Source organism: Lissotriton vulgaris, chromosome 5 (genome assembly GCF_964263255.1).
Source record: "Lissotriton vulgaris chromosome 5, aLisVul1.2, whole genome shotgun sequence".
NCBI lineage: Eukaryota > Metazoa > Chordata > Amphibia > Caudata > Salamandridae > Lissotriton > Lissotriton vulgaris.
The window spans coordinates 1,811,638,935-1,811,783,113 of record NC_141693.1 but is presented as its reverse complement, the minus strand read 5'-3'; positions in this window follow the sequence as shown (position 1 = coordinate 1,811,783,113).

The following is a 144,179-nucleotide window of genomic DNA, read 5'->3' as shown; positions in this document are numbered from 1 at the left end:
GTTATGTTATGTAAGGTTTATAAGCGTGCTAATGCCTAAAGGGCGTCTTGGCGCTAATGTTAAGAAACGACTTGACAGCTACTGAAATGTATCCCTGTAGAGTACGACACAACAGGTGTCCAAAAGAAGCACTATAGATTTGAGAATATACGGTTTTTAAGATCCGTCCTAAACTTTAACAGATTAGGTTGGTTTCTCAGATGAGATGGTAAGTTATTCCACCCCTTGGAGGCAAGGAGAAGAAAGCTTCTTCCTCCCAGTTGGATTTTTTATTCTGGGAACCAGTACTGCTTTTTTGCTGAGCTGGATTATCAGGCACTGGTGACGGTGTACCATTTGAAGGTTTCTTGAAAGAAGCCAGGGCCTTCTCGATATAACCCTGTGTGTGCCCAACAGAGTGCCTTAAATGGCTCCGGGATCCCTGCCAGCGCTTCCAATGGCACTGGCAACACAATGACTAATCATCACACTCCAACAAGTGTGACAATTCAGTTGGGGATGTATTAATTGTGTATATTTTATTATCATTTTTATTGCAATTGATGTCTTGGAAAATGTGTTGATCTGTGTATCTTTTTGCCTATGAATTTGACCAAAAAAAACACCGAAATCTAGGCACCACTGAAATAGACAGATTTTGTTTTTAAACATTTGTGATGAATCCATGTCTTATAATGTATCGAATAATTTTTTAAAACAAACATTTTTTACAATAAAGTTTCTGAAGTGTTTGTACACATAATTTATGTCTTTGTGGTTCTACTATAGCACAGATTTGATGAATAGGCTGAGTGACAACATAGTGAGATGAGTGAATGACTTGGTTCCCCATTTGAAGCAAAAACCCAGGGAACACTCTATTCCTTTTTTACAATTCAGTCTACTCCAGGCCCCAAAAGCTATAAGCATGGCTTGGGTGGTAGCCAATAGTCATTTTTAATGTATATTAAGTTAATAAACAACTGTTGTTGTGCTCATATTTAAATTAGACAGACAGCGCCACCATGTGGCAGACTATTACAAGCCCTGTTGCTGACAATTAAGTGCCAGTGCCAAGCACCGGTAACCACTGGCTCAAATTAGGCTCTGGGTCAGGTGTTTCTAGGCCTGGCATTATCAATCCAGAGTTTGAGGATCTAACAATTGAGTGCACCTGTTGGGAGTGAAATAATTTCACCTGAGTTATCGCCCTTGATGGAATTTGACTACCTGTAATGAGGGCTTAAGTTAGTTGAGAAAATCTCAAATCATTTGGCAATGTACGTTGTGCACATCATTAATATTATATCTTGCTATTTTACTGCAGTTCTTCAATGGATAGTCCTCCTCCTCTCGGGATGTTCAGAATATCACTTAGGGCCATCAATCTTTTTCTACCAGAATGGCTGGACACGCACTGTAATCTTGCACATGTCTTCCAAAGAGCCATAAAATGTTGCAGTCTTTCGGAGACCAAGCTGGATTGGGAGGTAAAAATGAATCCTGGAAAACTTTTTAATACCAGCTCAATATTACACAGAGCGAGGGTGCCCAATCCTCTCTAGCGCACTCTGCAGGAGAACTCAACCCGGGGCCAAAACAATCTATTTTAAAGCACAATCCCCAAATATAGTTGTTACAAGGTTGTAGATTTCACAGATAGACTTGAAGAGAAAGTCATGAAAAGATTCTGGTAAGGAACAGAAGTTTTGCTCAGTGCGTGCGGGACCATGGGATGCTGGTAAAAAGATGGAGGTGTGAAGTTGAGCTGCAAGTGGTAAATATATTTGTTGTCACTGTATCTCTACATCTTGCAAGAGACGCTTGGGTACCCCACAGGAATCAGGAAATGCCCCTCAGTTCTCCACCCTCTTCTGAGTAACCACACCACACCTAGAAACTGCAGCAGAGTAATCTCCAGTTCTAGGGCCAACCACATGACAGCATGAGGCAGGAAGCTTATGTCTTCAGCACACTAAGCATGCCCCAGGCATATGAGTGATGTGCATCATGCAGGTCCTTAGGAAGTAACCTTATTGTTAGGTTTACCCAGATTTTACAGGATAAGTAGAATAATACATTGAAGACTAGAAGGTCTGGGGCTATATTAAGTTAAAAACAAGCATCAGCAAAGTCTATAGGTCTCGCGTTTGCGACAGTTAGAGTTGTTGGTGTTGTAAATGGCAATGTCTTTTATCCATGTGTATGGAGTGGAGTGGATGTATGTGATGTTGAGTGAAACTATGTGGATTGGATTGGGATTGAAATTGTTAGTTGTGGAATTGTGTAATGTGGAATTGAGAGGTGTGGAGTGGATTTGTGTAGCGGAATGATGTTGCATGGTGTGCAGTGGAATTATGTGGAACATAATTATGTGGTAGTGAGTGTACTGGAATTATGTGGAGTGGGATTCTGTGTTATGGAGTTCAATTATGTGAAATGGTATTTTGTGTTGTGGAGTGGTATGTACTAGAGTTTTTTATGTGGTTTTGTGTTGAATTTTGTACCATGATGTGGAATTTGTTGGTGTGGATTGAATGGATGTGGTGTGTTATGTAATTGTGTTCTTGAGTTGAATTATGTGCTTTGTTGTCGAATTATGTGGTGTGGAATAGAGATGTGTGGAGTTAAATTGTGTGTCGTTGAACTGTGTAGAGTTGAGTGAAATTACGCTGAATTGAATTATGTGGCATGGTGTGTCGTGAAACTATGTGGATTGTTGCTGCGTGGTTTAGAGTGGTTTTAAGTGGGGTGCATTTCTGTGGTATTGAGTAGAGTGTAATTATGAGGAGTTGAATGATGTTGCATTAGATGGGATTTGTGGTGTGTAATTACGCTGGGTGGTGTTGAATTGTGTGGCCGTGAATTGTGTGGTGTGGAATTGTGTTGTAAGTTGCACTAAACATTCAGGTTTGCCACAAGGTACCCAGGCGAGTGGAACGATTCTCTTTGTTCTGCATCTTCTTCAGACTATCCAGATAGGGTTCACATTAAAGAATATTACCGGATTTGCCCAAGATTACACAATGTAGTTAAGTGAGAGAGTCGGGATCAAAACTCAAGTCTACTGGTTCCATAGTTAACAATTTAAGCTCCAGATCTTTTCCTAGAAATAGAACTAATGTTTGGCTAGTAACTCATTTCTTGTGAAGTTCAATTATTTTTAAGATTTCTTTTTATTAGATTTTATGAGAAAGGCTAAATATGGAAGACAAACTTGATTAATTTTTATTTCGCCAATAGAATTGAGCCTTACAGCACAGATGGGCTAAGCTGACATCATGTATAGCCATTTCTTCAATAGCATTCTCTCTCATCTTGGTATATGCCTCCCTCACCAACAAGGCCATATCCGTGGTAGTCAACAGTTGCTTGAAGGGTAGCAAAGAATTACCAGCGGGACTAAATTTGAACGTGCCCATCTGTGTGTGCATCCCAAAGCACGCCAGCATGGGAGCTCACTCCACTCACAACAGTACAAAAATACCATTTGGCAGTATGTAGTTAGGCGGTAAAACTCATTAAAATGATTAAATCTTCACATTTTCTGGAGTGCTACGGTGGACAAAAACAATGGGTTGGAATGCTATCTTGAGCGCTTGTCAGTGAGACTATTTGCAAGCACTCATATCACCATCATTTGTATTTGATGCAATGCGTTAAGCGCAAGTGTGCTCCCAGACTTAGGCCCCTTGCTCACTGTGCCACAGGATCCAAGCTACACCTCACAGAGAGGTGAACTACTCTCGGGTTGTTCATGTTCCTTTCTGAACCGGAGATACCAGTGATAAAAAACTTGGGAATCTGGTTGGACAGTTCACTAACAATGGACCACCAAGCAAATAAATTGTCTGCCATTTGCTTCTCTCTACTCCGAATGCTCAGGAAGGTTCTGTCATTGATCCAAGAGCATCTAAGGAAACTGGTCTTTCAATCCCTCATAGTTTCCTGTCTGGATTACGGCAACAATCTTTATGTTGGTGTGCCCAAATACATAATAAAGAGACTTCAGATCGTACAAAATGTGGAAGCAAGGCTCCTCTTAAAGGTTCCTACTTATGTCTTCGCTAGAGAATCCCTCAAACAGCTGCATTGGCTCCCAATTGAGGCATAGATTAAGTTTAAATCCCTTTGTATTGCGCATAGGGTCATAAATAACAAGGGTCCTGTAAAGCTCAGAGAGTTGGTAACCACTTATGCTCTAACTAGACATCTGAGAACCATGCATCTCCATCTCCTCAGTACAACCAGGATAAAAAGGACGAGATGGGGAGGACGATCGTTTTCACACTTAGTACCGAAGTTGCGGAACGATCTTCCACCCAGTCTCTGAGCACTGGAAAATTAACTCTCCTTTAGGTAGAAAATCAAGACTTGGTTGATTCCCTGTTAACGCACCTTAGGCCTAATTCTCAGCACAGCACTCACCAGTGCGGGGAAGCCCTTGTGTAGCCATGCATTTTACAAAACATAAACATAAGGTTGCCTCCTTTGGCAGTTCAGAATGTGTTTCCCGTGAGGAGTGAGATCAGCAGCTATTTCCATAAGGTGGGCCTCTGTCTACAGTGGCATGGCTGGCTAAAACATTGGGTTGTTAATGCTTCCCAGTAATTGCTGATGGTTTGGACTAATTGCAATTCTCTCACTACATTGTGTCTGAAGCAACATGCAGGTATCAAAACCATGCTTCACTCACAGCAACAGCACAAATTGCTTAGAAAATGTTGGTAGCGAAAACCTCACCATTTTCACCCCAATGTCTAGTTATCCCCTATGATGTTGGTTTTACAGAAAAATCATGTGCAAGCTTTTGATTTAACAATTCATCACTTCAAACTGGCAGCCAGTGAGACATACCAGGCATAGAATCTCTTGAGACCAAACTCAGGTCTGAACCCCAAAGGGTTGGCAGAGGTCCAATTGTCAAACCTTGAAGTGCAGGCTGTCACATAAGTCATGCTAAAGAAACAGAACGTTCTGCTACAAAATGTGCCAAAAAAAGCTGTACAACCTATAGAGTGCAGAGGGTCCCATCCAAACACAGGCAATTTAGACCAAAAGCACAGCAGACACAACTTTACCATTTTCGATTTTAATGTACACCAGCCACAAATACCATGACTTGCAGTTTGTGAAACAGCAGCGACAGACCCACAATTGCCACCAAAAGCAATCCTAATCATGTTTTATTAACAAAACTCACAGATCACTAACAATGGAGACTGCCCCTATACAATTCCCCGGAGTCCCTGGTGCTGCTGCTGCTGCCCCCTTCCCTGGGAAAGAACTGCTTTAATGGTCTGGAAGGTGGAGGGACGGCAATGCCTCCATCACCAGGAAGGCGCCATGGTCCTCATGTACAAACTTTTGACGCACAGCAGCATGAGAGTCCTTCCTGCTGTGTTGCCGTGTGTCAAAAGAAAAGGGCAGGTAATTAATTTACATGTCTTAAAATTACATTAAAACCACTTACCTGGCATGCCGTGTCCCATGGCTGCCCTCTTCCTCTTCCTCGCCGTCTGGGTAATTATTTGAGAAAACTGTGCATGCCTGTGTGCCTGCGCATGTGCATGCGCAGTTTTCGCAAAGAATTACCCAGACGGAGAGGAAGAGTAGGAGGGCAGCCCGGGGATTCCACTTGCCAGGTAAGTATTTTTAATTTAATTTTTAGTAATGTAAATTAATTGTTAATATAGGGAGTAGAGGTGGGGGCTGGCCAAATCCGCTCCGCTGTGGAGTGTGTGGAGATTTGCCTTCTCCGCATTCTCCGCGGGACGTGGAGGAGGCAAATTTCCCACACTCCGCGGAGTTATAGAGGACCACAACAAGCCTGGTGATGCGAATGACTGCCTCGGTTATGGAGGCCTAACAAGATCAACGAGAGTGCTGGCAGAAGAACTCGATGGTGATGGTGCCATGCTTTCATTTATTCATTATTATAAAGCGCGGCGTGCACCCACCAGGGTGCTCAATTACAAATTAAGAAAAACAACACTGAAGTCAAACCAGAAATTAAATACATTAACTAATCAGCTAATGAAAATTAGCAAGAACAAAAAAGTTCTTGCCATCAATTCTTCTGCCTGGTTGCAGATTCGCCGCTTATACGTAGACGAGTGCCGTGACTAATACCATTAGTAATGCCACTGCTGCTTGATGCATACAAGTGTACTGGTGTGAGGATAGCAGCAGGGGGAGGCACGAAGCAAATGTGCCCACTTAGTGCTGCTGCCTGAAGTGCGTGAACTTACCAGCACGTGTAATGGTTTACGGAGAAAAGCGGGGGTAGGCACAAGAATCCTTGCTGGCAGTTCTTTGTCATAAGAGTGATGCAGGATGGGAACATGCATCCCTATCCTACCAAGTTTTAAAGCAGTCATAGAGAAATTATATATATTGAAGAGGCTGGGGGCACTGAAGCAGAACATGCACCCACTGAAATACAAGCAGGACACAAAGGAAAAATATTCCCAGAATGACAGATAAACAAACAAAGTGTCATGATACAATACTTGGTCCCAGCTCCGTGGAAGGAAACAAAAGAGAAAAGGAGGGACAATGAGGCAGTTCTGACCACTAGCTAGCACAGATTCCTGAAGGACACTGAAATAAACAAACAAAAAGCAGGGGGATGGCTTTAACCTCTTGCATGCGCAGCAAATTTTTGCGCTGTGCGGGTGATTTACATAGTGGGCGGGATTTGGACGGCCCCCGGCCGTTGTCAGCAAACGCCCACGTGACGCATGACGGCCAGGGGCAGTCATGAGCATGCGAGGGGTTAAACACACAAGAGAAGTATATACTGTAGTATATCAAGAGGTCTGGAATGCTCGACCTAAAAATGGGTAGAAGTAAATTCTAATCTACAGCCCGGCCCAAAATACAAATCAATTTTGTAAACCTTATCATAAAGCTGGTGTAACCCTAATGTTTAGCAATGATTTATTTTCTTGAGTGTTACAGAGTTGCTCTGAATTATGTAGAGTTTTACACTGACCAAATATTCCTCCAATCATAGTGTGAACATCCTGGGACAATGTTTGTACATTATTAGGGTCTTGTGGCAGGGACGTTCAACGTACTAAAATGTCAGTGGTAGCAAAAGTGATATTAAAAACTCTTTGATCACCAATCACATCACAGCATTGGCCCTTAATCCTACCCTCTGCTCCTCTGTTTGTTGCTGCTGAGGGGCAGGTGAAAAGGCAACAAGTAGAAACGACATAAAATAACTAGGGATTTCAGATCTGTGTTTACTTTATGTTCACACATCTGCCTTCATGACTCATAGCAAGGTACAGTGTCAAGGATACCAAATGTCAGGCTAGAGGTGACAGGCACTACTCCTGGCAACCCTTAAATGACGTTCATGTCCAGGGGAGAAATGTGTTGCCTTGGCCTGCAGCCATCACCATGAGTAACCAGTGTAATTTTGGTAATTTCTAGTTACTCTTTGACGCAGAATTACCAATAATAACATATCATAACACTATACGATTAACGATTACACCTGCTCGCGTCAGGGCCGGCTCTAGGCTCATGGTGGCCCTGGGCAGGGAGTGTAGGTAGGGGGCCCGGAAGAGGGGGTCCGGGCGGGGCGGAGCGCGGAGGCCAGTAAAGAGGGGAGGGGGTCAGGGAGTTTAGAAGTGGAACAGAGCCAGAGGCCGCCAAATCCCTGCCAGGGGCCACCACGCAAATATGTATCCATCCTCAGAGGATTAATATATTAAGGATAAATATTGGCGTGGTGGCCCCTGGGGTTTGGTGGCCCTGTGCAGGTGCACAGCTTGCACATGCCTAGAGCCGGCCCTGCTCGCGTAATTAAGAGTAATTTGGGGGGAAACAACCCTACGGTGAAAGCACATTTAACAAGCATGAGTGGCGTCGGTGCTCGCATGTTTTGCATTTAGCACTATTTTTTAAAGCTAAATGAATCCTCGCATCCATTATGGATGCAAGAGTGCATTTTGCTGTAAGAAAATATTACTAAATGCCTGGAGTAAGTTAGGGGAAAATCCTACCTACTTCAAGAGTACATTTAGTGCTATTTTTGCCACATGGTAAAGTATTAAAAAAAAGCCTATGTGGTAGTTTTTTGCATAGTAAAGGCATGCTGGTGATGTCCTACAGTTTGGAGAGGATGTAGCCTTCTGGCTAGAGCAGTCGATGCCGACGCTGGGGGAACCGGGGGGGGGCCTATTAGCAAGAAATAGCGATATTTATCGCTAAACGAGGTTAGCAACTTTTTTTTTATTGCTGGCTATCGCTGGATATTTTAGCAGAGAAATCATGCTATTAGCAACGTTTTTCTCCATTGTGCTAAAATATCCAGCGATAGCGGCGAAATGCGAGAATATCGCAGGAAATCCAGCGATATTCTCTATTCTCGCATTAATGCCAATGGGGGCTTAATCTGAAAATCCACCTCCCATTGACTATACAGGTAAGTCAACTTTTTAGCAGGTGTTAGTTTATAGCGATAATCGCGATTAGCTCGATTTTTTTTATCGCTTCACCTGCCTTGCTAATAGGCGATAGCTGTGTTAGCGACTGTTTTCAGTCGCTAACAGTTTGGGTACGCCCACTTTGCATGTCATTAGCGATAAATATCGCTGACATGCAAAGCGGGCCCCAAACCTGTAGCTATCGCCTAAAAGCTGTCGCTAACAGCTGTTAGCGACAGCTTGCTAATAGGGCGATAAAAATATCACTGCTTTAGCGGGAAAAAGTCCTGCTAAAGCGGCGATATTGCCCTTGCTAATATGGCCCCGGGTTTGAGTTTTGGCAACGAAGCTAAACATCCTGTGATTCTGGGCAAATCATTTAACCTCTGTGTGCCTACCAAAAATGGTTGTGTCCTCGTGTAACGAAACTGGGGGCATATTACCAAGGGGGGCGATAGGCAATTATCGCCGATTTAGCGGCCGTTTTCGGCCGCTAAGCGGCGATAATTCTATCGCCCTATTAGCAAGCTGTCGCTAAGTGATGTTAGCGACAGCTTTAAGGCGATAGCGAGCGGTTTGGGGCCCGCTTTGCATGTCAGCGATGTTTATGGCTGATGACATGCAAAGTGGGCGTACCCAACCAGTTAGCGACTGAAAGCAGTCGCTAACGTCGCTATCGCCTATTAGTAAGGCAGGCGTAGCGTTGTAAATATTTGCGCTAAGCACGAATATCTCCAAATACTAACACCTGCCCAGACCAGTTTTTAGCCATGTTATCCAATTGGAGGTGGATAACATGGCTAAGAGCATTTCGTCGCTAATGCGTGAATATCGCTGTATTCTCAGCGATATTCACGCATTTCGCCGCTATCGCTGGATATTTTAGCACAATGGAGAAAAACATTGCTAATAGCATGTTTTCTCCACTAACATATCCAGCGATAGGCAGCGATAAAAAAATTGTCGCTAAGCCTATTTAGCGATAAATATCGCTACTTGTTGGTAATATGCCCCCTGGTGTTATGTAAAGCGCTCTGATACCCGATGTCTTCGGGTCTAGTTCACGCTATATAAAACTCGAATAAAATAAAATAAACCCAGCATTGTGAAGGCTGAATACGGGGAGCAGTGTACTATAAAGATAATATGCTGGAGTTCTGGAAAATGATCACTAAAAAGATCATCTTATTTCCAATTTTCTTTTTGCTTGAGCGGGTAGAAAAACAACCAGCACCATGAGATGGGTAAGTAATCACCGTTTGCTATAAAAATATTCACACTCATTCACAATTGTAAGCGGTGGTAAATGGCATCTCGGACCAAGCTATCCCCAGGCACCATTTTATCAGCCTATATTATGCTAAACTTCGGAGACTTGCAGAGTGATACATTTTCCTCTAGATTTACTCCAGGACAGGACATTTTGATAACAATGTTTAACTCTATGATTTCCAGAATGCCTCTAAAACAGAAATTGCTCTATCGAATTCAAGCTGCAGCCAACAAGTTTTTATGCTCCTTTTAGAAAGGAGACCCCGACTCGTCTCAGTGTAGAGGTTCACCGCAGCTACACACGTGAAACCGTAAATCTTCATTTAGGCCTGCTGGAGAGAGACAGAGAGGGAGTGGACCACTTCCTGTCAAGATGGCTCCCAAACCACGGCTTGAAGTTACTCAGTGACAGCAGAGCTCGGGGCCCCTTGACGCCTGCTCAGGGTGTGGCTTCTAGAAGGGTGTGTTTCCTATAACCCAAGCTCGGCCACAGCCGCCTTGTCAAAAGAGACAGAATGACAGCTCCAATAGAAGAATTTGCATAACTTTGGTTAGGTGTTGGCTTGTTTATCGAGAAATGAGACATGTTGTGTCCTGGTTGTTGCAAACTCTCCAGATATGGGAGGGATAATAGTTTACCTTGATTTGCTGTGTTATGTGTTTTTTTTTCCCCTTGGCATTCTTGCACCAGACCTCTCACTAAAACCCCCCTTGGGTCTGCTATTGAGCTAGTGGCTAGAAATGCTCACAGGTCACTCAGATGAGTGTCAGCAACCCCTCGTAGCAGACCAAAGCCCCATCTCCAGTAGCTGACTGTCTCTCACTTGGGGTATTCAAGTGTCACAGGCCCACAGGGGCAGGCGTGGAGGGTGAACATTGAGTCTCCTTTGTGATGGACCACGGGGAACAGTGAGATCTGGGAAGTTTCTTTAAGAATACTATAGGATGGGGCTGGCCAGGAATGGAGTAGGATGCTGAAGTCTGTGGTCCAGTACCATCTCAGCATAAAATGTCTACATAAGCATCCAATCTTGGTCAATTCCTGCTGTTGACAACCTCTCCTGCCCCAAAGGGGCTCTTGAGTGCAGCAGGTCACAGCGAAAGCCTCCAGGTGCGGAACTACTGCAAAAATGTGCCCAGTTGCAGGTGACTGCAACTCTGGAGATTACTCAGCCACCATCTTGCTCCATACTTTATGGCACCCTCCCTGCCGGAACGAGCCACACTGTAGCAACCCTCAGATGTGGAGGTGGGGCCTCTGAGGACTTGTGAGTGGCCAAGGAAGACAGGGCTGCCCTCCATGGGGTCGAGAGGCACAAGACCGGAACACCCGGTCAGTGTAACCTGGCACCACCAAGTCGGTCAGAAGGCGGGATTGCAAGTGGTGGTCAGTCTTTGTGGAGACGCAGGTGACTCCTCTCCCAATACCCAGCCTGAAAAATATCAGTCCAGGTGTGCGGAGGAGCAAGATTGATTTGCAAAGCCACCAGATCCATACCGCCTCACTCCCTAGAATCACACCGGGGGCCATCCTGGAGGCACTACTTTGAAAATACCGCGAAATCCTACAATTACCTTGGGTGCTGGCTAAGTGAAACGGGAAAAGTAACACTACATCTGCATAAAATGAAGGCTAAAGCACAGTCAACAACTTATGCCCTATGCAAACTAAATGAGATAATGCAAAACCCACAACAGCTCCCATTAGGAAAATAATACAAGCCATAATCAGGGCAATTGCAGGTTATGCACAGCAGGCATTCCCATGTAAAATGGAATCAATGTTAGACAAAGCACAATGCCAGGCCTATAAACGCATTTTCAAACTGCCTAAATACACACGCAAAAGCCTAATTCGCTTGGAATTCGGACTGAAGCAACAAAGTAAAGAATGCTTGGGAACGCACATGAAATATTATTATCAAGTCCTAACAGCTCCGGCCGGAAGCCTAAAGAGCATTCTGAAGCCAATCTACAGGGGGTCAATCAACCCGTGGCAACGTTACACGGGGGAAGCAGTGGAAAAGTTGGGATTAGCAATTGAAAATTGGGACCTGGGGTCGATAAATTATCTGGCCATCAAAAACGCATAGAACTGATCTTGCAGAATATGCAACAGGAAGGGGTCCACCAGGGTTGATAACATCATATGCAGGGCGCAAAATCCAGCCCTATCTCAATCAAGCTCTGGAAGGAAATCACTAAAAAAACATTGTATGGGCCAGACTAGTCCCCCTCCCAATTAAAGAATTAGTCCCGGGTGGAAATCCCTTGAACACAAAATCAGATGTAGAATCTGCGACTTTAAATTTGAATCTCTGTTACACTTCATTTATTGTTGTCACGGTATGTTGCAGTCTCGTCAGAACCTTTTAAAACAGATATGGCTGTGTAACGGGGTCCGGACAGTGAAAGAAGCAACCTCAGTACTCTTTTCCTGCACCATACCGCAAGACTTGGCCAGATTCAGGAGATACATGGCCATGTTGCGTCTTAGGCTTATGGAAGAAGAGGTGCCAGGCAATATAAAAGGCAATCTGGTTTGTTAAACAAGTAGTCTCCAGCAATCAGATCGTAAAGACGTCGTTTTTTATTATTATTAAATCTCAGTACCAGTATCAAATCTGCAAAAAGTTTGACCCGACAATTTTTTACTGTTTTACTAATGTCCATAACATATCTTCTTACTCGGTTACCTGTATAAAATTTGCAAAAAGGTTGAACTGACAATCGTTTGCCGATTTATTAATGTATATAATATATCTTCTTATTCGGTATTGATGATGCTGTATGTAAACCCATGTTTATAAGAATGTTTTTCTTTCAAACAATTGTTGTTCTAATCTTCTTTTAAATTGTATGTAAGTCATATTGTAAATGGTTTTAAGTAACTGTGCAATATAAAATAAAATATTCATTCATTCATTCATTCACTACTTTGAAACTAGAGGGGAGCAGCAGGGAGCCAAAACCCAGCAGTGCCATGATGGTGCCTGACACAACAAGGAAGGGGGAGTAAGTGCCCCCACCAAACCCAGAACAACAAGTCCCTCCAAAGGCCCCAGGCCCCAGACACCCCGGCCGGCGAGGAGAAGTTAAGGCAAGGATACCTGATGGTGGTCCCCTTCACTTCAAACTACATCTAGCCTCTATCACTTGCTGTGTAGTGAGGTACTCTTGCACCTGGGAGAGGCCGCTTAACTCCAACCTGTTGCCACATACCACAAAGACCACAGAATCCTCTTGCACCCTGACGACCACCTTGGCAGATTAATTGTCAAAGGGAAGCAACCAAAATATTGCTGACATCTGGAGAAGAAACACAGTGGGGGCAAACTCTAAACAGGATGCCGCAACCTCAGAGGCTTCAGAGATGCCCCCATTTTCCTCCATCACACAGGAATGTATGAGCGACTTCCTAAGCGAGATATGCTCCAAAATCGGCTCCCTAAATTGCGAGTTCAAATTCTGCATCCACGAGGTCTGCAGGGAGATTGCGAAATTGCACAACAGGGTAGACAGCGTCGAACACTTCCTGGAATCCAGATCAGAGGAACAGGAGATGCTCTGGAAGCAAATCTATACTTTGGAGGACTAATACCAGGATCTACAGATGAAGCAGAAGGACTTAGAGAATAAGAGCAGGTGAAATAACATCCGCATCTGTGGCTTTTCCAAAGGAACAGAGGGCTATGACATTTTTGTCCTTCACATGTGGCTTACTTCATGCAATCAGAGGTCAAGCTGATGCACCCCAGGTAAGACATGATTATACATTCACAAAAGGAGCCTAAGAGGGAAAAAGAAACAACAGGTCGCCCTCCACTCACGAAATAATCTTTACAACAAGACCTGGTCTCTAAGGTGCATACTTCCTAATTGCTTTCTACACTGTGTGCGATATGCTATATCAAACAGCATTCGAACAACTCCTATAAGGTAGCCGCAACACGTTTAGCACCTCTGCTAAACACAACAAAAATCTTTATAAAAGGCAGTCGCCAAAACAGGAAAGGGTTAAGTTTCTCCTTTTAACTAAAAAACCCAATCATTCACACTTTCAGTGCTACGAAAAAAATGTGAGAGTGGCACAATGACCCCTCACGTGTGCACCACCAACAGGCCCACTGGTTGGTTCTCTCCAGTTGTGCCCACTTATTCCCCAACATGCTCAAAAGATGCAGGGACTTTCGACAGGTCACAGAATTCTTTCTGAGAACATTATATGAAATGTAAGTGGGGGCATCCATTCAGCTTGATCTTTCCCTGTAAGGGGAAAACCAAATTGATTTCCTTCCTCGTGGAATTCACAGCACTACTGGGCATTCTCTTGGAGGAGACCACAACTGCAATCACCTTGACAACACAGGCATCATGGTCTGGACGATGCTGTGAGTGGTATAAGTTTGAATGTACCTCCAGGTATCGTGGTGCCACACCTGGTTCCTCTAATAGAATCAAAGCATACATTATCGCCCAACTCAAAGCTTTCATAGCCTGATCCCTTACTGCCAGTACAATGAGATACTCTCCAAGATCATTTTATATCTTTTACGAGTAGGGCTAGGCCCTAGGCAGGGTTTTGGGCAGGGCACAGAAAGGATAAATGTGTATGATATGTTGGATGATCATGTTCCTGGCTTCTGGGCAGGCTGCCACCCCCCTGGGAGTCTTTATCTTGTACAAGACATCCTCAGTTTCAGAGGGTAGCACCTCTGCAGAGACATTTGGAGCTCATCACCCTCCCTCATAAGCCGATGGGCGATACAAGTTCGCCCACATTGACTGCAGTTCCTATGTTGTTATTTGGTTGTTTTGGTTCTTTTTTTCTGAGGGAAAAGTTTGACAGGGAAAACTCAGGGTGGAACACCGGAATGTTGCAGGGCTACTTCTATAGAAGACACACTCCACTAAGCTTCTGACCCTCAATAAAAGGGGGCTCAATTTCCCCAAGAAATGCAAACAAGTCTGGAGATCCCTATCCCAGCATGACCTGGACAATATTTAATAACAGGAGACAAATCTCCTTCTCAAAGACCAGCCTTGCATGCATCACACAAAATCACCCCACTTGTTCTGGGCCTCCACATCAGGGAAAACTGTAGGAATGGTCATTCTCTGCAAACCTCACAGTGTGCTCAAACAACATTCTGTGTCCAATGATAAGGAGGGGCACTTTATCAAGCTCCACATCCAAAAGGCGGGTGTACCTGATATAAAAACAAAGCTATGCACCTAACTCCGCCCAAGACACCTTCTGACGCTCCCTGCTAAGAGAACAGCTTAGGGACACTGTAGAGGATAGTGCAGTGGGGGGCAACCTCAATCTAGTATGGAATCCATCATGATACAGGAACTGCAACTCCTTTAAAGGAGTAGAGGCGATGTCAGCCCTCCTTAAAATGGAAATTACAGACCTTGGCGGGTGCCACATGTACCCTAACCATTGAGACTACTCCTTCTACTCATGCATTCAAACTGCACCTCTACAGGGACAATATACATATAGCACAGCTTAAACTTCAGGATGGCACCTGGGAAATAAAAGAATCTGATAAACACAGAGTTTCACAACTTCAATCAAGCCCGTTATTGACATGACAATGAACAACCCCCTGATATAAAGGCGTAAATTCATGCATGCGATTGGACTCCCATTTCCCCCTACCTAGGGAACTCCATGAGGCTCCAATTAAACCTGAAGAAATCCGGAAGGCATTCCAGACAATACCCACTGGGAAATCCCTGCGGCCTAATGGTCTCCCTGTCAAATTCTACAAAATGTTTCAACCACTTTTACAGGGCTAAATAACACAGTTCTGTATCTCCTTCAGACCAATGAGTCAGACCCCCGCCTTGTGTGAGGCTGAAATCTGATCAATTGCAAGCCCCTAGAAAGACCCCCACCAATTGTGCGTCCTACAGCCCTATTGCACTATTGAACACTGACGCCAAACCTTACACTAAAGTCCTCACGCTGCACCTCAAACCCCTCCTCCGGAACCTCATCGACCCAGACCAGGTGGATTTCATCTGTAATTTCCAAGGTACAGACCGTGTCAGGCAGCTAGCGCACCTGGTGGAAAATGCTCGCAAATGTAAAATCCCAACACTGCTTCTCTCGCTGGGTGCAGAGGCTTTTGATTAAGATGAGCTGGGCCTTCCTGCACGTGGTCCTGTGTAAGATTGCAATGGGATTGTGGAGGATCGCTAGGATCATGGTGGCCTACACATCTCCATCTGCCTTCATACATCTTAATGGACAACATTCCACCCCATAAAGAATGAAACAGGTATTAAGACAGGACTGCCCTCTTTCCCCCCTCCCCATCATGTTAATGGAAGAGCTGCTGACCATCCAGCTTAGATCTACCCACGGGGTCTTGGGGATGACTTTGGGAGGGAGCACCCACCAAGTGCACATCTTTGCTGATGACCTTTTCCGTACTCTAACAAATCCCTCTAAATCCTTAATAGAAGTGGTTCGCCTGCTCAAAGCGGTTAAACTCATCAGTTTACACTGACAAACTCAAGCCCTCAATCTTACCATACCAGGCGAGCTGGTTCCCTTCTTGTAGTCCCTGGCTCCTTTCACCTGGGCTCCGAGATTTATCCATTACCTTTGCCTTAAAATCACACCACACCTTGCTGTGTAGATAAAGGCAAATGAGCCTGCCTTGTGGCACACTATTATTGAAGACCCAGGAAGATGGAGACCCCTAGTCATATTCTAGTTGGAGTGCATAAATGTGGTCACAATGAATGTACTACCCAGGGTGCTTGTACCTGTTCCAAACGCTGCCCTCACCCATCCTCTAGGCTGAAATTAGAATCCTCCAAATCAAATCATCTGAATTTGGTGAAATACTATTGGGCAGCTCACTTCATTTATGTGTCAGAAGGGTGGTCCAAGAAAGTGAAAAAAGCATGGTTTCATATGGACCGAGCAGTGACAAGCAAAACACTGTGGGATTTAGTCTGTTCCCGAAAACTAGTCGCCCTAGGAGCACGTATCAAGCTACCCCCATGAAAACTGTGCTGAACATTTGGGAACACTTAGCTACAACTTTCCCCTCTCCAAATACCCCCTTGGCATGCAACTCTGAATTTACTCGAACCCTTAACTCAAAATTGTTCACAAACTGAATGTGGGTAGTGATCTCTTCCAGGGAACCTCAGTCAAATCTTTGGAGCGAGGTAAGAGAGACTTCCATGTCCTGGAGGTTGCTCGGCTCCAATACTTACTAACTCTCCACTAGGAATTACGCCCCGTTAACTTCTGTGGCTACCCACACTCTCATCTCATTGATCTCCAGAACTTACCTCACTGGTGGTACCCTCGATATGGGATGTCAAGATAGTGAGTTGGGATTTTCCCCACTCTTAACCCCTCGCTGGACAAAACCTGGACCCCTCCCTCTACTCCGCTGGGCCATTGAATTGCATTTTATTGCTGACTTCAATTGCACATATGCCGCTCTGTCTGTCAAGAATGGGTAGTGTTGTCATGAAATAACTTGCTATATCACTGCCATGCCCTCACTTATGTGTGGTTGTATCCATTGGCTGACCACCTGGGTCATAGTTTAATTTGTTGGTTTGTAGTTGTAAAAAACTATAATGATACATTTTTTGAAATAATAGACGAAGTGTTCTTTAAAGAGCTATGTCTTCAGCTCTTCTCTGAAATGGAGGAACAATGGGACAAATCCTATGTGTGGAGGGATGCTGTTCCAGATTATGGATGCAGAGTTGAAAAGGCTCAACTCAAGGCTTTTTTATCCTTTGGTAGGATGGTCTGCCAATGTCCTGGCTCCTCGAGTTGCTGTGGCCACCACAGACAGTCAGTATTTCTCCAAGTTTGGGTGTTGGGATGTAGCAAGTCGTCAACACAATAAGGGTCTGGAGGAGGGGGGAGGGGGGCAGCCACTGGATACTGAACTCTGTGACCGTGATGTGGTTAAACATTTTAATTTCACAGATGAGTCATGCAAAGGCACGAAAGATGCTCTAGAGTGGGCTGAAGGAGGTGTCAGGAATGTCAACAGTCCTAGCATTGCTACACTGAGGTGGGAAGGGGACCATGGCTTAAATAGTGGTTCTAAAGTCTGCTTCCTGGAGGTATTTGTGTGTCTTGCCTTATTACATGAGGACACATTATTTTTTGCTTGGCATGGGGAGATTAAGGGGCAGATTTACAAGCCCCCTGCGCCACCAGTACTTCATTTTTTTGACGTACTGGTGGCGCATGTTACCGCTCCATATTTACAAGGACAGGAAAAGCCACCCTGCGTGGCTTTTCCTGTCCTTGTAAATATGGCCCCTTTACACGCAGCACTTTGCGTGAAAGGGGCGTTCCATGGGTGTTGCTGTGGGTGTTCCCACGCAACACCCATGGAACAAGACACATTTCCATATTTACGAAGAATCGTAAATCTGGAAACGCGTCTGAATGCTACACCACCCTATAGGTGACGTAGCAAAGCGCCACGAGGAGAAATTTTTTCATTTCTCTTCGTTTGTCCCTCTTTTAATGTGTGCTGCATTAGTGATTGTTTTTGTGCAGGAAGGTGCCCCTACCTGCACAAAAACAATCTTCCCATGACGCAGGCATCCTTGCACCATGGTGCGAGGGTGCCTGAGCTGGCGCATAGCAGCAGTTTGTGCGCCAGTGCAGGGGAGAGCACAGGAATGCCACATATATTATTGTAAATAACAGCCTGATTCATCATGCTGAATTGCGCTCGCAAAGGGCCAGAATCTGAGAATCTGGCCCTTTGCGAGTGCGATTTTTGCATTTGGGATTCATCATCCCAAATGCAAAAATCGGTAATAGCGATTTCGCTATTTTGCGAGGAATTACATTTAAGAAATCTCTATTTGAGATTCCTTAAATGCAATTCATCATCCATATAAAAATTGCGAATTCGCAATTTCGGCCCGCTATTTACCACGAGGTCAAACCTCATGGTAAATAGCGAAAACTTAGAAAAATGCTTTTAAAAGCATTTTTCTAAGTTGCATGTTGCACACACACATGTCCTTTGGACATGTGTGTGCGCAACACCTGTGTAAATTTGCATTTAAGGGGTGCTACAGGGTGTCCTTTGGACACCCCTGGCACCCTTTAAATCGCTATCTTATTTGCGATTAGCTAATTGCTAATCGCAAATAAGGAATACTCCCCATTCATTCCTATAGGCCTTTTGGCCCATAGGAATGAATGGGGAGTTATTCCTTATTTGCGATTAGCAATTTGCTAATCGCAAATAAGGAATATGTAGGAATCGCATTTTTTTTTTTGCGATTCCTACATGAATCCCGTTTTGCGAGCCTGTAATAGCGATTCCTTATGAATCGCTATTAAAGACTAGCAAAACGGGTCTTTCATGAATCAGGCTGTATGTCACATTCCTGTGCTTTGGAAGTGCTGCAGCGTGGCTCAGCCAAAGGGTGTGGGTTACCGCGCTGCGGCACTTCCGTGTAAATCTGCCCCTAAGTGATTTGCCCAGAATCACAGGATGTTGCGCGACCTTGCCGAGACTCGAACCCGGTTCCCCAGATTTGAGGTCGACCACCCTTGCCGTTAGGCCACATCCTCTCCCCAGAATGTTGTAGAATGTTGTGTATATCAAAGATGGCGAGCACTGGGAATGAGTTAGTAAGGGGGGTGGGGGGGTACACAGAGCAGATGCTACGCCTGGTGTGCTGCCCCTTACCAAGCTGTAACTTGCTCCTAAGCAAACAAATAAAGACTCGACTCAAAATGAGCCCTGCATTGCTAATACACACAGAAATACCTTGTATCTTCCCTCATGTGTTTTCTGTGTTCAGCTCAGCCTGAAGATTCAACACAGAGCGACAAACCACATAAACAGCCAGCACACTGCAATGTTTTACAGCAGAAAAAAAGCATTTACAACATGCCAGTAGGACTTAATTTTGTGAATAAAAGTAGAGGGAGTCTGTCGATGTCGGTGCACGGGTCAACCTTTGAGACAGACAGACAATATCCTTGATTAAGAAGATTTTCAGTGATTGTTCGGCATTAACTTAATATTGGTGACTTTTGGTTGCAGGTTTGGTGATAAAACTCCGAGTGGTCTCACTTACAACTTAAGGATCACAGGTGAGGAATTCCAGAAGTCACGGCCAAATGCTTGGCTTCAGATATGCTCATCTAGACGAATGGCTGGTGATTCAAGTGGTAGGACAAGAACTAAACGTGGTGTGAGTGATTCCGTGGATGTTGAGAGGGTGCTGATGAAACTTCACTTGTCAATGGTGTCAAGGGCAGTTGCAAGGTCAGGCAGGATGTGGAGGCCTGGGTCGCGCTAGTCTGCTATTAAAAGGGCTTTCCCCATGAGTTGTATGGTGGCTGTTTGGTGTTGTAATGTATCTTGAAGCTGGGTTTATTACCACGGTAATCTCTCATAAGTAATTTGATAATTCGTTTTGCAGTGAGGTGATTGGTCAGCAGGAGGCTTCAGCAATAGGACAATCTGTCCAATTTTGAGAATGTCTATAAAGACGCCTAATGTGAAGGATTAATTTACTATGTTGAGGACTTCAGTGAGTGCTTCTCTGGTAATTGTTTTTAGGATGGTAGACGAGTGGGCGGTGTCCTTATTACACCAAATACCAGTTTTATTTTGTAAAGCACAGGTTCATCACTGAAGCAGTTTGTTCTCCCTATAACAGATGTTTGTTGTTTCCCAAATCTTCGTGATCATTCCATCAATCTCAAACCCTCCTGCAACTACCTGGTTACACACAGAGGGCTCAGCTGTGGATGAAGTCACTAGACCGGCTTTGGCTGTTCTTGAGAACACTGGGATCCCTGATTGGTCTCACAGTGAGAGCATCTTGAGGGTGGGTGTCTTAAGTATGTTGGGTGGTGGGATGATTGCTCTTGCTTTTTGTTGCTTTGGGCCATATGTATTTTGCATTTGCACATGGTGCAAGTCACTAAATTTGACCATTTGCGAATGCAAAATAGCCTTTCAAGATGTATGAAAGTCTTTGGCATTTTAGGTAATCATAATTTTCCAAGTCGATGGTAACCATGTACAATTTTTGAAATGCACAAAAATCTGGTCTTAACTACGCAAGACGAGAAGAAATGCTTTATTTCACCTCGTTTTTATTTCCCCCATGTGTACTGCCTTGTGCAGCACACATGGAAAAATCAAAACACCTTTGATTGTTTATGTGTAGGAAGGTGTCCCTTCTTGCACATAAAGATTCTTTAAAAAAAAAGGACATTTTGTAACTTTCATGTGGGCTGCATTAAGCAGCACACGTACAAGTGACAAAACGGCATTTAAAGATTGTTTATGTGCAGGAAGGGACATCTTCCTAGGCATCAACAATCTTCCCCTCCTCGCAGACACCCTTGCACTCTGGTGCAATGGTGCCTGCGTTGACGCTAGGCAGCTAAGTGTAGCGGCAGCGCCGGAGGAAATGCAAGGCTGCACATATTCTTGTAAATATGGTGCAGCCTTAGGTTTCTGAAGTGGCGTAGCACTGCGTTATGCCATGACGGATAACGCATCACTGCGCCACCACTTATATATATGCCCCTGAGTTATGCATTTCCTAATTTGAAATGACCAATTAGGTAATCGCAAATTAGATAATACAAAACCATTTCTGAATGGAGTAGCATTTCCAACCAGTGATTCCGTAATTGCAAATGCGACTCTGAGGGTGGCTATTCGGAAATCGCTATTTTCTCACATTCCATTTTGCATTCCCTAAATAGCGATTACCTAAAATTAGCTATTTAGGGAATGCAAAATGGAACTTTGATACATCTGACCCTTTCTGTTATCTTCCTGTTATCTTCCCTAAGGAGAATGCAGTACATTATGCTTTTGATATTCAGAGCCAGCCATGGTATTTTTCAGGGAATCTGATTCAGATGCTGGAACTTTGTCCAATCAGAATGAGTGGTATGGCGAAACATGTGAATCAGTTATGACTTGTTTAGTCTATCTCTGCTTTTTTTACATGTGTGTTGTTTATCCTGCCTTATGAAACAGTTAAAACACATTTCGTCCAGGCACAGGCACAACCACAATTTCCTGTCCACCTTACTTTTGACGGTTTCAGTTTTATAAGAGGCGTGAAGCCACATCCTGCCATATCACTTTTTTCAGATATGGGCGTCTTTAAGTCTGCATAATAAATCAAATTAAAGGTGAGACAAGTCAATGGTCCAAGGTACTCTTTGTTGAAATCTTCATACAAACTGCTGCCCTTTGTGGTTTGAATTCCATAAGTGCTGATTGCCCTTTTCATTCTGAGAAATGTAATATTCCTTGTACCACTGAGTTTGGTAATCAGCAGCTATGAATCAAGAAGACTGGGCAAACAAGTATTTTAGTTACAAGCTGCAGGTCAATCAATGCAGCTTTATAGGAACATTGAGGCCAAGTAGTCGAAATCAACAATAACATATTATTTACACTTCCTGTGACTTTTGTGGGCCATAAAGGATACAACTCGTGTTCGTGCTTCCTTTATGCCATTTCTGGGCTATTTGAAGACCACAAAACAAAATAACCAAATGAAACAAAAAATATGAGTTAGCGTGCAAATGACTTTGATTTTGTTGTCAATTTACTCCCAAAAACGTAATGCCTGGACGTGACAATTTACTTTATTTTATGTGGACAATTAAGTCCGTTAAAGTGCAGGCAAGTTAAAAAAAAATACAAATCAAGCACAGGATTCTCATTACAAACTGCTCAAAACACATAAAAGACTTGTTGAAATTTCCAATAAGATGTGGCTATGCATAGTAAGAGCGACTAAATGATCATGAAGTTATTTAACAAAAAAAACCTCAGCAGGTCCGCAATTTTGGCCCGGAAATTCTAAAGCCTAGTTTGTTGGTTGGTTAAGGTTAATTATGTCTATCAACGCCTACAACAATACATAAGGGAACACTGTTATTTACGGTACTGCCTTAATTTGTAAAGTGATATGCTCTTTGTAGAAGTAAGTGCTAAGTCTAGGGCAAATCAGAAGTTACAAGCAAACATTATAAAAGCCAGTTGACTTTTCTAGCTAAAGGAGATTAAAAGGTTAAAGATTGCATACAAATAGCTGCACATCAAAATATGTCCCAAGGCCCTGTCCTCCAGTGTCATCATCGATTAAAAATACTGGAGAATTCAGAGTGCCAAATGCTTCAAACTGTCTTTGGTCAGGGCAGAGGTACGGAATTGACTGATAATCAAAAGAAGGGCTGTGTAAAGAGACGCCAATGATTGTAAAACCTTGGTGCACCGAGGGCTAAAAAGACAGTAATCACTCATAAGGCAATAAATAGACTACTGTGCTTTGGGTTACTTAAAATGGCAGGAAAGATTGAGTAATCAAATTAAGACTGCCGCTGAAGAAATTGTTTGTGAACGGAAATTGGAGAAAGATGACAACCCTCCACTAGTAGCCTGACCACTTTGACTACATGCACTCCTTTATTCGGCTAAAGCCACCCCAGTAGGGGTTGCCAGGTGCCTGTAGGAGAAGCTGAGAAAACCGCATTCCTTAATGATCTTCCTTATAGCGAAGTAAAGTCTTTCCTCGCACCCTCTGCCGGACCCGATCTCCTTCACGTGAGAAATTTGTTGGATTCTTTCCACCATATTACTTGTTATCACACTACTTCACCAACACTTATTAGGCAACGTCTCCATATTTGGTGTCAACACGGACGAGATTCTGTGACTTTGGAACTTTTACACTTCACGGCCACATTGGAATAGGACGTTATATACTCCCTATTTTTTCATCCTGTCTTACTTCAGAATCCTTATCAGCCTTGAGGAGGTTGTGGTACTTATCCAGTACTAACGAAACAAGTGTCGGCTGTTCTCATTGTGATGAATTAATGAATAAACGGAATGAAGATTTCCAAACTTTAAGGACACTGATTTGTTCTTCCTGTCTCGAACAACTTGTTGTGATTCCAAATTTAGACTGGACTGTATGGTGTATGTCTAAAAACTATTGTGATTATTAGATCATTGCTTTATTACCGCAACTTAGGATGGTGCACGCCTGACCCAGTTCTTTTAACCAACCGAACACCCCGGTGAATCTGGGGCCCTCAAAGGTATGATCTACATTCACTGACTAGAAAAGGACAAATGGAAATAAGATGTGCTATCATTTCCTGATGCAGACAAGATAGGCAGCACGTGTTGGAGGCTGGTTGGGTCACCCATAACAGAAGAAGGTATAGTGATGAAAACCATCCCATCCGTATCTGGCAAATCCTCAGTTTATAATAAACAGTCAATGGTCCAGGAAGGTACCTTTGAATCCCTTGATGCTCGTAGCTGTCTATGAGGAGGTGGGTATGCTTTCTTCTATTTGAGCTATGTCGGTCCATCCTAAGGGAAGCAGTATGTACCACTTTAGTTAGCGCTATTTTGTACTGATGATGGGGCAGATGTAGGTTCCATAAGTCAGCAACACCTTCCATTTCTAGATCTTCTGTAATGGCATTTGACCTGTGGTTTTCAGGTCATTACTTCAGTCCAGATTAGAGTCTTAAAGGATCCTATGTTGACAACTCATGCTGGGTGCATATATTTCAGAAAACTAGCTTCCTGCACAACTTGTTGGTCACTTAGTTTGAATCCCAGACTGATCTTGGTCGGTGATGTACAGTGCGACAGCTGAAACAAAGACCTGAGGATGTTACTCTATACTTTATTGAAAAAAGATGCCAAATCTCCCCTGGAAAGGCCTATGTATCATACGCCAGTGTTAGAATTAATTTTGTGCTGACTATCTTCAAGATGGTTTCAAAAGTAGGCTGTTTTGTTGTTTGTAACAGGGTTTGAAAGGCAAATTGAAGAGATGTAGTTTTTGGTTTCAGACTGAATAGATGCGTTAAGTGACCTCCTTGATCATCCAACCAGCATCTGAGGTACTTATATTTGTCAGATTGAGGCAAACTGTGTTTGTTCATGAACCAGACGGCTGTTTTCTATCTTTTTCTTCCAAATACTACGTTTGTTTTTTCTAAATTTACTGTCATTGCGTTTGAACTGCTTTGTCTGTGCAGTGCGTTAATCAATTTTTGCAACCCCATGACTGTTTGACTGAGGAGGACTACATCGTCCGCATAGAGCAGCACAGTTATAGCGCAGTTTGAAAGTTTTTGAGAATGGCTGACAATGCAGTCCAATTTAGGCAGTGGAAGCAGATCTTCAAATTAAAAAGTGCAGGGTCCAACACGCAACCTTGTTTAACACCGTGATGGTTTACTGGAAATTGTATTAATATTTCTAATTTTACTCCGGCCCAGGTGTTGGAGTAAAGCAATGCTTGGACGTATTTAGACATTCAAATAAGTGAAATGACTTATCCCAAGACCGAAAGGATTACTTTAACTGGTGACTGTTTTGAGAAAGCTCGACTGATGTTATGATTATGTGCGAAACATGTGCTACTGTTCAGCTGTTACGCTCAACAATAAAGAAAACGGATGAAATCACAGAAAAAACCCTGTCGAGGCCGAAATCTAGAGTCTACCTATTTTACTCTATTATGAAATAGAGTGCTATGCCTCAGCAAATACTAACATACATCAGAAAACATTGCAAATTCAACAGGTCTGTCCAGTAAAACCTAATTGCTTTGCCAGCTTTAAAAAAAAAAAAAAAAGTTCCAAGATTGCCGTCCATTACCTTGGAATGGTAAATTAAGCGTAAACTAAATATAATAACATGATTGCCACATGTTGTGTATCCGCATGGATGGCGGCCATCTTTTAATGATTTTTTTAACACTTAGGAAAACCTATTCCTAAAAGGTCACTGTGCAGCCTAGTAACAGAGTGTAGCTACTGTGCCCTCACAATAAATAATGATAAACAAATAATAGGAATAAACAAGTATTTGCAATGCAATAGGTCTCGCATTAGGAAAGGTTGAGCTATTGGTATTGTAAATGACACATTTTTTATTAATGTTTTGTTTTTGAAAATAGCAAAATTAATAGCTTTGTCATTTACAATGCAAATAGTTATAACTTTCGCAAATGTGACACCTATAGCATTTGTAATGCAATATGTGTTGTATTTACGTGACTTACATGTATCAATATTACAAATAACAATGGCTTTTAATTTTTTAAAATAATTAATACATAAATAAAAGTTATTGTAATTTATAATGGCAATAGCTTAAACTTTTGTAAATAACTTTTGTGAAGATTACGTTCAATGTATTTTATTGTGACGAAAATCCAAGAACAGAAGAGAAATATTAACATCTTTTTGTTACATTTGTAATACAGCTTGAAACATTGATAGAACATATTTGAACCAGGCGTTGTTGAATGGTTGCACAGATTGATGCTGTGGTGGCGCTGAGTGATGGTATGGCAAACGAGTGATGCTGTGGCGTTCAGTGATGCTGTGGTAGCGCATAGTGATGTTGTGGTGCCCCTGAGTAATGCTGTGGTGGTGCTGAGTGATGCTGTATGCTATGCTATGTTTTGTTACGCTATCCTATGTTTTGTTATACTTTGCTATGTTTTGCTATTCTATGGCATAATATAGCATAGAGGGGGGTGAGGGTGAGTCAGGGTGTGTGAGGGTGAGGGGTGTGAGGGTGAGGGTAAGTGAGGGTGTGTGAGGGTGATGGTGAGAGGGTGTCTGAGGGTGAGGGTGTGAGGGTGAGGGGGTGTGAGGGGGAGGGTGAGGGGATGTGAGGGGGAGGGGATGTGAGGGTGAGGGGGTGTGGGCAAGTGATTTTAATAAAACCATTGATGCATGTTTATAAGTGACTTATTGCCACTGTACTTGGATTATAAAATAAATGGTGTTTCAATTCAGTAATTTCATAGTACTTATTTTATCGACTTCATGGAACCTGGGAATAAAATACTAAACTGGCCCTGCCACGTATCAACCACGTGACCTGCAGATTACGTGCAGATGTCAGCAGAGAGGGGAGTGTAGGCGTGTGTGTTGCGGCTGAGAAATGTATTTATAAGTGGAACCGTCGCACTGCTTTTGGAGTGAGGAGACTTTGCTCCATTAATTCGCTCGAAGACACGTGTTTCACCCTTCAGTTGTGTTACAACTTTTCGTTGACACTACACCAACTCTGTATTTATTTCTCCCGTTTCTGAAAGAGCACCCACGCAGTAAGAATTAAGTACCCGAGAGTGAGGCCTCCCAATCTCACCACTCCCCTGTGGATTTCTGAAATCTGCGTGTAATTTGTTTAGTGTGTATTTTAGACCATTAGGGGTTACTCCCTGGGGTCCGATGAGATTAAAAGAACCAGCAGGGGCTGAACCAATTACAGCCATTTACAGGGGGAGCAGGTGACATTATCATAATTTAATTAGGGGCCGTGGGTAAGAGTGTCTCCTTCTGGGTGAGTGACTTGTCGCTGGCAGAGACTGCATTGTCATGTCCCTGTTGTGAATAGGATTAAGTAGGTAGCAGGACACGTCTTCAGGATATTAAGATAGGTTTATTGAATTACATAAGATAAGACAGCAGAGCAGTAAACCTCACAGCTGACCAGACCAACTGCCAAGGCTGGAATCCACATACACCAGATAGAACACGCTTAGGTTAGAAGATAGAAATTCTAAGAAAGGACTACAGACACCAAGTAGCCATATTGAACCAAGTAAGAATATACAACAATCCCCCTATAAATATCTTCCATGGGTCAGACGGTATTCATGTTTTGGGGGCTTTGACATGCAGTGAGAGAGGGCATCTGTATCACAAGGGACTGCCTGGCCATATGTACTTCCCAAACACCTTCTGAAAGGCTGGTGTGATGGAGCAAGGATTCGCACGTAAAGCGACTTGCTTTCTTTCATGAACCTCGTTAACTTGTAATCGTATTAATCAATCCCGTTTGTTATTAATATTTCACTTTTTCCAGTACACGCGGGTGTCCCAGAGACGCTTGCTTATGTGTCTACTAATCTTAATCACGCTTGCATACTACAGAATGGCCGCTTCGCAGAAATCCAGTCTGCGCATGCATCGGTCATACCCATGTGATGTGACGCACTTGCAGTTTTGGAGGGAGATGTCGCTCATGCGCATTGTAGCTCAAAATGGCCGCTTGTCTCTAAACACGCTTTCTGCTTGCCCATGCCGCTTTGCATTTCTATCTATTTCTGCTTAACTCTTAACCGCTATAGTTATTATGAAGTAAGGGGTGCAGTGTAGGTTATCATGGTATACAGTGCATTCATTTTCTCCTGTGTTCCTAATTTGTTTTCGCTTACTTTCCATGTACCGCGTATCTGGGGCCTGGGAGTGGGGAGCAGCGCCATCTTTGAAACCCATCACGACCCTGTCATGTGATGAGGGAGAAGTCAAACTGCGCAGAAGCAATACCCCGCCAGCTGGCTGCTGAGGCTGGGATGCTCATGAGAAAGTGAACTGTGACCTGACCAGGGGAGCCGAGCTGTACCTGAATTCGAAACATATTGATACATTACTGTGTACTCTATTGTCCTCTTCTACACGTATGCCTGGGAACAGGAATGTAAGGGGTGGGTACTTGAAAATACATATTAATCATGGGAACCCAGAATTTTAGGTGGTGACAATGACCTAACCACCTCTCCTGACCAATCGTAAGCTGGGACCCTGTCACTTGCAACATTTGTGGGTGGTCTAGGGACCGAAAAGAGTATAACTAGCCTAGTTTAGTTAGGAAAAATTGTCCGACTTGTCTGAATAGCTGACCTGTCACCGACCCCACGACACTATAGGTGATTGATACAGAGAGCTGCGGAGCCCTCTGTCCGAATTTTCCACAAACTCCAAGGGGTGGATATAGTCTTAAGTGCTGGCGAAGCACTTTGCTGGGAGATTCGAGAACCCAATCGGGGTTACTGGCGGATTCTGTGCAGTGAGGGGGTAGCGCAGGCGTTGCATCCGAAGCTGTAGATGTTGGTTGTGCCCTTTGGTGAGCCCAGTCCTGACCCAAGTCCTGAGGGGTATCCTGTCCTGATTTTCCGTGAGCTGTACCTGCTCATCTACTGGCATCCTAAATCCTTGAGGGTCCTTGTCCTTGTCCCTTCCGAGCTGACCCGTGGCCAGGGTTAGTCCTCATTCCTGTCCTAGGTAATTATATATCTGTGGGTGTTCGTCTTTCTATCCACCTTCCTCCTACTCTTCCAATAAAGCCTCTATGCCCATGATATTCTTCCTGTTCTCTCTAATGTCGCATTTGCAAACTGTTTATTAGTATGTTCCACTTTTTCCCCTTCCTGTAGGACGTATTGAAACTGGTTTTGTTTGAATAGTGTGATGAACTTTATTGATGTTTAGGATCTAAGTTTAGGTTAATAGATAGACTAAGTTTAGGGTTTGAATCACTTATAGGTTTTAGGAATTCAGTGACTAATATGTTTAAACTTACCTTCCCTAGTTTAAGCCTGAAACTGAATAGTATGTTCCCTGTTTCCCTTACCCAGTAGATTTGCTTCTTACACTCAAATGGTGCTTGCCCTTATCCTTAGTTATATAACTGTGGTAATTTTGATTATTGATGTTCTGATTTGCATCAGTCTTATTATCTTGTCACTTTGAATTTTACTTTCTATATAAAAACCCTTAAAACCCTTCAGGTGTCTGTGGTCATTAAAGAATTACAAAGTGTTGATACATGAATAAATTAAATGTTTAGATTTATCTTGTCACCTGTCCTCTAATAGCTCCTGATCCGTCAGGAAGAGTAAGTACCTGTGGTAAGTCAGGTGCCATGGTAATAGTGTTAAAGAAGACACTTATAAAGTACTGATAGTGGTGTGTAAACTCGCCCGACTCACAAATTAGTGTCAAAATCACGTCATGGGCCCAAGTGCGTGAAAATCTGGTAAAATCAGCGCCGGGTGACCTGCGCGCTCTATCAGTATTTTTCTGGTAGCAGAGGATATGGTTAGGACTAGTTAAGATAGGTAGATAAGATAGTTGCTATTGAACCGTGAAAAATAAAATGTGCTGCTGAATATTTTTGCTGCTATAATAAGGATTGTTATTTCATTTAAATGTCATAGAATAAGTTTGTTATATCTCATGAAATATTAAGTATATTACTAACCAATTGTGAGTGATTGTTTTCGTGTTGTGGGGATCCCCGGGGAAATGAAATAGCAGGTGGTGAGTAGAATCCACTTGGCTGTGAGGTCACTGGCTAGGCGGGAGATTAGTGCATGGTTAGGCAGAACTGGAAGCGCTAATTAGGATCTTCAAAAATTCATTGATGTGTAAATGTTAGCTACCAATTTCTTGATGAAACTCCCGTTGTGATATCACCTAGTAAGGGTCACAGACGGCAGGAATAATAGGTTCTTTGGAGCTTGAATGACAGCAAGGGAGGACGCTGGCGAAAATTGACTTAGTATATATCCCGGAAAGAAGTGGATTAGGCAAAAGAGTAGCAGGTTCTCTATTGCTTGTGTGAAAAGGATAGGCAGAAGAGATCTATCCGTAGTGATTGAAAAGTAGGCAAAGTGGTTTACTTGCAGTAAAAGAAAAAACCCTCTTTCTTTTTAAAACCCTCAAGCACAGTGGCGAACGTTATACGTTGTTAACTAAAATTCGCATTTGCACTTTAAGGAAAATTCAAAGTTTCCGTTACCTTGTGAAGGAGGGAGTCGGTCGCAAGGCTGCACTGACGTCACTCCGTGCCGCGCTGGTATTGGTTGAGCCAGCGGGTGTGTAGCGAAGCCAGAATTGTAAGGGAGGGGTGAGTGCCGCAGAGTGAGACCGCGTCTCACGAAGGGGCCGCGCACCCATTGGTTGACAGATTTTGGAATATCAGTGCTGATTGGTTGCCGTGAGTTGAAAGACGCGCTAGCATTGAAAGCCCATAAGTAAACAAAATTAATCAATCCGAGCTTGAGGATAGTTTGGAGAGGTGTATGTGGTATCCTGAATTTTTACCTAATCCGCAAAACCTAGGTTTTCATAAGGAGCAGATGCTAAGAGGTAGACCTTACAATATGTACGGAGGAAAGAGAAAATTGACGCTTGCCGAAAAGATCAAGAGTTATTTCAAGAAAGACAAACCCATTAGAACTAGGGAGGGTGTGATCATTCCACCTCCTAATACTCCCGCATCCTTTATGATGTTTGACAAAGGGTATCATACCTGCGTGTGGTTGGAAAATTGGGTAAAGTACACTAAAGACGATGGAGTCCTAGCATTTCTCCTCAATGGTACCTTTAATGGTAGAATCCTGTTTAACTTGAGAACCCGAATGAATTAATTACACCCCGACCCAGATTAACGCAGTACGAAGCTTTAGAGGAATGGGAGATTGAGGCTCTAGAACGAGACAGACCCCGAATGGATAAGGGAGTGAGCAAATGGTATCCAAAATTACAGCGAGAAACAAAGGAGCAGAAGATGAAGCAGTGGAGACAGAATATGAGGGTCGAGGGACTATTTCCGATGTTTGGGGTAACCGAACAGGGTGAAGGGAAAAAGTCAGAGAAAACTCGCCATCTAATGGCCATGGGGGATTCAGAGGATGAATATCTGGAGGATTTGTTGATGAAAAATCCACCTCTTTATGCTGAAGCGTCGGGAACCCTAAGTTCAAAAAATCCTTTTTTCCGACATCCTAGAAGTAGGAGGGCCAGCGAGACTGATGTAACTGGGGCTGGTAGCAAACCCAATAATAGTGATGAATTTTGCAGCCCTAGTACAGCAGTCCCAAATTACCGACCTTTTGGTGAAGACAGACCAGGGTTAGCCATCCCCACTGCCCCGAATATATACCCTCCTTTAGTGCCCCAAATAATGCATGACAACTCGTCAGAAAGGGTTTTGCATGAGAGAGATAGGGATGCCCTGATTAAGCAGCAAAATGATTTAATTCAGACTATAGCTCAGATACATCCAAATCCTGACGCCCTGACAATCCCAGTGACTATTGGTCCTGCTATACCCCTTTACGGAGATAGGCAGGCTAGCCCCAGAACTCCAGTCATTACTCCAATCGCAGCCCCTCCAAGAAAAGAGCCGCTTATAGTTGATGATCAGGCAAGTGAATGTGAGTCCGTGATCTCCCTAATGGATTTACCTATAAGGGAACCTGGGACCAGTGAGCCTCGGGCAGGAAGTCAGGCCAAGGCAAAGGAAGTCTTAATTGAAACGACATCAGGGATCCGGAGTGCCACCGTGGTGACTCCAGAGGAACTAGATAGATGGACTAAAGAGATAGACAGAGAAACTCCCCCGCCCAAACCTCTGGATATTTACAGGCTAAGGATAGAAATAGAGGAACTAATGGCCGGAAATGTGGGATTAGACAGATTGAATGCCCTTAACGAAGAAGAGTTGCTGTTTATCAGCAAAAGCCTTACACGGAACACTAGAGTGCTCCATGAAAAATTAATGGACACTGCTGCTGACATGGGAATTGATGTAAGTCAATCCAAAGTCTTGCAGAAACCCTATAGAGCAGAATTCTCTGATAAAGATCTGGAGAACATGAATGTATCGGGAAAGAAAATACAGATAAAGGAATTGCTGAACATACTGCAGAAATGGGGAGATCTAGATAAATGGAAAGCCAGGTGGGCAAAGAAAAAGGAAGATAGTAAGGTCAAACCAAAGGCTTCTGAATACGTGTTAAAAGAAGTAGGCCCAGCAGAAAAACTGTACCCCATGAGAGAAGTACCAGGTGGGAAATATGTACATGTCCCGTGGTCCCGCCAAGACATTGTGTCTTTTACCAATGACTTCCCAAAATTGAGAGAGAAGCCAGTGGAGTGGTATAGGCAGGTGGAGCGATTTGTGAAAGTCCAAAAATGTCTCCTAAAGGACCTGGATGGGTTCTTTGACATTGTAGTTCCTGTAGATTTATGGACCGATTGCAAGATAGCAATTGATTGGCCCAGTGACGAATATGCAAGGGACTCCCGAACTGGAGCTCCTTCCCCAGATGTAATGAGAAAATATGACCAAGTCATACAATACCTAAAAGGAAAGGTACCAGCGAAAGAAACTGATTGGACCCGAATAGATAGAACTACCCAGGATCGTAATGAAACGGTGCATTCCTATTATGAAAGACTATTGCAGGTATTCAAAACCTACAGTGGCATCGATAATATTGAAATTAAGGATATGACTCATTTCATTTATCGATTCGTGTTGGGTTTGAGACCCGAAATATCTCAGTGGATTATAGACAATAAAATCTGTTGGCAGGGAAAGCCCATAGATGATGTCCTCAAGTATGCTAAGTACTGCGAGGATGAAATGGAGAACAAAAAGAAGGCCCTGAAGGAAAAGGTGATGTGGGCACAAGTAAAATTGGCTGAGCAACAAGAGAAACAGTTAAGTAAATTGAATAATAATGCTCCAAACACTAACCCTGGGGGGGGAGGGAAACCTCGAGTAAAAATGAGTAAAGAAGAGGCCAAAAAGAAGTTTCCCTGTCACGGGTGCAGTCAGATAGGGCACTGGAGAGACGAGTGTCCACATTTGCAGGCTGGTAATGCCCCCATAAATGGTTTAAATCCACAGGTGCAGAAAGAGGGGCCACGAAAGAATCAGAAACAGGTAAATCCGCCTCCCTTACCTCAAGCTCCTAGACCTAATTACAAGAATCAGGCTCAACAGAATGAGAGGGTTGAGGTATGGGAAGGAGGGAATGAGAGACATACAGCAACTTCACAATTCCTGTTAAATGATACATTCCTCTGTGATGAACCATACTGACGGGGCCTGAGGGGGGAGGAAGGGGAGTGCGTGCTTGGCGCCTCCTTACCGGTAGACCAGACAGGGCCATACATTGAAGGAAAGGTAGAAGGAAATGATGTCACCTTTCTGTTGGACACTGGTGCTACCCGTTCCTCTGTGAGAACAGCGGACGTTCCAAACCTACGCTTCTCGGGAGAAGCAATCCAAGTAGTGGGCGTATCAAATCAGATAATTAGTACACCTGTAACTGAGCCAATGGAGATTTCTATAGGGAATTTCACAGATTTGTTGTCTGTGATTCTAGTCCAGTGAATCTACTAGGACGTGATTTGTTGTGCAAAATGAACTGTACCATCTTTTTCACACCAAAGGGCGTCGAAATTCAGACCCCAGATGAAGATGGCCTGTACAAACTAATGTTGTTAAGGCCCGATACAGCAGTTAAAGCTCTAACAATTCACGACTTACCTGAAGAACTCCAACAAAAGGTGATACCAGAGGTGTGGGATTTCACCGGGAGAGATGTAGGATTGATGGCAAATGTAGACCCAGTTAAAATAGCCATTAAACCCAATGCTACCTACCCGAAAACTAGACAGTATAAAATGAGTGCAGAAGTGAAAGCTGGAGTCGCATTCGAAATAAAAAGACTACTGGAGGCAAACATAATACAGGAAGTAATGAGCAGTCCTTGTAATTCACCCATAATTGGAATTAAAAAGCCTAGCGGAAAATACAGGGTAGTGCAGGACCTGCGAAAGGTAAACCAGATTGTTGTACCTTGCTGTCCCATTGTGCCAAACCCTGCAGTAATCTTGTATCATATCCCATGGAATGCGGAATGGTTCACTGTCATTGATTTGTGCCATGCGTTCTTTTCCATCCCATTGCACCCAGACAGCAAATTTCTTTTCTCGTTCGAGTTTGACAGTCATGTCTACGTCTGGAATCGTGTCCCTCAGGGGTGCACAGAAAGCCCCTCGATATTTAATCAAATTCTAAAAAGATGTCTTGAATCCTTAGTCCTGCCAAAGGAGTCCGTCTTGGTTCAGTACATAGACGACCTTTTGGTGGCGTCTAAACGTCAAAGCGACTGTGTTACTGATACCATTGCCCTGCTGAATCATTTGGGTAAAGGAGGACATAAAGTATCGCCTGACAAATTGCAGTTTTGTAAAAATTCAGTGAAATATCTTGGGCACCAGATTGAAAAAGGTATCAGAAGGTTTACTTCAGAAAGAATTAGAATAATTCGAGATATGGAGACCTAGAACCCAGAAAGAAGTCAGAATGTTCTTAGGAGTTGTGGGCTACTGCAGACAGTGGATTGTGGGATTTGCTGTTCTGGCCAAACCATTGATAAAAATGACCAAGAAAGGAGTAGACGATCCAGTTAGCTGGGATGACGAAAGCATGACAGCCTGGATAAAATTGCAAAATTGTCTGTGTTCAGCTCCTGCATTAGGAATGCCTGATTATTTCAAAAACTTTGAATTATTCTGTGATACACAAGACAATTGTGCGCTCTCAGTCCTAACACAAGAACATGGTCTGACTAGACGTCCAGTGGCCTACTTTTCAGCCACTCTGGACCCAGTGGCTGCTGGGTTACCCGGGTGTCTGAAAGCAGTGGCTGCTACTTGCACGAGTCTGGAACAGAGGGAAAACATTGTAATGGGACATCCTGTAACGGTTTATGTTCCCCATTCAGTTGTGATTTTGTTAACCCGAACCAAGACCCAGTATCTCACACCTAGTCGGCTGACTAAGTATGAGAGAATTCTTATTGGTGCAGAGAATGTGATAATTTCCCGATGCAATATTTTAAACCCTGCAACCTTGTTGCCTCTCACCCAAAATGCAGAAGTGGAGGGCGAAATTGAGCATAATTGCATTGACTTAACTGAGTTCAGCACCAAACCACGTCCTGATATAAAAGAAACGGCCCTTCCCATAGAGGATCTTGTGATGTTTGTGGATGGTTCCTGTTTGAGACATGAGGATGGCGGGTTGAGTGCTGCCTATGCTGTAGTCACACTGGAAACAACCCTAGAGGCATCCTATCTAAGTGAAATAAAATCTGCCCAAGTAGCCGAGTTAATAGCATTAGCCAGAGCTTGCAAGCAGAGCTTGCAAACAAGGGAAAAATAAAAGAGTAACCGTATACACTGACATTCAATATGGTTACGGGGTTGTTCATGACTTCGGCCAGCTATGGTTACAAAGAGAATTCATGACTTCCTCAGGTACCCCTATCAGAAATGGAAAAGTGGTACAAAACCTACTGGAAGCCATCCAGTTACCCAAAGAATTGGCGGTAGTCAAATGTGCTTCTCACAAGTCGGGTAATGATGATGTGACAGCCGAAAATAGATATGCTGACCAAATTGCCCAATACTACGCCCGATACAAAATGTCCCTAAAAATTTAATTATGGGGGGGCGGAAAAAGCTGCCAACTTATGGTGTTTGAGAATGTATCTACTTGGAGGGAACTGAAAGAGTTGCAGCAAGCAGCAGAGGAGGAGGAAAAGCAAAGATGGGAGACTGAGGAATGTCAGCCTAGGGAAAGAGATGGTGTTATGGTTGATAAGACAGGTGTGCCTGTGCTACCAGATAGCATGGCTGCCCCAATGGCCCGGATGATTCATGGAGATACCCATATTGGGAGGAATGCAATGTGCCGTATGTTTCACCAAGTGTTCTATGACTCAAAATTCAGGAACATCGCGGAGATGCTTTGCCAGAGGTGCTTAGTGTGCCAGCAGTTCAACGCAGGGAAGAGGACTGTAGTAGAGCAAAGTACAATTGGAAGGGCAGAAGGCCCCTTTGTCAGACTACAGGCAGACTTTATTCAGTTGCCCATGTGTAGAGGATACAAATATGTCTTAGTAATAGTTTGCCTATTCTCAAGGTGGGTGGAAGCTTACCCAGCGAAGAAAAATGATGCCCTTACAGTAGCCAAATTGTTACTCAGGGAACTAATACCTAGGTATGGTTTTCCAGAGACAATTGAAACAGACAGAGGTGGGCACTTTGCCAACGAGATTTTAAAAGAGCTCTATACAGCTTTCAAGATTGAACCTAAGCTACACTGTGCATATCGTCCAGAGGCTTCTGGAATAGTCGAGCAAGTGAATGGCACTATAAAGTCAAGATTGGCCAATATGTGTAATTCTACAAAATTGAACTGGATAGAAGCTTTACCCCTTGTCTTGATGTGATTGAGAAGCATTCCAAACCGAAAGACAGGCCTGAGCCCCCATGAAGTACTAATGGGAAGAGTGATGCGACAGGCATGGGTACCTCGACACAAACTGCTGAGTATTTCTGATGTTTTGGTGCTAGAATACTGCAGGCAGCTGGGTGACCAAGTGCGTTCTATCTCTCACCAGATTGGGGAGGCTGCTGTCGAATGGCCAACCACTCCAGCCCATAAATTGAAACCTGGGGATTGGGTTGTGTTGAAGAAGCATACCCGGAAGAGTTGCCTTGGACCAAAGTGGGGAAAACCGAGGCAAGTGATCCTTGTCACTACCACTGCTGTGAAGTGCGCTGGCGTGCCAAAGTGGATTCATGCCAGCCATACCAAGAAGGTGACCGAAGAAGAGGCGGCTGAGGCTGAAGGTGGTGCGGCTGAGGAGACTCCAGACGAGGGTCCGGATCTAGCTGATGTAATACTACCAAGCACCAGTCAAGACGAATGGTTCCCAGCAGACGACCTGATTCTTGATCCAATAAGAACCAGAAAATATTCCTACCTAGATAGAGAGTGGGATAGTGAGGACGAGACAGGGCTAGAAGAAGAGGGTCAGTTTATCGAGATTCATGTCAGACCTGATCAGGGAATAGGTCAAGTAGGGACAGACCAAGTCATCGACACTCCTCCTAAGACTCCAGAAACTTGAAAGGGACAGATAGTAATTAAAGCTGAAGTTCATGCGGAAGAAAATCAAGGGTTCGAAGTGCATGAACAGGAACAGATAGACATAGACGAACGTGTTCAGGAAGCAGAGTCCAAACCAGTTGATAACCAAAGTCAAATACAGAATATACCTGAACAAGGCCAGCTTAGAAACCAGGCAGAAGAAACTGAAGAAAGACCTGGAACTAGTCAGACAGGAAGGGAAAAGGACACTGCCAAAACAATAGTGCCACAACAGAGCGAAAATAAAAGAGCTCGTGAAGAGGGCCAAGTTACCTCGACAACTAAAAGGCTCAAGAAGAAAAGTGAACCCAGATACATAAAGAGACTGAAATTAAGATTGAAAACAGTAGAAGAGAAAATAGAAGACCGAAAAAGAGCTGCTAACGAAAGACAGAGAGCAGTAACTCAGCAAAACAGACGCAGTACTAGAGTAAAAAGACTAAATAAAAACTATCGGAGTCCTGAATGGACCTATTTGGTGTTGGAAGAGATTGATGATCCTGAAGTGAGTGACAGAAGCGATCAAGATTCGATCGAGGATCTGAGCCCTGAGGAAGAGGATCCAACCTGAAAGAGAAACTGCGCAAGCCTCTCGTGTTGAGAAACAAAGAGGGGGTTGGTAAAACCACCTGTAAGCTAAAATGTCTGATTCAAGTGTGAATGGAAGACCTAGAGGGAATTGTTGTAAAACTTGCTGTAAAATATGCTTATACAGCGTAGCAATAGTTATAGTAGTATGGATAGGACTAACAGCCTTTATACCTTTTATGATAAGTAAAAATACTAACCTATACCCTACTAAATCCATGACGCCAGACACAGAAGTTGTACATACCGAAGAAACACCACGAAGTGTAGAAAGACGTGACAATTCAGTCAGCCTGAGACAAACACGACCTGACTTAGAAGCACCAGATGAGGAAGGACTACATTTTCACAAGATGAGAAACAGATCACATTTAAATGTCTTTGCAAATCTTTTAGTGCATTACGTAGAAGCTATGGAAATAGAAGATTGTTATGACTGCATGAAGCTACCTACTTCCGTAGCTGAAGGTGTGACCTATCACCATTTACCCCTGACCTATGGCATTTCCTGTAGTATATTAGCAAGCTTATTTTATAGAAGCACTTTACAATACTACTATTCAAACACTGACGTAATCTTTTCTGAACTTCCTATTCGGGGAAACCTGAACATTGTACATGTTAGAAGCGAGGTGACTCGTTACATGGGAGAATACTTCCTGACTATAGGTGACATAGATTTAAATGAAGCTCGCAGAGATAATTTGACATGTTCATTACATGAACAAGAGAAAATGTTTTTGAAAATGGCAGAAAAGAGAAGGGAGAGTTTCCAAAGAAAGGCCAATGATAAGAGACAGAAAACTCCTAAATGGGCTGAGAATATGGAGAGCACCTCAAATGGCGAAGCAAATCCTGCGTTGTTGTTGGATTTTGAACGGAAAGGGAAACTCTGTCTTCATAGAGAGAAGACTAGTTATTATAACAATGTATTCATCGGTTCCAGTGAATGCGAACATAATTACAAGGTAATTGGAGGTTGGGGTTTCAAAAATGGGTCAGAACCTGTGTTTCCCGGGATTTATTATATATGTGGAAACAAGGCTTATTTCAAATTGTCGGATCACTGGTATGGAAGCTGCTATTTTGGCATTGTCTTCCCGAAAATATACCATGTGAACAACGCCGCTGGAAGCAATAAAAATACTAATGGTTTAGTACGTAGTAGACGTGAAAGTGTAGGAGAAATTATAGGTGATATATTTAGTGCACTGATACCTGGAGTGGGAGTGGTTCTCAATACTCACCGTATTTGTAAATTATCTACAGTAGTGGATCGGTTGTCAACTGACACTGCTGCTGGATTCCTGCTGGTCAATACTGAAATGGTTGCGATCAGATCAATGGTTTTACAGAATCGCCTTGCTCTTGCTCTTGATACCTTATTGGCAAAAGAGGGCGGAGTCTGCAGGATGTTGAAGGCGCAACATTGTTGCACTTACATTCCTGATAAGAGTGTAGAAATTAAGAAATATGTACAAAACATAACTAATTTGGAAAAAGAACTCAAACCACTGGAGGTTGATAGTGCCTGGAAGAGACTGACTGATGATCTCTCCTCTGTAGGTAGTTGGTTTACTAACATAGGTCGTAGTCTTGTGGGGAAAATACTGATGCCAATAGCTGGAATAAGTCTGATTGTGTTCATTATAATAATTTGCTGCGAATGCCAAAAAAGAAAGAAGTATATTGTAAATAGGAGGGGAGTGAAACGAAATGTGGATGAGTTGGAGTTAGAGGAATTAAGAAATCAGATTTATAAGAAGGCCAAGAGTTTCCATCTTAATAAGGATGCTGAGAAGAAGGTCAACAACAAATTTATTGAGATCGAGATGAGTGAGATGTAAGAAAGAAGTTGGCATCTGTTTCCATTAATAGTGATGATAGTAAATATCATCAAAGAGGGGATTGATGGAGCAAGGATTCGCACGTAAAGCGACTTGCTTTCTTTCATGAACCTCGTTAACTTGTAATCGTATTAATCAATCCCGTTTGTTATTAATATTTCACTTTTTCCAGTGCACGCGGGTGTCCCAGAGACGCTTGCTTATGTGTCTACTAATCTTAATCACGCTTGCATACTACAGAATGGCCGCTTCGCAGAAATCCAGTCTGCGCATGCGTCGGTCATACCCATGTGATGTGACGCACTTGCAGTTTTGGAGGGAGATGTCGCTCATGCGCATTGTAGCTCAAAATGGCCGCTTGTCTCTAAACACGCTTTCTGCTTGCCCATGCCGCTTTGCATTTCTATCTATTTTTGCTTAACTCTTAACCGCTATAGTTATTATGAAGTAAGGGGTGCAGTGTAGGTTATCATGGTATACAGTGCATTCATTTTCTCCTGTGTTCCTAATTTGTTTTCGCTTACTTTCCATGTACCGCGTATCTGGGGCCTGGGAGTGGGGAGCAGCGCCATCTTTGAAATCCATCACGACCCCGTCATGTGATGAGGGAGAATTCAAACTGCGCAGAAGCAATACCCCGCCAGCTGGCTGCTGAAGCTGGGATGCTCATGAGAAAGTGAACTGTGACCTGACCAGGGAAGCCGAGCTGTACCTGAATTCGAAACATATTGATACATTACTGTGTGCTCTATTGTCCTCTTCTACACATATGCCTGGGAACAGGAATGTAAGGGGTGGGTACTTGAAAATACATATTAATCATGGGAACCCAGAATTTTAGGTGGTGACAATGACCTAACCACCTCTCCTGACCAATCGTAAGCTGGGACCCTGTCACTTGCAACATTTGTGGGTGGTCTATGGACCCGCAAAGAGTATAACTGGCCTAGTTTAGTTAGGAAAAATTGTCCGACTTGTCTGAATAGCTGACCTGTCACCGACCCCACGACACTATAGGTGATTGATACAGAGAGCTGCGGAGCCCTCTCTCCGAATTTTCCACAAACTCCAAGGGGTGGAAATAGTCTTAAGTGCTGGCGAAGCACTTTGCTGGGAGATTCAAGAACCCAATCGGGGTTACTGGCGGATTCTGTGCAGTGAGGGGGTAGCGCAGGTATTGCATCCGAAGCTGCAGGTGTTGGTCGTGCCCTTTGGTGAGCCCAGTCCTGACCCAAGTCCTGAGGGGTATCCTGTCCTGATTTTCCGTGAGCTGTACCTGCTCATCTACTGGCATCCTAAATCCTTGAGGGTCCTTGTCCTTGTCCCTTCTGAGCTGACCCGTGGCCAGGGTTAGTCCTCATTCCTGTCCTAGGTAATTATATATCTGTGGGTATTCGTCTTTCTATCCACCTTCCTCCTACTCTTCCAATAAAGCCTCTATGCCCATGATATTCTTCCTGTTCTCTCTAATGTCGCATTTGCAAACTGTTTATTAGTATGTTCCACTTTTTCCCCTTCCTGTAGGACGTATTGAAACTGGTTTTGTTTGAATAGTGTGATGAACTTTATTGATGTTTAGGATCTAAGTTTAGGTTAATAGATAGACTAAATTTAGGGTTTGAATCACTTATAGGTTTTAGGAATTCACTGACTAATATGTTTAAACTTACCTTCCCTAGTTTAAGCCTGAAACTGAATAGTATGTTCCCTGTTTCCCTTACCCAGTAGATTTGCTTCTTACACTCAAATGGTGCTTGCCCTTATCCTTAGTTATATAATTGTGGTAATTTTGATTATTGATGTTCTGATTTGCATCAGTCTTATTATCTTGTCACTTTGAATTTTACTTTCTATATAAAAACCCTTAAAACCCTTCAGGTGTCTGTGGTCATTAAAGAATTACAAAGTGTTGATACATGAATAAATTAAATGTTTAGATTTATCTTGTCACCTGTCCTCTAATAGCTCCTGATCCACCAGGAAGAGTAAGTACCTGTGGTAAGTCAGGTGCCATGGTAATAGTGTTAAAGAAGACACTTATAAAGTACTGATAGTGGTGTGTAAACTCGCCCGACTCACAAATTAGTGTCAAAATCACGTCATGGGCCCAAGTGCGTGAAAATCCGGTAAAATCAGAGCCGGGTGACCTGCGCGCTCTATCAGGTGGGGCTGGGAAAAAGTCAGTTGAGATGTTTAATGGGGATTTATTTACATGTATGTGCCTCTGAAAGTCCGCTAAGATTGCTGCATAGTCTGCAAAAGGGCCCAAGAACCTCTGCCGAGTCAGTGTCTCTGAAAGACTGCCTTTAGGTCTGACCAGGTATTCCTGTCACAAAACATGAAAAGAGGCTCACATACGTGTAAAACATTTTTGCTCGCCATTTTTTTTAGACCCTAGTTTTGGGGCAGCTCAATCAGCTGATCATCATCTTACACCTGAAGCTAATTGTGATGTATCCTTCCACTTCCACTCAAGTGTTTGCTGTAACTTGCACGAGGGACAACTTTGCATCTAAAGACCTCTTCACTTGAAATAACAAAAAAAGTATTCTGTAAAGACGGCAAAGGAGCCTTCAATTCACTCTTCCTTTTGTTGGTTGCCTGGATTTCATGAATTTACACTGCACGCTTAGGTGCATTAAACTAAGACTTATTGTTTTACCAATGTGTGTTACTTGTAGAATAGATGTTCCTTTCCTTCCCGCTCACGTGCTCCTACAGCTTGTTGTAGATGAGTCTGACTGACATTCCGTGTTTTTTGGGGACAACCTCCTTAAGGGGTTAAGCTTTCCTCCTCACCCATACACGCCCCCATTGTATTAAAAAAAAAATGAATAAGAACAGAAACGTGTCTGACGTCATGTGAATCTTATTTTCTCCTATATTTCTTTTATTTTGCTTGAATTCCCTTATGGAGTTTTCTTCTGCAGCAAAGTTGTTGTTTTACAGCTCCTTCGGGGAACATTTGGAAACAAGCATCGCGGCACCTGTGCTCCACATCCGGGCCGGGGAGGAGACAGAGGGGGGATAGGAGCGTGAGGGCTGCTCGCGCATGCGCTGTTCCTGGATCTGCGTCTCGTGTACAGTGGCGGCGAGGCAGACTTTAGGGGGCTCCTGTGATCAAGACGGAGCCCCTCGCTGTGCTGCAGTATGCCGATGAAGACATCGTGGGGTAAGGGGGTGTGCATGCGTGGCTGTGCGTGCATCTGACGTTGAGTTTGTGCTATAGGCATATATGCAGGCCCAGTATGTTCGCCTTCACCTCTGCGCTGCCTCTCGCTGCAGCTCTCTGTCCTGCATTTCACTTTACGTTTGTTCTAAGGGCATAAGCCTACTGTGCTCGCCCTCAACCCTGCTTTGCGTCTTGCTGCAGCTTCTTGTCCCGTGCACGGAGTGGTGTGGCTCACTGGTTAGAGGCAGCAGACCCGGGAGCAGAAGTCGGCCGGGACCAGGGTTCAATTCCCGACGCGGCAGTGTCGTGGACTTGGGTCAGCGGACTCGATAATTCTCGCTTCGGTGCCTACTCTAATCATGGGTCCCACTCGGCAAGTCTGGGCATTAGTTTGCCTAATCTCCACAACGGCCCCATCAACGCCGGGGATGCCTGGCTCCACCTTAGGGAATCCCAGCAGGGACCATCCCACAGGGAAAGCCAGGACGGGTTCCCCAGCATTATACAGCACTAGGAAACCTACGGGTAGCAGTGCGCTTTACAAGCTGAAACATTAATTAATTTAATTAATTTGACTTCACGTTTGTCTTATGGGCATATATGTAAGCCCACTGTGCTCAATGTGCGCGCCCTCACCCCTGCTGTGCCATCGCTGCACCTCCTTGCCCTGTGCATTTTACTTTCAATTTGTTATATGTGCATATATGCGTGACAGTGTGCTTCCGTCACCTGTGCTCTGTCTCTCGTGTTAGCTCTTTGCCTTATGCATATGATCTCACGCTTCTCGTATGTGTATATATGCGAGCCAAGTGTGCCCAATATGCACGCCCTCACCGCTGCTCTGCTTCTTGTTGCAGCTCCCTGTGCTGTGTTTGTGCGCGTGAGCGTGTGAGTGGGATGGGTGCGGGGGGGGGGGGAAGGGGGTGTGCATGCATGGCTGTGTGTGTGCCCGTGAGCTGGTGAGTGAATTGGGTGGGTGGGGTGCGTGCGTGGCTGTATGTGTGTGCGTGAGCTTGTGAGTGGGGTGAAGGGGGCAGGGGGTGCATGCGTAGCTGTGTGTGTGCGCGTGAGCTTGTGAGCGGGGTGGCTGGTGTGCGTGCATGGCTGTGTGTGCACGTGTGAGCATGTGAGTGGGGTGGAGGGGGGTGTGCGTGCATGGCTGTGTGTGTGCGCGTGAGGCTGTGAGTGGGTTGGGTGGGGGGGTGGGTGTGCATGGCTGAGTGTGTGCGTGTGAGGCTGTGAGTGGGGTGGGTGGGTGGTGCGTGCGTAGCTGAGTGTGCGCGTGTGAGCTTGTGAGTGGGGTGGTTGGGAACGGGCTGTTGTATACGTCATAAGGTGCACGTTTTATAAAAAAGCAGACATAGTGGCAGTAAGACTGCTTCAGAAGACCTTTCGTGAAGGAGCTGTTTTGTGAAGCTTTTAACATTCGCACTGTAGACTTAAAGCATGAAATAAATAAACGTGCATGGCGCCATGTTGCACCAAAAACACGTTGATTAAAAGCAGCCTAGGAAGTCCCTTGTTGAGGCTTTTAACAGTCACACTGAATAACCAAGCATGAAAAGAATGACCCTGACATGGAGCCAGCTCCCAAAAGAACACGCTGTTTAAAACCTACTTTCAAAGTTTCTCCATGAAACTTTTAACACTTGCAGTGAATAGTGACTCCAAAAGAATGGACGTAGCATGGCGCCAGCTTTGCAAAAAAACAGGCTGTATATTTACAATAGCACATACAATTAACGTAAAAGCAAGCTTGCCACCAGCGTTTAGAAAGTTGTATTAAAGATCACTTAATGTGCACGTGAGTGGGGGTCGGGTGCCCGAAAAGGAGGCCGCAGATTGCCTGTACACGTGATGCGAAGGACAAAAGCGCGCACACACTCTGAAATCTGAAACGGCCCTGCGTGACCACCCAGCAGCAAAAGCGCGCACACACGCTGAAATCTCAGACAGCGAAGCGCGTGCCCACTCTCTGTCTCACATTCCCAGCAAGTCGGCAACAATCGCTGACGCAGTGCTTCGCACTGCTAACACAGCTCGACCTAAAAAACAAAGCGAGACACGGAAGTCATTAGGCGCGCTCACAACACCAGCAGCCCCAAGAGATTCTGCACACGTAATGAAAGAACGCCACCAGAAGCGCGTCCTAGAGATGAAATCGCTGAGGGAAAGCGCGTATCCTTCCCCTGTCCAACATTCCCGGCAAGTGAACAACATAAGGTCTTTCGCTGGACACAGCGCTTCGCGCTGCTAACACCTGCGAGTCCTAAAAAGCTAGAGGTTTAGGGCCCCATTAGGATGTCGGGCGGATTGCCCCCACCAGGTTGGTGGGGGCAATTCGCCCGACATCCACATTCGAATTCCCTCCGCCATATTAGTATGCGGGGGATCTCGGCGGACGGAAAGACCGTCTGCCGCTTTTCCGATTAATATGATGGCGGTGTCTATTAGACACCGCCAGCCATATTACAATGGGCTTAGGGAGATGCCTTTCCGTGGCAGTGATGCTGCCACGGAAAGGCATGCGGTCTTCACTCTGGGGGCCCCCTGCGGGCCTCCATAGTGAAGGTGAGGTGGGGGGTGCACACGGGTATTAGGATGCGCCCACCACTGTGGCGGGTGCATACTGTATTTTTAGCATTGTGGCGGGCGGTGCTGAGAGCACTGCCCGCCACAATGCTAAAAATACAGGATGCACCCGCCACAGTGGCGGGCGCATCCTAATACCCCCCGCAGGACCCCCGCACTTATGGCGGGCGGTCCCGATTACCGATGGGATGGCAGGGGGACTAAGTCCGCCCGCCATCCTAATGGACCCCATAGTGTGAAAAGATGTGGGCAGGCGTGGAGGGGTCACAAATGTAAGCAGTGTGCAGTTGGCCTTGCCAAATAAAATAATGAAAACGAAAAAATTATTGTAAAAGGCAATATAAAATTGCAGAACAGAAGTACAGAGAAAGATGACGGCGATGTGAGCGACAACTGAAAAGCGAGTGGCACAGTAGCATGTGTGCAACTGCTAGGCCCTTAATAAAATAATAATAATATAAAGAATTCATTAAATAAAAATAAAGCAAATATGGAAAAGGTAAGTAGAGCTAGGAATCTGATGCACTCCTATGGAGTGCTGCAAGAAAAATGGAAAAGTTAACCCTGCATGTCATCAGTGGAAGGATATATGTCAGCCAATCATGGGAAAGTAGAAATACCTTGCAAGGTCTGGATGGACATGCATTCTAATAAAATATTCAGTGCACCCCCTCCCCCCTATACACCTCATATAACTTGGCATGATGAGGTATTAGCAGCCTAGAAGAAGAAATTAAGCACTGGTCAGTCGGTGGTGCTTTCATTAACTTTGCTTCTATTTACATATGCACATGCTTAGTTTGCTGCTACTTTACCATGACATTTTTTAAGACACTATAGTTCAGCAGTGGTGCGGCAATTGTCAAACGGTCCCAGTGCATGCATTTCCAATGGGCGCTCTACCTGCTGTGTGAGTCGTACAGTACAGTGGTAATCAGTTTCATCAGGCCCCTCAGACCTCTGGGACCTTGTACCACTGCACCAGCTGCACCACTGATAGGTATGCCCCAGGGCATCAGGTGTTTTCATTCCCCTCTTCCCTCTCTCAGTTTCCCTCTCTCAGTCATGGAGAGTGTGGTGCCTTGGACCCACTCCTTTGCAGAGTCTTGGCGCTTCTTTCAAATCTGGAATCTGCACCGCTGGCGAACAAGGACTCTACTAGTCGCCTATCTACAGGGCAACAGACAAGTCTGGTTTTATAAAGTGAAAGTCCAGATTTCAGACTTGCCTCTGCCAACCTGCAGAGGGTTAATTCAGAAGTGAGTGGCTGACAAGTGTCAACCTCGACATGCAGAGGATGGTGTAAGTTTAGCTAGCAGGGACACTTCTTTTATTCAGGGCCAATCATAAGGTGAAGAGTTACCAAAGGCATGATAGTTTTATTTCGGGCAAAGATTGTTGCCTCATGCTGTGGTGGTGAGCGTCAATGAACAGTCTGTGGAGGTGAGGAACTGTGTCACTGAGAGGAAGGGAGGAGTCTGCCCACAGGCGCTGCAGTCTCACCTCAGCAGCGTAGTCTGAGTTACTCACCCGAATCCTCCACCTTTCTCTCCTGCCATCTCCTGTTCAGACGGAAATATTTTCCACAAGTTCATGTTCTGAAAACACAATTTGTTTTTCAGCCCACAAAAGACTATTAATGTTTACAGAAGTCGCCAGTACACTTTTAATTACATTGGTGTTTTTTAAAGTTTTGTTTATTCTTTGACAGAACCCCTTCCACAGCACCCTACCACCACTCTTACCATTATAATAAGTAAAGGTCAGCAACCGAATGATGTAACGCGCAGACACTATCATGCGTGATACTTCCAGCCAGTCGTGGCGCTTTAGCCAACCCAGCATATTTGTAATAATGACAAGCAAAACTTCATCGCCCAGAATGCAACAATATAGTGACTAAAAAGTCGTTCTGGCTGACAATGTTATTTGATGCGGTCACTTGACAACTATGACGGACAACAACTTGTGCACCTGGTCATGACTTGAAGCTGCTGCACTAGCCGCCAGCTTAAGTTTTCATAGCAGGTAGTTACAGGTTTTGAGGAAAAAAATATTTTCACACTTGATAAAAATTGGTAGAACAATGATTCCATGCTGTGGGTAAGGTTTGAAATTGTTTCAAAACTATACATTTCATCATTTTGGACACGTACCTTATTTGTCTGATCATTTCAGGTTTGAAAACGTTCTCTAGTGATTGTCACAATAACATTATTTTACCCACTACTAAAATGCCTGACAGAGGCCATGTATCTGTGTGTGGGTGGGAGGTGTGCACAATGATATTCTTTGTGAAATCTTACAGGCAAGTCATGAATTTTTACTACCAATTGTGCAAGATTGTGGTGAAACATCAGAACCAGGTAATCTTTCATTTAGTAGACTTTTCGTTAATGTTCCATTTTGCACCATTTTTATTAAAAGTTGCCATGAGTAACTAGGGACTACAGCTTCTAGCAGAAACATAGGCATCCAGGCATGTAATGTCCTCTGGTTTTTTGATCATGCAAATTTGGCATTCTTTGACATGATCGCCAATATGCTGCATCTTATTTGTATGACACATTAAGCCTGCCATGGCTTTAAATCAAAGGACTCGTTGAATTCTGGGCCATGTATTTCTGCATTGGAATTGGACAGAACATACAACTTTAATTAACTAAGGGACAGCCACCAAAAGACTCTGTATGTTGTCTGTTCTATATTGTTTATTCTAGCATGACACATGTTGTTTCCAGTACAATTATGCAAGAAAACACAAAGTTGATTAGCAGGTTGGTAAGTCATGGCTGAGGTGCATGGCACTGGGCCGCAGTACAGAAGAACAGAAGTAGTGCCCGGTGAGTGCTACAGATCTGGTATCAGTACTGGAAAAACAGGGGTGGGCTATTAGGAAGGGGGTCCCCTCCTAATAGTGAGACTCAATGCCATTAACTATTGTTTTGCAACCGCATTTGCGGCCGCAAAACACTTGTAGTTTACCACCTACTCCAAATAGGTGGCAAACTAGTCGCAAACGGGAAGGGGTCCCCAGGGGACCACTTCGTCTTTGTGAATGGGTGCGTAAATTATTTTTAAGAGCAGGCAGGGGTCCCAGGGACCACTGGCTGCCCTTAAAAAATCTAACTGAAAAGTTTTCTTTTTCTTTTTTAAATGCATCCCGTTTTCCTTTAAGGAAAACGGGCTGTATTTAAAAAAAACAGCTTTATTTAAAAAACATTCCCAGACATAGTGGTCTGCTGACTCCAGCAGGCCACCATCCCTGGGAGAGCTAGCCTTTTCCGATGGGGTCGCAAATTGCGATTGCCTCATGAATATTAATGAGGCACGCAATTTGCGACCCTATTGGGAATTGCTAACAGTGTCTTAGACACTGTTGTGTATTCACTTTTGCGAGTCGCAAATTGCAAGTCGCAATTCGACGCAATTTGCTTCTCTCAAAACGGAGTGGTTGTACATCTGGCCCTAGATTCCTGTATGCGTACTGCGCAGTGTCACTGCTATTGCTTTCTATTATCGCCAGCAGCGGTGGCAAAGAGTCTCTGATCTACTCCTGAGTTGACCCACTGCAGGCTAAAGCAGCACATGCAGCCACTGTCTACTATGCATGCATATTTTACAACTAGGTCTGTTTCTTTTTAACATCTTTGCATGTTATTTTCAGGTTCCATACATTTATCTTTTTATCGTAGAGTTATTTGGTAACAATTTGAAATGATTTGGGCGCATTATAATGTTTATTTTGTAGTGCTTGCAGGTTGTCCAATGACATTTCAAAGTGTTTTAGTGAATTTAGGACAGTCTTTAATCTGTGATGATACCACCTGCAATGCCCTGTGTTTCAATGCAGCATCATGTCACTTCTATCACATCAGTCAAAGGTCATGTGACGTCACTGGGATCAAGTGATGTAATTTGCCGTAATGTTACAGAGAGTCTAAGGGCATATAATGTCACTTCCACTACCCCAGACATTTTGGTGAATTGACATCCATGCTGCCGTCCCGCTGCTGCTGCTGACATTCTCTACTAGGAAGCCCTTAGTTACCCTTGAGGCCCTAGATATGAAGGCACAACACCCTGAAGCTTTTGTATCCTGCCCTTGGTCACCCAAGAACGTGTTGCCTTCCTCCAGGCCCGGACTGACCGTTCCGAGCACCGAGCAATCCCCCGGTTGGCCGAATGGGTGGGGGCCAGTTTTGGGCACCTGGGGGCCGATTTTGTTACAGGGCCGTTTTTGCAGCATAGCTGCAAAATCGGCCCTGTAACAAAATCGGCCGAAAACCGGCCCTGGCAAAGAGGCCGGTCGAGCACTTTGCCAGGGCCGGTTTTGCTTCCCAGTTCGGCCCTGCCTTACTCCTGCATTTTTTCTGACGTGTTGTTAGTGGTTTTATGACTCCGGGTACTTTCTCACTGCTGATGAGTGCTAAAGTACATGTGCTCTCTCTTGTAAACTTGGTAAGATTGGTCTATACCTGTTTAGCCCAATTAATTTACCTGTAAGTCCCTTGTACAATGGTATTCCATATGCCAGGGCTAGTAAATTAAATGCTACTGGTGGGCTTGCAGCACTGCATGCGCAACCCACTGAAGTAGCCTTTCAAACCTGTCTTAGGCCTCTGTCACTGCAGGGCCTGGGCGCGCAGTTAACTGCTGCTGTGATGTGACATATAAAGTAGTTGCCACAACTGCAGCTCCCCTTTTACTACATATCAGTTACTCCTAAGGTAGGCCCTATCTAGCCCTATTGGCAGGGTGCTGTGTAGGTAAAAGGTAGGACATGTGCCTTAACTGTGTGTCATGGCCTGGTAGTGACAAACAGCCTATTTGGTTTCTCACTGCTGTGAGGCTGCCCTCTCATAGGGATGCATGTGAGATTCCCTGAAATGTGCTTCAGATGAAATTCCTGACATGAGCGGTAGCATGACTGTGTTTGGTATGTTTGAAATAGTGCTGATAAATCCTGATAATTGGAGAACGCAGATTTATTATTACTATTTTGGAAATACCACTTTTAGAAGTAAAAGACACAATTGATGGACGGAATGCAGATCAAATCAAAACATTCGCCCCAAGTAAAGAGATCTGGGTTAAATCCATCCCACTTTTGCTCACCATGCCAACCCAGTTTAGACCTGGCCATATGCAAATCAGTCTTGACCCTGTGCCTCATGGGAACAGTCCAGCCCGAACTGCCAAGCCAAGTCCCCCCTGGACTGGAAACAAGCATCCTATGTCCGGTTTCGGTGTTTCACCCCTCATCAGCCAGGATAGCCAGACGTGGGTCCCAGGCTCACTGGCCAATGGATTCAAGCTATCTGGCCTTGGACTGACAGGGGCGTGGGAGGTGCAGTGGCTCTAGAGAGACTGGATGAGTCAGTGCTAGGCTGAAAAAGCCTGGTCTGCATTTGGAGTAATGGGAGGAGTTGCACCTGAATAGGGCTGTGCCTACCTTCCATAATGCTGGCTCCACCTCCTGTGGTGTATCTGGGATGAAAATGTGAATGGGGGTGTTGTGCACTTCAATAGTGTTTGAAGTGCCCCTCAGAACAAAGACACTAGTACTATAAGGAGGGGGCATGTGACCCCATGAAAGGGGGAAGATACTGTGTGGACTGCCAAGAGGACTGCTTTGTGCCAGGAGGAACTGCCATCTGGCACTACCTGCTGCCTGCTGCCTGCTGGGTGGCTGCAGGGACTGCCCCTCTTCTAGGGGACCCTGCATGCTGGCCTTCCTGTGCCCTGTTCTCTGCCCCAGTGACCTCCCAGGGCTTTATGGCTGCCCTGTGTGATTTGGAACAGCGTTTGGGGAGAGCTATGTTCCTAACCCCTTTTCAGTTGGCAGGCATGGCTGGGGCAGGTTTGCGGTACAGTAGGGGGTGTTTATTTTTAGATGGGGGAACAAGGGGATGCCGAATGCCCGAGGCATGAGTGCAAGAGTGCATGTGGTGGCTCGGGGAGGGCCATTGTTTGGACACGTGCAAATGGTAAGGTAAATACGTGTGAAGTAGGGTATGTGCGGGGATGGCCGAAGAGGTAGGGAACAGGAAGCCAGAACACTGTGGTAGTGTCGTAAAGACACTGATAATATGATATATTCCAAGGGTTTTTCGTTGAACTGGGTTATGGTAGTGCAAACCCTGGAGGCGGGAGGTTATGGTCCAGGGGACCAGCAGACAAAGGGGGCCGGTGGTTGAAATGACAGGCTATGTAGCGCCTGGCGTTTGGGGGTGAAAGAATGGGGCACATGCATTTTGAGCAGAGCAGCGTCGTTTCTGTACGGCACAGATGTGAAAGCTGTGTACCCGGGCTTTAGAGCAGTTGGGGTGGGGTGTAGCAGCTCTGATGGTGGCAGTTTGCGGGGCCAGATGGTGTGTGTGTCACAATAGCAAGGGGAAACGAGGAGAGGGCATGAGGCAGCTGTGATTGGGGGCATTAGAGTGAAGACCATTGGATAGGGGATGTTGTTGTTCCGAATGTGGGAGGTCAGTTCCACAGGTCATTATTGGTCTCATACGAAGGCAAGCCATTTGTGGTGGGACTATTGTGCAGAGACATATGGTGCTTGCTTATTGGGGGCTGTAAAGGCTGTGGTGTCAGGAGGGCCCGTGAGGAGGAGGCTGAAGAATGAGGACAATGGGATGACAGTAAGGTGTTCTGTGGCGACATGGGTACTGGACTAGGGGCCTTTCGAATGGATTTGAGGTTGACTGACGAACGAGGGCTGAGGGAAAAGGTTGTATTTCTTGCAGGACTGATCTTTCTTTTCTACCACAGAACCTGGGAGTAGAGCAGGAGCCAGGGCGGTCGCCTGGATGGGGTGGCCATTCTCACGGCAATTGGACAGCACAGGAAGCAAACTAGCAGGTGGACAGACATCACTGGGCGGGGACCACAGTCATCGTGCTGTGAGAGTATGGGGGAAACAGTTGAATGGAATTAGGGGGGGTGTTTGTTGCCAGTATGGCTGACATTGTGTCACAAGTAATAAGAGGTTGCCCCAATATGAGGATACATGTGGGGGGGAAAGAGTATTTTTGGATATGTCAAGACTGGCGTTACCCTATGATGCCTGGGCGGGGATATGGTTCAAGGGAACAGAACATGGGGCACCCTGGTCACATGAATGAATTGTGCATCGCAGAAGAAGGGATTGGGGGTTATTGAACTGGCTGGCCAGGTCATGGCACGCTGGTGATGTGACTGTTTCTAGGAGAAATAGGTGATCTTGTTCAAAAGGGGGCGTGTTTCACGGACTGGGATTGTCCTGGAACTGTTCATCAGTTACTTTTTGGACACAGTTGCAGGTAGTGGTAGGTCGTCCACCGGGGACAGGCGCCCCTCTCATGGACAAAGATTGGCCCGAGTATGTTACGTGTTTAAATGGACGCAGATCCAGGTGGTGAATGGTCGTTCACTGTGGTGGGGGGCACCTTTTTATGGACAAGGATTGGTCCACAAGGTTCTTGTTTACAAGGGACGTAGGTCCAAGGGGTGGATCGCATTCACTGCGAGGGGGGCACCTTGTGTTGGACAATGGACTGGCCCAGAAATGTTGCTTGTTTACCCGGGACGCAGGTCCAGGGGGTGTATAGTCATCCACTGCAATGGGGGAACCATTTTTACGGACAGGGATTGGCCAGAAGAGCCTAAACGTTTACACAGGACGCAGGTCCGGGTGGTGAATGGCCGTTCACGGCGAGAGGGCACTTTTCCTGGACAAAGATTGGCCCAAAGATTTTGCTAGTTTACACGGGACCCAGGTCCAGGTGGTGGATGGTCATTCACCGCAATGGTGGGCACCGTTTACAGCAAGGAGTGGCCCCATGAAATGTTACTTGTGGGCATCTTTCATGGTTGAGGTTGGCCCGGGAAATTTCCTTGTTTACAAGGGACGCACGTTGAGGTGGTGGATGGTCATTCACCGGGTGCTGCAGAGTGGGGAAGCGTTTAGGTGCACAGGTACTTTGGAGGGGTGGGGAGTCACATACGGGCGGATCCACCCCTCGGGGAGGAGAACATACACAGGTGACTGATAGCGGGTGCGGGAGGCAATGAGCAATGAAGGCAAAGTCAACAGAGGATGCTTGGAGGGCAAGTGAAGGTGAGAATGGGGAAAGGAAGGAGGCTACTGAGTGAATGGGGAAGAGTCAAACAGGTGAGATGGTTTTGAGAAGGCTGAATGGAGAATGTGTGGGTATGGGATGGGAAATTATATTTCTTGCATTTATGTACTGTTAATAAAGTCTAAATGATTACAACTTTGTCCTAATAAAAGGGCCTTTTACACTTCAAGTAACAGCGTGGACTGTAGTTATTGCGCGATGGGGCTTCCGGGGGAAGTGAAGGTCGCACACCGAGAGCATCTGAGTAGACAGATATACCCATTTTGGGTGATGACATCATTATCCCATGAGGGAGGCTTACTTTCATGGAGCCGCTAAACACACCTTCTGATTTCGGACACACTGCCCCTTGTTTTTTTTTATTTGTAAACCATTTTTATTTACTTTTTCACGACACTTTACATAGTTACAGTCAAAACACTTGGCTTGGTAGTTACAATTGCACATTACATGTCTACTGATCTACCAAGGTGTGACAGTTAATGGGAGTAGCGGGTTTGTCTGTTGATCACCCTGCTGCGGTCATGCAGGACACTGCCCCTTGTTTTTGTAGGTTGCCAGCTGCACAATCTGTTGTTTGCCATTGCATGTGCATTGTTGTGTAGTGTTTTAGTGGCGCACAAACCGTGCGGTGGTAAGCAGTTAATGTTACCGGCTCATAACATACTATTCGATTTTAGAATAATAATTGCCCAGCCTTCACGTGGGAGTGCATTTATCACAGTCAGCTGACGACCATGATCATTGTTTTTTGCAAAGTTTGCTTAAGCTTTCTGCAGTTTTGCAAATGCAGTGTTACAGTATTGTGCTTTTCAATGAGCACTTTGGTAACGTTTTCAGCCATTTAGGGATCCTTTACAGCACATAGTATGCCAAGCCAGTAGCCCTGATTTTACTATATATTTTTTTCTGGGTTTTTAAATAGCATGAACGAGACCCAAACTCAGGAGTGGCAGAGCACTTAAAACACAAAAGTAGATTTGGTTACAGTGACAAAAGAGAGAAAACAGCCTGCAGGACCAAAGACTGAAATTCAGAACCAGAGACGCAGGAGGGTCTGATATATAAGATATGTGCCCACAGTTCCTTAGTCGATTTACAAAAGGGGGTGGTGATGAACAGAGTGTCTGAATTGAGCAGACCACTCTTACCCAGTCCAAAGATCAGGGCTTGATCCATCACCGTTATTTATCTCACTGCCCCATCCCAGCTCAGAATCTGGCTATATGCAAATCAGTCTGTCCCTGGCCCAGTGCATCATGGGAACAGGGCAGACTAAACTACCAAGCCAATTCTTTACCAGAAAGGAGACAAGCTACCGGGGACCGGTTTCTGGCATTTCAGCCTCTTCGGCCCGGCTTGCTTGAATCCTGATGGAGCAGTGAGAAAGGGACTCATGTCTGAGTATACCCTGCCACACCTATAGTGGCCAAAATCGATTTACAAAAGGGGGTGGTGATGAACAGAGTGTCTGAATTGAGCAGACCACTCTTACCCAGTCCAAAGATCAGGGCTTGATCCATCACCGTTATTTATCTCACTGCCCCATCCCAGCTCAGAATCTGGCTATATGCAAATCAGTCTGTCCCTGGCCCAGTGCATCATGGGAACAGGGCAGACTAAACTACCAAGCCAATTCTTTACCAGAAAGGAGACAAGCTACCGGGGACCGGTTTCTGGCATTTCAGCCTCTTCGGCCCGGCTTGCTTGAATCCTGATGGAGCAGTGAGAAAGGGACTCATGTCTGAGTATACCCTGCCACACCTATAGTGGCCAAAATCGATTTACAAAAGGGGGTGGTGATGAACAGAGTGTCTGAATTGAGCAGACCACTCTTACCCAGTCCAAAGATCAGGGCTTGATCCATCACCGTTATTTATCTCACTGCCCCATCCCAGCTCAGAATCTGGCTATATGCAAATCAGTCTGTCCCTGGCCCAGTGCATCATGGGAACAGGGCAGACTAAACTACCAAGCCAATTCTTTACCAGAAAGGAGACAAGCTACCGGGGACCGGTTTCTGGCATTTCAGCCTCTTCGGCCCGGCTTGCTTGAATCCTGATGGAGCAGTGAGAAAGGGACTCATGTCTGAGTATACCCTGCCACACCTATAGTGGCCAAAATCGATTTACAAAAGGGGGTGGTGATGAACAGAGTGTCTGAATTGAGCAGACCACTCTTACCCAGTCCAAAGATCAGGGCTTGATCCATCACCGTTATTTATCTCACTGCCCCATCCCAGCTCAGAATCTGGCTATATGCAAATCAGTCTGTCCCTGGCCCAGTGCATCATGGGAACAGGGCAGACTAAACTACCAAGCCAATTCTTTACCAGAAAGGAGACAAGCTACCGGGGACCGGTTTCTGGCATTTCAGCCTCTTCGGCCCGGCTTGCTTGAATCCTGATGGAGCAGTGAGAAAGGGACTCATGTCTGAGTATACCCTGCCACACCTATAGTGGCCAAAATCGATTTACAAAAGGGGGTGGTGATGAACAGAGTGTCTGAATTGAGCAGACCACTCTTACCCAGTCCAAAGATCAGGGCTTGATCCATCACCGTTATTTATCTCACTGCCCCATCCCAGCTCAGAATCTGGCTATATGCAAATCAGTCTGTCCCTGGCCCAGTGCATCATGGGAACAGGGCAGACTAAACTACCAAGCCAATTCTTTACCAGAAAGGAGACAAGCTACCGGGGACCGGTTTCTGGCATTTCAGCCTCTTCGGCCCGGCTTGCTTGAATCCTGATGGAGCAGTGAGAAAGGGACTCATGTCTGAGTATACCCTGCCACACCTATAGTGGCCAAAATCGATTTACAAAAGGGGGTGGTGATGAACAGAATGTCTGAATTGAGCAGACCACTCTTACCCAGTCCAAAGATCAGGGCTTGATCCATCACCGTTATTTATCTCACTGCCCCATCCCAGCTCAGAATCTGGCTATATGCAAATCAGTCTGTCCCTGGCCCAGTGCATCATGGGAACAGGGCAGACTAAACTACCAAGCCAATTCTTTACCAGAAAGGAGACAAGCTACCGGGGACCGGTTTCTGGCATTTCAGCCTCTTCGGCCCGGCTTGCTTGAATCCTGATGGAGCAGTGAGAAAGGGACTCATGTCTGAGTATACCCTGCCACACCTATAGTGGCCAAAATCTGAGTCAAAAGTGTCTGAATTGAGCAGACCACTCTTACCCAGTCCAAAGATCAGGGCTTGATCCATCACCGTTATTTATCTCACTGCCCCATCCCAGCTCAGAATCTGGCTATATGCAAATCAGTCTGTCCCTGGCCCAGTGCATCATGGGAACAGGGCAGACTAAACTACCAAGCCTGTCCCTCACCACCCCTTGTTGTAAATATTTTTGTCCACCCTAAGCGTGGAAGGGTATACTCAGATGTGAGTCCCTTGCTCATTGCACCATCAGGATTCAAGCAAGCCGGGCCGAAGACGGCTGAAATGCCAGAAACCGGTCCCCGGTAGCTTGTTTCCTTCCCAGTGTAAGAATTGGCTTTTGTAGTTTGGTTTGCCCTGTTCCCATCATGCACTGGGACAGGAACAGACTAATTTGCATACAGCCAGGTTCTGAAACTGGGATGGTGCAGTGAGCTAAAAAACGGTGTTGGATCTAGCCCTGATCTCTTGACTGGGTGAGAGTATTCTGTTTAATTCAGAGACTCTGTCCCTCACCACCCCTTGTTGTAAATATACACAGTTCCTTAGTGGCATCGAACGCTTGAGTAACAGACACTCCTTACATTCATCACACTCTCACAATAAATCACACTCTCTCCAACACAAGAGAAGAGCTCTGAATGAGTCTTTGCATTTTCAAGGGCAGACTTTGAGTGAATCTCAGTGTTTCCAGTAGGGAGGTTTTCAAATGTAGAGCCCTGTATATTTGTAGATATATTCATGCTCAGCAGCCTTGCCCTAAACCTTTTCAAACATTTTCAAGCAGAACCTACAAGCTGTTTTAGACAATCTGTATTCTCTGTCATATTGCAAGCCCTGGTGAAGTCGTCAGCACCTGGTCCATGCAACACACTCCTCCTCAAACACTAATGTCTCTGGCCTCCCAGAATCCTGTGCAGCTTGAACATTGACTAGTCACTCAGTTTACCTCCCTCCAGCTCTCACTTGAATTGTGGCCCTGCCATTAAACCTATCTATTTGGGAAAGCTGACTAGGAAGTCAAACTGTAGACACTGTTCAGAGAGGAGAGGCAGCGCCTTCTTAGTTACCAGGGGCATTCTCTGGCAAGCCTTGCTTCTCTAGAACAGGACACTGTGAGATCTAACCCTCTGCCACGCCTTGATTCCTCTCACTGACACTCCCACTGCCTCAGTCCTCTTCCTGTTTGCGCCTGTCCTCTCATAACCCCTTGGCATATTTATCTTTCATGCACCAGCTTTTCACACAGGTACCAGTGCGGCCATTGCCTTATGGTGTGGGCGGGGCAAAAGGGGCGATTGCCCTGGGCGCAAAATTCTTAGAGGCACAACATTTTACAAGAGAAGTGGAAGGACACTTGTGCCCTAGGCACAGGCAACTCACCCTACTGCTCTGAGTGCAGCTACACACAATAACACTTTTGGAAGTCCACGCTACCCAGTCCGTGCACCTCGTATTATGGAGGCACGGATTTGCTTCATTACCGAAAACGCCACTTTAAGAAGCCGAAACTACCATTGCCTGTCATTGGGAAGTATCGCTCACTTGTGAAGGATACTTTTTCACCCCCAGGGAATATACCTTATGCTTAGTTCATAATATTCGGAAGCATCAGGACCTGGTCTGCTCTAGCACTCACTTGCAATTCGTGTGGATTACGTACTGTTTCCGAATTTCGCTTTTCTGATTACCTCTGTTATTTGTCAGACTTTTCTACACTTTTCCGGCAAGATGTCCTTTGGAGATAATATTATATGGACATACGATATATTCAGGAGCGAACTTTGGAAACCGTTTTTATATCATACTAGCCCTGACGAAGTTCCTGTGGCACGAGGGAACGAAACGCGTTGGCTGTGTGCCTTTGTTGTTCACAAAGAAATCAAATAAAAGAAGAACCTTCAAATAAATCATAATCTCTTGATTTGTTCATGTAGTGCACCTTCCTTTCTCTCTAACCTACACAATATATTGTTGCTACATCATGTGAAGTAATACCATTTAGTGACAACCACTCCATCCACAAGGTTCCTTTTTAATTTTCACTTATCTTGTGCCTTGACTTCTGGCCTCTAATCCACCTTGTCAACCTCACTTGTGACTTTGAGAAGAATATGTAGTCAGTGAGTTGGCATGGGCAAGCTTGCCATATTTACTCAAAGCTCTATGCTGATTCGACCTGAACCTCTTGTGCCATAGTCTGTGATCAGGCAGCCAAAAGAAATTGATTATTTTGTATTAGATTTATGGATTGAGTCAGGTATCCTTGTTTGAGGATGTGTCCTTGAGCATTTTTATGTGACCTTGTTAGTACTAGGTATGCTTGCTAACAGTTTCTGTCACTAGCTTGTCATTACTAGTTCTGATTACTAGCTGCCTCTAGTAGCTACTAAACTTCATGCAATGGAGAGATTGGTTGCAAAGCAGTCGGTGTGCTGAAAAAAGGAAGGAGTTGTTCTGTAAATAAGAAATAATTTGTATGCGCCCTGCCAAGTCAATGAAGGGAAACATGAGGTCACAGTCAGCAGATTCATGAACTTCCTCACACCGGATACAGCTGAAAGCACCCAACTATCATGTCACTCATAATAGGTCGCAAGAGAGTCAGCATCACGTGATCCATTGGAAACCGAAAGCATGTGTTGGGCTTCACCAGCTTGGAACCAAGGTAGGTTGTGAAATCAATCCTACCGCACACTGTGACAGCAATATTTCGTTTTTCTAAACATACATTGTTCTTATGATGGTTACTTGTCTCAACGTTTCACTCTGGACGTGGAGGTTAAATGCATTGCCTCTTGTTCCATCTCTGTTGAGCCTAGCTGGTGCGATCATACTACAGATGTGTTTTATCAATATAAATAAGCATCATGTACTGGCACATTCAGTCATTAATCCTTCACTCCTGGGCAGAGGTGGCTCCTCTGCAATGGCGGAGGAGGAGTGTCTCCCCCCTGCCTGGGTCAGAGCCAGCAGCTGAAAAATACAACAATGTGTTTGCATCGTTTTATTTTGCATTCGCCAGCTCTTAGCCAGCGCTGTAGGGAGGGGCGGGCCTGGGCATGGGAGGGGGAGGGGGAGTGCTACATGCACTCCACTCCCTAAGTCCTCATGTGTGTTTGGTCGGCCGCCTGAGGCCGACCAAAACACACATGTGCACTTCGGTTTTCTGCAGCCCAGCTGCATTGAGCAGCTGGGCTGTAGAAACCCCACACACACTCCCTGACCTTAGCAGGGCATCTCTTCAGCCTGCTCAGGCCAATCCCCGCGCTGCTCTGCAGCACAGGGATTGGATGGGAGTCTGTCACAGGGGCTATTAGGACCAAGGAATAGAAGAGGTAGCAAACGCGACATGACGCTGTAGGCGGCTAAAGGTACGTTTTTTAGGTTTTTTTATCTCTTATTTTTAACACCCCTGCCGCTTAAATCCCCTTCCCGCACTCCCTCCACCCACCCACCACCCTTTATTAGTGGCAGCCGCCACTGCTTCTAGGTTTATCTATTTGGCACAAAGGACTGTCTTTGCCCATGAATATCTGTTTATCAAAATACCAGGAATTAAGGAAGTAACATCATGAATCCAAAAACACTGATGACAACATAGGAAGCAACATCACACTACCCTTGTTTTCAATGACTTCAAGCAGTGGAAGGCTGCTCTCAGCCGTGTGGGCTTGGCGCCTTGCTCAGAGGGGTGCGAGCCCCAGAGCAAAAGAGATCATCTGGCCATGCACTGCTGGCGGGCTTCTGGCCATAAACTAGAGCATAGGTTTGTTAAGTAAAATATGCCCCAGCCACTTTGTAATTGTAGTCTTGATTGTCCTGGATGAGGTTTCAAAAGTCAATTCACACTTGAACCAGTGCTTAATTAAAAAAAAATAAGTACAAGGGCTCTCTTCAGAAAGCCACTGCACCTTGTGCCACACATTGCCCCTGCCAGTTCTGCCAATGATAGTTCAAACACAAGTACTAACATTTACACTTCTACTCGTGTGACAATTTTGACTATTTCGGGCCCCCAAAGCTATAAGAATGGCTTGGGTGGCAGGTAATATTCATTTTTAATGTATATTGAGTTAATAAACAACTGTTGTTTTGGTCATCTCTAAATTAGCAAGACAGCGCCACCTTGTGACAGACTGTCACAGACCTGGTGTTGACAATTAAGTGCCAGTGTTGAGCACCGGAAAAGACCAACTCAAATTAAGCACTGACTTGAACAGTGCACTCAGTATGCCAGCAGGGGGCACAAAGAGGCACTTCATGAAGTGCTGTGATAGATATTTATTTATTTATTTATTTATTTATTCCATTTGTATGGCGCAACAGCTACCCAGAGGGTTTTCAAAGCATCCAACTTGGAGAAGGTCAAAATAACAAGATAAAGAGTAGACAGGTATACTTTCCTTCACAATACCAAATGTATTACCTGCATATATATTACAATTAGAATTCTTTTTGTCATTACTCAACGGACTCGAATGACTTTTACAAGCCTGAGTAGAGTTAAGCCCTGCCAGGATTAAATCCTATGCCTAACTAAGCACATATAGATAAGTGTTCCTAATGAAGCTTGTAACAGTTGTGGATGTTTATGGGTGCTAAATACTTATGGAATGAGGGTAGGGCATATACGTGATGCATAATAAATAGCTTCTTATTGCACTAAAACTCCTGAGGCATCTAATTCAAGTGTCCCTTCATTGACTAAATAAATATACAATTCTTAAGTTTATTTTCTGATAAAGCACGCAATCAACAGGGATAAATACAGATAAAAAAAACAAAAAATGCATATGGATATAAACTGAAATGTCTAAAACATAAATACTGTGAAACCGGGAGCCCTAGTTTAAAGCCAAAGGGAGAAATATCAGCAAATTTCACGTACTAACTGCATCAAGGAAAATACCCATTATTTTTGCACATTATTTTACCTGGTTCTTAACCCCTTCGACACTGATGATGAGCTGGGCTCGTCATGGCGTAGGCCGCTCGCACGCTGATGACGAGCCCAGCTCGTCACGTAACATGCGTTTTCGCAAAACCCAGCGTGCAAGTGGAATTCCGCTAGCGCGCATGCGGTTAAGTAAATCTGAAGATACCTCATTTAGGGCCAGATGTAGGTAAAATCAAATTTGCGAATCCTTAATAGCGAATGTTACCGATTCGCTATAAAGGTCTCGCTAAATTGAATGTAGGTAGGAATCGCTAAAATATTAGCGAATCCTTAATAACGAATCGCAAATTGAGATTTGCTATTAAGGAATACCTACCCATTTATTCCTATGGACTAGGAGGCCCATAGAAATGAATGGGAAGACATTCTCCATTTGCGATTCGCTATTAGTGAATCGCAAATAGCGGGCACTATTTCAAGGGTGCCAGGGTGTCAAAAGGACACCCTGTTGCCACCCTAAAATGTGCATGTGTGCACATGTGGCGCACATACATGCCCTAATGGCATGAATGTGTGCCACATGGCACTTTAAAAAAAGCAAAAAAGTGCTTTTTTAAAGGAAATCATTAATTACCACCAACTTGAAGTTAGTGGTAATTAGCGGTTCCTTATGGTTAAAGTGCGCTTTCTTTTGTGCTACTTACATTGCATTTAAGGAATCGCAATTTTCGATTCCTTAAATGCAAGAGCAAAATAAGGAATTGCTATTTTGCGATTCCTTATTTTGTTAGTAGGTTTAAACTCGCCTACATTGCTCGCAGCCATATAGCAAACTCTGAAATTCTGCAAATGTCAGCTCACTATTTGGCCACCTACATCTGGCCCGTAGACATTTATAACACTGTTGTAGGGATTCTGCACAAATACAGAACTATACGCAGGAAATGGGACCTTGGTGTATAGGGACTGAGGGGCAGATTTACAGTCCCCTTGCTCCACTTTTGCGTCACTTTTACCATGTTAAAAGTGACGTAAAAGTGGCGCAAGGGGCTTGTAAATCTGCCCCTGAGTCTTCCTGCCACCGTAGTACCCACAAATCCAGGACCGACTAGCTATAGTACCTCACTTGCTCTTCTACTCACTGACAGGGAAACAAATGATTAGGCATCTCAGAACACAGGACTCCCAGATCTCTCAGAAATCGCTGTACCAAGACACACCTTTACGTTCACTCTCCTGTACTCGTCCACAAAAAGATCTGATGAAGACACAAAACAGTTTAACCCCTTCGCTGCGGGGCTAATTCCCCCGCGGTGCGGGGGGGGGGGGGCGCACGGAGCCGCGGTGCTGATGACGAGCCCAGGCTCGTCATGCAGCACGGTGCTCGTGTGCTCATGACGAGCCTGGGCTCGTCATGAACCCGCCCGCGCAATGGAACGCTCAACACAGCGGGGGGATTAGCCCCGCGTGTGAGCGTTCCACGGCTCCGTCATGAGCACACGAGCACCGTGCTGCATGACGAGCCTGGGCTCGTCATCAGCACTGAAGGGGTTAAATATTTATTATAAGAAACGTGCTCTAACATGCAGTATATGTGCCGCAACAAGCAGGGAAATGTGTAGTACAAATATTGTCAGCATAGCAGTCAGTCTATAAACTATGAAGGGAGATGTCATCATAAAAAGACAATGGAGAAAGGACTAAAGTGCCTAACCTCCCTTCCTATGCTAAGAAGTTGCATTATAATATAATAGCAGATCTCTGGGCTTTATCAGAAGACCCCATACCTTAGCCTATAGATGGTAGATCTACATCATGGATGCTCGTCACCCTGGAAAGGTCCCTCTCCAAGTGTGTGTTACCTATTCGTGCACCCCACTAAAAACCCACGTACGCCGTCCAAACAACAGCTGCATCAGTATGTTTTGTTTAAGTGCTAAGGACTGGCCAGAACAAAATAACAAGGGGCATTGTTGTTCGATCTTGCACATAATGTTCAATCAAAATCCCAGGAACATGCAGAGAGCGAACACAGCGATGAGTTCTCATGTCTAAGGAGTCTTAGAGAATATTGCAAAAACTAAAGGCGTGTAGTAACGTGTGCAAAGCAGCACGCAAGCTGCAATGAGCTCATGCTCAGTTATGGGCCATGTGACAGTACTAGAACCCTTTTACAGCTAATGTAAAAATTTGCACTCGCTTGCATGTATGTCGGAAGTGGTACCATGTACATGATTTCCACATTTTTCTGAAATTATACACGAGCTAAAAGTTACTGCTGTTGCACAGTATCAGTAGGGAAACTTGGTTGGTGTGTATTGAAAACATGACGTATTCTTACTGCAAATGTGATCATACAACACCACTTTATTGAGATATGTACAGAGTTTGAGTAAATGTAATAGGGTTCAACTTAAGGATTCGAATTTTGATCTGAATTGAGGTTCAACAAACTCTTAAAATATTTTTGTGGTTCGAGTTTTAAGGGGTTTGGCATTCATTTTGCCTTTATAATTTTGCCTCTCAAGCACTGTTGACAATGTAAATTTACGGGTTGAGAAATTTCTAATTTGACCATATAGCAATGCTATCCATCAGCATATTGTTAAATTCAACATGGTTCAAGGAGATTTGACCTATAAGTGACATAGGGGCACATGCATCAAGTGATTTTGGAGTTGCAAACGGTGCGAATCGCAAAATTCGGTTGTTTGCGATTCCAAAATCACTTTTTGGGATGCATTAAACATTTTTTTAGAAATCGCAATTTTTTGCGATTTCTAAAAATGCGATTGCATTTAAGGAATCGCATTTTTGTGATTCCTTAAATGCAATGCATGAATGTTTATAAAAATGCGAATTCGCAAATAGGGGGAGCAAATTAACACGAGGGTGAACCTCGTGTTAATTTGCGAAATCTTTCAAATATGCTCAAAAAAGCATTTTTGAAAGTGTCATGTTACACACACACATGTCCTTTGGACATGTATGTGTGAGACTTGCACTTAAAATAACATTTCAAGGGTGCAGGGGGGGGTCCTTTGGACCCCCCTCAGCACCCTTGAAATGCATTAACAAATTGCGATTCGCAAAATGAAAATCGCAAAATGTTAATGCCTTCCCATTGATTCCTATGGGCCTTTTGGCCCATAGGAATCAATGGGAAGGTTTTCCTTAATTGTGATTCCCAAAATGTGAATCGCAATTAAGGAAAATTAAGAATTCTCATAAATATTTGTGATTTTTTGATGCATTGGAATTTGCGATTTCTCAATTGCGATTCCTGAATTTTCGCAATTTAGGAATCGCAAATTCCTACAATGATGCATGTGGCCCTTAGTTGCAGAACCCGTCTAATATCTCAAATCTTGTTGAGAGATTTTGTGGGTTTTGCAAACCAAAACAAACTGAATAGTCCTGTATTGTATTTTATTGTATTAGGACTTGTTGTCAAGATCTATTTTTAAAGTTATTCAGTACCAAAAGCTCCAAAGTGTGGTAGAGAAACAGAACCCCCTCAAGTGGACACACAAGGCCTGATTCACAAAGGTATTTACATGTAGTAAAGTTACGACTGTGGAGTCTAGACACTCAGGGCGTAATATCCGCACTGAGTACTGACGTGATAACGGCAGAGATAACGCCCAGACTGCAGGGACTCCGCAGTCGAAACTTTGAGTGCAGAGACTCAGTAGTCATAACTTTACTACCCGTAAATATCTTTGTGAATCAGGTCCCCAGAGTCACGGAGTCATGTTTAATTGTGGAAACACAGGTCCTAGTCACAGCCCTTTGCTGGGATTGCAATCAAGGTCTAGACTCTAGAGGTCCCTTTCAATGGAGCTCAGTAGTCAAGTCAAGTCAAGTCATAAAATTTGTATAGCGCACTACATACCCAGAGGGTTTCAAGGCGCTTAGGAAGGGGAGGGGGATTATTTGTAGGCATGAGCGGATTTTGCGGATTGGCAATCCGCGAATTTGCGGATTTGCGAACTCGCAATCCGCAAAATCCGCGAATTCCCGCGAATTTGCGGATTTTTTTTTTTTTTGTGTTCGCCCGTGTTTCTGCCAGTTCGCGAGGGTTTTTACAATTTCGCAATTTGCGAACTTACCTGTCGGGTCGCAAGTTTTGCGAACTTGTTGTTTCTACGTGTCCAACCTGTTTGGGACACTCTTCTTCATCACTGCCACTCTCTGTCACCACTGCCACTCTCTGACTACTCATGCCACCCTCTGGCCCACCCATGCCACCCTCTGTTTCATCACCACACCCTCTGGTTGTCCAGTGTACATTATTTTCGGCAAAGCAAAGCACACCTTCCCTGCCTCAAGTGACCTGAATTAATTTGGGGCTGATTAATGTGTCACAGAATATTTTTTTAGCTGGCACCTGCTTCCTTAGTGCGCCCTGATTAGTGATCTTTTGCACTTGCTAAGTGCTTTCATTGTTGCAAAATTAGTTACAACACCTGCCCTGCCCCAACTGACAATAATGAATTAGGGGCTGATTAATGGATTTTAACTTCCAGCCTGGCTCCTGCTTGTCTCCCTTAGCTGTAATTCATGACCTTTGTGGCATATGTGTAACTATTCTGAGGTTCAGAGCAGGGTCACATAATAGTTTCAACTGGCAACTGAACTCTGGAGGGGCCCCTCAGGAAGCACTACAGGAAATGGCTACTAATGATGTGCCTGAACTTTTGAACCTGGTAAGTAGTTACTTTCAGTTTTGCTTAGATCATATTTCTGCAATTTCGCACTTATTCGCGGGGCGCGAACTCACGCGAACAGTGCGAGCAGTGCGAGCAAAATCCGCTGCTCGCGGATTTGCGGATTTTGCAGGAAATTCGCAAATCTCGCGGATTGCGGATTTCCCGAAAATCCGCAAAATCCGCGAGCGGAACGGATTTTCCGCCCATGCCTAATTATTTGTCAAATATCCACGTTTTAAGCTGCTTTCTGAACGCTAGGTGATTCTGGGTGAGGCGAAGGTAAGCGGGGAGTGAGTTCCATGTTTTGGCAGCCAGGTATGAAAAGGATCTGCCTCCCATGGTGGTCTTGTTGATGCGACTCCTAATTACGTTCGTTCAGAAAGAAAGTTTTAAAAAATCATTTTTTTATAAATATTTCTTGTATGACGTTCTTTTCAGAATTTCTGATTTTCCCTTTTTTTGAAATTTCTTTTAACAAAACTCTACAGGTTTTGCACTTGTATATATCATTTATGGACGTTGCCACTGAATCTGTCCCCCTTGAACTTATGATTGTTGAACAGCACCGACACGCCTTTGCCATTTTTCATGCTTAAGAAAATAAATAAATTAAATTAAAAAACAGGGAATTATTGAACTGAAAGCTAGCCTCATGGAAGACAACCTATTCCATGCACAAAGTTTATGGGTTTGCCTTCTTCTCCTTAGACGCTATTTAATCTTACGAATGAACCCTACCGCCATCCAATGGGGCAGCTAAAAGCCCCAACATACGCTCTTTCGTCATTCACCTTGCTTCACAATGAAAGCCAATCTTTTCTGCACAGCGTACATCAAAACATTTCTGAAAAACTCTCTTTATTATTAAAATCGAGCAGGGCAATAGTTTCATTGTGAATGGAAATGTACGACTTGATGAACTATTGTATCAGAAACTATCTCAAAGTCATTCAGCGGCCACCAGTTTCATTGTCTACACACAAACAGTCATCTCTTACTGACCTCGAAAGCGTGGGAACACGTACTCCCTCGCTAAATTTTCAATGCCAATAGCTAGGTCTGGTTTTAATGGACTATTGTTTGGTAACGCTAAGCATTACAAGTAAATCGTAGAGGAATAGATATGTGTTTGAGTGGAAGCAAAGAATTGCAGAATAATAATGGTGTAGGTTAAAAGGTCAGGTGACAGTTGCACTGTCAAGCCAGACCTAAAAATCTATGTTGGTTAATGACAGTCCTCTTCCCATCCATACTTCTGTCAGATAAAACCAACAAAAATTATATAGTTATCCAAAACATTTTAATAGAATTCCATGTGTATGCCCCTGTAGTTCAATCTTAGGCAGCTGCATAAACAAATAAATGATCATAGCTGTGTGGAGGCCAAACAATTCTTTTGCAGAAGCACACAACTTCTGCCCAATCAAAACGTGTACTCCTGGCTCCCAACTTGTGGGCGGAGCCAAAGAGCCTCTCTAGTGATGCTAGCAAAAGCTGAGGTGAATGCATTAATGAAGTATGTCGATTGACCGGAAGTAGAAGAACATCCTTTTGACCCCAAAATAACATCCCTATATTAACCTCTTGTCCCATACTTACCCAGTGCTTAATTTGCAAAAGAATAGGTACTGGTGGCCAGGACCTTACTTAGAAGCCTGCAGCCAGACATACTGAATGACAGGGGTGCTGAATACCAAGTCTGCATGGTGTTAATTCTACTTCATGACTCTTTCATCCCCCTCCAGACTTTCCCTGCCCCTTTATCTCACTCTTTCAGGTTCTTTTTTATTCCTGCTTTGTTTCTTTGTTAATTTTTTTTCCATGTTTCTCTTTATTTCTTCTTGCTCTGTGTGAAAGTCTTATGTATAAAAACAAGTGCCAGTCCACCAAAATGACTATGGGTGGACCCCCTTGGAACCACCAGCTCAAATTAGGCACTGCATTTAGACACTCACAACCTCTTATTTATTGATATAGGGAAGGGCGAGGAGTTGAAATTAGAAAAAGTGAACAGTGCTCCTGAGTCAATGCTCTCATGTTTACCTAGGTCACGAGTGTCAATGGTTCCTAGGGTTGTACCTAAGTAGCATGAAGCAAGGAAAGATTAGCAGATACTGCCCGCGATTGATCCACCTTGACCCAATAAATTACTAGATTTTAAATAGATGGTTAATCATTCAAATTCATCTGAATTCAGTGTGCGTGTTTGGGATCTATTTGAGTGAAGGTATAAAGGGACGAGAGGGGCTCTTAGTAACCCATAGGGAAATAGAGCACCAGTATACTGAAAAGTAAAACAAAGAGTTTTCCCTATGGGGAGTATTATTTCCTGCTCCTAAATCAGGACTCAAACTGACAAACACAAATCACACCTTTCATTTTGTGGAATGGGAGAACACTTACCAGAAAGGAACACACCCAGTCTAATTATAATTAAAAAGTGTACAATTTATTATAAAAAATACAAAGATATCAATGAATCATTAATTAAAAACATGAAATACACGGATAAAATGCACAAATAAAACCACCTAATGTGGACGTGGAGAAATTAATCAAAAAAGACACTTGTATCTGTCTTTGTTATATCATTTCGGGCACTTGTTTGTCAACAATAGGGGGAATAATATTCCTTTGGACCAAATTGATTGTTGGCAACGCCGAATATGACTTGGAAATTGGCGTCGACGCGTTTCGGAAGCTTAAGATGATAATGGCTTCCTTCCTCAGGACAGTTTGTATATATATTCTCCACAGGTTAGTATCAAACCGTAATGGTACATAACAGTTAACGTAGCGGTGATCGGAGAGACGCCACGCAGAACAGCACCGGGAAAGCCAGCCGTGCGCCCACATTAGCCACGTGCATTATACTACCCGGCTGCCCGACAGGAACCCCATTTCGGGAATTTGATTCACAAACTCTCGTAAAGAATAGCACTAAGAGTGAATGGGAGGCACCAAATTGAGTACGCCCCTTTGTGCAACAAACAAGGATCGTGCAAAGCCCATCACTGAATAAGTTTTCAAACAGACTAGTGTTGGAATAAATGTGCCTTTCTACATATCGAGATAGGATTGTGGAAGCCTGAGACTACTACAGGCGATCATCAGAGGAATACTACACATTTGGTAGATTTCTACTGGAAATAACAACCATTACGGTTTGATACTAACCTGTGGAGAATATATATACAAACTGTCCTGAGGAAGGAAGCCATTATCATCTTAAGCTTCCGAAACGCGTCGACGCCAATTTCCAAGTCATATTCGGCGTTGCCAACAATCAATTTGGTCCAAAGGAATATTATTCCCCCTATTGTTGACAAACAAGTGCCCGAAATGATATAACAAAGACAGATACAAGTGTCTCTTTTGATTAATTTCTCCACGTCCACATTAGGTGGTTTTATTTGTGCATTTTATCCGTGTATTTCATGTTTTTAATTAATGATTCATTGATATCTTTGTATTTTTTATAATAAATTGTACACTTTTTAATTATAATTAGACTGGGTGTGTTCCTTTCTGGTAAGTGTTCTCCCGTTCCACAAAATGAAAGGTGTGATTTGTGTTTGTCAGTTTGAGTCCTGATTTAGGAGCAGGAAATAATACTCCCCATAGGGAAAACTCGTACTTTTCTATTTGAGTAAACACACGTTTTTTTCTTCGTTAGCTAAAGTTTCTTGGAAGTGTTTGGCAATCCACAAATGAAGGAGAAGAAGTGTTGAAGAAGTTTCCCAGACCGAGACAACCTTTTTATTCCACTGGGCATTTTCCTGGTGGGTTGGGGCCCTTGCAGGCCATTTTTGAAAGCCCCAGTCGACCATGGTGCGTCTGTCACTTTCCCAGCTCACGGAGTTTAATTGTAATTGTTAGGAGGCATCAAAAGAGAGAGAGAGAGAGGGATAAAGAACAAGCATTTGCAATGCAATAGGTCTCGCATTAGGAAAGTTTGAGCTATTGGTCTTGTAAATGACAATTTTTTTACTTATGTGTTGTTTTTGAAAATAGCTAAATTAATAGCTTTGTCATTTACAATGCCAATAGTTATAACTTTCGCAAATGTGACACCTATAGCATTTGTATTGCAACATGTTTTGTATTTACATGACTTAGATGTTTTGATATTACAAATAACAATGGCTTTTAATTTTTTAAATAATTAATACTTAAATAAAAGTGATTGTAATTTATAATGGCAATAGCTTAAACTTTTGTAAATAACTTTTGTGAAGATTATGTTCAGTGTATTTTATTGTGACGAAAATCCAAGAACAGAAGTGAAATATTAACATCTTTTTGTGACATTTGTAATAAAGCTTGAAACATTGAGAGAACATATTTGAATCAGTGATGCTGTGGTGGTGCTGAGTGATGTTGTGGTAGTGCTGAGTGATGCTGTGGTTGCGCTGAGTGATGCTGTGGTTACGCTGAGTGATGCTGTGGTTCGAGTAAGTGATGCTGTGGTTGCACTGAGTGGTGCTGTGGTGGTGCTGTGTGGTGCTGTGGTGGTGCTGAGTGGTGCTGTGGTGGTGCTGAGTGATAATGTGGTGGTGCTGAGTGGTGCTGTGGTGGTGCTGAGTGATGCTGTGGTGGTGCTGAGTGGTGCTGTGGTGGTGCTGAGTGGTGCTGTGGTGGTGGTGGTGCTGAGTGGTGCTGTGGTGGTGCTGAGTGATAATGTGGTGGTGCTAAGTGATAATGTGGGGGTGCTGAGTGAAATTGTGGTGGAGCTGAGTGGTGCTGTGGTGGTGCTGAGTGATAATGTGGTGGTGCTGAGTGATAATGTGGTGGTGCTGAGTGATAATGTGGTGGTGCTGAGAGATAATGTGGTGGTGCTGAGTGATGCTGGGGTAGCGCTGAGTGATGATGTGGTGATGCACAGGGCAGAAAGGCACAAACATGGGAAGTAAAGTCCCCAGCGGTGCGGCAGGGCTCACTCCCCACTGGCAGCAACAATCAGGATGCAGGAAGAGTTGGCAGCTTATTATTACACATATAATTTCAATCCAGGATGGTAACTCTTTGCAGTGTTTAACTTTTTTACTTTATTATTTGATAGCAAGCATACCCATGCCAATTTAGGTGCCATTTTTCATTTTTCCTTTTAATTTATAGATATGTGTGTGTATACACTTATTTAGTTTGTATGTGTTGTTAATGGGTGAGTAAGCTGAGGCAACAATGCGTCAGTGGGCAGATGAATGGGTGTATGAGTGCAAGGATGAATGACAGAGGGCATTGTATGATGAGTTGAGTGCCTAAATTCACCAGTGCCTGAAGCGGTATTTCAGCCTATAAACTCGATTTACGAAGCTCGTTTCGGACCCTTTTACATATTGAACCTTGCCTGTGGAGGGGCCGTGGAATCGATGGTGGGTGGCTGCAAAGAAAAGTTGGGACTGAGATTAATTGACAATAAAGGGGCGCTCTGGGGTGGGGTGAACAGAAGGGTTCATCACAGCCACTGCAGCGCGTGAAGCCCGGGCACATAACGTTAATATTAGCGGGTGTGAAAGAAAGTTCTGGAGAAATGTGTCTCAATTTATACCATATGTAGCTCTGACCCCAGGGCCTCCCAACAATCTGAGAACTGAGAACAACACCTGGAACAGATGCCGAGGCAAGTACGAGAACTACATGTTTATCATCAGCACTTTTGTCTCGGATTAAGTTTTAAAACTATCCATAGTGAAGGGAAAACGGCTTTATTATTTACTAAAACCATCCAGGAGTTAGGACTAGTTCTCTATTTTTGTGGGACTAGTGAATCAGCAGATGGAGAAAGTGTGACGGGGATAATATAAACCCCAGGCAACGGTGGAAAACGAGAGCGGAAAGGCGGGTGGGGAGCGCGAATTGTCGAAGGAAAGTCAGAGAGTGGGTGAAAAGGACGAGAGTGCGAAGGGAAGCTGCGCAGAGAAAGGAGGGAAGCGGAGACCAGACGACTGGAGTGCAGACGGCCCATTCACGAAATGCAGTTTACTAAACAAATGGTGCAAATGACTTCAAAGATGATGCACCCATCTTTAATCAAATTAGACATGCGAAGAGTATTAAAATAACAACATGAGTGAAAACAGTACAGTAGCATCTTAATGACATAGTGAAAATGATGGGAGCGTTGGACAGAGATAATGGCCAATATTGTTCGTTGTATATAGTGCTGTCATGGTGCCTGATGGACACTTCAAAGCACTCTAGGTTTTATTGCTAAGGGTTGCTTGAGTGGCTTTGTGCACTTTTGCATCATGCCCACGGGAGTTTGAAAAGGAAGTAACTTGAAGCAATGCTGTGCGTTACTTCGCGCCAGTCCGGGGCAGCTGAGTTGTGTGTGCCGAGCTTGTTTACGAACAGGAGAAGCTAGTGGGGGAAGTGGAGACGGGGAGAAAGAGAGAAGAAAGCTGAGCAGGGAGGGTTTAGGAAACCAGAGTGGAGGAGTGGGGAGAAAAGGACGAGAGGCTGTGGTACGGAAGGAGAGGAGGGAGGCATGGTCTGACAGGAGAGGAGGAGAGCGAAAAAAAAAACTCTGCTGTTAACAAAGCGTCCGAATGCGGCCAAAAGGGGAGAAAGGAGGGGTGTGTGTAAGCCGAGGGGACAATAAGGGCTGCTCTGGAGGGGGAGGGGTGAGCAAGACAGAGGCAGAGCGAGCCAGCGATGTGGAGGAGGACGGGGGTGCGAAGGGAAGCTACACGAAGAAAGGAGGGAAGCGGAGACCAGATGGCTGGAGTGCAGACGCAATACAGTTCTAAAAAAATTTAAACAAAAAACATACCGAACCGCTTCTAATTGGACCTAAAAATCAACACAACAGGGGGCGCGTCTGAAAGCTCGAACTTTAAATAAAGAAAAAAAAACACGAAGAGGATAGGGCTACAACCCATGCACGTAAAGCAACGGAAGGGAAGTTTATTGTAAGTAAATAAAGCGGCCATCTTGAAGCTGTTTCCTTGATAATTGTAACGCTGAACGGAGCACGTACTAATGCCACGATTCAAAACGCGAAAACTGATTTTGAACAGGTAATAAAATATAATTAAGTCGAAATGGAAAATAAAGTATTATGGACGCCTACTTTGATGGACTTGGTTAATATGCAGCGTTCTTGTAGAACAATTTTTTTCGCCTCAAACTATGAATACAATCAACAAATAGCAAACAAGGATTGTAACCTGGCATAGCAACCGGAAATTCGGCAGCGTGAAGCCGGTCGTGTGGCGGGACTTCCGCCTTCTGCGTGAAGCCCGCATCCACGGAGTGCCAGAGAGCAGCATTGGTGAGGCAGGGCTCCCATGCCTGAGGGAGAGCCCTGCGTTGGCTGCAGAAGTCAGGAGTGGCGGCGATGCGGTGAGTGGGGCTTAGTTGTAAGGGGGGCGGGGGTGTGTGTCTGTGTGTGTGTGCAGGGCGGGTAGGGGGCGGCGGCGTGTGTATGCGTGTGTGTCTGTGTGTGCGTGTCTGTGTGTGTGTATGTGTGTGTGTGCAGGGATGTGGGGGGGTGGCAGCGTGTGTATGTGTGGGCGCGCCTGTGTGTGTGTGTGCAGGGGGGTAGGGGCTGGCTGTGTGTGTGTGTGTGCGCCATTAGTGCATGCGAGCCAAGTGAAAGCAGGACCTGTGTGTGCGTCTGCGCAAGCGTGTCTCAAAAGCGCGCTCACACAGACAAAACTGACACTGGAAAAGCGCACGTCCGACTTGTGTCTACATTCCCAGAAACGGGCAACAATAGTTTTTTTCTTCGTTAGCTAAAGTTTCTTGGAAGTGTTTGGCAATCCACAAATGAAGGAGAAGAAGTGTTGAAGAAGTTTCCCAGACCGAGACAACCTTTTTATTCCACTGGGCATTTTCCTGGTGGGTTGGGGCCCTTGCAGGCCATTTTTGAAAGCCCCAGTCGACCATGGTGCGTCTGTCACTTTCCCAGCTCACGGAGTTTAATTGTAATTGTTAGGAGGCATCAAAAGAGAGAGAGAGAGAGGGATAAAGAACAAGCATTTGCAATGCAATAGGTCTCGCATTAGGAAAGTTTGAGCTATTGGTCTTGTAAATGACAATTTTTTTACTTATGTGTTGTTTTTGAAAATAGCTAAATTAATAGCTTTGTCATTTACAATGCCAATAGTTATAACTTTCGCAAATGTGACACCTATAGCATTTGTATTGCAACATGTTTTGTATTTACATGACTTAGATGTTTTGATATTACAAATAACAATGGCTTTTAATTTTTTAAATAATTAATACTTAAATAAAAGTGATTGTAATTTATAATGGCAATAGCTTAAACTTTTGTAAATAACTTTTGTGAAGATTATGTTCAGTGTATTTTATTGTGACGAAAATCCAAGAACAGAAGTGAAATATTAACATCTTTTTGTGACATTTGTAATAAAGCTTGAAACATTGAGAGAACATATTTGAATCAGTGATGCAGTGGTGGTGCTGAGTGATGCTGTGGTAGTGCTGAGTGATGCTGTGGTTGCGCTGAGTGATGCTGTGGTTACGCTGAGTGATGCTGTGGTTCGAGTAAGTGATGCTGTGGTTGCACTGAGTGGTGCTGTGGTGGTGCTGAGTGGTGCTGTGGTGGTGCTGAGTGGTGCTGTGGTGGTGCTGAGTGATAATGTGGTGGTGCTGAGTGGTGCTGTGGTGGTGCTGAGTGATGCTGTGGTGGTGCTGAGTGGTGCTGTGGTGGTGCTGAGTGGTGCTGTGGTGGTGGTGCTGTGGTGGTGGTGCTGAGTGGTGCTGTGGTGGTGCTGAGTGATAATGTGGTGGCGCTAAGTGATAATGTGGTGGTGCTGAGTGATAATGTGGTGGAGCTGAGTGGTGCTGTGGTGGTGCTGAGTGATAATGTGGTGGTGCTGAGTGATAATGTGGTGGTGCTGAGAGATAATGTGGTGGTGCTGAGTGATGCTGGGGTAGCGCTGAGTGATGATGTGGTGATGCACAGGGCAGAAAGGCACAAACATGGGAAGTAAAGTCCCCAGCGGTGCGGCAGGGCTCACTTCCCCACTGGCAGCAACAATCAGGATGCAGGAAGAGTTGGCAGCTTATTATTACACATATAATTTCATTCCAGGATGGTAACTCTTTGCAGTGTTTAACTTTTTTACTTTATTATTTGATAGCAAGCATACCCATGCCAAGTTTAGGTGCCATTTTTTATTTTTCCTTTTAATTTATAGATATGTGTGTGTATACACTTATTGAGTTTGTATGTGTTGTTAATGGGTGAGTAAGCTGAGGCAACAATGCGTCAGTGGGCAGATGAATGGGTGTATGAGTGCAAGGATGAATGACAGAGGGCATTGTATGATGAGTTGAGTGCCTAAATTCACCAGTGCCTGAAGCGGTATTTCAGCCTATAAACTCGATTTACGAAGCTCGTTTCGGACCCTTTTACATATTGAACCTTGCCTGTGGAGGGGCAGTGGAATCGATGGTGGGTCGCTGCAAAGAAAAGTTGGGACTGAGATTAATTTACAATAAAGGGGCGCTCTGGGGTGGGGTGAACAGAAGGGTTCATCACAGCCACTGCAGCGCGTGAAGCCAGGGCACATAACGTTAATATTAGCGGATGTGAAAGAAAGTTCTGGAGAAATGTGTCTCACTTTATACCATATGTAGCTCTGACCCCAGGGCCTCCCAACAATCTGAGAACTGAGAACAACACCTGGAACAGATGCCGAGGCAAGTACGAGAACTACATGTTCATCATCAGCACTTTTGTCTCGGATTAATTTTTAAAACTATCCATAGTGAAGGGAAAACGGCTTTATTATTTACTAAAACCATCCAGGAGTTAGGACTAGTTCTCTATTTTTGTGGGACTAGTGAATCAGCAGATGGAGAAAGTGTGACGGGGATAATATAAACCCCAGGCAACGGTGGAAAACGAGATCGGAAAGGCGGGCGGGGAGCGCGAATTGTCGAAGGAAAGTCAGAGAGTGGGTGAAAAGGACAAGAGTGCGAAGGGAAGCTGCGCAGAGAAAGGAGGGAAGCGGAGACCAGATGACTGGAGTGCAGACGGCCCATTCACGAAATGCAGTTTACTAAACAAATGGTGCAAATGACTTCAAAGATGATGCACCCATCTTTAATCAAATTAGACATGCGAAGAGTATTAAAATAACAACATGAGTGAAAACAGTACAGTAGCATCTTAATGACATAGTGAAAATGATGGGAGCGTTGGACAGAGATAATGGCCAATATTGTTCGTTGTATATAGTGCTGTCATGGTGCCTGATGGACACTTCAAAGCACTCTAGGTTTTTTTGCTAAGGGTTGCTTGAGTGGCTTTGTGCACTTTTGCATCATGCCCACGGGAGTTTGAAAAGGAAGTAACTTGAAGCAATGCTGTGCGTTACTTCGCGCCAGTCTGGGGCAGCTGAGTTGTGTGTGCCGAGCTTGTTTACGAACAGGAGAAGCTAGTGGGGGAAGTGGAGACGGGGAGAAAGAGAGAAGAAAGCTGAGCAGGGAGGGTTTAGGAAACCAGAGTGGAGGAGTGGGGAGAAAAGGACGAGAGGCTGTGGTACGGAAGGAGAGGAGGGAGGCATGGTCCGACAGGAGAGGAGGAGAGCGAAAAAAAAAAACTCTGCTGTTAACAAAGCGTCCGAATGCGGCCAAAAGGGGAGAAAGGAGGGGTGTGTGTAAGCCGAGGGGACAATAAGGGCTGCTGGTGAAGGGGAGGGGTGAGCAAGACAGAAGCAGAGCGAGCCAGCCATGTGGAGGAGGACGGGGGTGCGAAGGGAAGCTACACGAAGAAAGGAGGGAAGCGGAGACCAGATGGCTGGAGTGCAGACGCAATACAGTTCTAAAAAAATTTAAACAAAAAACATACCGAACCGCTTTTAATTGGACCTAAAAAATCAACACAACAGGGGGCGCGTCTGAAAGCTCGAACTTTAAATAAAGAAAAAAAAAAACGAAGAGGATAGGGCTACAACCCATGCACGTAAAGCAACGGAAGGGAAGTTTATTGTAAGTAAATAAAGCGGCCATCTTGAAGCTGTTTCCTTGATAATTGTAACGCTGAACGGAGCACGTACTAATGCCACGATTCAAAACGCAAAAACTGATTTTGAACAGGTAATAAAATATAATTAAGTCGAAATGGAAAAAAAAGTATTATGGACGCCTACTTTGATGGACTTGGTTAATATGCAGCATTCTTGTAGAACAATTTTTTTCGCCTCAAACTATGAATACAATCAACAAATAGCAAACAAGGATTGTAACCTGGCCTAGCAACCGGAAATTCGGCAGCGTGAAGCCGGTCGTGTGGCGGGACTTCCACCTTCTGCGTGAAGCCCGCATCCACGGAGTGCCAGAGAGCAGCATTGGTGAGGCAGGGCTCCCATGCCTGAGGGAGAGCCCTGCGTTGGCTGCAGAAGTCAGGAGTGGCGGCGATGCGGTGAGTGGGGCTTAGTTGTAAGGGGGGCGGGGGTGTGTGTCTGTGTGTGTGTGCAGGGCGGGTAGGGGGCGGCGGCGTGTGTATGCGTGCGTGTCTGTGTGTGTGTATGTGTGTGTGTGCAGGGGTGTGGGGGGGGTGGCAGCGTGTGTATGTGTGGGCGCGCCTGTGTGTGTGTGTGTGCAGGGGGGTGGGGGCTGGCTGTGTGTGTGTGTGTGCGCCATTAGTGCATGCGAGCCAAGTGAAAGCAGGGCCTGTGTGTGCGTCTGCGCAAGCGCGTCTCAAAAGCGCGCTCACACGGACAAAACTGACACTGGAAAAGCGCACGTCCGACTTGTGTCTACATTCCCAGAAACGGGCAACAATAGTTGTCGAGCAGACAGCAAGCAATGCTTCGCATTGCTTGCACGTCTAGGCTCAACCTAACGAGCAGACAGCAAGCAATGCTCCGCATTGCTTGCACGTCTAGGCTCGACCTAAAAAGTGACCAGACAAGAAGAACAGACAGAAGAAAGAAGTTGAAAGAGAGAGAGTGGATAGATGGAAAGAGCAAGGTAACACGAGGAGATGAAAGGAGATGGGCTGGATTAAAAAATGTTGCCAGCGTTCTTTGTGGTGCCCCAGTCTGGATCTGGAGTCACTGTCTGTTCTCAGAAGAACAGCCACCAGTCTGTGAGTTACTGCTCATACTGATAGCCTGCTCATGTTGTGTCCATTTGTTTCTAGTGAACTTGGCCCATACTCTTTCCTGCCAACTGTTCTTCATCCTCCAGAAGGTTGAGGTAGCCAGTGTTGTGTGAGGCTGGGTCCCAGTGGTTAATTTGTGAAAAAATAAGTGCCAGGTCTCTAGTCGGGAGGCAGCTTGCACCAGCCCATTTCTCTTGTTAGTGCCGCTTAAAATAGAACCAACTACTAAGCATGAAAGTGGGGAGAGGATGTGGCATAATGGTCAGAGCTGGGGAACCAGGTTCGAGTCTCGGTGTCGCTCAACATCATGTGATTCTGGGCAAATCACTTAATCTTGCCATAAATTAACGTGCCCTTAACTGGTGCTCTTGAAAAGTGTTGGTTCATATCAATTAAAATATAAAATATAGGTGGACTTAAGTACTATTGGTTTCTTTTTAAATGTCCTTTGTGCCAGTCCCTTCTCATTGATGTATACACCAGAGGGACCATTAAATCATAATTTAGGTTCTCAATGTTGTTCTGTGTTTTGTGGCCTGTTTCATCCTCTGACAAAGAGAAATGGGTAATATTTTGCCAACACATCATGTCTGCAACTTTATTAACATACAAGTGGTATCAAAAAAATAGGTTTTTCTGTGTTGTGTTGTAATATTAATCTTGCAATTTTTATGATTTGTTAGCAATTTCGTCAGGGTTTGGTCATGTGCCATCACTTCTTTGGACGATTCAGGGTCAAAGGTCATGACATTACTTCCTGTGATGACATTGGGGTCAAATGGTGGGTGATATCACTTCTCCTACCCCTAACATTTTGGGGCAGACCAACGTCCATGCACATTAGGGATAGAACTGACAGGCAGAGGTATCTTTCAGCACGGTGACTTTTCAAATCTGGGGTGCTGTTGATCCAGGCATCAACCCTCCTCCACTTTACCCGTTACCAAGATGCGGCTCTCAGAAGGCTCATTAACCCCTTCGCTGCGGGGCGCTTTCACATGCTGTGCGGGGATAGGGTGCCGTGCGCGGCACCGCCATGCTTGTGACGAGCTCGGCTCGTCATGAGGCACAGTGGAGCTGTGCTCATGGGACCTAACTTCTCAAGTGCCAGCCACAGCAGAGGAGTTTACATAGAATATATTTAATCTGAGATCAATGAAAGAGCTGAAGCCAAAGCATGGGTGACGGTATGTCAGCATGCATATTATATGGACTGGTGGTCCTTATCTGTCATCAATACCTCTGACTACCTTTAGAGGCATAAGGTTTATTTTTAATTGCTCCTTGCAGAAATAATGTAACAAACATGTCATGCAGATGTTGTCCGGGCAGGAAGTCACACTTGTCCTCAATAATACCATCTGTTTCACACTCAGAGGTTTATTAGTGGCTGAAAACCCAATAATTTACATGTTTTAGTTTAAGTAATTCTCACACGTATCTAATTTCGAAACTGATTGAACTGAGAAAATTTCAAATAAGTATACGGGGTTTTCAGCAGAGTCCCCACCTTCCACTAAAAAAAGCCATTGGGCCCTGATTGAAGCCTATTTACTAAGGATGCGGTATGATGAGAGTTTGCACTTCGAGGGCAGTATTATGTATCAGGCACACTGCAGGGGCGCCTCTTCCACTTTGACGCAGTGCGAGAAGCCAAAACATAAAACGGTAAAAAGTTTGCCCACTTTGCCCCTCTCCATGCAGGCTGCAGTGCAGCCTGCATGAAGAACATGCACACCCCTCTAGTCAATGGCGGAGCGCCGTGACACAGTGGTGCAGACCAATCACAATGCTGCATGCAGCGTTGTGATTGGCTTAGGTGAGGGAGCCTGGCTGCCTGCTTCCTGTCAGAAATATTTACAAAAACGGTGATGGATCAAGCCCTGATCTTTGGACTGGGTAAGAGTGGTCTGCTTAATTCAGAGACTCTGTTCATCACCACCCCCTTTTCTGAATCATTTTTGTCCACGATAAGCGTGGAAGGGTATACTCAGATGTGAGACCCTAGCTCATTGCACCATCAGGATTCAAGCAAGCCGGGCCGAAGACGGCTGAAATGCCAGAAACCGGTCCCCGGTAGCTTGTTTCCTTCCCAGTATAAGAATTGGCTTGGTAGTTTGGTCTGCCCTGTTCCCATGATGCACTGGGCCAGGGTCAGACTAATTTGCATATAGCCAAGTTCTGAGCAGGGATGGTGCAGTGAGCTAAAAAACGGTGATGGATCAAGCCCTGATCTTTGGACTGGGTAAGAGTGGTCTGCTTAATTCAGACACTCTGTTCATCACCACCCCCTTTTCTGAATCATTTTTGTCCACCATAAGCGTGGAGGGGTATACTCAGATGTGAGTCCCTAGCTAATTGCACCATCAGGATTCAAGCAAGCCGGGCTGAAGACGGCTGAAATGCCAGAAACCGGTCCCCGGTAGCTTGTTTCCTTCCCAGTATAAGAATTGGCTTGGTAGTTTGGTCTGCCCTGTTCCCATGATGCACTGGGCCAGGGTCAGACTAATTTGCATATAGCCAAGTTCTGAGCTGGGATGGTGCAGTGAGCTAAAAAACGGTGATGGATCAAGCCCTGATCTTTGGACTGGGTAAGAGTGGTCTGCTTAATTCAGACACTCTGTTCATCACCACCCCCTTTTCTGAATCATTTTTGTCCACCATAAGCGTGGAAGGGTATACTCAGATGTGAGTCCCTAGCTCATTGCACCATCAGGATTCAAGCAAGCAGGGCCAAAGACGGCTGAAATGCCAGAAACCGGTCCCCGGTAGCTTGTTTCCTTCCCAGTATAAGAATTGGCTTGGTAGTTTGGTCTGCCCTGTTCCCATGATGCACTGGGACAGGGTCAGACTAATTTGCATATAGCCAAGTTCTGAGCTGGGATGGTGCAGTGAGCTAAAAAACGGTGATGGATCAAGCCCTGATCTTTGGACTGGGTAAGAGTGGTCTGCTTAATTCAGACACTCTGTTCATCACCACCCCCTTTTCTGAATCATTTTTGTCCACCATAAGCGTGGAAGGGTATACTCAGATGTGAGTCCCTAGCTCATTGCACCATCAGGATTCAAGCAAGCCGGGCTGAAGACGGCTGAAATGCCAGAAACCGGTCCCCGGTAGCTTGTTTCCTTCCCAGTATAAGAATTGGCTTGGTAGTTTGGTCTGCCCTGTTCCCATGATGCACTGGGCCAGGGTCAGACTAATTTGCATATAGCCAAGTTCTGAGCTGGGATGGTGCAGTGAGCTAAAAAACGGTGATGGATCAAGCCCTGATCTTTGGACTGGGTAAGAGTGGTCTGCTTAATTCAGACACTCTGTTCATCACCACCCCCTTTTCTGAATCATTTTTGTCCACCATAAGCGTGGAAGGGTATACTCAGATGTGAGTCCCTAGCTCATTGCACCATCAGGATTCAAGCAAGCCGGGCCGAAGACGGCTGAAATGCCAGAAACCGGTCCCCGGTAGCTTGTTTCCTTCCCAGTATAAGAATTGGCTTGGTAGTTTGGTCTGCCCTGTTCCCATGATGCACTGGGCCAGGGTCAGACTAATTTGCATATAGCCAAGTTCTGAGCTGGGACGGTGCAGTGAGCTAAAAAACGGTGATGTATCAAGCCCTGATCTTTGGACTGGGTAAGAGTGGTCTGCTTAATTCAGACACTCTGTTCATCACCACCCCCTTTTCTGAATCATGCTTCCTGTCAGAGGCAGGAGAGCAAGATAGCAGGAGCAGTAAAGACGTGGGACCCAGTGAAAAATTAGGTTTTAAATATTTTTTTTACATTATGACCCCCTACCCGCATGACCACCCCCGCGTGAACCACCCCCGCCCGCGAGCCATGCCAGGCGCTACTGGCACACTGTTCATGTTTGTGCCACGGAGCACTTTTCAACAGGTGTGCGGGCCACAAACATGAACTCAAGGCTGCCCTGAGGGCAGCACACTGAGTGAAATACAGAGAGTCTGCTTTAATCAGCCACTCGGTGTTTCACTGTGCAGGCGGCACTTGCATGCACTTTAGAAAGGGGACAGAGATTCCCCTGGAGCCAAGTGTAGTGAGTGACTGCACAAGCCTCCCGGGGATGTCTGAAGGGTACATGAGATCCGCTTTGTCCCCTTGAGAGGGCTTCTCTCAGGGGACACACTGACAATGTACCACCTTTTTGTGGCGCACTGTCACTGTGACTCCTGACCGTTTATTTGCCTTAGAGCCCACATCCATACTATGGCACGGGCGCAGAGGTAGGGAGATATCCACATCTGGATGAGGCCACGCCCCCATGCAAATAAGGAAATGCCCTCTCATGATAGCACTGGCACTATATGTGCAACAGCATTATCAGTATTACAGAAGGGGCAGCACAAGCATCTGTGGTACCTTGCTCATAGACCTGATGTCATAGGTCTGGCTTAAGACTGCTGCTTTTAAAAAAAAAAGTTTGAATAGGAGAAGGTGCAGTCTATTTACACTGGCATGTGTGCCTGTGGGTCCAATCTGCATCCACCAGCTCAAATTAAGCACTGGCTCAGGAAACGGCACCCTCCAAAACTCATGTGTCAATTATTGCTCCCAATGGAAGACTACAAGGAAAGTTCTTCTGGCACTCAGGGACACCGCTCCCATGAGGCTCCATGCCTGGGTTTTAAACAAAGAACACTTTACATGTTGAGACTTTTGGGTGAACAGTTGAAATGGTAAAAGCACAATTACAACTCCCATAATGCTGGCTGGTCAATTATTGGTCTCAATGCACAGGGAATAAAGTCCCTATGCATCAAGGCCACTGAGAGTTCATTTTTCAAAAACAAACTCCTGCCTTCGAAGTTTTTTAAAAACAAGCAGACATGCCAAAACAACATGGCGGTCACTCTGCATTTTCCACCGCCTAGAGTGGAGCTGATGGTGTGGCAGCTGCTCTGCAGGCTAAGAGATCCCCCAGGGTTTCTGGGATCTCTAAATAGGGTGAGCAGTCCTTCGCCAGCGGCTGCGTGCCAAGGGGTAAAAGCTGGTGAGCAATACAAGTGATCAGTGCCATATTATGATAGATATGAAAGGACTGATTCAACACTACGTAGTAGCTTTAAAATAAACAAGTCCTCCCACAAACACAGTCTATTGATATAGCATGAATTAAACCAGATTAGGAATATTATTGATCATCTTCCCGTATCAGTTAAAAATTGTGCTGAAGAATATAGCCATACTGTTAGAGATTGTATCTGGTAACAACAGGGCCAAGGACTCAGTGCAAGCTAACACTTCCTCCAGTGGATGGCAGGACCTGAAGACCTGATTAAGAGTAAAGCATTACATTTCCATCCCTGTGCAAACATGCCTTTGCACAGGCATCTCAGGAGTTGTGTGAGAAATATTGCACTCTAGCAATTTTCTCCTGGAGAATTTCGCGAGGGTACACCTGTCACAACATATCAATATATTGCAGGAAAATACCTGAAAAAGAGGGAAAGCTTGGATTTTGAAGCAATAATATCACATTCATATATCGTTCGCGGAACGGAACTCCTGTAGTGACCAAAAGAGTCTGCTGCGCTACGTGGAGTTCCACGAGCAGCGGAGTGCGATACGTCGCCCTGCTTGAGCTGATTTTTAGCACCGGGTGTTTGTCCTACTCTGTAAAATGAACACGAACGGCACCATGCGCAGAGCAAGAGGGCACTGCTTCTTTCTGCTGCTGGAGTAGATGTTTCTAGAATGGTGAGCAGCCACCATGTGTCCTTTACTAGTCACAACCCTCAGTGGGTCAGTATCAAAAGGAGCATTAGACTTCTGCTTCTGTTTCTGCCTGATGATAACTTGTTCTCCTCTGTTGAATATAGTAGTCCGAACACAGAAGCGTCTGTCCACATATTTGAATTTGAATTTGTAAAGCGCAGGAATCATCTCCGAAGGGGTATCTCTGCGCTAGGAGTGATATATGCAGGGTTAGGTAGGTTAATTACTGAACAATTTAGGGGGCCCTTATGATGGTGGGCAGATCCCCACCGCCCTACCGGCAGTGGTGATTTGACTGCCATAACTCACCGCCCGCCATTTACCCCCACCATATTATCAGGGAGGGGGGACTGCAGGGGAAGGAAGCTCGTCTACCGCTTTTCCGCTGGTCAGCAATCCGTACGTTTGCCGGCCGGGTAGAAAAGACCGCCATCCATATTATGATGCTGGAGGTGGGTATGCCTTTCCATGCGGAGACTCCGCCATGGAAAGGCATATGGTAAATCACTTTGGGGGCCCAATTTGGGCCCCTAAGGGGTGGGGGGATGGGTGCTACACTTGGGGGTACCTATGGTGCCCCCCTTCATTGCCACGCACAAGGTGGGAGGCACCGCACAGTGCCTGTCACGTTGTGCATGGCAATGCACAACACGCCACTCTAACATTGTGGTGGGTGCTGCTTACAACACCACCCGCCACAAGGATAAAGATGCTGGATGCGACCACCAGGGTGGCAGTCGCATCCTAATTGGCCTCGCGGGACCGCCGCACCTCTTTTCGGTCGGCCCGATATGGTGGCGGCCGGGCAAAGTCCACCCGCCATCGTAAAGGGGCCTTAGTCTTGAATAGTTTCCTGAAGTGGAGAAGATTAGTGCACTTCCGTAATTGGATGGACAATTGGTTCCAGTACACAACGCCAGATATGTAAAAGCTTTGCCTCCTGCCCTAAGTTTTCTGTAATGGGGGAGCGCTAACAGAGCCTTATCACCCAAGCGAAGAGATCTTCCAGGCAGATAGTATTTAAGTTTTTCGGCAAGATAACTAGGGCCTCTGCCATGTAGTGACTTGTGGACTAGATTGCACATTTTTAACTTGATTCTCTGGTGGATGGGAAGCCAGTGAGCTGCCGTAACAATAACCGGGTAGGAGTTCTAGGGCGCATGTTAAGAGCCAAATGGGTTGCTGTATTCTGAACTAAGCCCGGGCAATGACCTCCGCTCCGCCCGCAGAATGTGCGTGGATATGCCTACTCCGCTTTCCGTGGAGAAGGCGAATCTCCGCACACTCCACAGCAGAGCGGAGTTGGCCAGACCCGCCTCCATCCCCCTATTATCAATTAATTATAAATGACATAACAGTAAATAAAAACAACTTACCTGGACTGCGGCGTCCCCGGGCTGTTCTCCTCCTCTTCCTCGTCGTCTCTGCGAATACTGCACATGCGCATGCGCGCGCACCCGCCCGTGCATTTCTTTCGAGAAATGCGCAGGGGCGCGCGCAAGTGCAGTTAACTGTGGTGTCCCCGGGCTTGCCTGCTTCTCTTCCTCGCCGTCTCAATGAAAACTGCCCATGCGTGCGCGCTGGCGCATGCACAGTTTTTGCAGAGATGGTGGGGAAGAGGAAGAGGGCAGCCCGGGGACGTCGCAGTCCAGGTAAGTGTTTTTTTTTTTGTTTTGCGTCATTTATAATTGATTGTTAATGGGGGGATGGAGGCGGGTGGCGTAGCGGAGTGGAGTTCCACGAAGTTTGTTCTCAACTCTGTGGCCCTCGCGTAGCCCTACTACACACACTACACCCCGGGTTAATTGGCATCCACATAGTGGGCAGCCCCCACCCCTAATTTGCATATATTTTTTTAATCTCTGGTTTCTAGTAGGCTTTCTGCCCCTGGGGGGCAGATTGGGGGCTACTTCCCTCATCTGCCCCCACAGAGGAGCAGAAAGACTGTACTTTTGCGGCGAGGGAGTGGTGGCATTGAAATGCCCATATTGGGATGCCTCCACACCTAATTATAACTATTTTTTTAAATCCCTGGTATCTAGTGGGCTTTCTGCCCCTTCAGGGGCAGATTCAGGGCTACTGCCCCCATCTGTTCCCTAGGGGGGTAGAGAGACCTGTCATTTTGCAGCGGGGTGGGGGCATTGGCATGCCCATATTGGGCAGCCCGCACCCCTAATTCCAAGTAAAATAAATCCCTGGTGTCTAGTGGGCTTTCTGCCCCCAGTGGGTCAAAAAGACAATGTGCTCCAGAAAATATGGGGGGAGCAAAGGCCCTTGTCCAAGGGACCGCTCCCCTCTCCCTGGTGCCTAGTGGGTGGATCCCTGCTTGGGGATCACCCTCCGGGGCGATCCCCAGGCAGGGATACACTGGGGAGGGGTACCATTGGAAAGGACAGATAGGCCCCTGAGCACATAGAAAGTGAAACTGAAATGAGCCTCTTGGCTCATTTCAGTTTTGGTTTCACTGAAATTACATCAGCGTGATGTGCACGCTGATCATCATTTCAGGGAAACCAGAGCAGCCTCAGGAGCTGGGGAAGCTCTTTCCCAGCTCCTGCGGCTGTTGGGGGGGTAAAGGGAATCCCTCTGGTGCCCGCACCAGAGGGGTACTCTGTGCCATGTGCGAGACGGCCGGGGGAGGTCCGACGCACTGAATGTTAAAATTATTTTTTTAATCCTTTAGTTGTAGGTATTTTATATGTTTACATTTATTTTTTAATGTTATGTTGTCTGTTTTTATTGCATTTTCACTTATTTGTAGGAGTGGGATGTTAGGTTTATAGGGGATAAGGATTGGGAGTAATTTAAAAATATTTGTTTAAAGTGTTAATTATTTTTTAAACTTTATGTGGAATTATAGGAGCAGGTTGTTGGGTTTATAGGGCGTAAGGGTGGGGAGTATTATAAAAATGTTGGTTTAAAATATTTTAATTAAAAAACTAATTATTGAACAATGTAAATCATTTTTTTTAATTAAAACAATTTTTAAGGTTTTTGTGGGGTGGAAATATTTTCATGTAAATTGCATAAAAATATTTAAAACATTTCTTTTAATTAAAAAAATATTTAAATATATATATGATAGTGAAATTGTTTATTTGTATTGATATATTATTTTGTATTGTTTTTGTTTTGCAAATGTTTTAAACATTAGTAACTTTTTTTGTAAATTTGAAAAATGTAGAATTTTAAATTTTATATAAAATTATTGGAAATGTATAATTTCATATTTGAATTTCTTGAATTTTTGTAAGAAGAAAAAAAACAAAATTGTATTAAATTGTGTTTTTAAAATATTGTAATTTATATTATGTTGTTTTTTATGTAAATGTTTTGACAATGTTTTGTAAATATTTGTGTTACATTTTTAAATTTGAAAACATTTGTATATTTTAATAAATGAATGCTTTTTTTATAGTTTTTTTGTATATGTTTAACGTGTACATTATTCAGCACTTTCCCTGAGTTTATTTATTTTGGAGTTTGAATAGTAATTTTTTAAAACGTTTATTATCAAGCCCTTTCTATGACTTTAGTTGGTTTGAAGTTGTAATAGTAATTATTTTATGGTTTATTATCCAGCACTTTACCTAAGTTTAATTGGTTTTGGAGTTGAAATAGTATTTTTTTAAGGTTTATTGTCCAACACTTTCCCTGAGTTTAGTTGGTTTTGGCGCGCAATAGTAAATTCTTTTGTGCTTTGTTATCCAGCACTTTCCCTGAGTTTAGTTGGTGTTGGAGTTGGAATAGTAATTTTTTATAGTTTATTATCCTGCACTTTCCCTGAGTTTAGTTGGTTTTGGAGCCACAATTCAGGGTACGATTCCGATGCGGTTAGGAAACCATTCTGACCGAATTGGTTTGGGAATGGTTTCTGACCGACTCGGAAAGGGAGAGTCCGACCGACCGAGAACGATGCATCCTGAGCTTCCAGATATGATTTGGTTGGACTTCCATTGACTTCAATGGGAGCCTATGTCCTGACCAAATACATGGGCTCCCATTGAAGAAATGGGTGACTGGGGAAAATCAAGCACCCTTAGTGGACACCCCCTGGTGCCTGCCACACTGTGCATGGATAGTAAGGGGGGTCCCCTGGGTACCCACATGGGCCCGATCGGGGAGGCTCCAGGTGCAGGGCGGCTCGCTACGGCCCCCAAAGTCTGATTCCAACTGCCAATTCGAGTCGGACAGCACGAATCGGAAAGGCTGTCTGAATCTAGCATCGTAAGCGGTCGTTCAGAAATGCGGCACATAGAGGCATACGATTCTGTTCCCTATGGCTCGGTCATTACGAATGCCGTCGCGTTTTGATTGGGATATTCCTAATGCCCAACTAGCAACGTACTCAGTCGGTCGGAAAGACACGTTCCCGATCTGATTAGGTCAGAGCAAATGCTGTTAGGAGGCCTTCCTGACCGCATCGGAATCAGGCCCTCAATTGTTTTTATTTGGTTTTGTTATACAATTTTTGAGAATATTGGAAAGTATAATTAACACATTTTGATGTTATTCAGAATACATTATAAAGCATAACATATTTTAACATATATTTTTAATGTCTATTTGCAAAATTTAAAATATATTTTTACATATATACTTTTTAAACATGTTTGAAAAATGGTACATTTTTATGAAGCATAGTCATGTAATAGTAAAGTAAGTATAATAACAGTTCTTTCATGATAGACTTTTATAATTGTTTTAAAGAAAAGTAAACATTTTAGTACATTTGTATTTACATGTGTTTTAATACATTTTATATCATTTTATTCTTGTCATATAATTATATAATATGTATTTTACATTGTTATAGTTTGTACATTTTGTTTTTATTATTTAGTATATTGTATATTAAATATTTAATATATTAAATAATTTACTTCCCAAATATATTTTTGTATGATATATTATTAATTAAACATCGTTATATTGGTTGCACATTTACAATAGACTTCTTGTAATTGTATTTGTTGAAGTTGAGTTCATCAAAGAAATATACATTTTAATATATATTGAACATTTCTTTTACATTTTTTCTATATTTTTAAAATATAAAAATATAAATTTAATTTTGGGGATTTTTTTATGTCTTCATTCTTGTCTCTGGGGAGTTAGTCTTTTTTCCATTTTTACTCTGCAGCCATTTTTTCCTTTGCCTTACTTTTCTGTCTATCTGTTTCGTTTTTAGGTCATTTTGGAAGATGGTACCTCGCGGTTGGGAGCTGTGTTTCCTCAGTTAAGGTAAGTTTGACTTAATTTACTTTTAAGATAGTTATAGGGTAGGGTGAGGTAGTAATAATGTAGTTAGACTTGTTATTGTGTTAAATGTTCATTTTTTGTATAGTTTAGTGTTGTTTTGGTAGTTTAGTTTTTGATGTGTTTGACGTAGTGTTGAAGAGTACTAGAGTGTTATATAGTGTTAGTAATGTGTTGTTTAATTATGTTATGTTGTATTTAATGTTGAAATTAATGTGTTGGTTTATATATGTTTTTGTGGGAGGGTGTTGTTTTTTTTTTTACAGGTTTCCCGTTCCGTTAACAGATGGTGCTGAAGTACATTTCCTTTTATTTTTTAGGTTTGTTGGAGCGTTTATGTTTTCAAGCAAATTTTTGGGTGTTTGAGGATTTTGTCTACTATAAATTTGTTCTTTTTTGAGGAACATCTACTGAGGCATAACTGTAAGTTATTTTTTATTATTATGGGTGGGAAATGTTTTTGGTAACATTTGGTTTACTTGTTTCTTTTTTATTTTAATAATTATATTATGTCATATATTTTTAATTTTTAAATGATATATTTATAATTATTAATTTAAAAAAGAGTAGAATTATGTTCTTTAAATATTTTGCCATTTTAAAATGTTGCATGATGTTTGATATTGTTTTTTGTTTAAAGAATAGATTTGGCTATTGTCTCTAAGTATTCTAGTCCTAGGTATTTGGAAAGAGTCGAGTTTTGTGTTGTAGGTATTCATACATTGTTTTGTTTTCTTACTAAGTTTAGGACCTATTTTAATGAGGGATTGTCCTAGCCTTAGGTTCTTGATAGCTCTGTTCTTTTACTTTGTGTAAAGTTGGTTGTCCTTTTCCTATTGTGGCTTGAAAGGTATTATACCACCCTTCCACTGCGTTATTTGTTTTAGCTTTTTGAGCTAGGGTACTATCATAGATGTTCCACCAGGGAATTTTGAACTTTGGTTGCCTTCAGTGCCCTGACCTTATGTAGTCTTCCTACCCAGGTATCTTCAAAGTCGTTTTGCTTTGTTGGCTTGGTAGAAAGTGTTTTCAAAAAGTATATTATCATGGTTGGCTACTTCTGTTGTTGGTACATAGGCCAGGGCTATTAATTTTTTGAATTGGTAAGCGAAGTTGCTATTTGTGGCATAATCTATACTTAGAGTAGATTTTTGGAGATGTCTCTAGATACTTTGGTTGAAGTGATTATAGCCACCTTGTATTGCAGTGTGTGGGGATATTTTTAAAATTGACGGAATCATTGCTTGTTCAAAACCTAATATTATTTTTTGTGTGAAGTAGTTGTTGGTCTGTTGTTTTAGTATTGTAAGGAGTTCCATGTAGGTAGCATTTTGTTTGTTGGGGAGTAGTGCGTGTATGAATGGGATGTTAGTTTCTTCATATTCGCCATGGATGGTAGAGAGTTGGCAAAAAGGCTTGGGGAAAACTTTAAATGTACCATCCACATCCATGTTTTGCTATTTTATTACTTTTGACTGTTGGTGGCATAGATGACCATTCATTTTCGTGAATGTTATTGTCATAAATAATGAATTTTTCATCTTTGTGTGTGACTGTGTATTCTTGTAAAATTTCAATTTCTGCAAAACTTTGAGGGGTGGGTTTGAGCAGTAGATCTTTTAGTTCTTTTAGTATTAGGCGCTTCAGAGTGGGGATGGATGGTAATTGTCCTGGTAATTGTTCAGGGACTCTAGTTAGTACGTTTTTCAATATTTGGGTACTGGTTTGTTTGGAGCTGGTGCTTGCCTCTTTGATGGTTTCTAAAGCAACTCTCACCTCCATTTCTGTGACATTGGGGGAATGGTTATGTTCCCTGACATTAAAAACATTTGTTTTGACTGTTGCTGATCTCCTAATGCAAGAATTGGAGTAGTATTTACTACATTTCCATTGGGTTTTGTTTCCTGTCATTTTCTCTTGCGTGTAATTATAGCCCATGTAGCACAGAAATAGTTTTCCCGTTTGTGAAGTGATGAATTTTGCTCCTTCTGTCACTTTTTTTGTATATCTGTGAATATATTTATGTATATGGATTTATTAATTATTATGTATTGAATAGCAAACATGTTTTTAAAATAATTACATTTGAAAATATACTTACATGTTGGGTATCGTGCTTCATTCTACCTTGGAGTGTTTATTGTATTGGTTCGATTCCTTGGGGTTCCCAGTTGGGCAGTTGCTGCCGGGGAGCCGCTGTAACTGGACCGAATAAAGCAACCTCTTACCTGACGGTGTTTGTAAGAGACTTCTTTTCATTGGCGACGAGGATGGGATTTGTTTTCTTGCGTTCCTGTTTTTCTTACTTTGGTTTCTTTACTATTTTTATGAAGGAAGGTGGTGTGTTGGGTCTTGTGCTCCATTCTACCTTGGAGTGTTTATTGTATTGGTTCGATTCCTTGGGGTTCCGAGTTGGGCAGTTGCTGCCGGGGAGCCGCTGTAACTGGACCGAATAAAGCAACCTCTTACCTGGCGGTGTTTGTAAGAGACTTCTTTTCATTACATATATCTTGTTTTGTGTTTCTTGTTGGATATTTTTCTGATGTTTGTGGTTTCTTTTTTTCTGTTGGTTTAAAAGGAAAATGTTATTGTTATTAAAGTGTTACATTTAGTTTGATTATTTTGTGTATTTAGACTCTATTTTAATTTAGTTGTACAAAATAAAATGTACTATTTTTAATGAATGAAACTTATTTCATTGATGTTGTTGTTTTGTTGAAGTCTGTAGAAGCTATTAAAATAAAAGTATTTGTTAATTATGTTTTGCTTTTTTATTAAATGTTTTAATTTTTCAGTTAACTGTATTTATTGGTTAAGTTATATGCTTACTTTGTTTTATATTTTTTGTTAATGTTGATTTTGTAGTGGTTTTGGAAGTAAATCGTTGTTTTGAATTTTTTAGGTGGAATTTTAGTGAAGTTTAATCTGTGAAATATAAAGGAAAACATATTATAGTTTTAGTTAATTGGTTTATATATTTTTTCTTTTACGCAAATGTTATTTTATTATTTTAAAAGTTTTGCTCTTACCTTTAATGAGTTTTTCTGATTAGTTGTTTCTGTAGTTCTTTTTCGTTCTGTTTTCTATCTCATAAAGTTTCATGCTTCTTGAGTGTTTGTCTGTTTCACTGTAAATGTTGTGTTAATTAATTGATTGCTTTCACAGTGTTTATTTAATTAGTTAGAGTTTTCTATTGGTTTGTGTTGTGGTGTTGAAATTTATTGGGAAAGATAGCTTTAAAAAAATCTTTGGGCAGTTATAATTTAATTTGTTTAATGTTAACTATGTTTATTTAATGTTTGTTTTTATTTATTTAGTAGTATAATTAAAATGTATTTGTAAATACATTTTATGTATTTTTATATATGTCATATGTATATGTTTTATAGTTGTGATATTGTATTTATATTGTAGTGTTTGTTTATTTATTTATTTGTTTTAGGTTTTTCTGTGTATTTGTGTTTTAGTTTTATACATTTTTAACTTTTTGTGTTTATTTTTAATGTTTGATATATGTTATTTGATTATATTATTGAAAATAGTTTATTCTTATATTTAAATGTAATTTTTTGGTTTTGTTTATATGAATTTTATCGATGTTTGTGTTGTCGATATTGTTTATATCAATGTGTTTGTTGTGTTATATGTTATTTTAATGTTTTCGATATTTTTGTGGGGTTTTTTAGTCAATATTTTTGTCATAGATATTTTTTTTACAATATTGTTTTATCGATGTTTGTCTTATTTTAGTTTTGTGTATTGGGTGGTGATATTTTTGCATACCATATTAGTGACTCAATAATTTTGTAGTTTGATAATATATGAGTTGATGTTGTATCAGTGGTCCTTTGTGAACAGTGTCTTCAAGTCACCCATGCATCCCTGAATCAGCAGGAGTCTCCTATTTTTGTCAATCTCTGTGTGTGAGACCATATGGAGTTCCCTTTTTCACTAGTAACAATACTCCCCTTGAATATGTGAATACGACAAGGCCACCCATCTCTTCCCTACATTGTGCTCTGTGTGTTTTGTGAGGTGTGTTTCTTATAAAAATGCCACTTGAATATCATGTCTGTCTAGGTATGCCAGCACATGCCGTATCTTTTGGGGGTTATTGAGACCCCGTACATTCCATGTTAACAATTTGACTAAACCACCATGTGCGACATTTCTGGTTTTTGGCGTTTTCAGCCCTTTGAGGTGACCCCCAACCCAGGTGAGCAGCAATAAATCTCCCTTGTACATGACATGCAATGCATATGCATCTTGAAACAAACTTTTACCCATCCCCCACCCACTTCAGCACACTCAACTTGCTAAAGCCATCCCAGATTAACCCTAACATGTACAGAAGTAAAACAGTTTTCCATATTTGTCCTAGGGGTATACCCATCAGGGTCGGTAGTGCTCGAAATCCCTCCCGTTGAAGTGGGAGGTGGCTGGGTGTATCCACTAATACAGTATGATAACTTTACATTGCACATGGTAGGCTCAGGACCCCAGCAGAAGGAGCCACTCACCAATAGCCCAATCGAAATTGCATGGGACCCGCCAGCATCTCTCCACTGTTAGGGCCTCTGGCTTCAGTTTCTCACCCCTAGCGTGCCAAATCTAACAAGCAATATGGTGTGGACATCTCTCCAACACCAGTCTTACCTCCAACACCACTGCCACGTATACCAGGCCCTCACATCACTGCATGCCTGTTACCTAGTCTCTCGCCAATGCCTCCTTATCTGGCCTTTCCTCTTGTTCACGCTGACTCTTCTTTAAGGATTTGAAGAAATCCATAGCAGATTTCGGAGTGTTAAAAAATCTTTGTTTTCCTCTATGCTTTTATGTGCAGACGGGCCGGGTACAGCATTGCATACGGGACATGTTCAGCCTGTAACTTCTTCTTAAATGGCAGAAATTCACACCGCACCACTTGGACTGGAAGGGAAGTATAGGTAAAATGCAATGTCATTTCCCTTATAGCTGATGGTCTGTTTTTTCCTCATGAGTCGCAGGACCATATCCCGATCCTGATCCCTATAATTAAGCAATCTCGCAATAATCGGGCGTGGAGGTGCTCCCGGGACAGTTCGCACCATCAAAGACCTATGGGCTCTTTCCTCAATCAGGACCACAGACATGTTTTCAGGCCCAAATATCTCCTTAAGCGTGGATTTATCATACATCTCCGGCCTGCCCATGTTTGTCGACTCCAGCAGGCCAGTAATCTTGTAAGTTGTTGTGCCATGACCGCGCCTCTAAATCCTCATTATTTGCCTGAATCACTGCCAGCACCTTCTCCATATTCAGGGATTTAGAAGAGACAGTTTGTAAACCATCTCCAGCTGTAGATATGTGCTTTTCTGTCTGCATCTCCCAGCCTGGCACCCTGCTTTTCTAACTTTGCCGTTAGGTGATCCATACGCAAATTTTGCACATCTATTTTGCTGTCTATTGACTGCAGACTGCTCAGCATCGCTAGTAGTGTTGCCTCCAATGCTGTGGCACCCTTGGCGGGGGACTCCTCCTAAGAGTCGTATAGTGCGTGCTGCTGAGATCTTGCAGGTTTTCGTGTTTCAAAGTTGAGGCTTGCCTGGTTTTTAGTTGTCTTCCCCATAGTGCTTGCAGGCCAAGCTTCCCCGCGGGTGGCCGCTTAAACTGTTACGAAGGCAATACTGAGAGATTTAGGGCCTCATTTTGAGACTCCTTGCGCCTCCGGAACATCACTTTTTGTGATGTTCCATGGCGCAGAAGCCTGCGTGCTATTTATCAGGCAGCACTAAGCCACTTTTTTGGGCTTAATGCTGCCTGATAAATATCAATCCTTTAATGCAGTGTTCTGTGTTAAAGGGGCGTGCAATGGGTGTTGCTGAGGGTGTTCCAAGCAACATCCATGGCCTTTTGACATTGCCCCAGATTTACAAGAAATCATGAATCTGAGGCAGCGCTAAAAGCTTACGCCTCCTCAGGGGAAGTGTGAGGGAGGCACAACAAGGAGAAAATCTTTCTTTCTCCTCGTTGTTCCTTTTTCTATGTGTGCTGCATTCTGCAGCACAAATAGAAAGAGGTAAAAGCCTCTTGTGATTATTTTTGTACCGAAAGCTTTCCCTTCCTGTACATAAATATTCATCCCCGCAAAGGAGGTACCCTTGCCGCACGGTGCAAAGGTGCCTGCGCTGGCGCACTGCAGCCAATTGTACACCGGCAAAGGAGAAAAGGACAGGAATGCGCTGTATCTTATAGATACGGCGCATTCCTGCCCATTTCTTTTGCCGTAGGTCAGTGCAGCTGGAAGGCCTGCTGCATTGCCCTACAGCAAAACCTCATAAATGAGGCCCTTAGTTGGTACACTCACTGATGCACACCCTCTGTTAGGACGGTGTAGTTGTAATCACCTTTCCTCAGCCTCGATATATGTCCGACTTGGATCAACGCAGCAGTTACAGTGACACTCCGCTGTATTTACTGCTCGTGCCCGGGCTGAATCTCACCTCCAGGTCAGGGCCTACACCCAACCCCTTCAGCCCAGGCCATGCAAGGCCCCAATCATTGAGTCCTTTCGTCTCGTAGCCCAGGCAGCCTCGACCGACCCCGCACACCGGACCTCAGCAGACCTCCAAGGGGCATATTATCAAGCCCAATTTGGCGGCTTTAGCAGCCGTTTACAGCAGAACAGCAGCAATATAAATATTGCTCTATTATCAAGGACATGCTAACACGTGTCTCCGTGAGGTAGCAGCCGTCTTTTCTCCACTTTGCATGTCAGCAATATTTATAGCTAATGACTGGCAAAGTGGGCGTTCCTCACTAAAATGACATGAATACTGTTGCTAACTCAACTTTCCTCTATTATCAATCTTGCCCGGACCCACGTAGCGATAACAAAAGTCGCCCTAACCACGATTATCGCTGGTTACTAACATCTGTTTAATCCCTGACTTACCCATCTTGTCAATGGGAGGTGGATTGTCAGGCTGAGTCCGCACTTGCTTATTAGCAAGCTTTGCAATAACGCAGTGGAAATAGCGCTTGTTTTCTCGTGCTATTGCTGGTTATCGCCACTATCACTGGATTTTGCATCGCCTGTGAGATAAGCGTTGATAAGAACGCACTATCTCAGAGATGAAATCCAGCGATAGTCGGCAATAGAAATAAACGCGCTAACGCGCTTTGCGATAATTATCGCACAACATTGATAATATGAATGAATGAATGAATGAAATATCATTTGTAATGCGCAACTATGCACAGTGGGCGTCAAGGCGCCTAAACCAAATAAAAAGCTGTTAGCAGACAGGAACAGAGCCTACTGGTATGCCTTAATAAAGAGCCAAGTTTTCAGTGACTTCCTAAAGAGATCGAGGGAAGGAAGTAGTTTGATTTCAAGGGGGAGTGAATTCCACGTCAGAGGTGCCAGTATGGAGAAAGCTTTGCTCCCCCATCTAGCCTTCTTGGCTCTGGGAATTACCAGTTGGTTAAGCTCGCTGGATCGTAAACATCTGCTCGGAACATATCTGGTGAGTAATGAACCAAGGGCATCAGCCGAGCCTGCAGTTAGAGCCTTATATGTAAGGCAAAGGAGTTTAAAAGTGATCCTTGAAGGAATGGGGAGCCAGTGGAGGTTCTTCCTCGCTAGGGTCATAGATGCCAACCAGGGCAAAGCGAGAGCAAACCGCGCTGCAGCGTTCTGTATGACCTGCAAACGCTGAAGCAGGCCCTTGTTGGCCCCGGCGTATACTGAGTTGCAGTAGTCAAGCCTTGAGCCAACAAGGGCAATCACCACCTGTTTCCGTGCCTGTGGGGACAGAAAGTGCACGATCCTTTTCAGGGTCTTGATGACACCCCAACAGGTAGCCACCGTTCTGTTGACCTGAAGCTCCATGGAGAGCTGGGTGTCAAAGATGACGCCTAGGTTCCTGGCAGATTGTGTGGGTATAGGGCAGCTACCTAAAGAAGGAGGCCACCAATCACCTGACCACATGTCCTGGTCCTTGCCAAAGACCAGGACCTCTGTCTTGTCCCCGTTCAACTTCAGGGAGTTAGAGACCATCCACTCTGCAACAAGTTGCATGCAGGCCCTAAAGTTAGAAGCAGTTTCACTTACAGAGTGGGTCAGGGATACCATAATCTGCGTGTCGTCAGCATACGACACTACCTCCATCCCCTGAGATCTTACTAGTCTTGCAAGGGGGGCCACGTAGATGTTGAATAGGGTCGGACTCAATGCCAACCCCTGTGGCACCCCACATTGCAAAGACTTGGCAGGGGAGAGGTATTCACCTAGCATGACACGCTGCTCTCGTTGATGTAAAAAGGAGCTCAGGAGGCTGAGCGCCGGTCCATCTACCCCTGCCTCCCTTAACCTAGATGTTAAAGTTAGGGGAGACAGGGTGTCGAATGCTGCTGAAAGATCTAGCAGCACCAGTACGGTGGTGAGACCCAAATCTACTTTTCTGCGGATGTTATCCATGACTTTCGTCAAGGCAGACTCCGTGCTATGCAGCTTTCTGAAGCCATGTTGGGACCCGTCCAGGAAGCCTGAGGTGTCAAGGAAGTTTGAAAGATGGAAATTCAAATGGGTCTCCAACATCTTAGCAGGGGCCGGCAGCAGAGAGATGGGTCTAAAATTCTTCAGCACTCCAGGGTCTAAGGTGGTCTTTTTCAGAAGCGGCTTTACGATGGCTCTCTTCCAGAGTGACGGAAAGATACCCTGTTCCAAGGCTCCATTCATTACTTCCAGCATCGGGGGAAGAATGATCTCTCTGCAGTTCTTAAGTACTTTCAGAGGAACTGGATCAAGTGGGGATGAAGATTTTGTTTTATCCAACAGGCTATTAAGATCTTCTAGAGAGAGAGCAGGGAAGTGTTCCAGGGACTGAGGGGAGTCTTTATTCCAAGCTTCCAGTCGTGTAATTTGCGAGGAGTCCTCAGAACTAAGCAAGTTCCTCTGCGACTTTAGGGCTATGTAAATATCGTCTATCTTTTTGTAGAAAAAGTTTGATATGTCATCACATAGCTCCTGGCAGTGGGCTTGCTCGTGGGAGCTGAGGGCTGCGACTGAGCTTTTAAGTTCATTTAGCGCGCTGTCACGCCGATAAAAAGCGGTGACAAGCACTTACTTTTAAATTGTATAATCTTGTCGACTAACCTGTACTGAACATCAACAGGTACCTCTTAACCTTCATCTTGCCTTTCTAGGGGCCCAGCGAGGCTGGCTGGCAGCTGATTCCATCTCAGGCGCCGAGCGGTAGTGGCCGCCATCTTGGATCGGGCTGGTTCGCCCGACCCCACCCACGCCACTCCCCCCACGCTGCTCCTCTATTTAGGAGCGTTTCACAGTCTCCCCAGCGATTGCGAGCGGCCCGGTGGCAGCGGGCTTGCTCGTGGGAGCTGAGGGCTGCGACTGAGCTTTTAAGTTCATTTAGCGCGCTGTCACGCCGATAAAAAGCGGTGACACGCACTTACTTTTAAATTGTATAATCTTGTCGACTAACCTGTACTGAACATCAACAGGTACCTTTTAACCTTCATCTTGCCTTTCTAGGGGCCCAGCGAGGCTGGCTGGCAGCTGATTCCATCTCAGGCGCCGAGCGGTAGTGGCCGCCATCTTGGATCGGGCTGGTTCGCCCGACCCCACCCACGCCACTCCCCCCACGCTGCTCCTCTATTTAAACGTCCCTTATGTGTCAGCGCAGCGGACGAGCGCAGCGGGCGCGCCGTAGGCGCGCCGGAGTCAAGCCAGAGTCCTGCCCGTCTGCGTCCGTCCGCGGCAGGCCGGGGCTAGGGGCTCCCCCTTATGCCCTCTCGCTGCCTTATACCTCCTCTGAGCTTCTCTCTCACTGGATCCCCGGCACCATCAGCTCTACTATGGTTAATTCACTACAGCTCTTAAATCTCCTTACGAGCCCCCCTGCTGCCCCCCCCCGCCGTTATTCAAAGTTATCTTCTGCCTTGCGCCTCCGCGCCTACTCGCCCCCTCTTACCCGCCCCCCCCACGCCGTCTTACAACACCATTGCCACGCTCCTCAATACTCGATCTGTTGTCAGCCATCAGCACGAGCTGCACGACTTCCTTGACTCCCATAACCCGGATCTCTTGTTCTTAACTGAGACCTGGCTCCAGGCTGATTCCCTTCCCAATGTCCTAGCCGCACTCCCCCCTTCCTACTCCATCATCCGGGCGGATCGCCCGGAGGGTAAGAGAGGTGGTGGAGTAGCCCTGATAACACATTCTGACTCCCACTTTCAGATACTTCCCTCTCCTCCTATCCCTGAGGTAGACTGCCTAATAATTCGTGCTAGCTCTTACTTGACCCCCCTCACGGCTGTTCTCATCTATCGACCCCCTCATGCAACTTCCAATTTTGTCTCTTGTCTCCAAGACACCCTCGCCACACTGGTTATTAACAACTCCTCAGTGTTGGTGTTGGGTGACTTCAACTTTTGGCCTAACGACCCCGCCGAAACCCCCCTTTCCAAAGATTTTACCAGCCTCATGACCAGTCTGAATTTCTGTCCCCTCGTCCACAGCCCCACACATGCCCACGGCCACTCGCTTGATCAGGTCTGGACCTTAAATATCCCCACTACTCCGCCTGTCATCTCCCCCTGCTCTTGGTCGGACCATTTTTCAATTTCCTTCTCCCTCGCGCTAGCCCCAGCATCTAAACCCCCTCTCCCTAAGAACACCTGGGCTAGAAAGTGGGGTAAGGCAGATATGCCTGCCTTCTGTCTATCCCTGGCCAACTCCTGCCCTGACCTCTCGGGCCTCGCCGCCCTAGACCAGCTGACTACCATCGATGGCTGGCTGACCCGAGTAGGCGACGACTTCGCTCCCCTGAGACGGATCACGGTGAAGCGCGCCCATGCGGCCAATCGTTGGTTCACCTCCGACCTCAGGGAGAAGAAGTTGGCCGCACGCAGAGCAGAGCGCGCATGGAGAAGAGAATACTGCCCTGCCAAAAAAACCACCTATCTCTCTGTGCTCAAAGTTTACAAACAAAGCATACTTGATGCCAAGACCCTGTTCTACTCAAACAGGATACTAGCAGCCGAATCTCAATCCAAAGAGATTTTCGCCACAGTACATGAGCGTGCCTCATCCAACAGAGCCACGGCCCTGATCCCCCCTTCCCAACCACTCTGCGACTCCCTCAATGATTTTTTCATTGACAAGGTCGCAACGATCAAGGCTAAAATCTCTCCTCCCTCTTCGGCCTTCATCAATCCCTCCCCCCCGGTTATCACTTCCAAACTCACGTCCTTTCCCCCTCTGACCACAGCTACACTCTCTCCTCTGCTTCAAAAGGTAAAGTCTGGCTCACCCCTAGACTTTGCCCCCGCTCGTATTTTGCGAGAAGTCTTCCTACACTGTCCTACCCCTCCCCTCACACTTTTAAATGACTCACTTAAATCCGGAGTTGTCCCCACTGCCCATAAGTTTGCGGCAGTTATCCCCATTCTAAAAAAACCTGGTGCCGACCCTTCATCTCCTTCAAACTACCATCCCATGTCCCTTTTACCCTATCTGGCCAAGGTCTTGGAGACCCACGTAACCAGCACCCTGAGCACCTACGTGGAAGCCAACCACTGCCTCTCCCCCCGGCAGGCGGGCTTTTGCCCCCTCCACTCGACGGAGAAGGTAGTGATCTCAGTGATGGACAGCCTACGCGAGGGCATTGATACCAACGTCCCCCAGGCCCTCATTCTTTTAGACTTATCCGCCGCATTTGACACGGTGGACCACTCCATCCTTCTCACCCGTGTCAAGGCGGCGGGTATAGAGGGCCTGGCCCTCGCCTGGCTCAAGTCCTTCCTGAGTGACAGGGCTCAGGCAGTCCATCTTGCTGGTTTCACTGCTGCCTCTCGTAAGGTCGCATGTGGAGTTCCCCAAGGCTCTTCCCTCTCCCCTCTTTTGTTTAATTTATACATCTACCCCCTCATTTTTATGTTACAGCAGCTCGAGGTCACGGTGTTCAACTACGCCGATGACCTCCAGCTAATTTTCAACCTTTCCCACCCCTCCTCCTCTGCTTCAAATGTCCAATCCGTCATGTTACTCACAGCAGCGGTGCGTCCATTGGGGCGTAGGGGCGTAGCCCCACCAGCCCTGCCTGGACCCGCGGCTGCCGTAAAATAATTAAAATAAAAGTTTTTACTCACTGTGTGACATTAAATATATTTAGCACGATATTGATTCGGCGCCGCCGGGCAGCACCTGACTGAATCGGGAGTGCGGGGGGGGGGGGGGGGGGGGCGGGCTGGTGTGGTCACGCTGGTGATTGACATCACGACGTCACGACGAGTCTTCTTCTAGCTGTTTTCCCGCATGTATGCTTCGGGCAGCAACTTGCCCGAGCATGCGCATGAAAGTCCCCAGGGCCCATTAGCTAGGGAGGGGGAGGTGCAGGTTTATGCTGGCGGCACCCCCTGGCAGCAAAAGGGCGACAGGGCGAGCAGTTAGTGTGCCCTCTTCAAGCCCAGGATTGGCCGGTCACCGCGCAGCACAGCAGGGGCAATCCATATTGGATGCCGAGCGTGGGTGCCCTGCAATGGCCAATCACTGTCTCTGTAGTCATGCAGTGATTGGCCCCCTGCCATTTGCGGCGCTGCAGTGTCATTGGATCCGGTTCAGCCAGGTAACGGTTCACTCGCCTCGTGGACGGTGTGTGGAGTGGAGACGACTCACGAGACAGTGCCCTTTGATTCCCTGACGCCGCCGCCTTTCTTTCTGGAGTGGAGTCGACTCATTCTTCTAGTGTGTGATCGATGTGAGTACAGCTCGTCGTCTCCACTGGTCTCTGTCTTTTTTGTCTCCTATCCTACCTTGACCTTCACGGCTTCACCCCTGAGGCTGTCTCTCCTTCGCTTCCAGTTCGCTTCTCCCCCATGTCCCGACTCCCGGGCCCTTCTCCTCGACCCCACTCTTCTGAATTCCTCGAGGAACACACACACGCATCCTCCATGGGTTTTACTATTTTGAAAATCACGTGTACTCAGGAGTTAGTGCACATTCTTGATTATAACCGACTGAGTGGCCACCCATTAGAAAGCAGTTTTAAATGACATAAAAATGTACATTTTGGGACTTGATTCATGCAGCTTTGTCTTGTATCTTCTTTCTTTTTCTGTGTACAGACAGTATTGTTACTTTTAAGATTCTTTTCTGATGCTGTTGGGCTTGTTTAGTGCTTTAGAAAACTTTTTGCACGCAATACAATGAATGCACGCAGGCCAACTGACTGTTAGTTGGGTCATTAAGACTTCATTATGTACAGCGCAAAGAACTGTGGCTAATCGCTAACTTGCTCAAAGATACTTCAATCCATTTGAGTTCGGCTCTGGCCAGTTCAATCACGCTGGAGCCATCATAGCCCAGCATAAATAAAAGTCTCGTGAAATATCAGTTTAATTTAAAAGAAAATGTCCGTCTTTTTATGTCTACCGCTACAGGTTGATCCTGAAGCGCAAGGGGACATTTGAATGAGATTTATTTCTGACAGAAGAAGGTAATGCCTTTACCATTATCGTCTGCATTAGGTGATTTTTAGGAGAAGGCGATTATAGTCAATTGTCCCTTTTATTACGCCAACAGGTTACACCGACACAGCCCTGATGAAAATCCCGTGAAATAATAAACGGGATTAGAAACACGTGGGCTTGTACCGTAATATGCACAAAGGGCAATTAACTAAACGCCTAGTGTGTTTTTTCTGTGGAGGACATTTCTTACAATATAAATACCCCAGGAATGTTCCCTTGTGACACCAGTCCCAAATTATTAGGAGTTAATTGAGCTTGATGGAGGCCTGAGAGGTGGATACAGTTCCACATGGGGTACACAGTGCTGCTGTGTTCGCTGCACGAGTGTGTGGGGATGCCCTTGACTGATGTTCTAAAGCTGTAGCTCATAGGGTGGCACCTCATTTTATCCATAGGAATTTTTGGAGGTGTCTAATTGTATGGCAGCAGCAGATGGTGGTTTAGGAAATGAAGCTGGTTTATCATACGCTGGGTCCAGTCTTATACGAATAAACTGCTGACTGGGAGATAGGTGCAAAGGGTTGTGGTCCGGAATGACCATCGGTGTCTCCACCACTGGAGTTGTTTTATTTTGCCATTGGTGTGATTGCTCGTTTTCTAGTCCACAGTAGCTTTTGGTCAGATTGCAGACCGCTACCAGCCACTGCAAAAACGCTGTAAAAGGCCTTGGATGAATTCAGGTTCCTGAATTAACAAATACATTTTTTCTAGCAATAAACACACCCAGGTCCTTCTCCACCAGTAGACTGTTATGGTGGCCGAATCGCCTAGGCTGAGGGTACATTAAATTGAGCATACTGCCATAATATTTATTGCAATACTGATATTCCAGGAACACTTTGACTGTAGAGATTAATTCTACTCTACCTAATGCAAGCTTACTGGCAGAGTTCCACAGTAAATAATATGCAGACATAATACTGCCACCTGACGGAATGAAGATGCTAGTGTTACGACTTGTCTAGAGTGTGTGATTCATATCAAGTGGCCTGACCAATAAAAGCAGATGTTTACACCTCCCTGCAGCTGCACTGCAATAGCCTTCTGTGCCGAGGGCGACCCAAAGAAGTGAGCATAATAGGACAGAATGTATGAAGCTCTGTGGTAATACTGAATAAGCAGCTACCTATGTTATGCCATCTATTAATGTAATAACTGCACTTTCACAATTGCTTTATTGACCTTCCTGCTTTATCAAATTTGCTTGAAAATGCACGATTTTTTTTTTTCGCTCGCTACGGTGCTGTATGCTAATTAGTTTGCGCCCCACCACTTGAAAATCTCACCCACCGCTACTGGTTACTCATCCAGGATTGGATGAACTGCAACCACCTCAAACTCAACCCAGACAAGACGGAGTTAGTCTTGACTAGAGGTGGTTGCAGCCCCTGGTCCCCCTCTCACTGGCCCCCTTCACTTGGTGTTCCCCCACTCCCAGTCCCCAAGGTCAAGACCCTCGGCATCTTCCTGGATCCTTCACTTTCCGTCCACTCCCAGGTCAGTTCAGTTGTTTCCTCCTGTTTCTTTTCCCTCCGAATCATCAGAAAGATTTCTCGTTTTTTTTCTTTACCCGCCCTAAAGATTATAGTGATGGCCATGGTGCTCTCGCGCCTCGATTACGGGAACATCATTTACAACGGCGCTCCAGCTTACGCCATTCGCCGTTTGCAGCTAGTGCAGAACCAGGCTGCCCGCCTGATTCATGGCCTGCCTAAATACCATCGAGCCACTCCCTTACTGCAGGCATTGCACTGGCTGCCGGTGAAAGAGCGTGCCTTGTTTAAACTTGGTTGCACCACCTTCCAGGCTAAAACAGGCACCGCCCCGGAATTCATCTGTTCTGCCATCACCCCCTACATACCTGGACGAGAGCTTAGGTCCACTCATCAGGCTCTGCTAACTATCCCCCGCTTCAGTAAGAAAAAGACTGGTGGTACGAAATTTGCAGTGCTTGCTCCTTCGTTTTGGAACTCCCTCCCCTTGGAACTCCGCATGTCATCTTCCTATATGGAGTTCCGGAAGGGTCTCAAAACTTTTCTGTTCTCTCGAGCCTATAATGCTTAATCCCCCTCTGCTCCTGCCCGCTTCTCACAATCTAACAGCGCCATGAAACCGCATGGTAAAAGTGCGCTATAGAAAAGTTTTTAAATTCAAATTCAAATTCAAACTACTGGGTCAGGAACCTGAAGAGAGCAGAGGGAGTCTACAATTTTGAAAAGCTCTTTGGAGGATGTTAGAGAACAGGTTAGGTTGGAAAAATAGTCCTGTTTTTCCTTGATGACTCTCTTTTTATACTCTCGTAGTAGGCTCTTATAGCCTTCTCTATCTTTGTGATCCCAGGATTTACGCCAGCCACGTTCCTTCTGTCTGCATTTTTGTCTGAGAAGCCTCAGATCAGCAGAAAACCAGGGGGCAGATGGCTTCTGTCTAGCTGCAGATTTCAAGGAGGGGGGGGCTAGTTCGTCAACGGCTCTGGTAATGGCATCAGTGAGTTCTTGGGCCGATTCATCCACCTTCCGCTGAGTTGAAATACTGATGTTGCGAATAAAAGGGGCAAGAGCTTCCTTAGTGAAGTTTTTGAAGCTCCTTTTAGATTGTTTTTTGCCAGTGCCCACCGGAACATCAGGGCAGGGAATGTCTAAAGACAGCGGGACTGCTAGATGGTCAGACCAGGTAATTGGAACCGGTATACCGACCTCTAGTCTGGAATCGTTAGAAAAAATCCCGTCAAGGATATGCCCCGCCTTGTGGGTCGGGTGGAGAACTAGTTGGACAAAATCGCATGCCTCCAGGGAATTAAGCAAAGAGGAAGTGTCTTTCGAAGCAGAATCCTCTAAATGGAAATTAATATCGCCCAGAATGGTGAAGTGAGGTCTACCAAAATAAGGTTCCAGAATTCTGAAGAGTTCTGGGCAGAAGTTGACTCTGGACCCAGGGGGCCTATAGAGTAAAATGCCGGAAAAGGAGCTCACCGGAGTGTGCACAATACAAAAGTATAGCGCCTCAACGGGATCCGTAGAGACCGATAAGGGTTTTATGGTGCAAGAAAGAGTAGATTTAAAAAGAATGGCTATTCCACCACCTCTGCAACGTTCTCTATCTAACCTTAGGAAGGTGTATCCTTCAGGTATGGCCAAAAGCAAATCGTGGCCAGCGGACTCAGAAGCCCAAGTTTCTGTGACAAAGACCCAGTCAGGATTCCTCGAACTGACAAAGTCGTGAAATTCAATCCCATGTTTGATCAGAGAACGAGCATTGATCAAAAAACCCTGTTTGGGTTGGGAGATATGACTGGTGGACTGAGAAGGGATAGAATGGATACGGGCCTGAGTAGGACAAGCAAAAGAACTGTTGCAAGAGGGACACAAACGGGCCCGGCTCAGAACCTCGGGTCTAAGCCGATGATGACAACAGAGCGCAGGGGGTCTCAGGGAAAGAAGCGTACCGTACAAGTTCTCCAGTGATGGGGGAGGATGCACGCCAGGAGGCCCAGGGTCCAGCGCGTCCTCAGCGCGGACGGGCGCCGACGGGCTGAACTCTGGCGTAACTCCGGCGTCAGTCTGGCGTCCCCGCAGCGCGTATCCGCTGCGCGTCAGCATGGCTCTCTTAAGTATACGCCTAGCGTCCTCCTGGCGACTAGAGCGCAATAACAGCCAATCAGCGCTAATGCTCGACCATCCCCATCCAAGATGGCGCTAAAAAACGGACCTGCGCCGGGAAGCGGACCCGCCAAACAGCGGTGAGTGTCCCTGAGTTAAAATGCAAGTGAGGGCCAGGCGCTGTCAGCGCAAGTTAAGAACAGGGGATAATAACTCAAATCACAAAGTAAATAAAAACAAGGTTGTTTTAAAAACGAGCAGCAGCTCGGTTCCTGAGGTGCATTAAGCGCATGCACAAATCAACTGCCAGCTATAGAGGAAGAGCATGAGATTTACCTCTCTTAAGTATACGCCTAGCGTCCTCCTGGCGACTAGAGCGCAATAACAGCCAATCAGCACTATGCCCCCCAGTGTCTCTGGCCGTGTCGTATCAGCCAGCACAGAGTCAGCAGCTTCTCTGGCAGTCTGCACTCAGCCGCGGTACCCACACTCAGGGGGTTCATCGCTTATGCAATGCCGCAGCACAGCTGAGTCTCAATCCCACCAGCCCTGTCTTATCAGCTGGCAGCAACTCCCAGAGCTCCACTCATTCAGAGGGGTCAGCGTTCACACAGCAGGCACTCACTTCTCTAACCGCAACTTTTCCTTGCCTCCCAGCAACATCCTTTTATCATAGCGGGCCTACACCTGTCCGTCCAGCACCAAACAGGGCCCCTTCAGCTCACGACTCACCCTTGGGCTAATTTTCTTTCCTGCTTCAGCTGCAGCTTCCCACCTCCTCAGTTGGATGCCGCGTAGCAGGAACGCTCTCGCCACTTATGTATCAGCACCACCGCAGCACTTCAGGCCTGTTCAGCAGTGCCAGGCGGCCACCTTTTTACATTTTGTCTTCACCGTGCCGGCCGCCACAAGGCCAGTAAGTATCCTCTAGCACCGTCCACACCCAGCCCAACCAGCTGGATACCGTTCCGCCACCTTTATTGATGTGAGCCCACTGCTCACGAAGGTACTGATGGTATACCATTTACAGGATTTTTGGTGGATCTCTGCACTCGGACCTTGGAATGTGGCACCCTAACATTCGCTAGCGCTGACAGCGGACTTCTCAGAAGGACTTTGGGCCTCTGCTCTTATTATTTTGCAAATTAGGTACTAATTTCATTCTAGAGAAGTTCTCCATTTATACAGGACATTGAACTGTATTCTTTTTTCCACGAGAGCTGTGGAAGTTCTTTCACGGCTGAGGTTTCCTTAGATTAAGGCACAGTTTCAACTCATTGTTCTGTGTCCCCAGGAGATCAGGAATGCCCTTCTAGGAAATGCCAATGTTGAGTCTGTTAGAATACCCTAGGCTCAAGCACACACAAACATCATCAGCAAAAACATATTTGACAATATTGACAGATTATCACTACTCTTGAAGGAGGCTCTAAAATCTATGATCATAGCAGACATTGGTGACACATGCAGCTTGTCTTGACTTTTAGGTCTCGCCTTTTCCATTCCACAGGAATGGAAAATGGAGAGAATTCTAGTGCTCAAAATAATCGTCAAACTAAGGCTTTTTCTGTGCGGTTTTCTTCGAGTTCACGTGAATCACGTGACCAAACAAGCACGCGCATCAGCCTCCCTTCCTTCCTCCTAATTGCATTTTTTCACGGCCGCCACCACATCAAAGGGCTTCTCCCAGCGTGCGCTCTGCGGCTTCTCCTCCCCTAATTATTCATGGCTGGCCGGCCGTACTTTCAGTTTCCCGGACGCTCATCTTCTCGCTTGCTACCTCTACACCTTCTCCCCTGTATCTCTCCACTTTATAAACTTCGCTTGTTCACCTCACTCTTTTCTGTCCCTTTCACTGCACTCTCTCTTACCTTTATTTTTATTCCTTTCTTTCTCTCACTCTCTTTCATGATTCCTCTCTTTTTCTCTCTTCCCCTCCTTTTCATGCTTCCTCTTCCGTACTTTCAGTTTCCCGGCCGCTCTTGTTTTCCTACCTTTTGTGTCTCCAAGATAACTTGCTATGATAGAAATGCATCGGGATTGATGTAACAATACGTAATTGTTACAACAATGCTTCAAATACAAAACTGCAGTCATATTCCTTGGCCCGCTTTAAATGTAAGCACACATTAAATTATGCTGAGGTGTAATACAGCCCCCTACGAGTGAGACAATGTAGTCTCACACAAAGCAACTTTGACAGTCAGGCGATCAGCTGGTCAGGGTCACTTACCATGGTCAAAAGGTTTGTAGATCTGTTCTCAGGAAAAGTCTCGGTGCGGGCTTCGTGATGATTACGTTTAAGCTGCGTTACCATACCATACATACCATAATGGCTACCTTCTTTTTAGGGCAGGGAAGGAGGGATACAGGCTAATTCAGATTACAGGAGTGGGCAAGTAAATCAGCGTGAAACAATCAATGGACACACCGATGTACACGTACACATAGTAAGGTGTTTTTGAGAAGTCCATTTTTGAGAGAACTGTGCAGTTTACCGTAATGTAGCTACGGTTCTCAAGTGAATGTGAACTGTTTGTGGCTGCAATTACATACATACCCAAGGGAAATCAAACCAGCAGAAAACGAGGGGTGGGTAGTACTGGGGGTAAAAAGTGACCACAGATTTAGATTAATATAATACAGGGCGGCACGAGGGCCCTGCGTTGCAGTCAGAGATACCAGGAAACAGTCCTGTAAATTAACGGTGGACAATTTCTACAAAAGGGAAATGTCTTGAATAGACACAACGCATGAAAATATTGATAGAAGGTCACTTGTCGTCCTCCCCAGCCCCACCGTCTCATGTTGCATTCCTGCACAGAGGGGGTTATCTCTTCTTGTAATTTATAGCGCTTACTACCCGTGTAGCGCTGCGACAAGGAACATTAAGCTTCCAACTATAGGCATAGCGCAGAGGGGCCCCACTGCTTTAGGGGTCCAGCAACCAGCCTATGGCCAATAAATACATCGTAAATATGGGAGACTCCCGGACCCTCATTCTGTTCTGCAGAGGGACGCGTCATTTTGCGTCACGCCACTTTCCCCAACAGGGATGTTCAGAGTTAAAGCCAGCCAGGGAGCTGGACTGCTAACCTTTATCATTGTCATGCTAATGCAGGTCGTGAAAAATGCCTCCGCGAAGGAGGCGTCTCGGACCCGTCAAGGCATTCCTTCGGCTGAACGCCAGATTCCCCATGAGCATGAAATCCTGCGTGGTGGGCAGAGCTCCGAGGCACTCTGAGCGGTCAATATAAAAGAATACCAACCGCAGCCAGCATGACTCCACATAAAGCACCGCCCTGCCCGCTCCAGCAGCACTGCAATGATTCCCTGCTCTGGGCTGGAGTGCTACAGGCCCAAGGGGGAGGTGGTGGCAGGTGTCATCTTCAACTTGCTGCAGTAGCAGTAGAGTTCTCGCTAGGCAAGGTCTAAGGGGCACTAACGATTAATACAACACGTCAGCAGCAGATGAGCCAAGTTAAAATGCTACATGTCGTTTCAGCGCGATAGGAAACACTACCGTTTATTGTTGTGATACTGGCATTTGTATTGCGCACATTCTACCACCTTGTGGTACCTTCGGCGGTCCAGAGGTTACCATAGTGGACCGTGAACTGAATCTGCTTTTGATGGTGTGCTACGGTTGCTGATCGCAATCCACAAACATCAGGACCAGACTGTAAATCAACATAAGACTAGGAAAACACTCAAACCAGCACACTGAGGCCAACAAGCAATGGTTGAGCCATTTTAGCCCTCCATGCTTTGAAAATAGCCATAGCCAGATTGGGTAGTACAGTCTTTGCAAAGATTTTGCAGAGTTGGTGGGGCTTACACTTGCTTGCATTACTCCTGACTTTCTTCTGGAATGCAGGAGTAAGCCATAAATACAAGGGTAAATCACAGTAAATTCTCAGTGAATTGAAACTTACTCAGTGCATACAGACGTCACTCAGTGCACACAGCCTTCACTCACACTGCACACAGGCCTCGCTCAGTGCACACAGCCTTCAATCACACTGCATACAGTCCGCACTCAGTGCATACTGCACACACTCAGTGCACACTGCCCTAACTCACAGTGCACACAGCACTCACTCAGTGCACACAGCACTCACTCACTCGCACTGCACACAGTGATCACTCACACTGCACACAGGCCTCACTCAGTGCACACAGCACTCACTCATTCGCACTGCACACAGTGATCACTCACACTGCACACAGGCCTCACTCAGTGCACACAGACTTCACTCAGTGCACACAGCCCTCACTCACACTGCATACAGTCCGCACTCAGTGCATACTGCACACACTCAGTGCACACTGCCCTAACAGTGCACACAGCACTCACTCTGTGCACACAGCACTCACTCAGTGCGTACAGCTCTCACTCGCACTGCACACAGGGATCACTCACACTGCACACAGGCCTCACTCACACTGCATACAGTCCGCACTCAGTGCGTACTGCACACACTCAGTACACACTGCCCTAACTCACAGTGCACACAGCTCTCACTCGCCCTGCACACAGGACTCACTCACATTGCACCCAGGCCTCACTCACACTGCACACAGGCCTCACTCACATTGCACACAGGCCTCACTCACACTGCACAAAGTCTTTGATTGCACTGCATACAGGCCTCACTCAGTGCATACAGCTGTCACTCAGTGCACACAGCCCTAACTCACACTGCACACAGGCTTCACTCACACTGCACACAGGCCTCACTCAGTGCACACAGCCTTCAATCACACTCCATACAGTACGCACTCAGTGCATACTGCACACACTCAGTGCACACTGCCCTAACTCACAGTGCACACAGCACTCACTCAGTGCACACAGCACTCACTCACTCACACTGCACACAGTGATCACTCACACTGCACACAGGTGTTACTCAGTGCAAACAGCCCTCACTCAGTGCACACAGCCCTCACTCACACTGCACACAGGCCGCACTCGGATCACTGACATAATATAGACTGCCAAAATATCGACCTGCAAAAATATCGTTGCCAAAATATCGACAGACAAAATATCGACTTTCTATCTACAAACAGGTAAGTACAAAAATATCGAGTACAAAATATCGTTAACAATAATATAGATGTAAAAAATATCGACTTTATTAAAAACAGTGTTAAATTAAATTAATATTAAATTTAAATGACTAAAATATACTTAAAAATACTTAAATTAAATTATAATAATTAAATAATAAATGAAAATAATAATAAAAAAAATTTACAATCTTATTTGTTGACCCTGAACCCTAAAATATACCCCTTTACCCAAAAACCCAAAACTGACCCTGAACCCTAAAAATACCCCTTTACCCAAAAACTAAAAACTGACCCTGAACCCTAAAAATGCCCCTTTACCCAAAAACTGAAAACTGACCCTGAACCCTAAAAATACCCCTTTACCCAAAAACTAAAAACTGACCCTGAACCCTAAAAATGCCCCTTTACCCAAAAACTGAAAACTGACCCTGAACCCTAAAAATGCCCCTTTACCCAAAAACTGAAAACTGACCCTGAACCCTAAAAATACCCCTTTACCCAAAAACTGAAAACTGACCCTGAACCCTAAAAATGCCCCTTTACCCAAAAACTGAAAACTGACCCTGAACCCTAAAAATGCCCCTTTACCCGAAAACTGAAAACTGACCCTGAACCCTAAAAATACCCCTTTACCCAAAAACTAAAAACTGACCCTGAACCCTAAAAATACTCCTTTTCCCAAAATGTATCAATATTATTTAATTACCAATTAATTATTAATTAACAATAACAATAAAGTAAATATATTAGCACATTAGCTGTAATTATTTTAATAATTAATATTATTTTTTCCCAATTAATTACTTAAGAATAACACAAAATTATATATATTAAAATGTACTCAAATTAATGTAATTAACTAATTACAATTAATCAATTACCAATTAATTACTAATTCAAAATATGTACAAAATTATATTAATTAATTAACTAATTATTATTAATTATCAATTAATTATTAATTATAAATATTTACAAACATACATTAATTAATTAATTATTATTAAATTACTTCCCACCCTATTCCCCTATAAACCCACAACCCGCTACAGAATTACATAACGCAATTATTAAAAAAACAAATTCCATTTAATAAAATATTTTATAACATTAATACACACTTTTCACACATATTATTACATAAAAATACACTATAAAATATTATATATTATTAAAAATTCGATATTTTTGCTATCTATATTTTAAACAGTCGATATTACTTCACTTACCTGAAAAACGATATTTTTGTAGTCGATATTATGTCCAGTCGATATTTTGTCCAGTCTATATTTAAAACTCGATATTATGTCCAGTCGATATTTTGGAGTCGATATTTTGTCTGTTTACCCCCGCACTCACAGTGCACACAGCCCTCACTCACACTGTGCACAGGTCTCACTCACACTGCACACAGGCCTCACTCACACTCCACACAGGCCTCACTCACAGTGCACACAGCCCTCACTCACACTGCACACAGGCCTCACTCGCACTGCACACAGGCCTCACTCACACTGCACAAAGTCTTTGATCGCACTGCATACAGGCCTCACTCAGTGCATACAGCCATCACTCAGTGCACACAGCCCTAACTCACACTGCACACAGGCTTCACTCACACTGCACACAGGCCTCACTCAGTGCACACAGCCCTCAATCACACTGCATACAGTTCGCACTCAGTGCACACAGCGCTCACTCAGTGCACACAGCTCTCACTCGCACTGCACACAGGGATCACTCACACTGCACACAGGCCTCACTCACACTGCACACAGGCCTCACTCAGTGCACACAGCCTTCAATCACACTGCATACAGTCCACACTCAGTACATACTGCACACACTCAGTGCACACTGCCCTAACTCACAGTTCACACAGCACTCACTCAGTGCACACAGCACTCACTCAGTGCACACAGCTCTCACTCGCCCTGCACACAGGACTCACTCACACTGCACCCAGGCCTCACTCACACTGCACACAGGCCTCACTCACATTGCACACAGGCCTCACTCACACTGCACCCAGGCCTCACTCAGTGCACACAGCCCTCATCACTCAGCGCAACTACAGCATCACTCAGCACCACCACAGCATCACTCAGCACCACCACAGCATCACTGGTTCAAATATGTTCTCTCAATGTTTCAAGCTTTATTACAAATGTCACAAACAAAAATGTTAATATTTCACTTCTGTTCTTGGATTTTCGTCACTGAACATAATCTTCACAAAAGTTATTTACAAAAGTTTAAGCTATTGCCATTAAAAATTACAATCACTTTTATTTAAGTATTAATTATTTAAAAAAATTAAAAGCGATTGTTAATTGTAATATCAATACATTTAAGTCACGTCAATACAAAACATGTGACATTACAAATACTAAAAGTGTCACATATGCTAAAGTTAAAAGTATTGGCATTGTAAATCACAAAACATAAATATAAAATGTCATTTACAAAACCAATAGCTCCAACTTTCCTACTGCGAGACCTATTGGCAACGCCAGTACTTGTTTATCAGGGCGCTGCTATATTAAGTCTATTGTAGGCACCTGCCTTACATCACCACAACTATAATACAACCAAATAGCTAGAAAACTGGTCTTGATGGTACGAATTACACAAACAACAAAATGCCATTTTGCATGGGATTTTGACAATGGTGACACTTGATAGTTAACACTTTCTATCATAAGATTAGTGAATCCTAGGATACTAGAACCCGTGGCTGGCCAAATGTTTGCAGCAAGACAGAGCCACTGGCCAGCTTTGTTTATTCCTTTTCCAGGTGGAGCCTGTTCACAGAGGTGTCAGATCATTAAATGACATCAGGACACCATGGCCTATATTACATTTAAGGCACACTATCCATGTTTGCATCACAGTGCACTTCCAATCAGGTTCGCCAGGCACAAAGAGGAACTGTGCACCCTATTATAATGGATGTGATGCCCACAGGCAGCTGCCAACTCACACTGCTCAGAGGGCAGCACATCCAGTGAAAATCAGAACTGCTGCATCAAAGCCGCTCCTTGTTTATCTGTGCAAACGGCAACCCCCCTGCGCTTTAAAGAGGGGGTTGGAGATCCCCCTGCAGGCAGTGAGTGAAGGCACCGGCCTGCAGGAGCCCATGGGTCTGCTTCCTCCCTTCCATAGGGCTGTCCTCAGGGGACACACTGACAGTGCACCACCCTTTTGTTGCACATTTTCAGTGAACTTCCTGTGGGCATGTTTGCCACTGCCAGCCGCGGCTGGCACAGGTAGGAGCGGTGAGAAGGTGGAACGAGGCGGGTTGGGGAGAGGTGTTAGGTAAGTCGACATACAACGGGATGAGTTAAATAAAAATTTTTTTTAAAAAACACTTACCTTGCACTCTCTGCATTGCCGAGTCAGCAATGCGGCAAGAGCAAGATAAGTGTTATTACTTTTTTTTAAGTTTTATTTAACTATCCCGTCGTATGTTGACTTACCTGACCCCACCCCACCGTGCCGTTCTTACCTGTGCCGGCCATCAGTGGCCTGTGCACCTGCATGAGTAATATGGCGCAGTGCAGAGGCAATGTGTTTCCCTCATAGGCATGGGGCCACACCCCCATGCAAATGAGTGTACACCCTCTGCAGATGGCGCTGGCGCTACACATGCACCAACTCTATCAGTCTTATAGGAGGGGCTGCACAGGAGTCTGCGGCCCTGTCTGGAAGGCTTTTGTTGTGTTTCACTCCTTCTAACAGCCACTCTGTCTATGGTTGGAATAATTAGCCTCCCCCCCCCCCCCCCCCCCCCGAAATATTTTTCAGCCTCCCCGAAATTTGGCTCTAGTTGCCGGCCTGATACACGCCCGTTGCCCCGCTGGGGTACTATGTTTGATGCAGCCCCACGTGCGCAGCCCTTGGCTTTCCTTTTACAGGTCATTGTTTGCAGATATGTTAGAACTATTGATTTATACACACTCGACATAATTTACAAATCCCACACAGCGCTGCTTTTATCCACTGAAAGAGAGGACAGGACAAATGGTGCCCTTGCTCATAGTAACAGAACTGGCTTCACTAGGCCCCTGTGCCACGGGACGTTCGTGCCTGTAAGCAGTTGTTTACCGCCAGCACTGAGGAAGCACGTGCTCCTTGTAGATGAGCAAACGTACTGTTCAAAGCTCCGGCACTCAGGAGACAAGCAGAAGAAGCAAGAAAACAAAAAGCCACTTCAAAACCCTTGCAAGAAGGTCACGAGGCAGGAGTGCGCGTGCGGTTAGAAAGCAAGACACGAAAGAGGGAGCAGGGCGCAGGCTGCCTACTGCCCGGCCCCGTGGTAGTTCATTGCTGCATGTGTGTAATCACTCCCCTACCCCCAGCAGGGCCTCAAAGCGCTTTCTGGATGGCCAAATAGGTCAGTTGCTCACTTTATTGTGAATGACTGAGTGTGTGTTTTGTAGAGTGACCTTCGCTGGCCTGGAAGTATTTTCGATCCATGAGGTTGTATGAGGTCCAAAATGTGCTCTTACGGGGATGTGGCATTCGTTGTGGCAGTTCCACGAGCATGAGGTGAAGCGGGGAGGTGTGGGAGAGGAACGTTGCATTTCATACAGTAGTCAAATGAATAATCATGTTTTAATATGTTGAGTCTGTGAGAAGCATCTCGTTGACTGTGCTTGGTGAGTTGGAGTTTGTTTGTAATATGGTTTAGGTGTGACACAAGGAAGTTAGGCAATACTGTGTGCACGTGGGTCTGTGGGGTCCACCCAGGACAGGTGTTCGAGCTACACAAACAAGTCCATGCGCTCCATATGTAGATGGGTCTGTGAGGTTCACCCAGGAGCAGTGATGGTGCATCAGGCACTTACGTGTGAAGTGTGGCTCAATGATTAGAGCGGCAGACCCTGATGCAGAGGTCTAGCCCGGGACCAGGGTTCAATTCCCTGCCTCGGCGGGTCTTGGACACAAAATTTCCACGGACCTGATAATTCTAACCTCGGTGCCTATTCCAATCATGGAGTCCCACTCTGCAACTCTGGGCAATAGCTTGCTTAATCTCCACAACGGCCCCCACAACGCTAAGGATGCCTGGCCTCCACCTTGGGGGTGCCCAGGAGTGGACGCCTCACAGGGAAAGCCAGGATGGGTTCCACAGCGGTATTCGTACAAGCGCCTTGAGACCCTTGCGGGTGAGTAGTGCGCTATACAAGTATCAATTTACAATTTACATTTACGTAGACGGGTTTGTGGGGTCCACCCAGGAACAATGAAGGTACAACAGGCACTTACATAGATGTGTCTGTGGCATCCACCAAGGAGCAGCGATGGTGCATCAGGCACTTACGTAGATGGATCTGTGAGGTTCACCCAGGAGCAGGGATGGTACATCATGCACATACGTAGCTGGGTCTGTGGGGTCCAGCCATGAGCAGCGATAGTACATCAGGCTCTTACATAGACAGGTTTGTGGGGTCCAGCCAGGAGCAGTGATGGTACATCAGGCACTAATGTAGATGGGCCTGTGGGGTCCAGCTGGGTCTGTGGGGTCCAGTCAGGAACAGAGATGATACATCTGGCACTTACGTAGACGGGTTTGTGGGGGTCCAGCCAGGAACAGTGATGGTACATCAGGCACTTACGTAGATGGGTCTGTGGGGTCCAGTCAGGAGCAGCGATGGTACATCAGGCACTTACGTAGATGCGTCTGTGGGGTCCAGCCACGAGCAGCGATAGTACATCAGGCACTTACATAGACAGGTTTGTGGGGTCCAGACAGGAACAGTGATGGTACAACAGGCACTTACATAGATGTGTCTGTGGCATCCACCAAGGAGCAGCGATGGTGCATCAGGCACTTACGTAGATGGATCTGTGAGGTTCACCCAGGAGCAGGGATGGTACATCATGCACATACGTAGCTGGGTCTGTGGGGTCCAGCCACGAGCAGCGATAGTACATCAGGCACTTACATAGACAGGTTTGTGGGGTCCAGCCAGGAGCAGTGATGGTACATCAGGCACTAATGTAGATGGGCCTGTGGGGTCCAGCTGGGTCTGTGGGGTCCAGCCACGAGCAGCGATAGTACATCAGGCACTTACATAGACAGGTTTGTTGGGTCCAGCCAGGAACAGTGATGGTACGTCAGGCACCTACGTAGATGCGTCTGTGGGGTCCAGCCACGAGCAGCGATAGTACATCAGGCACTTACGTAGATGGGTCTGTGGGGTCCTCCTAGGAGCGGCGATGGTACATCAGGCACTTACGTAGATGGGTCTGTGGGGTCCTCCTAGGAGCAGCGATGGTGCACCAGGCACTAATGTAGATGGGTCTGTGGGGTCCATTTAGGAGCAGCAATGGTGCATCAGGCACTTACGTAGATGGGTCCGTGGAGTCCAGCCAAGAGCAGCGATGGTACGTCAGGCACTTACATAGATGGGTCCGTGGGGTCAAGCCAGGAGCAGCGATGGTACATCAGGCACTTATGTAGAGGGGTCTGTGGGGTCCAGCCAGGAACAGCGATGGTGCATCAGGCACTTACGTAGACGGGTCAATAGGGTACACCAAGGAACAGTGATGGTGCATCAGGCACTTACATGGATGGGTCTGGGGGGTCCAGGCACTTATGTAGAGGGGTCTGTGCGATTCACCCAGAAACAGCGATGGTGCATCAGGCACTTATGTAGATGTGTCTGTGGGGTTCACCCAGAAACAGGGATGGTACATCAGGCACTTACGTAGATTGGTCTATGGGATTCACCAAGGAACAGTGATGGTGCATCAGGCACTTACATGGATGGGTCTGTGGGGTCGAGCCAGGAACAGCGATGGTACATCAGGCACTTACGTAGATCAGTCTGTGAGGTCCAGCCAGGAGCGGCGATGGTACATCAGGCACTTACGTAGATGGGTCTGTGGGGTCCTCCTAGGAGCAGCGATGGTACATCAGGCACTTACGTAGATGGGTCTGTGGGGTCCACCTAGGAGCAGCGATGGTGCACCAGGCACTAATGTAGATGGGTCTGTGGGGTCCATTTAGGAGCAGCAATGGTGCATCAGGCACTTACGTAGATGGGTCCGTGGGGTCAAGCCAGGAGCAGCGATGGTACGTCAGGCACTTACATAGATGGGTCCGTGGGGTCAAGCCAGGAGCAGCGATGGTACATCAGGCACTTACATAGATGGGTCTATGGGGTTCACCCAGGAGCAGTGATGGTACGTCAGGCACTTATGTAGAGGGGTCTGTGGGGTCCAGCCAGGAACACCGATGGTGCATCAGGCACTTACGTAGACGGGTCAATAGGGTACACCAAGGAACAGTGATGGTGCATCAGGCACTTACATGGATGGGTCTGTGGGGTCCAGCCAGGAACAGCAATTGTACATCAGGCACTTACGTAGATGGGTCTGTGAGGTCCAGCCAGGAGCAGCAATGGTACATCAGGCACTTACGTAGATGGGTCTGTGGGTTCCACCCAGGAGCAGCGATGGTACATCAGGGCCTTATGTAGATGTGTCTGTGGGGTCCAGCCAGGGGTAGTGATGGTACATCAGGCACTTACATAGATGTGCCTGTGGGGTCCAGCCAGGAGCAGAGATGGTACATCAGGCACTTACGTAGACGGGTCTGTGGGGTTCACCCAGGAACAGTGATGGTACATCAGGCACTTACATAGATGTGTCTGTGGGGTCCAGCCAGGAGTAGTGATGGTACATCAGGCACTTACATAGATGTGTCTGTGGGGTCCAGCCAGGAGTAGTGATGGTACATCAGGCACTTACATAGATGTGTCTGTGGGGTCCAGCCAGGAGCAGTGATGGTACATCAGGCACTTACGTAGACGGGTCTGTGGGGTTCACCCAGGAACAGTGATGGTACATCAGGGCCTTACATAGATGTGTCTGTGGGGTCCAGCCAGGGGTAGTGATGGTACATCAGGCACTTACGTAGACGGGTCTGTGGGGTTCACCCAGGAACAGTGATGGTACATCAGGGCCTTACATAGATGTGTCTGTGGGGTTCAGCCAGGAGCAGTGATGGTACATCAGGCACTTACATAGATGTGTCTGTGGGGTCCACCCAGGAGCAGTGATGGTACATCAGGCACTTACATAGATGTGTCTGTGGGGTCCACCCAGGAGCAGTGATGTTGCATCAGACACTGTATGTAGATGGGTCTGTGAGGCACAGCCAGGAACAGTGATGGTGCATCAGGCACTCACTTAGATGGGTCTGTGAGGCACAGCCAGGAACAGTGATGGTACATCAGGCACTTACGTAGACGGGTCAGTGGGGTTCACCTAGGAACAGTGATGGTACATCAGGCACTTACATAGATGTGTCTGTGGGGTCCAGCTAGGAGCAGTGATGGTACATCAGGCACTTACGTAGACGGGTCTGTGGGGTTCACCCAGGAACAGTGATGGTACATCAGGCACTTACATAGATGTGTCTGTGGGGTCCAGCCAGGAGTAGTGATGGTACATCAGGCACTTACGTAGATGTGTCTGTGGGGGTCCACCCAGGAGCAGTGATGGTACATCAGGCACTTTCATAGATGTGTCTGTGGGGTCCAGCCAGGAACAGTGATGGTACATCAGGCACTTACATAGATGTGTCTGTGGGGTCCAGCCAGGAGTAGTGATGGTACATCAGGCACTTACATAGATGTGTCTGTGGGGTCCACCCAGGAGCAGTGATGGTGCATCAGACACTGTATTTAGATGGGTCTGTGGGATCCACTCATGCCAGGTTTTGGTGCTACACAAAATAATCAACAGGTGCCATAGGTAGATGAGTCAATAAACCCAATGCTTCCGGTCTCAAATCAGTGAATTCTGACCGTTCTGGAGTTCGTTTTCGTTGAACTGACACAATTGGATTCCAATGGGCAGGACTGGGTTGGAAAATTTGTGTCCTGGTGACATGGGCACACTTGGGCACCCTAAGAGCACTGTCAGTGATACAGGGTGCTGTCAGTAAGCAAAGATCACTAACAGGAGGTGGGCACCAAGTGCCACGCAGAGCTGGTATTACCACTGTGCTGCCATCAACAATGCGGGGTCACCAAACACTGACATACAGGTTACTGTGTGTCCTCAGGTCCAACAGGTGCCAACAAACGACAGCGCGCGGTCACATAAAGCACATTGAAGCCACCATCATCCTGCAGTATAAAATTCCGCAAAAGCGTGATGCTCAAGAGACTGTATGAGTATGTGACCACCAAAGGACAGCGTGCTGCCATCCAAAGGCCCGTGATTGCACCTGGATGGTACCTCAAAACACACTGGCATCTAACAAATGTGCAGCTAGTTAATCGAAAATAGAGGTCACCAGCAATCACTACTACCCAAGAACAGTGCCGTCAACACCGAAAGCAAACAGTTAAGTAGAAATTGCGTGTTCACCACAAGTGGATCGTCACCAAAAAGAATAAAATCATCACCATCGTTATCTCACTCACGAAGTGTGAGCACCTGAACTGGATTATTTACCCAGGGCCAATCTGATTTTGCACCAGAGCTCACCTTCATCGGGTGTGCCCGGTTCAGACCAGGATCAATACACCCCATTACCTTAAAATGTTCCCCAAGTTAGTGCACCCACGGCGGCCCGCCCTCCCTTGAAAAATAGTGAAAGGGAAGGGAGGAAGTTAAAACACCCTGACATATTTCACTGCAGTTGGAATCTAGTCTGCCTGTGGAGGGGGCAGTGTCCACCCCACTGAGGGTGCAGTCTAGGGGGCCCACAGCTGGTGAGATCTCCAGGACCTCTTTGCCTTGCACCCTTCTCTGTAATATCGAGAGGCCCACGGAAGAGCACTGCCTCCTTTCATTGGTACCACAGCTGCATTCAACCTCGTTCAATGAGGGAAGACCCTCTTCAGTTTGCAAAGGAGCAAAAACTGTGACTGCATATATTACCTACTACAGAAGGTGCCACACAAGCATCAGTGACCCCTATTGTAGTGCAGACATGCATCATAAGCATATGGGTGCAAGTGCCTGCTGCCCTCCCAGGGCACTTGTGTAATTCAGTGTCAGAAGGCTGTGACCATCACTTTTGTGCTAGCATCAGAAACCTAGGGGCATATGTACAAGGAGTTAACACCGCATTAGCAGCACCTTTCCGGTGGTTTTGCGGCGCTAATTTTATCACTATATGTACAAGCTGTCGCTAACCTCTGTTAGCTGAAGTTTTCTGGCGAAAACATCCATAGAAAAGATTGCCACTTCTGTTAGTGATAATGACATACAAGGGAGGCGTTCCCGTGCAAAAGCGGCAGCTAACCCCACTTCACGATATTTACAAGGGAACTCTTGAAGGTAGGAGGACCAAAAAAACTGCTTCCAACTGCAGTTAGAGGCAGTTTTTTAAGAGCATAAAATAGCTAGTCCTAAAAATTGAAATGGGCCTCATTCCAGCAGGTTTCGGTGCGGGATAGCGCTGCAAGCAATGTTGCTGCGCTGCGACAAAACTACAGGGCAGGAATGCACACCATCAATAAGATAGTGCGCTTTCCTGGGCCTCAGCCATCAAAAGTATTGCAGTGCTGCAAAAAGATAGCGTTGCAACACTTTTCACTATGCCTTTCTTGTGACACCATGGATGCTCTGTATTCACTGGACAGCGCTCCATGACACAAGGAATGACAGATACGCCTGGAATCCTGAAATATCTGTCTGAGCTAAAGTCACACATTGCTGCAGTTGTGTCACAAGCATGATGTAACTCCAGCAATGCATGGGGCCAGCCTATCACTGTGGCACTGCGTCACCTGTACGCCTACCATCAGGCAGGCGTAAGGTACTGATGCAGTGCCGTCCTCGAGGTGTGCCAGGGTGTCGGCTCAGTTGTAGATCCATCGGTGGCGGCTGTGCGCTGCAGTGTCATCGCCTGTAAGTATTGGCGGAGTGGTGGTGCTGAGGGAGTTGACGAGACATTCATCAGTGTCCTTGATCCAGCTGCAACTGGGGGCGATAATGGTGGTGGTGTACAGTGGGCATCATGAAGACGTGATGTAAACACTTATGGTCAGTCCAGGAGAGTCCAGTGGTGTGGCTTTAGATGACGTTCCGGCTGGTGGAGGAGACGTGCTCGACTGTGTGTCCTGCTATGTGGCTTACTGCGGTGACAAGCTGCTTGAGTCTGATGTTGGGGAGCTTCCCCAGGAGAGGGTGGTGTTCTGATCACTAGGGTTGTCCAGGTGGACCTTGAGTTCACCGAGTAGGATGTTGTTGGTGGATAGGAGAGCCTGGAGTGCAATGAGGTCTACAATGGAATTGGAGAATGGGGGTACATGGCCCGGGGGGGCATGCACATGAGGGTGCCGCAGAGGATTGGCTTGGGGTTGGTCCGGATCTGGAAGTTGAGGTGTTCCATTGTCACCGTTGGGTCATTAGAGTGCGTGGTCAGTCGGAGTGTGCTTCTGTAGGTGATAGCAATGCCTCCTGGATGGCCAGGCTGGTCTTTGCTGGTGATTTAGTAGCCATCAGCGATGGCAATGGCGATGTCCGGTCCGGAACAGAGGTGGCCTTGGCAGGCGATGTGGTGTCCAGGGTTGATGGCAAGGAAGGTGCTGGTGCTGTAGCGGTGGAGTGTCCGAATGGAAGGGTGCTTGGTGCTGAGCGCCTTCTAGGGGCAGACGGACAGGCTTGCCTACGACTTGCCTTTGGCATGGGAGACACCCATGACAACGCAGGCATTACATTGTAATGCCTTTACAATGCAACCCTAACAATGAAGGTGCCTTTACATCGTATTCCATTACAATGCATTGTAAGGTCAGTAATGGGATATTTTTTAAGTTTTAGGGTGGATATGAGTTTTGGGTGTTGGAGATAAAATTTGATGTGTATTATGTGGTAACATTTTAAATTAAAGTTTTGGGGTAAAATTAGACATTTGGGGTGTGTTTTGGGGTTAATTATGAAATTTGGGGTGTGCATTTGGGTCAAATATGATTTTTGGGGTGTGTTTTTTGGGCTCAAAGATGAATTTTAGGGTTCAGGGTTTGCTTTGGGGTGCAAGGGTTAGTTTTAGGGTTGCACTCAATGAAGAGGGAATAGTAATATTTACATCTCCGCTATCCAACACCTTCTCTACTGTTGCTATATGCTTAGTGTTAGTATGCACTGTAACGGAATGCGATGTAATGGTATGCGTCATAACTTCATGTATACCTTTGGCACACCAGCAGTACGCCCTCTGTGTATGGCCGCACAGCGGCTGCCATTGAGAAGTGCTGCGGGGGAGGACTGAACAGCTGGGAGATGGGAAATGCTGAAAAGGACACTAGATGGGGCGTGGACGCAGGGGTGTGTGTGTGAGGGGGTGTTGTAAATATTTAAATGAGAGAAATCTTACCTAGAGGCCAGGTCCTGTGTCTTCGTTGCTCCTGCTCTCCTGAGTCTGTTCCAGGAACAGGAAGTATGCAGCCAGGTTCCTTCCCCTAAGCCAATCACAACGCTGCAATGCGGCGTTGGGATTGGTCACTGGCGCCGGGACAAGACGTTCAGCCAGGGGCTGGAGGGGTGGGCATGTTCTCCATGCAGGCTGTAATGCAGCCTGCATTGCAAACAGGACAGTGCACATGACAGCTTTGGGTGGCCTGAGTGGGCTGACTAACAGTCATTGCGCACTTGAGTGGGCATTGCACTCTGCCCCTGCCCTGCTCCGTGAGTGGAGCAGCCCTGAGCAAAGGAGACATAGCACAATTATATCAGGAAGTTATCATGTGATGATTTTCCCTCTTCTAACACTGCTTGAACGCAGAGGGGTGGCACTCTTCTGCTATAGCGGATGAGAAGCCACTGGGGGTGCGTCATCTACAGGTGCTAGCCTGGGTGACCTGACCCCAGGGCCTCCTCCGCTACACATCCCTTCTCCTTACCTGGACATTGACACCATGGCACAATCTGCAGCACTCTCTCCAAATCTGTGACTCAGCCAGCAGGAACCTCAGCCAGGTGGGATTTCACAAGCCTGGGTACAGAAGACGCCGACAAGTCCGGTGGTGAACCTCCTGATGCAGTTGATGCAGGAGGGCCCTCTTAGGTGTGAATTTGCAGCGCTACCGCAACACAATTTTGGCACAGCTCAGGGGCCTCACCATCCACAGCGTCCGGCCAGGGCAACATCATCTGGCCTGTGATGCAGAGAGGTGACGCCCACCGTTGGTAATCCCCTCAGTGTACCCTGGTGTAGTGGTGGATCGTAGTATACAATACAGACCTCCATACACTAGTGCACAGGAGCGCCTCTACCATTCACAACTACAAGTGGCTCAAGGTGGTTTTCTCACACAGGTCAGATATGTGTCTCCATGCGACCTGCCCGACTTCACCACCAGATACGGGCGATCACAGCGCCTCAATGTCTACCGCCACAGCTCATCAACTCCACAACTCCTCCATATACCACTCCATGCTCCAGAAGCAGGTCCAGCAAGGCATCCAATCTCCAGATGCAGGTCCAGTGAGGCATCCAGGTTCCAGATGCAGGTACAGGGAGGTATCCAGGCTCCAGACGCAGGTTCAGCAAGGTATCCAGGCTGCAGACGCAGGTCCGGCGAGGTGTCCAGGCTCTCATCCTGGTCATCCTGGATGTTGGGTGGCTTGAGAGGGTTGGTGATGTGTGCTGCACTGGGCCCCGGCTGCTCCATTCTGCATTTAATTTTTTTGTGTGCCTATTTTCTATTGGAGGTTGACTGCTAGGCTATTTTTTCCAAGAGAGACAAAAAAACTCACGTTGGGCTGACTAACGTGCATGTTTTTGCCGCTAATGGGCCTTTTGTTAGTTTTTGTCCGCTAACTCTGGAATTCCTATCGCCATCACGAATCTATGACAAAATATCGAATACACTAATATCGACATACACAATTATCGCAACAAAAATATCGATGGCAAAAATATCAGGATCCTATACCTAACAAGGTAAGTACAAAAATATCGAAAAAATAATATAGAATGTCAAAAATATCGTTTTTTGTAAAATATCGTTTTGTTTTATTAAAATAAAAATTTAATATTAACAAAATAATACTTATAAATGTAATAAATATATTTAAAATGATATTATAATATTAAAAAATATTACATAATGTAATGCAAATTAATAATAATTAAGATATAATACATAATATATTTTTCATTACAAAATAACTCTACATTAATTATTTTAATAACTTATAAATAAATAAATATATAATAAATTACAAATAAATTTATATACATAAAATAATAATATAAATAACAATTAATAACAACATAAAACTAATAAAAATAAATAAATACATTTTAGATAGCGTATGAGTAAAAATTACTATTCCCACTCCAGAGAGTGCAACAGTAGGGAAAGTGTTGGATAGCGTAGGGGTAAAAATTACCATTCCCACTCCAGAGAGTGCAACAGTAGGGAAAGTGTTGGATAGCGTAGGGGTAAAAATTACTATTCCCACTCCAGAAAGTGCAACAGTAGGGAAAGTGTTGGATAGCGTAGGGGTAACAATTACTATTCCCACTCCAGAGAGTGCAACAGTTGTGAAAAATGTTGGATAGCGTAGGGGTAAAAATTACTATTCCCACTCCAGAGAGCGCAACAGTAGGGAAAGTGTTGGATAGCGTAGGGGTAAAAATTACTATTCCCTCTCCAGTAAGTGCTACAGTAGGGAAAGTGTTGGATAGCATAGGGGTAAAAATTACTATTCCCACTCCAGAGAGTGCAACAGTAGGGAAAGTGTTGGATAGCGTAGGGGTAACAATTACTATTCCCACTCCAGAGAGTGCAACAGTTGGGGAAAGTGTTGGATAGAGTAGGGGTAAAAATTACTATTCCCACTCCAGAGAGTGCAACAGTAGGGAAAATGTTGGATAGCGTAGGGGTAACAATTACTATTCCCACTCCAGAGAGTGCATTAGTAGGGAAAGTGTTGGATAGCGTAGGGTTAACAATTACTATTCCCACTCCAGAGAGTGCAACAGTAGGGAAAGTGTTGGATAGCGTAGGGGTAACAATTACTATTACCACTCCAGCAAGTGCAACAGTAGGGTAAGTGTTGGATAGCGTAGGGGTAAAAATTACTATTCCAAATCCAGAGAGTGCAACAGTAGGGAAAGTGTTGGATAGCGTAGGGGTAAAAATTACTATTCCAACTCCAGAGACTGCAACAGTGGGGAAAGTGTTGGATAGCGAAGGGGTAACAATTACTATTCCCACTCCAGAGAGTGCAACAGTAGGGACAGTGTTGGATAGCGTAGGGGTAACAATTACTATTCCAACTCCAGAGAGTGCAACAGTAGGGAAAGTATTGGATAGCGTAGGGGTAACAATTACTATTCCAACTCCAGAGAGTGCAACAGTAGGGAAAGTGTTGGATAGCGTAGGGGTAAAAATTACTATTCAAACTCCAGAGAGTGCAACAGTAGGGAAAGTGTTGGATAGCGTAGTGGTAAAAATTACTATTCCAACTCCAAAGAGTGCAACAGTTGGGAAACTGTTGGATAGCGTAGAGATTAAAATGATATACCTATAAATAAATGTTTATTTTTTTTAATAAAAATATAAACTATTAAATAAATAAAAAACATTTACAATACATATACATAATTATTGAAAACATGATTAGCAAACTATATTTAACGTATTTTTTTTAAAAATACCATATTATAATATTTATTTACCAATTAATAATTAATTAACAATTATACAATTAACAAATCAATTCTTTTAAATACAATATTACTTAATTACATTTAAATTACTTCCCACCATATTCCCCTATAAACCCACAAGCCGCAACAGAACACATTTATCAATTAATGATTTAATTAACATTAATTACCAATTAATTATAATTAATTACCAATTAATTATCATTAATTTATAATTCCTACTAATTAATAATTAGTTCTACATAATTAAATTACTTCCCACCCTATTCCCCTATAAACCCACAACCCACTACAGAACATATTTATCAATTAATCAATTAATTAAAATGATTAACCAATTAATTAAATGTTATTACCAATTTTTTTAATTAAATTAATAATAACTCCTAATTAATAATTATTTTTAAATAATTAAATTACTTCCCACCCTATTCCCCTATAAACCCATAACCCGCTACAGAACATATTTATCTATTAATCAATTAATTAAAATTATTATAAATAATTACTAATTAATTACATTTAATTAATTATTCCTACTAATTAATAAATAATTTAACATAATTAAATTACTTCCCACCCTATTTACCTATAAACCCACAACTCGCTACAGTACTAAAAAACAAAATGTAATTAAATTACATGAAAAAATTTAAAATACATAATAAATATAATAAAATATACACACAAATGATAAAAAATCCGATATTAGTAACATCGAAATTATTTACATCGATATTACTGACATTGATATTTAAAACTTCGATATTAATAATATTGATATTAAGAGTGTCGATATTACTTACCTTTGATATTGTATCCCTTCGATATTTAAACTTCGATATAATTGTATATCGAAATTTAAATCTCGATATTTTGTCTGTGTACCCGCCATCACGCTAATGTTCCAGGCACTTTTCACTGCTGATCTTTGAAGCTACCGCCATGTAGCGACGTCTTGTAAATATGTCACTAACAAGGCAATAGTTTTCAGCGGTACACTGTGGTAAGAAAACTGCCGCTAACTAGCGTTAGAGGTAATTTTTGCCAGTCCTTGTACATATGGCCCCCAGTGTTCTAATCACCTCAAGCCAAGCACAGTCACCCAAAACAATGCCAGTCCAGTGGGTTCTGGTCCAGTGAAATAAGTCTGCAGAGCTCATGAAGCACCGATTTTAAAATGAAAACCAATGAATGGAAATGCAGTGCTCTGCCAACATGCACGTGCATTTATTTCTTCTTTTGTTTGGACTATTTCTATATTACAAACTTAGCCTCCAGGGCAGACGATCCAAAAAACAGAGTGAAAAACAGAGTGAACGTGAACACAAATTAAAGCTGAGGAGCTTCCCCTCTTGCAAGCGAACTACTTATGGTCAGGAGGAAGTCATTTAATTACTACTTTAAAAAAAGAAAACAAGCATGTGTCATAGTTGAAATGGAGAGTACCAGGATATTTGACAGAAAGTCCCTTAAATTTGTAAGTGAAGAAATCCAACATGCAATGACATAGCTCCTAAAGAGGTGCAGGCACTTCTCTGGCAGGCAACTGGACTAGTGATAGGAAAGTACAAGCAAGTACCCACGTGGATGTTAAACTTAAGAAGACAGTACCAGCCAGACCTTCCAAAATGATGCTCATGTTACCTTGACACTAAACCACACAAAGAACTTCAAAACTAAACATAATACAATTACAGAACATAACTTTTCACGAAACTGTTATACTTTAAATATCGAACCTCTCTGTACAAAGCACTCACACCACTCTAGGGAGGCTTCAAGGCACATGTAGCACATGCATGGAGGAAGAAGAAAGTACAGGTAACAGAAGAGCTGCACACAAAGCAGTGATCGGCAAGTTCCTATCCCAGACACCATCTTCCAAGCAGTGAATACATTGAGAACCTGACATTGGGGAATAGTAACAGGTGTTATTTATAGCACACTATAGAAACAGCTACAGTGCGGTATGAAGGGTTATATCAATACAAGCAGGGAAGGTCTTTAGAGTGGGTGAGCTGGGCCCAGGGCACCAATCATTTGAGGGGCGCATGGAGCTGTGTGCATTAAGGTCATGCCTACAGCAGCGTCCTTCTCATCTTGCTCCAGCCTTGTCCCTGCCTGTTAGTTTCTGATTTGCCACTTTAAAGTAGTGTTAGTCCTTCATTATCATACAGCGGGCGATGTTTTGAACATCCCTTTAGCCCCCATCTTTGCCCACCCTTCACCCTTTGACCCCTGCCGACAAACATCAACAAAACCATCATCTTCGTGAGGCAGCTCAGCTATCTTTGATTTAGGTGAGCTGGGGGAGTTCCGGGATGTTTTTGTTCAGGGACCAGTCCCTGCTCCTCCAGGTACTGACCAGTGGACACAAGAGCCCCCCAACCCCACCTCCACCGCTGCCTCATTTAATTCACTACTATCAGCAAGGGTACCAAATTTCTCTCCGTCCAAGCCCAGGGCGCTATCTTAACAAAAGCCGGCTCTGAATAAATGCTATAATAATGTACTATGTGAAGTCTATGTGGGATGAAAAAGCTGGGGCCTCATTTATGAGGCTGTGCGTCACTTTTACGCCACTTCTTGTGACGCACCAGTGGCGTTAAACATGTGCCTTGTTCTGCCATATTTACAAATTGACGCATCTAGGTAGATGCGTCACTTTGTAAACCCCTGCGCAACATTATACCTGCGCCAGGTATAATGTATGCAAGGGGGCGTATTGACGCAAGGAAGGGTCATAGAAGTGACGCAGTGAAATCTATAAGATTTCACTGCGTCACTTTTAGGACGCTGTTGCACAGCAGGCGTAAGACTGTCGCTGGCCCTTTCACTTTGGGCTTGCACCATGTGAAAGGACGCATTGCTGGAGTTGCGTCACTTTTGTGACACACTCCAGCAATGCGTCACATTTGCGCTTACAGATACGTCAGAAATACCGATGTATCTGTAACTCCTTGCGACATGATGCGTCATACATTAAATATGACGCATCAGGAATGTCGCAAAGAATGCGCACCGAGAAGTGACGCGTCGCTGCTTTCACGCAGCGATGCATCATTTCTCATAAATGAGGCCCCTGGTCTTCAAGTGCATAGGAACGTCCTGGAAATTAATGGCCAAAGGTAATCCTCTCCAGTGAGTAGAGCTATGCCAGTAAAGAGGGAGTCACGCGAAGCGTTTGTGTACCAATAGGAACATTTTTAGAGGTTCCATGGGAGATGCAGATTGATTAGTGTGGCTCACTGGTTAGAGGTGGCAGACCCGAGAGCAGAGGACGGCCCGGGACCAGGGTTCGATTCCCGGCGCCAGTGGCGTAACAAAACATGAGGGGGCCCTCCTGCAAACTACATGGAGGGGGCCCCCCTCCCATTCTCCGTGCCAGTCTGGAGCTCTCAGGCCAGCGACCCGCCATACTGCTGGGGATGCGGGGCGATTGTTATGCCACTGTCACCAATACAGTCGTTATAAGTAACACTTACCTTGCATCCTTCTCCTCTCTGCCTTGCACCCTTCTCCCCCGCCGCCTTGCACCCTTCTCTACCCTGCATCCTTCTCCCCTCTGCCTTGCACCCTTTTCCCCTCTGCCTTGCGCCCATCTCCCCTTTGCCTTGTACCCTTCTCCCCTTTGCCTTGCACCCTTCTCCTCTCTGCCTTGCACCCTTCTCACCTCTGCCTTGCACCCTTCTCACCTCTGCCTTGCACCCTTCTCCCCCTCCGCCTTGCACCCTTCTCTACCTTGCACCCTTCTCCTCTCTTCCTTGCACCCTTCTCCCCTCTGCCTTTCACCCTTCTCCCATCTGCCATGCACCCTTCTCCCCCTCCGCCTTGCACCCTTCTCTACCTTGCACCCTTCTCCTCTCTGCCTTGCACCCTTCTCCCCTCTGCCTTGCACCCTTCTCCCCTCTGCCTTGCACCCTTCTCCCCTCTGCCTTGCAATCTTCTCCCCTCTGCCTTGCACCCTTCTCCCCTCCACCTTGCACCCTTCTCCCCTCCGCCTTGCACCCTTCTCCCCTCTGCCTTGCACCCTTCTCCCCTCCGCCTTGCACCCTTCTCCACTCTGCCTTGCACCCTTCTCCCCTCTACCTTGCACCCTTCTCCCCCTCCGCCTTGCACCCTTCTCTACCTTCCACCCTTCTCCTCTCTTCCTTGCACCCTTCTCCTCTTTGCCTTGCACCCTTCTCCTCTTTGCCTTGCACCCTTCTCTTCTCTGCCTTGCACACTTCTCCCCTCTGCCTTGCACTCTTCTCCCCTCTGCCTTGCACCCTTCTCCCCTCTACCTTTCACCCTTCTCCCCTCTGCCTTTCACCCTTCTCCCCTCTGCCTTTCACCCTTATCCCATCTGCCATGCACCCTTCTCCCCCTCTGCCTTGCACCCTTCTCTACCTTGCACCCTTCTCCTCTCTCCCTCTCTCCCTTGCACCCTTCTCCTCTCTCCCTTGCACCCTTCTCCCCTCTGCCTTGCACCCTTCTCCCATCTGCCTTGCACCCTTCTCCCCTTCACCTTGCACCCTTCTCCCCTCCACCTTGCACCCTTCTCCCCTCCGGCTTGCACTCTTCTCCCCTCCGCCTTGCACCCTTCTCCCCTCCGCCTTGCACCCTTCTCCTATCTGCCTTGCACCCTTCTCCCCTCCGCCTTGCACCCTTCTCCTCTCTACCTTGCACCCTTCTCCCCCTCCGCCTTGCACCCTTCTCTACCTTGCACCCTTCTCCTCTCTTCCTTGCACCCTTCTCCTCTTTGCCTTGCACCTTCTCCTCTTTGCCTTGCACCCTTCTCTTCTCTACCTTGCACCCTTCTCCTCTTTGCCTTGCACCCTTCTCCTCTTTGCCTTGCACCCTTCTCCCCTCCGCCTTGCACCCTTCTCCTATCTGCCTTGCGCCCTTCTCCCCTCCGCCTTGCACCCTTCTCCCCTCCGCCTTGCACCCTTCATCTCTCTACCTTGCACCCTTCTCCGCCTTGCACCCTTCTCTACCTAGCACCCTTCTCCTCTCTTCCTTGCACCCTTCTCCTCTTTGCCTTGCACCCTTCTCCTCTGTGCCTTGCACCCTTCTCTTTTCTGCCTTGCACCCTTCTCCTCTTTTCCCTGCACCCTTCTCCTCTCTGCCTTGCACCCTTCTCCTCTCTGCCTTGCACCCTTCTCCTCTCTGCCTTGCACCCTTCTCCCCTCTACCTTGCACCCTTCTCCTCTCTGCCTTGCACCCTTCTCCCCTCTGCCTTGCACCCTTCTCCCCTCTACCTTGCTCCCTTCTCCGCCTTGCACCCTTCTCTACCTTGCACCCTTCTCCGCCTTGCACCCTTCTCCTCTCTTCCTTGCACCCTTCTCCTCTTTGCCTTGCACCCTTCTCCTCTGTGCCTTGCACCCTTCTCTTCTCTGCCTTGCACCCTTCTCCTCTTTGCCTTGCACCCTTCTCCTCGCTGCCTTGCACCCTTCTCCTCTCTGCCTTGCACCCTTCTCCCCTCTGCCTTGCCTCCTTCTCCTCTCTGCCTTGCACCCTCTCCCCTCTGCCTTGCACCCTTCTCCCCTCTGCCTTGCACCCTTCTCTACCGTCTACCATGCATTCTTCTCCCCCTCTGCCTTGCACCCTTCTCCCCCTCTGCCTTGCACCCTTCTCGGCCCCCCATTTCCCTCTCCCTGTGGACGCCCATGGTGTGTTCTAACAAGCGTGCTTACCTGAGGGCACCATTTTGCTGCCTCCTCCCTTCTCATGTGAGCTTTGCCCTGGAGAATACTCTGTCTGGGGGCCCCCACTCCCACCCTTGTCAGGGTCCCGAGCACTGCTCTGTGCTGTCTCTTGCTCTTGCTCTCTGAGGCCCCCATCCCATCCTTGTCCCTGTCTCTTCTCTTCTCTTGTGGGTGGGCCCCCCCACCCCATCCTTGTCCGGGTGGGCCCCCCCGGGTGGGCCCCCCCCACCCCATCCTTGTCCCTGTCTCTTCTTGTCCCTGTCTCTTCTCTTCTCTTGTGGGGTGGACCCCCCACCCTCTCTTCTCTTCTCTTCTCTTGTGGGGTGGGCCCCCCACCTCATCCTTGTCCCTGTCTCTTCTGCTCTCTTGTGGGTGGGCCCCCCACCCCATCCTTGTCCCTGTCTCTTCTCGGATGGGGGCCTGTCCCTTCTCTTCTCTTCTCTTGTGGGGTGGGCCACCCACCCCATCCTTGTCCCTGTCTCTTCTGCTCTCTTAAGGGTGGGCCCCCCAGCCCACCCCATCCTTGTCCCTGTCTCTTCTCGGATGGGGGCCTGTCCCTTTCTCTTCTCTTCTCTTCTCTTGTGGGGTGGCCCCCCCACCCCATCCTTGTCCCTGTCTCTTCTCGGATGGGGGCCTGTCCCTGTCTCTTCTCTTCTCTTCTCTTGTCCCTGTCTCTTCTCTTGTGGGGTGAAGCCCCCACCCCATCCTTGTCCCTGTCTCTTCTCTGGGCTGGGGGAGGAGAGGAGAGAGTGGGGCGGGCTCTGTGCTGCCTCAGAGGAGCAGTGGAGACTGCTGTCTCTGGTGCCCCCATCCTCTTTCCGGGACTGCCTCTGGCTCTGACTGAAGAGAAACAATGTATATTGATACTTTGTTTCTCTTCAGTCAGAGGGAGGGGGTGAGGGGAACGGAGCAGGCTGCACCTGCTTAAGACACAGAGGGAGAGAGGCTTGCTGCAGCACAGACCTCTCTCACAGCTCTCAGAAGAGCTGAGGGGGCCGGGGCCCCCGGGGGGCCCCTTCATTAACTGTAGAGAGTGAGGCCCCCCGCACTGCGGGGTCTGCGGGGGCGTTTGTTACGCCCCTGCCCGGCGCGGCAGGTTTCTGGACCAGGGTCAGCGGACTCGATAATTCTCTCGCCTCGGTGCCCACTCTGATCAGCGTTCCCACTCGGCAACTCTGGGCATTAGCTTGCCTCATCTTCACTAACGGCCCCACCAGACCGCCGGGGATGCCTGGTCTCACCCTGGAGATACCCATTAAGGGACCATCTCTCAGGGAAGCCAGGAAGGGTTTCGCAGCGGTCGAAGCGCCTTGGGACCCTACGGGTAAGTAGTGCGCTATATAAATGCCTATACATTTACATTACATTTACATTACTTATCCCGATGAACTGCTATGAAAGGCCTTCTGGACCAGGCAAAGTTGCCAACCAGTGAAGCATCATCACTGCAGGAGATGTCCTGCCTGTTCTTCATTAACCGAGAACGAGTTGGGTATCAACAGTGCGAGCATGGCTGTCTTTTAATGAGAAGACCTTTTTGTACCTCGTTGCAATCGTGGATGAGCAGGAGGGCAATTGCAAGGCATAGGGGATAAGGAGATGAATCAGAAGTAGGGGTAGCACTAGCAACCCCCAAAAAACTAGTGAAAAACAAATTCTTGGTTTGATTGTTTACTTGCAGTTTGGCTGACAACTCAGAAAGGGTTCAGTCTAACGGGTCCAAAACAGAATCTAGGATTTCTGAACCTTGGGTTTCTGACTGTTCATGCAGGGCCACTCATGATTCTTTCATTGTCCCTAGTGGGAGAGACAAGTACAGAGAAACCTATGGTTTAGCACATTTTTACATGTCTGGCCATCATCCGCATTAATGTGATAACCAAAATTATAAATGTTGAGATGGTCATGAGGGAAATCAAGGGGAAGAGCAAACCTTAGGGCATTTTGCTGAGCCCTTTTAAAATGTTTTTTAGAGTTTTGTATTGCGCAAACTAGACCCGAGACATCGGGTATCAGAGCGCTTTACATGAGCACCAGTTTCGTTACAGATGGACACATTCATTTTTGTTAGGCACGGGGAGATTAAGTGATTTGCCCAGAATCACAGGATGTTGAGCAGTGTTGCCGAGACTCGAACCCGGTTCCCCAGCTACGAGGTCGACCACTCTAGCCGTAAGGCTACAACATCCTAACGTGACTTTGGGGACGGAGGACCAGCATTCCAACTGCTGTATATGATTTAAGAGGACTGACGTGACCAAGTGTGACCTGTTCTACACAAAGACTCGAGTTGACTGAGTAGCAGGTGTCGCTGAAACGTGTTGAAAGCCACAGGTATGTTGGTGAGGATCACGGCACGGTCCAGGCCCTGGTTCCAGGTCATAAACAGGGTTTCTCACATGCTCAGTACCATAGATTTTGTGCTCTTTACAAATGTTTTGGTGCTCAGTATCATAGATTTGAGGCTCAGTACCATAGATTTTATGCTCAGCACCACGGTTGATGCTCAGTACCATAGATTTGATGCTCAGTACCATAGATTTGTAGATCAGTACCATAGATTTGATGCTCAATACCTTAGATGTGTTGCTCAGTATCATAGATGTGATGCTCAGTATAATAGATGTAATGCTGGGTGGCTCAGATGTGTGGCTCTCTAGCATAGATTTGATGCTCAGTACCATAGATTTGATGCTCAGTATCATAGATTTGAGGCTCAGTACCATAGATTTGATACCAAAGATTTGACGCTCAGTACCATGGATTTGATGCTCTGGACCATGGATTTGATGCTAAGTACCATAGGTTTGCAGCTAAGTACCATAGATTTGATGCTCAGTACCATAGATTTGATACCAAAGATGTGATGCTCAGTACCATGGATTTTATGCTCAGCACCATAGATTTGATGCTCAGTACCATAGATGTGTAGCTCAGTACTTTAGATTTGTTGCTCCGTAAAATAGATTTGATGCTCAGAACCATGGATTTGTTGCTCATTATCTTAGATTTGATGCACAGGACCATATTTGGGTGAAGCATTACTGACCAGGCTGCAAGAGAGGATGGGAATATCTGGAAATGTGTTGAAGGGATCACTGAAATAATATCGAGGGTCAAAATATCGACTAGCCAAAATATCGTGGACAAAATATCGACAGTCAAAATATCGAGTTTGTATCTACAAACAGGTAAGTACAAAAATATCGAGTACAAAATATCGTTTACAATAATATAGTTGTAAAAAATATCGACTTTATAAAAAACAGTGTTAAATTAAATTAATATTAAAATGTAATTACTAAAATATACTTAAAAATACTTACATTTACTTATAATAATGAAATAATAAATGAAAGTAATTAAAAAATGTTTTACAATATTATTTGTTAAAACATATATATATATATAGTAACATACTATAATTAAATAAGATACTGAAAACTGACCCTGAACCCTAAAAATACCCCTTTACCCAAAAACCCAAAACTGACCCTAAACCCTAAAAATACCCCTTTACCCAAAAACCCAAAACTGACCCTGAACCCTAAAAATACCCCTTTACCCAAAAACTAAAAACTGACCCTAAACCCTAAAAATACCCCTTTACCCAAAAACTGAAAACTGACCCTGAACCCTAAAAATACCCCTTTACCCAAAAACTGAAAACTGACCCTGAACCCTAAAAATACCCCTTTACCCTAAAACTGAAAACTGACCCTGAACCCTAAAAATACCCCTTTACCCTAAAACTGAAAACTGACCCTGAACCCTAAAAATACCCCTTTACCCAAAAACTGAAAATTGACCCTGAACCCTAAAAATACCCCTTTACCCAAAAACTGAAAACTGACCCTGAACCCTAAAAATACTCCATTACCCAAAATTATTCAATATTATTTAATTACCAATTAATTATTAATTAACAATAACAATAAAGTAAATATATTAGCACATTAGCTGTAATTAATTTAATAATTAATATTATTTTACCCCAATTAATTACTTTACAATAACCAAAAATTATATATATTTAAAATTTACTCTAATTAATGTAATTAACTAATTACAATTAATTAATTACCAATTAATTACTAATAAAAAATATGTACTAAATTATATTAATTAATTAACTAATTAATATTAATTAATTATCAATTAATTATTAATAAAAAATATTTACAAACATATATTAATTAATTAATTATTATTAAATTACTTCCCACCCTATTCCCCTATAAACCCACAACCCGCTACAGAATTACATTACGCAATTATTATTTATTTATTTATTTATGGATCTTGTAGAGCGCACGGCTACCTCCGTCGGAGGTGTCCCGGCGCTAAAAACTGTCAGTAGAGATAAAGAAGTATCTATCTAGGATGAGGAAAATAGCCAAGTTTTCAGGCGGCTGCGGAACAGTGTTACAGATGAGGCAAATCTGAGGTCTAAAGGGAGGCAGTTCCAATGTTTCGCAGCCAGGACAGCGAAAGCTCTGCCGCCCATTCGTGTGCGGCGAAAGCGTGGCACAACCATAAGGCGTAGGCTGTTGGAACGTAGGTCTCTCACTGAATGGGATAATGTCAGTCTCTTTCTTAAGTATTCAGGACCGGTCCCGTTGAGAGCACGGAAAGCAAGAGTAAGTGTTTTGAACTTAATCCGAGAAGCTATAGGCAGCCAGTGGAGCTTTTTACGAAACATGGAGATAGAATGTCGGAAAGGGATATTGCCAATCAGTCTTGCTGCCGCGTTTTGAACTGCTTGCAGGCGTTCAATTTGATATAGAGGGGCCCCTGCATAAAGACTGTTGGCATAATCCAAATGGGACGTTATTAGCGCCTGGGTGACTGTTCGGCGCGCATCCATAGGCAAGAATGGAAAGATTTTTTTCATCATTTTTAGCTTACCAAAGCAGGCCGCCGTGACTTTGTTAATTTGAGGGCCGCAGGAGAGCGTATCGTCAAACTGGAATCCCAGATTACGGGCCGTGTGCACCGGAATAGGGGGTGGGTTAAGTACTGTAGGCCACCACAGAGAGGGGGGTATTGTCATTTTTTGATTGAAGAACAGGACCTCCGTCTTATCCGTATTAAGACGAAGGTGACTCGAGGCCATCCATGAACAGATTTCTCCCAAACAGTGGCGGAAGCTAGAGAGGCTGGAGTCAGAGTGATCTCTAAAGGAGAATATCAGCTGTGTGTCATCAGCATATGAAATCACTCTGACTCCGCATGCCTCCACAACCTTGGCTAACGGAGCCAGGTAGACATTAAAGAACAGAGGGCTCAATGCCGAGCCCTGAGGGACTCCACAGACAAGAGGTTTGGACCCTGATTTAAAAGGTCTGAGGAGAACCCTCTGTGATCGGCCCTGGAGAAAAGATGTGATCCAAGACAGTGCAGAGCCACCCAGTCCAATCTGCTCCAGTCGGTCTAAGAGTATTTGATGAGACACCGTATCGAAAGCGGCGGACAGGTCGAGGAGAACCAACATGGCCTCCTCGCCCTTATCCACACACTCTCGAACAGTCTCAGAGACTTCTAATAATGCAGTTTCCGTGCTAAAACCCGAAAAACAAAATTCATTTAATAAAATATTTTATAACATTAATACACACTTTTCACACATATTATTACATAAAAATACACTATACACTATAAAGTATTATATATTATTAAAAATTCGATATTTTTGCTATCTATATTTTATACAGTCGATATTACTTCACTTACCTTAAGAACGATATTTTTGTAGTCGATATTCTGTCCAGTCGATATTTTGTCCAGTCTATATTTAAAAGTCGATATTATGTCTAGTCGATATTTTGGAGTCGATATTTTGTCTGTTCACCGTGTTGAAGTGGTTCGAATCATTCCTGCAAAACAGAACACAGAGATTCCTGGTCAACCAAGCACTCTCACCATCATGCCCTAACTCAATTGGAGTCCCTCAAGGATCGACTTTATCCCCAGATCTATTTAACTTGTATGTTGAACCTCTTACAGAAATTCTCCGTAATTCACAGATATCCTATCACATGTACGCGGATGACACGCAAATATACATAAAGATCGTGTCCATGGAAGACATTGAACGAATGAACGAGACATTAAAAATGACATTGGAATGGCTAACAACCAATCATCTGAAGCTAAATGCGAACAAAACTGAGTTCCTATTAATCGCACCACCAAGAAACCACATGGAAATAAAGGAATGGACCAAGCTGGTGACTGCGCTAAACTACACCCCAACCCTAGTCAACTCAGCGAAATCGCTAGGAATCACCTTAGATGAGAACCTCGACATGCAAGCCCACATTAAGTCAATGGCTAGAAATGCCCGTTTCCACCTGAACTACTTAAGGAAACTGAAACCATACATATCAGAGGCGGATCTTAAACTGGCAGTCCAATCATTAGTTGTTTCAAGGATTGAATATGGGTGCTCCACCTTAGCCGGTCTACCAAAAATATCCACAGCACCACTAAAAGCATGTCTCAACGCAGCGGCAAGACTTATCACTGGATCGAGGAAATTTGATCATATCTCTCCTCACATGAAAGCATTAAACTGGCTCTCCTATGAAGCCAGAATTCAACTAAAAATAGCATGCATCACCCATAAAGTGCTCCACTACAACACTCCCAGATACCTAGCAGGGAAAATTGAGCTATCAGGGGGAAAGAGACCAGCCAGGAGTGCCAAGGAGCTGCTGCTGCGACCAGCCTTTTTCCGGAAGAAAAAAACCTACGATCGAGCATTCTCGGGAGCAGCCCCCAGAATCTGGAACTCACTACCTCCAAACATTAGGAAGACTCAGAATACAGGAACATTTAAGAGGGAAGTGAAAAGCATTTTGATGAGTAAATACCTTACATAGTGAAGACTGATGATCACTGATTGGAGCTATTGTTGTCCTAATTCATAGCATCAACATAACTAAAAGGGAAAGATGCTGACTTGATAAAAGATAATGCGGAACACTGATTCGGGTCAGGAGTCTCCCCTGAGACCTAGTTGTATCCTTACTATTACCTCTTGCTAATACTTATACCCATATTTTGTAACCTTCCTATTACATCTTGCTAATATGTATACGCATTTTTACCTAATCTACCTCCGGAATGCCTTATAACTACCTACCTCATAGTTATTCTACAAGTGAACCATATGCTATATATCCTAACCTCTAATCTAACTCTTATTGTAAACTTATATGTAAATGTATAAATACTCCCAACCCTAATGGCATATAAGGATCTACCTCAGTATTCCACACAAGTATCTACCTCATATTCTGATTGACTTTAAAAGTGTTACTACATATGTGAATTATAACCGACCTCATACTGTGAAGCGCTCTGATACTCACGGGTCTTGTTCGCGCTATACAAAACTTTATAATAAATAAATAAATAAATAAATATATTTGATGCTCTGTATCATAGATTTGATGCTCAGTACCATAGATTTGTTGCTCAGTACCATAGATTTGCGGCTCAGTACCTTAGATTTGATGCTCAGTGCCATAGATTTGAAACCATAGATTTAATGCTCAGTACAATGGCTTTGATGCTCAGTACCATAGATGTCATGCTTGAGGCTCAGTACCATATATGCAGTGCTCACTACCATAGATGTGATGCTCAGTGCCATAGATCTGATGCTCAGAGCCATAGATCTGATAAGTACCATAGATTTGATGCTCAGTACCAAGGCTTTGATACTCAGTACCATAGATTTGATGCTCAGTACCATGGATACGATGCACTGTACCATATATTTGATGCTTGATGCTCAGTACCTTAAATTTGATGCTCAGTACCATAGGTTTGTAGCTCTGTGCTTTTAGAATCTGATGTTTGGCACCATAAATTTCATTCCATAAATTTGATGCTCAGAACCATGGATTTGATGCTCAGTATCATATTTTTGATGCTAGGTACTATTGATGTGATGCTCATTGCAATAGATTTGATGCTCAGTATCAAAGATTTTTGGCTCAGTACCACAGATTTGATGCTCAGTACCATATATGTGATGCTCAGTACCATAGCTTTGATGCCTGATGCTCAGTACCATAGATTTGATGCTCAGTACCATGGATTTGATGCTCAGTGCCATAGATTTGATGCTCAGTACCATAGATTTGATGCTCAGGACCATAGCTGTGTAGCTCAGTACCTTATATTTGATTCTCTGTTTCATAGATTTGATGCTCAGTACCATAGATTTGATGTTCAATTCAATGGATTTGCTGCTCAGTACCATAGATTTGATGCTCAGCACCATATTTTTGATGCTCAGTACCATAGATTTGTAGCTCAGTACCTTGGGTTTGATGCTCAGTACCATAGATTTGAAACCATAGATTTGATGCTCAGTACCATAGGTTTGATGCTCAGTGCCATAGATTCAAATCTCACTACCACAGATTCGATGCTTAGTACCATAGATTTGTAGCACAGTGCCTTAGATTAAGTGGCAAAGAGTTATCATTCAATATATAATATTGCCCATTCTTGTGTGCATTACCAGTGATGGAATTCATGATCCCATGTGGATAATAAACGATGCTCTGACCACATTTCAAAATAGGACAGCAGTACTGGTTTAGACGGATAAACAAGATGGTATAAATTGAGACTTGCCCCAATACATGATAGCGTAGGACACTAGACACTCAAAGCTGTCTGTTAATGATTCATGGTTAACGTTTAGCATATACTTGCGTACACTTTATTGTTTTATTTGATGTGTTGTATTGTATTTCGGTTTATATACGTCTTGTTTCTAAATTATGAGGCAATAAGTGTAATCTTTTGTCGGAGTATGTAAAATAGCAAATGTAAAGTGTTCATATAGTTTACATAAAAATTACCACAAATGAATAGAACATGATACCTTGCATATTCCCACTTATATAATTATTGAAGATCACTGTTTTGATTATTTCTTTTGGTGCGATCAGATTATGTGTACATCTTTGAAATGTTTTTCAAATTAGAACAAGTCAAGTTATAGACGTTTGGAAAAAAAAAAATTCCAGTTAGAGATTATATGTTTGAAGTTCTTGGGGGTAATCTCTCGATGATAAGTATAAATTGATCCCAGCCCCCCTGTCCTCAATTGGATCACTCTCCTTACTGACACATATTAGATTTGATTCTCAGCTCCATAGATTTCATAACATAGGTATGATGCTCAGTACAATAGATTTGATGCTCAGTGACATAGATGTGATGCCCAGTGACATAGATGTGATGCTCAGTACCATAGATTCGATTCTCAGTATCACAGATTTGATGCTCAGTACCTTAGATTTGATGCTCAGTACCAGGGATTCGATGCTCAGTACAATAGATTTGATGCTAGGTACCATGGATGTGATGCTCAGTGCCATAGATGTGATGCTCAGTACCATATATTTGATTCTCATACCATAGATTTGATGTCAGTACCTTAAATTTGATGCTCAGCATCATAGATTTCATACTGTAGGTATGATGCTCGGTACTACGTATTCAATGCTCAGTACAATAGATTTGATGCTATGCTAGGTACCATAGATTTGATGCTCAGTGCCATAGATATGATGCTCAGTACCCTAGATTTGATACTCAGTACCGCAGATTTGATGCTCAGTACCATAGATTCGATGCTCAGTTCAATGGAGTTAATGCTCAGTACCATTGATGTAATGCTCTCCTTAGTCACAGACATGACTGGACATCGCTAAGGGGTCAGGCAAGGAACTGTAAACCTTCAAGCATTTTCTCAGAGGGTGGCTGGCTGAGATGGGTCTGTTGTTTGCCGGACATCTTGAACACATTGGTTCATTTTCTGGGCAGTGACCTTTGACATAGGGAAGCATTGACAACCCTTGTGATGGTCAGCCTGATGACAGATGGTTCTCATGGGACAGTCCCGGCACTTCTCAGAAGCGCTGCTGCACTCTAATGGAACAGTGCCTGCACTTCTCAGAAGGAAGTCTGCAACTCTGCACAGAGAGGCAGCCCGGCCCCGCTTTCTGCTTTTCCGTTCCAGAGACTGCCCTTTCATCTCTGAAGTACAACCCCAAAGACAGTACGAGTTCAAAACAAAAAGGTCACGGAGAGGGGGGTTTCCACGAAATCCGTCGATGTGTGTATTATTCTCGGTCTCTCAAGGGAGGCGAGGGAGGGGTGACAATCAGAGATTGGTGCAGAAAGTCGTCCAGCTTTCTAATGCGCATTTAGACAGCGTGGAAGCGGTAAAACGGGCACAGGCGGAATTTGCACCTGTTTTAGAACGAACGCCAATTTAGAGCTGGCTGCACTATTTGCTCATGTTCTGTGCGTCCTCTTAGAGTGACTTTTTTGATGATCCGGTGGCGTTGCGCTATTCTCCATATTTACATGGTTGCACTAGGCCACTTAAAGTGTCTTAACGCCACTTTGTAAATATACTCCTTTCCGCCGCAGTCTTGAACGGCAAAGGGGTGTGCAAAGGTGTTGCTGTGGGCGTTCCACCGCAACACCCAATGTTTTTTGATGCTCCCCAGATTTAGGAGCTAGGAGCATTGTATCGTGATTTTAAAAATTGATTGCTAATTTTTAAACTCTTGTGTGTTATTACTTAAAATTGATTGTTGCTCACCACACGTTAGTTCACTCCCTCCTGCACTGCCACCGCGAACCCTGCAGCTGAATAGGAGCTGTTCAGGGATTTACGTGGGCGCCATTTTTCCTACTGTCTGGTGGTGACGGTCTAGTTGCTTGCAGACGCCCGCCCCCTCTCTCCTCTACTTATGGCCACCATTAAACGTCCGCGCAGCGGGCGCGCCACGGGCGCGCCGAAGGCACACCAAAGGCAAGCCCGTCTGCGCCCGTCCTCGCCAAGTCCTCGCCTCTCCCCAGGACCGCTGGACGATTTATACCGGATGTCCCGTTCTATGAGAGAGAGGTACTACTATCTTCGAACCAAGGGGGGGAACTATGTACAAGACCGCTGTCTCAGCTGGGTGATACCTGTATGGAATGTACTGTCTGTCAGTTCAGAACCCCCGTCCCTGGCCGAGTGAGACCAGC